Genomic DNA, 144,179 nt, shown 5'->3' with positions numbered 1-144,179 from the left:
AGATAGCTCCCTTTGTACTATCATAATTCACAGGCCTGACCTTCTTCATACACACTGGAGCACTGTGGAGCGGTATCAATATTTCATATCTTCCTGTATTACATTTCCCACTGAAATACACCGACAGTTAGTCGGACCTGAATCCACAATACATTTCCACTTGACTTTCTAAAAATCGCCCTGAACCACTACCACAGCCTCCTGTATAATTATTCAGATGTTGCCATGTTGTTTTTGCTTGCAAGGCTTATTTGTATGTCTCTTGTTGAAGCTTTCTTCTCCCATTTCTATTACATATCCAAGCACAGTGTGGTCTACAGTATAGGAACACATAGCTGTGGATGACATCATTTGGAATTCTGACACTGCACAGCATCCCCCTCCCACAGAAACATCAACGGGCCTTGGAAGGCAGAGCTACTGTCTTGTGATGCAAATTAAACAAAGTAGGAACCATTTTACCAAGGAAACAAAAGTGAATTTTCCTCTATGCCTGTTGGGTATTTCATAAAACTTAACAAAGCTCCTCAATATTTAGCAAATAGACTGCATCAATGTGGCATATATGATCTACTCCTGTGGTTCATTTACTATTCAAGTGTACAGAGCTATGATTACAGTGATATTATTAAGTGGTGAAAGGTGTACAACCTATAATACATTTGATTTGAACCTGGTGTAGCTACTTATCCTATGACCTTTATAAAAAATCTGTTTATTTCCAGTTAACAATAAAAGGGCCCCATCTCTGCGCTACTTAGATAGCCTTCACCCATACAAGAGCGGTCAGAGGTTTCCGACTCTGACGCTGAAATACAGTAATAAGCCCTCCAACTGGCTGTCACAAGACTTTTCATGGTAAAACTGTCATGAGAATTTTTATGAAAAATATTTTTGCTATTGTATCCACTGCTGTTCTAGTGGTTGCTACATGTCCTGGTACTTGGTAAAGTTCATGATGCAGCTGACCTTAATGAGTACCCCATGACAAGTGGAAGTAAAATAGCCCCATAACATCAAAGATCCACCACCATATTCTACCATAGGTATTCTGCATATACTTCTGTTCTTCAACAACAAATCCACCAATGGTGTGTGTGGCCAAAGAGCTTTATTTTCATGTCATCTGACCATAGCGCCGATTCCAATCCAAGTCCAAATGCCGTTTATTAAACTCCAGGCAGTGCTATGGTCAGATGACATGAAAATAGAACTATTTGGCTACACACACCAGTGGTCAACGACACCATGAACTTTATCGAGTACCAGGACATTTTAACCTAATATCCGTTTGGCTCTGCCAGGAGGCTGACACTTGGCCGAAAGTGGATCTTCCAGCAAGACAATAACCCAAAGCACACATCAAAATGTGCAAAAACATGGTTAATTGACCACAAAATCATCATTTTGCAATGGCCATGTCAGTCTCCAGACTTGAACCCCATTGAAAACCTGTGGTTTGAATTGAAGAGGGCAGTCCATAAGCACAGACGAAGGATATCAAGGATCTGGAAAGACTCTGTATGGAGGATTGGTCTAAGATCCCTTTTAATCTGTTCTCCAATCTCATAAATTATTTTAGAAAAAGGCTCAGTGTTGTTATCCTCACAAGGGGAGGAGGGTGCTGGAGTATTGAAAACTGAAAACAGGGGTGCCAAAAATGTTGACGCCTATTTTTTTTGATATTTTTTTGATATGTTAAATAAAATATTTCTCTGGGCAATTGTATTAATATAAAATAATATAATTTCCCTATTTTTTGCATAGAATATAGCTCAGTATTTGTGTAGTTATGTATTGTATACAGTATATTTTGCTTATCTTTATCGAGGGTACCAATAATTATCGACCACACTCTATATACTGTAAATGAATGGATAAGATATAGGAATCCTTCCTGATTCTCCTCTTGTCACTCTTCAATGCATAAGCCCATCTTTGTCCTCTACAGCTGCCTGTGTCATGGTCCCTCTCTCCCAGCTCGGTGAGCTCTGCGAGCTCTAGGGAGCACTTGTCTGTAACACTAGATGCATCCGTTGCATGTCTAGCCTTCATTATTTCACCTCTAGAAGACCTTTGCTGGAAACAGGAGAGGCTGTAGAGAGAAAGCAATGTTTTAACTGTTTGTTGTGTTGCTCAATTGAAGGTTTGTTGTCCTTGTCAATTTTCCTGACTAGATTTGACACGGCACAAACAAAACCAAACGTTTATCAATCAATGCATAATTGTTTTTTTTAAATGTTCTTTCCTTCATGGGGAAGCAAAAAAAACTCAATTGTTTAATCACATTAACACTTTATTATATTTTAATAAAGAACACAATTATTTTTAACATCCTTCCTGTTGAATGTCTTCCTTGAGAAAAATCAAGTGTAAATACATTAGAAGGGGCCAGCATCATTACATGGATGTGACTCAATATATCCATTGGGTTAGGGCGAGACCTTGGCAGCTCAAACTCAATTGTGTAGTCTATGTTTGTACCCTGTACTTTGGTGCCTGATCTAATTCTCCACTGTTCAAAGGCTGTCTGTGTGTCCCCATAGGCTTGCACCACGCTGCCGTACGTGACAATCGGTTGTCACTTCTGTTGAATTATGAATGCAGGGCTATGAAATGGGAGGTGGGAATTGGGGGTGGGAGAATCCATTCTGATTGGGCGTTGAATACATTGGATCAATTATCCCTTTTTGAGTGGCATTTAAATAGACTTTAATTATTCTAATTGTCAGAATTGAATTAATAATGGTGTCTTCCTGATACTTCTACATGCTGATGTGTAGAACAAGCTCACTGGAATTTGTTCACCTGTTGGATTTCATTACAGATGGCATAGAAAACAGTTGCATTGCATTTATTGTAAAAACAAATTTGTCTGCTGTGCATGGAAACACATGTCATGTTTCTATATGCACACCATATCTTCTCTCTCCATAACGTCATGTTGTAGAATATTGGTTGGCTCCTGTTCTCAGGTGGCAATACAATATTCTAATATAGATCTCTCTGGAGGCAATTAGTTGTACAGTATTGAGGGGAGAAGAGAGGAAAAATGGACATGAGAAGATCATGGTCCCTTTGAAAGGCTTTATCCTCACTATAGGGGAGCCAATCCTTGAGGAGCATGCCAGGACCATTGAGATAGTATCCTAAGTAGCACAGAGGGAGACTTCCCAATGATTCATCTATTATTAATGTGTCATTCATTTGAAGATGCCATTATATCAATGTGGATTATGGTTTTCTAATACTGACCATTCAATCCATCTGTTCACTTATTAAAACTAGGTTAAAGACTTTCACTTTGAACAAAAAACGGATAATTTACACTTCAGTGTAGGGAGAGTGACGTGTGTAAGAGCTCTTTTAGTCTTCCAAGTACTTATTGAGGCCTTGAAGAAATAATTCACTGTTATTACTTTCATAACCGTCTCATTACGTTAAATGTAGTTCTAGTCCACACTTCCAACCATGGACTGCTGCAATCTGTCCAGGTACAAGGGCAATTAGAGGATGTCTATACTGTAATCTAGTCCATGCAGTCCAATAGAGCCTCGGCGTGTTCCAGGAGATAAGTGTCAGTCGAACAGGAACATAATGAATAATTCTCTGCTGGGGTAGAATCAATGGGGCATTAAATAAATTATGTTGTTAAGCATGATGTTGGCATTAGTTCTAATTCGATGAGAAGCAACTGCAGCTGTTGCTGCCCATGCTTAAATGTATCTTTTTAATTGACCTCGAGAGACAAACTGGAAATAGATCATTTTCACAGGAAACTCAACTTTCTCTATTGAGCGAAAGGGCAAAGCCTGGTGCCCAGACTGTTAATCAATCTGCATTTACACAGAGATCTGGTTCTGAAATCAAATCATATACTGTTGTAGCCTACATGTAAAGGAAAATGACACATTATCACCGAGAAAAGTGTGGAACATGTATACCAAACATTTAGTTGGATGTCTTTGTTCACGGAAGACCTACGCATGAATCCATTTTGAATCAGCCAAATGCATTCCCCTCTTGATACAGTTAGACTGGGTAGAGAATCTGTAGGCTGCTAGTGTTTCTCTCCCTGTGTGCTGGCTGTCTGGCTGACAGTAGGCAGATCAGACAGGCTGCAGACTGGGTAAGGGAAGAGGTAGAAACACAGTCGTTACTAATTGGCTGGGTTCATTGGGCCCAGCAATCACTATGTGTTGGCTGAGTAGCGTTGGTGGACAGGTATTAATGGACTTGCCCATTTCTATTTCCCAGCAATGAGACTTAGAGGGCTTGTGTGCTCTCTAGTCAAAGAGCATTGTGTTGCGGAGGGCTGAGCTGGCTGTCACCCCTCCTCTACCCACCACCTCATCATCCTGTCTGGAGCTTCAGCTAGGCCTGGCTACCACTCTATCACCTCTGCTCAGAATGTACCACCTTCCACAACTCCATGCTTTCAGAATATACAATTATATGCAAGAGACTACAAATCCCCATTGCATCCTCCTTTATTGTGAATGTTGCACTGTAGCAACATGTCATATATTTGTCAGGAAGTGAAAACCACAACCCTGCAGAAATCAGACATCCCTCCCCATTCAATATCCTTCAATATCCCACATGAAAATATATTATTTCCCCAGCTGCCTGCAGTTCCATCCCAGATTCAGTCCACCTGATGGTGATGGTGAAGGCAGTTGTCATCATGGCCAATCAGGTCCGCCAGGAACCTAACATGCTTACCAGACTGCACGTGCCAGTGTGCATGTTGATTTTGTCCACCCACACCAGACGCGATCAGGACACGCATGTTGAAATATCAAAACAAACTCTGAACTAGCTATATTAATTTGGGGACAGGTCGAAAGCATTAACCTGTTATGGCTAGGGGGCAGTATTTTCACGGCTGGATAAAAAACGTACCCGATTTAATCTGATTGTTAGTCCTGCCCAGAAACTAGAATATGCATATAATTATTAGCTTTGGATAGAAAACACTCCAACGTTTCTAAAACTGTTTGAATGGTGTCTGTGAGTATAACAGAACTCATTTGGCAGGCCAAAATGTGAGAAGATTCTGTACAGGAAGTACCCTGTCTGACCATTTCTTGAACTTCTTTGCCATCTCTATCCATTACAAAGGATCTCTGCTCTAACGTGACACTTCCTACGTCTTCCATAGGCTCTCAGAGCCCGGGAAAAACCTGAATGTCGTCATTCCAGCCCAAAGGCTGAAACACATTATCGCCTTTCTCAAGTGGCCGATCAAGAGACTGTGGGCTTAGGCGCGTGCACTGGCCGCCCCCGTCTTTGTGTTTTTTCCTCTGTTGACCGAAAAGGAGATTCCCGGTCGGAATATTATCGCTTTTTTACGAGATAAATTGCATAAAAATTGATTTTAAACAGCGGTTGACATGCTTCGAAGTACGGTACTGGAATATTTAGAATTGTTTTGTCACGAAATGCGCCTTGCGCACGACCCTGATTTACCATTTCGGATAGTTTCTGGAACGCACGAACAAAACGCCGCTATTCGGATATAACGATGGATTATTTTGGACCAAACCAACATTTGTTATTGAAGTAGCAGTCCTGGGAGTGCATTCTGACGAAGACAACAAAAGGTAATCAAACTTTTGTAATAGTAAATCTGATTTTGGTGAAGGCTAAACTTGCCGGGTGTCTAAATAGCTAGCCCGTGATGGCTGGGCTATGTACTTAGAATATTGCAAAATGTGCTTTCACCAAAAAGCTATTTTAAAATCGGACATATCAAGTGCATAGAGGAGTTCTGTATCTATAATTCTTAAAATAATTGTTATGCTTTTTGTGAACGTTTATCGTGAGTAATTTAGTAAATTGTTAGTAAATTCCCCGGAAGTATGCTAGTTCTGAAGGTCACATGCTAATGTAAAAAGCTGGTTTTTGATATAAATATGAACTTGATTGAACAAAACATGCATGTATTGTATAACATAATGTCCTAGCTGTGTCATCTGATGAAGATCATCAAACGTTAGTGCTGCATTTAGCTGTCTTCTGGGTTTTTGTGACATTATATGCTAGCTTGAAAAATGGGTGTCTGATTATTTCTGGCTGGGTACTCTGCTAACATAATCTAATGTTTTGCTTTCGCTGTAAAGCCTTTTTGAAATCGGACAGTGTGGTTAGATTAACGAGAGTCTTGTCTTTAAAATGCTGTGAAATAGTCATATGTTTGAAAAATGGAAGTTTTTGGATTTTAGAGGAATTTGTATTTTGCGCCACGCCCATCATTGGATATTGGAGCAGGTGTTCCGCTAGCGGAACGTCTAGATGTAAGAGGTTAAACATTTATGGCAATTTAGCTAGCTAGCTTGCTGTTAACAGCTAGCTAATTTGTCCTGGGATATAAACATTTGGTTGTTATTTAACCTGAAAAGCACAAGGTCCTCTACTCCGACAATTAATCCACAGTTAAAAGGGTAAAAGTTTGTTTCTAGTAATCTCTCCTCCTTCAGGCTTTGGACTTTATATGGCGGTTGGCAACCAACGTTAAGGTGCATTACCACTACCAACTGGACTGGAGTGTGGACCTCAGTTCCTCTTTCAATCACCCACGTGGTTATATGCTCCTAAAAACCAATGAGGAGATGGTATGTGTGTATATGCTCCTAAAAAACAATGAGGAGATCGGAGAGGCGGGACTTGCAGCGCATCAATCGTCACAAATAGAACCAAGTTCTATTTTAGCGCCTGGCTATGCAGACGCTCGTTGACGCGCGCGAGCAGTGTGGGTGCAATGATTGAATAACATGTATGTGTACATTTATTTTGCAACACGAGCAGTGTGGTCAGAATGTAAAGTGACTGAATGAAGCTATGGCAGTGGGATGTGACTTGGAACCTCTCATTGGCTTCATTGTTGACTGACACACTTTGGAAACTGTGTGGGTGTGACTGGGACCTCCAAATAAAGGCTATTCATTTTTCATGTAAACTTTCAGTATTACTTTTTACCACATAATATGTCAAGTCAGTCAGTGGGAGGGTTTAATGTTCTGAGAGACACAACTAGATATCAGGAGAGTTAATAGGATGTATCAGAAGAGTGATGAGCAGCTGCGTTTGGTTGAGGCCTGAGTGCTGCCTGAGGATATCTTGGTGCTCTGCCACGGAATTAGCCAGGTTGGGTTTGGACTGCCATGCTTTGCATCTGGGCTTAGTTCCGCCAGGCTTTGGGTCAGAGTACCAGCGCGCAGTAATTACATCTGGCTGCAGCTCCCTCTACAGGATTAGGTGAATTGTGGCCAAGAGGCCCTTTATAATTGCCCCTTATTACCATTTGCCGGCGCAGTGGAGGAAAAGGTCAGTGGTTCAGACACCCTCTTGGCCACAATCCCCCGACACCCTCCTCTTCCCTTAACGCCTCCCCCAATGCACCCTTTGACCATTAATAACCCTCTTTTCTCTTTTAAAAAAAAGTTCTCTCTCTCTCGTTCTCTCAATGGAGATACTATGGAAAATATAGGAGGTCAAGGCTCAGGGTCTTTGCATGGTGGGCTAGCTTTTAAAAAATGGGGTCTATCAGAGCCATAGGCCCCTCATTATCCTGGGCTGAAAATATGTGACCTTGTTTGGTACCACAGAAAATGTACATAGCAATGGGGTATTGTGAGAATGTAATTGCTTCTTTCCCTTTTCTCCTTTTTGCATCTTGTTAAGCTTTGTAAGTTCCTTGAAAAATTCCCTGAAGCCTCTTCAGTTCTTTTCTCCCTAAAATAGGAATTTCCATCCCTTTTTTGCTGCTTTTGTTTGTCTCTGAAAAGAATCTGCTTGTGCAGAAATAATTAGCTGTATTATCTCTACAGAGGCAGCATTTGTATTCTGAAGAGAAATTCCCACTTCTATTCATATATCTCTAAAGAAGCAATCTTTTCCCTGGTCAAATTAGTCAGTCGGCAAAACAGAGTTTACACCGTAGGCACAGGGAATTAGAGGTAAATTGTGATAACATTTTTTGTATTCATCAGATATGTCAGGAATTGATTTATGTTTTGTTTATGCATTTGTTTATGTGTGTCTTAATAATGCCATGACAGTGTTATTTTAGCTAGGGATGCAGTTTATTGTGAGTGTTTTATCTCACCTATACCGCAAAATCAGTGGTACCAGTAAAATTACCCAATACATATTTCCTCCTACCTGCAATTGTTTGAAACACTATCGAGGTCATGCTACATTGAGCTCCACTGACAATCCCAAGGTAACATGGTAATAGAAGCACATTACTGTGGCAGCATACTTTGATAGGAAGACACCGACAGTACTGTTGCAAAAGCGTTTACCATGATTGGTTCATGCATGGAGTTCTGCATGATGATTTTGATTGGTGTTTTGATTGAACAACAGTCTCCCAGAGCGCAAGATGATCATATCCATGAAGGGAGGCAGCAGGGTGCAGGAAACAACAAGAGCTTTCCTCCTGCTTTCCATATACATTAACTACATGTTTTCCTATCTAGTTCTAATGATTAGGTGAAATAACACCACCATTCTGTAGCCATACAATTTCATGGCTGAAATAGAAACTGAAATGTTATCATACTACTGCGTGAGTGACTGTGCATTTGTGTGCATGCATTTGCCTGTGTGCGTGCCTGCCTGTCTGTGTCCCATATCATCGTACCGTATGTCAGTCAACCCCATGAACATATTTATCCAGTGTCAAATGAAAGACATTTGAACTAAATGCAGACGGCAAGCAAACAGGTGCAGTTAATTGTTATTCTAACTCACACTTGTGACTTTTTTAGTGTTGCCATTAATACAAATTCTTAGTCAAATTAATCAACACTGGCTGTTGATTCAATATTAAAACCTCTTAAGTAATTGTTTAACTATACTTTCCCCCTCATTTGAAATTCATGGAAAAACTGCATGCTAAGTGTCTCTGGTTACAGGGTCCTGAACTTACCAAGACATGTAAGTCTTTGAAACTGGGTGATTTATATGAGAGTGTAATTTTAAACGGTGTCAGATGAATATTATCACAACATGTGTGTTATTGCCTACTGTTGGGCAAAGCCAAGGCACCTCCTGTGCTCCTTGGCTTTGTAGATAAAGGATAATGTGGGTGACCCTGTGTAACTGTTTGTTCTCCAATTTGTTCTGCAGTTTCTCTGGCTCCTGCAAGGTGCCTTTGGCTAGGAACGAGGGCTGCATCCCGCGCCTGCTGAATTTCTTAACTGAGTGAGAAACAAAGATTTATCTGCACATCTGCTAGGCGCTCTCTGTCCCCTGCCATGCCATGTATCTTAACTCTCACACACAGACACATAGTGAAGAGGGGACACATTATACTAAAGAAAGAAAGATCAGCATTGCTTGCTGTTTGGGGTTTTAGGCTGGGTTTCTGTATAAGCACCTTGTGACATCTGCTGATGTAAAAAGGGCTTTATAAATACACTTGATTTGATATTTAACTTTTAGATACTTAAATCTCCATTGCATTGAATTATGTAATCCTTTATATTTGTACAGTGATTTCAATTATTGAACACACACATTCCCATGCGTACAAATACATGGAGTGTTGTACAGTCTTTAGAGTGCTTACTGCTCGGCCATATTTACTCAGTGTGTTTGAGCACGCTCAGGCCCAAACGGCCCACACCACCTTCATTTCCTGCCAGGTCCGAGCTCTCCCTCATGTGACCTCTCACACAGTGAACCCTATGAATGGACAATAGTGCCCTTCAGTGGGGTCCAATGACCATAGCAAAGCCTGCAGCTGGAGAGCATAGCAGGCCTGCCCCAGCCACTTTTACACACTAACAACAGCTGAGAGATATCTCTGAACTGCTGAGGGGATTTAGGAAGGCTAGGGGAATCACAGATGTACAGGCCAAAGAGGGAACAAGTCCAAAAGCCTCCAGCTTGTCCCTGTTTGTCAGATGCCTTGGAGAAGCTGCTCGTCTCTCCAACAGGTGTTCAGGGGGTGGATGGATGGCAGCTCACTTCTCTGAGCCTGGCTGGTAGAGGAGAGGATGAGCCCCTGGAAAGCACTGTTGTATTCTTCATAAAACAGAGGAAGTAGTGGATTAAAGCCCTTATTGAAATATTCACTCAAGTTACATGATGTAAAAAATTATCAAATATACAGTATGTGTGTATCAAAATAAAATTGTATTTGTCACATGCGCCGAATACAACAGGTGTAGACCTTAACCGACAATGCAGTTTTATGAAAAATACGAGTTAAGTATTTACTAAAATAAACTGAAGTAAAAAAATTATATATACAGTATATAAACAATAAGAAATAGAAAAATAACCATAATTAAAGAGCTACAATTAAAATAACAGTAGAGGCTATATACAGGGGGTACCTCTATATGTGCAGGTTAGTCAAGGTAATTGAAGGTAATATGTACATGTAGGTAGAGGTAAAGTGACTATGCATAGATAAACAGAGAGTAGCAGCAGCGTAAAAATGGGAGAGGGTTCAGGGCAAATAGTCCAGGTGGCCATTTGATTAGCTGTTCAGGAGTCGTATGGCTTGGGGGTAGAAGCTGTTAAGAAGTTTTTGGACCTAGACATGGCGCTCCGGGTACCACTTGCCGTGCGGAAGCAAAAAGAACAGTCTTTGATTAGGGTGGCTGTAGTCTTTGGCAATTTTTTTGGCCTTCCTCTGACACCGCCTGGTATAGAGGTCCTGGATGGCAGGAAGCTTGCCCCCAGTGATGTACTGGGCCGTACGCACTACCCTCTGTAGTGCCTTGCAGTCAGAGGCCGAGCAGTTGCCATACCAGGCGGTGTTGTAACCAGTCAGGATGCTCTCGATGGTGTAGCTCCAGAACTTTTTGAGAATCTGGGAACCCATGCCAAATCTTTCCAGTCTCCTCAGGGGGAATAGGCGTTGTTGTGCCCTCTTCACAACTGTCTTGGTGTGTTTAGACCATGATAGTTCGTTGGTGATGTGGACACCAAGGAACTTGAAGCTCTCAACCTGCTCCACTACAGCCATGTTGATGAGAATGGGGGTGTGCTCGGCCCTCCTTTTCCTGTAGTCCACGATCATCTCCTTTGTCTTGATCACGTTGAAGGACAGATTGTTATCCTGGCACCACACTGCCAGGTCTCTGACCTCCTCCCTATAGGCTGTCTCATCGGTGTCAGTGATCAGGCCTACCACTGTTGTGTCTTCAGCAAACTTAATGATTGTTTTGGAGTCATGCTTGGCCATGCAGTCATGGGTGAACAAGGAGTACAGAACGGGACTGAGCACGCACCACTGAGGGGCCCCCGTGTTGAGGATCAGCATGGAAGATGTGTTGTTACCTACCCTAACCACCTGGGGGCGGCCCGTCAGGAAGTCCAGGACCCAATTGCAGAGGGAGGTGTTTAGTCCCTGGGACCTTAGCTTAGTAATGAGCTTTGAGGGCACTATGGTGTTGAACGCTGAGCTGTATTCAATGAATAGCATTCTCACACAGGTGTTCCTTTTGTCCAGGTGGGAAAAGGCAGTGTGGAGTGCAAAAGCGATTGCATCATCTGTGGATCTGTTGGGGCGGTATGCAAATTGGAGGGGGTCTAGTGTTTCTGGGTTAATGGTGTTGATGTGAGCAATGATTAGCCTTTCGAAGTACTTCATGGCTAATGACGTGAATGCTACAGGGCAATATTAATTTAGACCGGTTACCTTGGTGTTCTTGAACATAGGGACTATGGTGGTCTGCTTGAAATATGTTTGTATTACAGACTCAGTCACGGAGAGGTTGAAAATGTCAGTGAAGACACTTGTCAGTTGGTCAGCACGTGCTCTGAGTACACGTCCTGGTAATCCGTCTGGCCCAGCGGCCTTGTGAATGTTGACCTGTTTAAAGATCAGCTACAGAGAGCGTGGTCACACAGTCATCCGGAACAGCTGGTGCTGTCATGCATGCTTCAGTGTTGCTTGCCTCGAATCGAGCATAGAAATAATTTAGCTCGTCGGTAGGCTCGTGTCACTGGGCAGATCGCATCTGTGCTTCCCTTTATAGTCCATATTAATCTGCAAGCCCTTCCACATCCGACGAGAGTCGGAGCCGGTGTAGTATGATTCAATCTTAGTCCTGTATTGACGCTTTGCCTGTTTGATGGTTCGTCGGAGGGCATAGCGGGATTTTTTTTATTAATGTCTGGGTTAGAGTCCCGCTCATTCAAAGCGGCAGCTCTACCCAGTGCTCAGTGCGGCTGTTGCCTGTAATCCCTGGCTCCTGGTTGGGGTATGTATGTACGGTCACTGTGGGGATGACGTCATCGATGCACTTATTGATGAAGCCAGTGACTGATGTGCCATCGGAAGAATCTCGGAACGTATTCCAGTCTGTGCTAGCGAAACAGTCGGGTAGCTTAGCATCTTCATCATCTGACCACTTCCGTATTGAGTGAGTCACTGGTACTTCCTGCTTTAGTTTTTGCTTGTAAGCAGGAATCAGGAGGATAGACTTATGGTCAGATTTGCCAAATGGAGGGAGAGCTTTGCAAGCGTCTCTGTGTGGAGTAAAATTGATCTAGAGTTTTTTCCCTCTGGTTGCACATGTAACATGCTGGTTCAAATTAGGTAAAAAAGATTTAAGTTTCCTGCATTAAAGTCCCCGGCCACTAGGAGTGCCACCTCTGGATGTGAATTTTCTTGTTTTCTTATGGCCTTATCAGCTCATTGAGTGCGGTCTTAGTACCAGAAACAGTTTGTGGTGGTAAATAGACAGCTACGAAAAATATAGATGAAAACTCTCTTGGTAAATAGTGTGGTCTACAGCTTATCATGAGATACTCTACCTCAGGCGAGCAAAACCTTGAGACTTCCTTAATATTAGATTTTGTGTACCAGCTGTTATTTACAAAGACACAGAACACCACCCCTTGTCTTACCGGACGCAGCTGTTCTATCTTGCCGATGCACGGAAAACCTAGCCAGCTGTGTGTTATCCATGTTGTCGTTCAGCCTCAACTCGGTGAAACATAAGATATTCCAGTTTATGTCCCGTAGGTTAGTCGGAGCTCATCCATTTCATTATCCAATGATTGCACGTTGGGGCTAGGTGGGACGCTAGCGTGCCACCCGTGGTGCACTCCATCAACAGCAGGTGCATTTCAAGAGCGGCAAATTTGAATCCAAATAAATGTCAAAATTCAAATTTTTCAAAAATACAACTATTTTACACCATTTGAAAGATAAACATCTCCTTAATCTAACCACGTTTTACGATTTCAAAAAGGTTTTACGGCGAAAGCATAAATTTAGAGTATGTTAGGACAGTACATTTACAAGAGTTGTGTGTAATGTTTTGTCAAGTCAAAGACAGGGTCACCAAAACCATAAAACCAGCTAAAATGATGCACTAACCTTTTACAATCTCCATCAGATGACACTCCTAGGACATTATGTTAGACAATGCATGCATTTTTAGTTCTATCAAGTTCATATTTATATCCAAAAACAGCGTTTTACTATGGCATTGATGTTGAGGAAATCGTTTCCCTCCAATAACCGGCAGTCAAGTCAGCGTCACAAATTAAATAATTAAAATTAGAAAACATTGGTAAAATATTATATTGTCATTTAAATAATTATAGATTTACATCTCTTGAACGCAATCAACTTGCCAGATTTAAAAATAACCTTACTGGGAAATCACACTTTGCAATAATCTGAGCACTGCGCCCAGAAAAATACGCGTTGCGATACAGACTAGACGTCATGTTGGGGAGATCTAAAATCGAAAATACTATGTAAATAATCCATTACCTTTGATTCTCTTCATCAGATGTCACTTCCAGGTATCACAGGTCCATAACGAATGTAGTTTTGTTCAAAAAAGCTCATCATTTATGTCCAAAAATCTCCGTCTCGTTAGCACATGATGTAAGCCAGCCGGACTTCTCGTCATGAACGAGGGGAAAAAATATATTTCCGTTCGTTCAAACATGTCAAACGTTGTATAGCATAAATCATTAGGGCCTTTTTAACCAGAACATGAATAATATTCAAGGTGGACGAATGCATACTCTTTTATAACGTATTGGAACGAGGGTACCCAACATGAACTCGCGCGCCAGGTGTCTAATGGGACATCATCGTTCCATGGCTCTTGTTCGGTCAGATCTCCCCTCCAGAAGACTCAAAACACTTTGTAAAGGCTGGTGACATCTAGTGGAAGCAATAGGAAGTGCCAAAATATTCCTAAGCCCCTGTGTTTTTCAATGGGATAGGTTTAAAGTCAATACAACACATCAGGTATCCACTTCCTGTCAGAAAATGTCTCAGGGTTTTGCCTGCCAAATGAGTTCTGTTATACTCACAGACACCATTCAAACAGTTTTAGAAACTTTAGAGTGTTTTCTATCCATATATAATAAGTATATGCATATTCTAGTTACTGGGTAGGATTAGTAACCAGATTAAATCGGGTACATTTTTTTTATCCAGACGTGCAAATGCTGCCCCCTAGCCCCAACAGGTTAATAGGACTTATGGTAGAGGCGGAGTACCACTCACCGTCGGATCCTTACAAGGCACCCCGACCTACGTCCCCGATATCTCCATCGGTTCTTCAAGCAAATAATGGGGACTTGGGCCTTGTCTGGTGTCTGAAGTAAATCCTTTGCGTCCGACTCGTTAAAGAAAACATCTTTGTCCAGTACGAGGTGAGTAATCGCTGTCCTGATATCCAGAAGCTCTTTTCGGTCTTAAGAGACGGTGGCTGTAACATTGTAGCCTCATTAGAATCCCCCAAAAGGTATTTTGTTTATAAATGATGACGTTATTCTAGGCTATTTGGAAACCTAAAAACAGATAGCCTTATGCTTTTTTTTTCTCTCTATGACAAAAAAATTATGACATTCTATATTTACTTTATATGGGAGCAAATACATTGAAGCAGCATATCAAATTGGGATAATGTTGTAGGTTACACTGGCAAGGATAAGAATATTTGCCAAGGCGTATTATTTCATTATAAATGTGATTATTTCACATGGGGAAAGGCTAGCTGGCTTGCAGTGTTTAGCCAACTTGCTAGCAAGGGAATACAACAAGGAAGAATACGACAAATGAGAAGACAACAAGAAAACCTCTGTCGCTCCCTTGTGAATGTTACTATTTGAGAATCGGGATCGTGAAGTATTATGTTACCAAAAGATGCACGTTTTGACAAAAACTGACTCCACCCAGCGCATGCACGCGCATAGATCTACGCACGTTAAGTGTGTGGAAAGCTTAGCCCCAAACCTTAACCCTTATCCTAACCCTATCCCTAGCCCTAACCCTTACCCTAACCCTTATTCTAAATCTAACCCTAACCTTAGCAAGCAGTTGCTTATCAACAGATAGTTTGTTGATAGTATGACCATCTGTAGATCATCTATATGGGACTATCCAAATAAAGTGTGACCAAAATATGTGAACAGCATATGCAGGAAATGTATTTGGGTTATTTCCAATGAGAGAGCATTAAACACATCCTGTGACTCAGCCCTCTGTCATTACTCTGAGTTGTTACTTAGCCAATGTGTCACCTTGACATAAATACCCACTTCATGAGTAAAAGCCTCACGCCTTGTGTAATGAACAAATAGAAAATGGGTGCACTGGATGTATGCAAATGGTTGCCCAACATGTTTAAGATATGTTTTTCTTCCTTTCCACTTTCCCATTGACTAAGATAACATGTATTCCACAATTCACAATGAGAGGACAGTGTATTATAGCCTTACATAGAGGCCATCCTGAAAGGACAGGATAACTGAACAGCCAGAGAGAGTTGGGTATTATTTTCAGACTGCGGATTAGCCTCTTAAGAGTTGAAAAGTTGTAACAAAGTCCCCGTGCTGATGTTAGTTTGTTTATTTATTTGGATTAGCTTTTGCAGAAACAGCAGCTACTCTTCCTGGGGTCCACAAGAAACACAAAACATGACAAGTAACAAAACACTGACAGACAAGGACAGTCACAGAAATTTTAAATACGATATACAAACACTACAACTAAGAAATAATACAAACAATACAACAACAAAAAAATGTGTGTTAGTGTGTCTGCGTGTGTTTGTGGGTGTGGGTGTCCCATCAGAGTTCCCGCCGTTCCATGAGATGTTTTTTAATCTGTTGTTTAAGGTCATTTTGCGGTTTGCTTGAGTAATTGGCGATGGAAGGGCGTTCCATGTGATCATGACTCTGTATAATACAGTGTGTTGCTGTGAATTCATTTTGGACTTGGGGACTGTGAAGAGACCCCTAGTGGCATATCTTGTGGGGTATGTTTGGGTATCTGAGCTGAATGTTATTTGATTATGCAGACAATCTGGAATTTTCATCACAGTAATATTTGTCATAAAAACTAGAAGAGATGCAGTTAATCTCTCATCAACCCTCAACCAGGAAAGACTGGCATGCATGTTGTTGATGTTAGTTCTGTATGTGCAGTTAAGGGCAAGGTGTGCTGCTCTGTTTCCAGCCAACTGCAGCTTTGCTATTATTATTTTTTTGCAGCACTTGACCATATTACCGGACAATAATCAAGATGGGACAAGACCAGAGTCTGAACAACAAGTACAGTTGATTTCTGTGTCAAAAACGAAGAACATATTTTTATAACAGACATACCCCTTCCCATCTTCACAACAACTTTGTCAACATGAGTTAACCATGATAATTGACCATCCAGTGCTATACCTAGGAGTATAGCTTCCTCAACTTGCTCAATAGTCACAGCCTTTATCCACAACTCCAGTTGAGGTTTAGGTCTTACAGAATGTTTTGAACAAAAAACAATGCTTTTAGTTTGAGATGTATTTAACACCAGTTTATTATTTATCACCCATTCTGATACTGACTATAACTCCTTATTTAGAATGTCAGTGAACTCACTGGCTTTGGGTGCTGACATGTAGAGTGTGGAATCATCCGCATGCATAGTCATTGTAGCTTTGTGTAAGACCAGTGGCAAATAATTTGTAAAACAAAAAATAGAGAAGAGTAACGGCCAAAGGCAACTGCTCCGAGGGACACCGCACTGTACATACATGTTAGAGACGCTTCCATTGAACACTCTCTGGGTTCTAGTGGATAAATAACTATCCTACGATGTAATGACAGCTGATGTAAAGCCATAGCAAGTGAGTTTCTTCACTGAGTTTCTTCACTGATGTCGCTGAGATAAGGCCATAACCTCAGTATTGTTGTTTGGGCCCTACACCCAAACAAGGGCACTGCGTTCTTCCACCTCTGGCCTGCTCACCTCCCTACCTCTGAGGAAGCACAGTTCCCGCTCAGCCCAGTCAAAACTGTTCGCTGCTCTGGCACCCCAATGGTGGAACAAGCTCCCTCACGACGCCAGGACAGCGGAGTCAATCACCACCTTCCGGAGACACCTGAAACCCCACCTCTTCAAGGAATACCTAGGATAGCATAAAGTAATCCTTCTACCCCCCCCCCCCTTAAAAGATTTAGATGCACTATTGTAAAGTGGTTGTTCCACTGGATATCATAAGGTGAATGCACCAATTTGTAAGTCGCTCTGGATAAGAACGTCTGCTAAATGACTTAAATGTAAATGTAAGAGAGCAAGAGACAGAGAGAGACAGAGAGCGAGAGTGTGCGTGTATGTATGTGGTGTGCGTGTTGGTGCCATGCTATTTATTTACGAAGCCAAAGAGAAGAAAAGTGTTCCCATTTTTTATCCCTGCCACTCTAACCAGAGTAAACAGTATGGGTGTGAACTCCATACAGTGTGTGTTCCGGATTGCTGATACCCAATTGATTGCATCCGTGTGTGTTGCCTGATACCAGGGCTGTGAAATTCAATCCCATTTCCGCTGTGTTTGCATGGCTTGAGACGCTGGTATAATCACAGCATTCTCCTTGAGCACAGACGTCAATTCAATGTCTATTCCACATTGGTTCAGTGTAATTTCATTGAAATTACGTGGAAACAACATTGATTCAACCAGTGAGTGCCCAGTGGTTTGTGCCTGGTCAGTATTAGCTGTTGTTCTTATCTAAATGAGAGTTGAGATGGTTTGTGTGCTGGCTATCACTTCACTGACATTTTCCTGTGTGTTTTTTCCCATATGAGACTGGCCTTCTCAGAGGACATAGATAAACTATTGGGAAAAGTCTGACTGGGCATGTGAAACTTAAGGAGTGGTTCTCCATGGGTCATTTCTAGTGGGGTTAACACAGTTTATATATGGTAATTAATTGATAAAAACATCTGATTAAAGCTGGGATGCTAAATGGTTTCAATATAAAGTCAAGTAATGGAAAGAGAGAGCACATTTTCAATAAAGACTGGTGTAATTAAATATGTTTAGCTTACTTTACCCTCTGTGGTGTTCTTTAAAGTTTGTCTAATGCCTTTTTGTAAGATTATCTTTTAAAAAGCTGTAGCTGACTGTAAGAAGTAGAATATAGCGGTGGATTTAATGCTACCTTTTTCAAGCTCTGTTCAATGGGTAATTGACCTTTACTTTGATAGTCTAATCCATCACCAGTACCTGTCTTTGTGAACAGTTCTCAGTACTTACTGAGTAACTCGCAGCTTTGTATAATACTGCTGCAACACTACCCATGGTGTTACAGACCGAGCAAAAAATCCATAATTCATGTCAAGCCCTTCATAATGGATTTTTTTTTTTAAAGTCTCATGCAATTGAGGCCTGCAATGAACACCACGTATAGGCTACATCATAGGAATCAAAAGCTTTTTCCATGTGAAAATGTTATGGGATTTGCGCCATTTGTTTTGTTGGTAGGCCTACACTATGCTCAAATAGCCACAACTGTCTAAAACTGTAAGGATACAGCTGTTTTTCAGTCTCTCGGTCCCAGCTTTGATGCACCTGTACTGACCTCGCCTTCTGGATGATAGCGAGGTGAACAGGCCGTGGCTCGGGGGTACGGCAACTGATGTCCTTGATGATCTTTTTGGCCTTCCTGTGACATTGGGTGCTGTAGGTGTCCTGGAGGGCAAGTAGCTTGCCCCAGGTGATGCGATGGGCAGACCACACCACCCTCTGGAGAACCCTGTGGTTGCGGGCCGTGCAGTTGCCGTACCAGGCGGTGATACAGCCTGACAGGATACTCTCAATTGTGCATCTGTAAAAGTTTCTGAGGGTTTTAGGGGCCAAGTCAAATTTATCAGCCTCCTGAGGTTGAAGAGGCGCTGTTGTGCCTTCTTCACCTCACTGTCTGTGTGGGTGGACCATTTCAGATCGTCAGTGATGTGTATGCCGAGGAACTTCAAGCTTTCCACCTTCTCCACTGCGGTCCTGTCGATGTGGATAGGGGCTTGCTCCCTCTGCTGTTTCCTGAAGTCCATGATCAACTTCTTTGTTTTGTTGACATTGAGTGAGAGGTTATTTTCCTGCCACCTCCCTGTAGGCTGTCTCATCATTGTTGGTAATCAGGCCTACTACTGTTGTGTCGTCTGCAAACTTGATGATTGAGTCGGAGGCATGCGTGGTCACGCAGCCATGGGTAAACAGGGAGTACAGGAGGGGGCTGAGCGCACACTCTTGTGGGGCACCTGTGTTGAGGATCAGCGAAGTGGAGGTGTTGTTTCCTACCTTCACCACCTGGAGACAGACCGTCAGTAAGTCCAGGACCCAGTTGCACAGGGCTGGGTTCAAAACCAGGGCCCCGAGCTTAATGATGAGCTTGGATGGTGCTATGGTGTTGATTGCCGAGCTATAGTCAATGAACAGGATTCTTAAGTAGGACAGTATGCAGTGCGATGGCGATTGGGGCACTAAGCAAATTGAAGAGGGTCTAGAGTGTCTGGTACGGTAGAGGTGATATGATCCTTAACTAGCCTCTCAATGTCACGACTTCCACCGAAGTCAGTCCCTCTCCATGTTCGGGCGGTGTTCGGCGGTCAACGTTACCGGTCTTCTAGCCATCCCCGATCCACCTTTCATTTTCCATTTGTTTTGTCTTGTTTTCCCACACACCTGGTTTACATTCCCTCATTACTTGACGTGCATATAACCCTCTGTTCCCCCCATGTCTGTGTGTGTAATTGTTCGTTGTTAAGGGTATATGCACTTCAGACTGGTTTGCGACGGGTTATTTCAACCCGTATTTTGTTGTTCTGGGTACAGTTTGTTGTGCCTCATTAAAGTGCTCCGGTTGTTACCCATTTCTGCTCTCCTGCACCTGACTTCCCTGCAGCCAGTTACGCACCTCTTACATTCAAAGCACTTCATGATGACAGAAGTGAGCGCTACGGGGCGATAGTCATTTAGTTCAGTTACCTTCGCTTTCTTGGGTACACAAACAATGGTGGACATCTTGAAGCAAGTGGGGACAGCAGGCTGGGATAGGGAGAGATTGAGCATATCCGTAAAACACTCCAGCCAGCTGGTCTGCGCATGCTCTGAGGACGCAGCTAGGGATGCCATCTGGGCCGGCAGCCTTGGGAGGGTTAACGGGGTTAAATGTCTTACTCACGTTGGCCACAGAAAAGGAGAGCCCGCAGTCCTTGATAGGGCACTGGGTCAGTGGCACTGTGTTATCCTCAAAGTGGGCAAAGAAGGTGTTTAGATTGTCCGGAAGCAAGGCATCAGTGTCCGCGACGTGTCTGGTTTTCCCTTTGTAGTCCATGATTATCTGTAGACCCTGCCACATACGTCTCGTGTCTGAGATGTTGAATTGCGACTCCACTTTGTCTCTGTACTGACGTTTCACCTGTTTGATTGCCTTACGGAGAGAATAACTACACTGTTTGTATTCAGCCATATTCCTAGTCACCTAGCCAGGTTAAATGTGATGGTTCGAGCTTTCAGTTTTGTCCAAATGCTGCCACCTATCCACGGTTTCTGGTTTGGATAAGTTTTAATATTCACAGTGGGTACAATATCTCCTATACACTTCCTGATGAACTCAGTCACCGTATCCATGTATTTGTCAGTGTTATTCTCAGAGGCTACCCGAAACATATCCCAGTCTGCATGATCAAAACAATCTTGAAGCATGGATTCCGATTGGTCAGGCCAACGTTGAATAGACCTTAGCATGGGTACTTCCTGTTTGAGTTTCTGCCTATAGGCAGGGTTGACCAAAATGGAGTCGTGATCAGATTTGCCGAAGGGAGGGAGGGCCTTGTAGGCATTTCGAAGTTGAGTAGCAGTGGTCCAATGTTTTACCAGCGCGAATACTACAATCTGTGTTGGTAGTGTTTTCCTCAAATTTGCTTTGTTAAAATCCCCAGCTATAATAAATGCGGCCTCGGGATATGTGGTTTCCAGTTTGCATAAAGTCCAGCGTAGTACTTTGAGGGCCGTCGTGGTATCGGCTTGAGGGGGAATATGCACAACTGTGGCTATAACCAAAGAGAATTCTCTTGAGAGGTAATACGGTCGGCATTTGATTGTGAGATATTCTAGGTCTGGTGAACAAAAAGACTTGAGTTTCTGTATGTTATTACAATCACACCATGAGCAGTTCATCACGAAACATACACCCCCTGCCTTTCTTTTCCCCGGAGAGTTCTTTCTTCCTGTCTGCGCGATGTACTGTGAACTCAAATGGCTGTATGGAAGGGGACAGTATATACTGAGAGAGCCATGTTTCCGTTAAACAGAGTATGTTACAATCCCTGATGTCTCTCTGGAAGGAGATCCTCGCCCTGAGCTCGTCTACTTTATTATCCAGAGAATGAACATTAGCGAGTAATATACTCGGAAGCGATGGATGGTGTTGATATTCATTCCCTGTTCTAATGATATTGTGCCCAATAAACCATTTCCCTGAGCCAGAATGGTAGCGCTGTCCAAATCCTCTTAGGCCCCCAAACCAAACCACTCCAAATGAGCTATCATTAGCATAATAGTGTCTGGTGCTGCTTGGTGATTTATTTTTGTCAACCCCTGAGTCGCTGGTAATTAGTACCGCGCTAGTAATAGATGCTGATGGACACACGAGCATCCTGTCATTTGTCACTGATCATTTTACACCATCCTTACAGTGGGTTCTGTGTAACCCTGTACATAGGCTGATATCCAGTTTAGATTTGCACTTTACTTTTTTGGTCCCTGTTGTGAAAATATTGCAATTCTGAATTTTGTCATGGTCTCCTTAAAGAGGATTCTGAAGAAGGCCCATAAACGTGTCATTTTAGCACCCATATAATGCACCCATTATAGCACCCCTTCATATTACTCACCATATCCCTATTAAGATCTGCATTACAAATGCATCATCAAGTTTGAGCACTTGAGCTGTGAGATTTGACATCCAACTAATATTCCTCTAAAGCCGAGGACAGTGTACTCAGAGTGAATTGGAAGAAATTTGCATTCGCTGCAGTGTTCCCGTCTTTGCCTGAGTCACTCAGCGTTGTTTCTCCACAGGACCTGTAGTGATTGGAGTTGTGAAAGATAATAACAGGAATAATATCAGTAGTGTCTGAGACACAGAGGGAAGAGACAGCAGATTGAGAAGGAAAAAAGTTGTTTAAATATACAGGGTGAATAAATGGAATCAACTGCAGAATAAATTACACAGCATCAACTGTTTCAAGGACACCAAAGATCAGCCTGTATGTCTGGCTCACTGTCTGGAAGTGGATGGAGCTGCTGGGATGATATTGTGTCAGAAAATGGTGGTGTATGAGTACCAGGTTGTAGCTTAACATACCTCGCTTGGTCCTCGTTGAAGATGCTCTCATCTTTCCATCCATGATCTGAGGTGACAGATGATTGTTGGGACCACTCGTAAAATAATCCTTGGTTACCTTCAATTCAGAGTATACTGGCAGCTTTGTTTAAAGTAATGACAACTAGCTGGCAAAATCAAACAACAAGCAACATCGCTGTTTATCTGAGAAGTCAGCTGTCAGCTTCAACGATTATTGATGACTAACTAGAAAACGTGAAGACTGCGTGCGTGTATGCATCCCTTTTCACCTGTGCACTTGTTCAGAGCCCCTCGAAGATTAAAAGCAGTGGATTGGTGTAACTGCATTGGTAGACAATTAATCTATAACTATCCAATGCTTTTACATCTTTGAGGGGAGTGAAGGTGAGTGGCCAGGGCTAGCAAGAAATGGGATGCAGCTCAAAATGACATAGCTAACGAATGACTGCAAGATGCCTTTCGCTTCCCACAAGTTTAGGATAGGATATTGACTGCTTTGCTACCTAAAATCTAAATAATTCTGAACTGCTGAAATTACTGTTCATATATTTTTATCCTTTTTCATGTTATTTTGGCCAGCTAATACGCCTACACACTTATCAAGAGAGATTTATCAAGAAACATCGAAAGAAAGTGTGAACCTTTTTTAACTTCTCTAGGGCCGGCGGGACGAAATCGTCCCACCTACGTAACAGCCAGTGGAATCCTGTGGCGCGTTATTCAAATACCTTAGAAATACTATTACTTCAATTTCTCAAACATATGACTATTTTACACCATTTTAAAGATAAGACTCTCGATAATCTAACCACACTGTCCGATTTCAAAAAGGCTTTACAACGAAAGCAAAACATTAGATTATGTCAGCAGAGTACCCAGCCAGAAATAATCAGACACCCATTTTTCAAGCTAGCATATAATGTCACAAAAACCCAGAAGACAGCTAAATGCAGCACTAACCTTTGATGATCTTCATCAGATGACACAGCTAGGACATTATGTTATACAATACATGCATGTTTTGTTCAATCAAGTTCATATTTATATCAAAAACCAGCTTTTTACATTAGCATGTGACTAGCATGTGACTAGCATTCCCACCGAACACTGCCGGTGAATTTACTAAATTACTCACGATAAACGTTCACAAAAAGCATAACAATTATTTTAATAATTATAGATACAGAACTCCTCTATGCACTCGATATGTCCGATTTTAAAATAGCTTTTCGGTGAAAGCACATTTTGCAATATTCTAAGTAGATAGCCCGGCATCACAGGGCTAGCTATTTAGACACCCAGCAAGTTTAGCACTCACCAAAGTCAGATTTACTATAAGAAAAATGTTATTACCTTTGGTGTTCTTCGTCAGAATGCACTCCCAGGACTTCTACTTCAATAACAAATGTTGGTTTGGTCCCAAATAATCCATTGTTATATCCAAATAGTGGCGTTTTGTTCGTGCGTTCAAGACACTATCCGAAAGGGTAAAGAATGGTGACGAGCATGGCGCATTTCGTGATATTCGAAATATTCCATTACCGTACTTCGAAGCATGTCAACCGCTGTTTAAAATCAATTTTTATGCCATTTTTCTCGTAAAAAAGCGCTAATATTCCGACCGGGAATCTGCATTTAGGTAAACAGACGAAAGAAATTAAAGCATGGGGTCGACTCAGGCACGCGCCTAAGCACATTGTCCTCTGATCGGCCACTTGCCAAAAGCGTAAATGTGTTTCAGCCTGGGGCTGCCTCGATATCATTCAGCTTTTTCCCGGGCTCTGAGAGCCTATGGGAGCCGTAGGAAGTGTCACGTTACAGCAAAGATCCTCAGTCTTCAATAAAAAGAGCCAAGATGAACAACAACTTGTCAGACAGGCCACTTCCTGTATGGAATCTTCTCAGGTTTTTGCCTGCCATATGAGTTCTTTTATACTCACAGACACCATTCAAACAGTTTTAGAAACTTTAGGGTGTTTTCTATCCAAAGCCAATAATTATATGCATATTCTAGTTACTGGGCAGGAGTAGTAACCAGATTAAATCGGGTACGTTTTTTATCCGGCCGTGTCAATACTGCCCCCTACCCCCAACAGGTTAAGCATTAAACACACCAAGAATCTCTCTGCCATAGACTGCCGATAGGTACTTATCACAGTGGGAGGCCATTGCTTCTCTTGCTAGAACAAAAGCGCTACCTGCTGCATGCCGACCCGGTAGCGACGAACCTGTAGAATTGCAATGCTAGTCAGTGGCCAATAACTTGACTTTGAGCCAATCAGAGAGCACAAACCCCCACAGGGGGAGCCAACAAAAACAAATATAAAAAAATATAAAAATCCGTACATCCACGGATGAGCCAGTCACACTTCATATTCAATATAGGCTATGGGATGGTAGCTAGCTAAGTGCACAGACGCAATGCACACAAGAGTAAATACTTTTTCCAAGATAGCTAACCACTGTAGCTAGTATTGTCATTATAATTAAATCACAATGGATTAACTCGTTTCCATGAAACAGCTGCCTGTGTTAGCTACCGAGTTAGTGGTGTCCTTTGCGACCTAGATAGCTGTGTTGTGCTAGCTAGCGAATATGCTAACCTTAGCTAGCTAGCTAAACATTTGTCTATGGACTGGCACTGGCAGAATGGGATAATGCAGAGTGAATTAAATTGTTTATTCATCATCTTGCTAGGTAGTTATCTAGCTGTGGCCATCTGGCTAGTATCAACACGGTCTTTCTACAAAATAGCAACATTAGCGCAGATAGTTTGTAATCATACAATTAATTTTACATTACAATAAAGTAAAGGATTTAAAGTATCCAAAACAACCCAAATCTCAATTTCCACATTTTGATTGCAATGAAAATCTGGAATATAAATATACAGTATATACAGTGAGCTCCAAAAGTATTGGGACAGTGACAATGTTGTTGTTTTGTACAAAGTTTAGTGTTTGGTCCTATATTCCTAGCACGCAATGATTACATCAAACTTGTGACTGTACAAACTTGTTGGATGCATTTGCTGTTTATTTTGGTTGTATTTCAGATTATTTTGTGCCCAATAGAAATTAATGGTAAATGATGTATTGTGTCATTCTGGAGTCACTTTTATTGTAAATAAGAATTGAATATGTTTCTAAACACTTCTACTTAAACTTTGATTTAATTTAATTTTGTTTGTATTCAGCCAGGAGGGACAGATCTCTTCTGAAACCTAATCTGTCCCACGGCTTTGATTGATGCAGCCGGTGGCTTAGAAAAGTAAAACGTTGGCATGGTGTCATTGGTATCTCAACGGGATGTATAATGGCAGGTTTACAAATTACTGACTTTGTTTAATCATGGATTGATTGGGACAATAGTTGCCCGGGTGACCCGACTACCATGCCTTCAACGACTAGTCAAACTAGCTTCTGCTGCTCACTATCCCTATAATGCTCTTTTACTCAGCTACGCCTATTGCACACAAATATTCACATAAGCAAACAAACACACACACTGCAAAGTATTTTCAAGATCTCACTCTCTCACCCCTTTCTCCTTCCTCTCTCTTGCAGCTACCAACCCCCACCTCTAGACATGTAGAAGCCCCCACACACCCACACTCTCCTCTCCTGGGAAAAACTATTTCAACATTGGCTGTATGGCATGGGAGGCTCAGCATACATTTCTGTGAGCCCCTCCCTGCAGCTGTGCACTTGGAGCTGCTCTCATTCCTGTATGCCAGTGAACCCACACACCTGTTCACACCTGAGGCCTGCGCCTCCACACCTCCACTGTCTCTCTCATGTCCTGCCTTTTTTTCTTCTATCAACTCAGGAGATTGACGCGAAACAAGTGAACAGGTTGTAAATCTACTCTGATGTTGTCATAGGAATGGAATACTTTATGTGCAATACTACTTAGCTGTGTCTCTTCATGGGATTGTGAATATGGCGGTAGGTGTTCAATAGTTCAACGAGTTATACAAACACATTAGGAGGAGTATATAGTCTATAGTACATATGACTCCTGAGTGGCGCAACGGTCTACGGCACTGCATCTCAGTGCAAAAGGAGTCACTACAGTGCCTGGTTCGAATCCAGACTGTATCACATCCAGCTGTGATTGGGGTCCCATAGGGTGGTGCACAATTGGGGTAGGCTGTCATTGTACATAAGAATTTGTTCATAACTGACTTGCCTAGTTGAATAAAGGTTGGTATATAGTTTTCACATCAAGCAGAGCTCACCCAGCCAGTTGAGCCAGACCCATACAGAACAGCTTGGCATTATGCCAATCAAAATGTTATTGTTGCTCTTAGTTTAACCTTTGGGTGTTAATCAGGATCATAAATAACTGGCTATGGTTTTGGTTGAGCAATACAGGTTCACAGAGAAAGCAATGCCCTTCTATGGTAAATTGAAGCTGTATGTATTGTCAATCCCTGATTGGTCCCTTTCAGGTGTTACTGTCTGTGTTGGTGTTTGCTGTCATCATTGGCCTCGGTTTGGACCTGGTAGACTCCATCTCTGTTGTCCTGACTGAGCTCTGAAATGCCATACCATGTGTGACACTGACAGGAGTCCTCCTACATACCAGACACTGCTAATTTTAGAGAGTGGTGAATGTCCATTGAGACTGCTTAGCAGTTGTCTTTGGCCTGGTATGCGACATACTGGGGAATTTCACATTAATTTGGCATGAAGAATTTTAATCTCAGGCATTTATCACATTACTACTTTGTAAGCCCAATCAGTTAGAATGTATGGGTATGCTTTATCCGTTATATCTACCCATCCCATCGTAAATCACTTTGGACTTTGAAGGGTCTTTCACTGTGGGTTAACAGTAGCTATGCACTCTGTTGTTGGAGTACAGCCACACCATCCATGCATTATCATATACAATCCAGTGATCGTGAGATCATGACACCTGTCACAGCATCCCATATGGATGGTGTGGCACTTGGTTAAAACTAGGATGACACCATTTGCCATTGATTTGACTCCTCAAAACAGAGCAGGGAGGTCTAACAAACCCTTGTCGCACCTCTCCCACCTGCCCCACACAGAGGCTAGGGCTGTTGACAGGTATCTCACCATGCCATCTGTTGCTCTCTCTCACTTGGACTCCAACTCAGCACACAAACATTTAATTGATTTAGCGGGGATGTCTGCGCATCTGTGGAGGATAAGTGCGGAATTCCACACAAACAGCAAACTCTCCACATTTCTATAGAAACATATTTTCCCCATTATGATGTTGAAGCTTGGCTCGTTATAATCAGCACAATGAATGGCATGCTTGACAAAATAATTAGAATGCATTACTGAGTGAAACAGGAATGTTCCAACAAAGATGGCCTGTAAATGTCCTTGATTGGAGTGTGTCAGCCATGCACCTCTGTTAGAGGTGAAAAATCTCTCTAATTTGGCCTGATTCCCAAAGAGGTAACTCCGGAATAAGGCTCCTCTATTTTCAGCCTAGTCCCTTGGAATAATAAACTTTCTCACACTGGTCTATTCCTCTGTGCACAATGCTGCATATTAGCCGGCCCTGTCACTAGTGAGAGGCCAATTAGAGGGCCATTCTGCCTGGGTCGGCCCCCAGGGCTTGTTACCCCCTCTCTGTGTTTGGGGAAGCCAGTTGCCTAGCGCTGCCATATTCATTGTAGTCATTAGGAACCATCAGGCCCAGCTCAGGTTCTCACTACTTTAATTATTTTCTGTTGCCTCTGAATTGATTAGTGGGTTTTCCAATGATAAAAATCTAAATAAAATAAAGTAAAATTGTATTTGTCACACGCGCCAAATACAAATGCTTACTTACAAGCCCTTAACCAACAATGCAGTTCAAGAAATAGAGTTAATCAAATATTTATTAAATAAACAAAAGTAGAAAATAATACTAATAATCAAATCAATCAAAAATTAACATAATAAATGTAAATAATGAGGCTATATACAGGGGGTACTGGTACCGGGTCAATGTGCGGGAATTCAGGTTAGTCGAGGTAATTTGTAAAGTGACTATGCATAGATAATAAACAGCGAGTGGGGGGGGGGGCTCAATGTAAATAGTCCGGATGGATTCATTGTTCAGCAGTCTTATGACTTGGGGGTAGAAGCTGTTAAGGAGCTTTTTGGTCATACACTTGGCGCTCCAGTATCACTTGCCGTGTGGTAGCAGAAAGAACCGTCTTTGACTTGGGTGACTGGAGTCTTTGACAATTTTTTGGGCCGTCCTCTGACACACCTAGTATATACAGTTGAAGTCTGGAAGTTTACATACACCTTAGCCAAATACATTTAAACTCAGTTTTTCACAATTCCTGACATTTAACCTCTCTAGGGTAGGTGGCACCAAATCGTCCCACCTACGCATTTTAAAGACAAGACTCTCGTTAATCTAACCACACTGTCCGATTTCAAAAAGGCTTTACAACGAAAGCAAAACATTAGATTATGTCAGCAGAGTACCCAGCCAGAAATAATCAGACACCCATTTTTCAAGCTAGCATATAATGTCAAATAAACCCAAACCACAGCTAAATGCAGCACTAACCTTTGATGATCTTCATCAGATGACAACCCTAGGACATTATGTTATACAATACATGCATGTTTTGTTCAATCAAGTTCATATTTATATCAAAAACCAGCTTTTTACATTAGCATGTGACTAGCATGTGACTAGCATTCCCACCGAACACTGCCAGTGAATTGACTAAATTACTCACGATAAACGTTCACAAAAAGCATAACAATTATTTTAAGAATTATAGATACAGAACTCCTCTATGCACTCGATATGTTCAGATTTTAAAATAGCTTTTCGGTGAAAGCACATTTTGCAATATTCTCAGTAGATAGCCCGGCATCACAGGGCTAGCTATTTAGACACCCAGCAGGTTTAGCACTCATCAAAGTCAGATTTACTATAAGAAAAATGTTCTTACCTTTGTTGTCTTCGTCAGAATGCACTCCCAGGACTTCTACTTCAATAACAAATGTTGGTTTGGTCCAAAATAATCCATCGTTATATCCAAACAGCGGCATTTTGTTCGTGCGTTCTAGACACTATCCTAAAGGCTAAATCAGGGTTACGAGCATGGCGCAATTCGTGACAAAAGAATTCTAAATATTCCATTACCGTACTTCGAAGCATGTCAACCGCTGTTTAACCTCTATGGGCTAGGTGGGACGCTAGCGTGCCACCCGTGGTGCACTCCATCAACAGCAGGTGCATTTCAAGAGCGGCAAATTTGAATCCAAATAAATGTCAAAATTCAAATTTTTCAAAAATACAACTATTTTACACCATTTGAAAGATAAACATCTCCTTAATCTAACCACGTTTTACGATTTCAAAAAGGTTTTACGGCGAAAGCATAAATTTAGAGTATGTTAGGACAGTACATTTACAAGAGTTGTGTGTAATGTTTTGTCAAGTCAAAGACAGGGTCACCAAAACCATAAAACCAGCTAAAATGATGCACTAACCTTTTACAAACTCCATCAGATGACACTCCTAGGACATTATGTTAGACAATGCATGCATTTTTAGTTCTATCAAGTTCATATTTATATCCAAAAACAGCGTTTTACTATGGCATTGATGTTGAGGAAATCGTTTCCCTCCAATAACCGGCAGTCAAGTCAGCGTCACAAATTAAATAATTAAAATTAGAAAACATTGGTAAAATATTATATTGTCATTTAAAGAATTATAGATTTACATCTCTTGAACGCAATCAACTTGCCAGATTTAAAAATAACCTTACTGGGAAATCACACTTTGCAATAATCTGAGCACTGCGCACAGAAAAATACGCGTTGCGATACAGACTAGACGTCATGTTGGGGAGATCTAAAATCGAAAATACTATGTAAATAATCCATTACCTTTGATTCTCTTCATCAGATGTCACTTCCAGGTATCACAGGTCCATAACGAATGTAGTTTTGTTCAAAAAAGCTCATCATTTATGTCCAAAAATCTCCGTCTTGTTAGCACATGATCTAAGCCAGCCGGACTTCTCGTCATGAACGAGGGGAAAAAATATATTTCCGTTCGTTCAAACATGTCAAACGTTGTATAGCATAAATCATTAGGGCCTTTTTAACCAGAACATGAATAATATTCAAGGTGGACGAATGCATACTCTTTTATAACGTATTGGAACGAGGGTACCCAACATGAACTCGCGCGCCAGGTGTCTAATGGGACATCATCGTTCCATGGCTCTTGTTCGGTCAGATCTCCCTCCAGAAGACTCAAAACACTTTGTAAAGGCTGGTGACATCTAGTGGAAGCAATAGGAAGTGCCAAAATATTCCTCAGCCCCTGTGTTTTTCAATGGGATAGGTTTAAAGGTCAATACAACACATCAGGTATCCACTTCCTGTCAGAAAATGTCTCAGGGTTTTGCCTGCCAAATGAGTTCTGTTATACTCACAGACACCATTCAAACAGTTTTAGAAACTTTAGAGTGTTTTCTATCCATATATAATAAGTATATGCATATTCTAGTTACTGGGTAGGATTAGTAACCAGATTAAATCGGGTACATTTTTTTTATCCAGACGTGCAAATGCTGCCCCCTAGCCCTAACAGGTTAAAATCAATTTTTATGCCATTTTTCTCATAAAAAAGCGATAATATTCCGACCGGGAATCTGCGTTTAGATAAACAGACAAAGGAAAACAAAGCATTCGGTCGATGCAGGCACGCGCCTAAGCCCATAGTACTCTGAGTGGCCACTTGCCAAAAGCGATAAAGTGTTTCAGCCAGAGCCTGCCTCGATATCGTTCAACGTTTTCCCGGGCTCTGAGACCCTATGGAAGACGTAGGAAGTGTCACGTTATTTCACAGATCCTGAGTCTTCAATAAAAAGAGCCAAGATGAAACACTACTTCTCAGACAGGCCACTTCCTGCTTGAAATCTTCTCAGGTTTTGGCCTGCCATAGGAGTTCTGTTATACTCACAGACACCATTCAAACAGTTTTAGAAACTTTAGGGTGTTTTCTATCCAAAGCCAATAATTATATGCATATTCTAGTTACTGGGCAGGAGTAGTAACCAGATTAAATCGGGTACGTTTTTTATCCAGCCGTGTCAATACTGCCCCCTATCCCCAACAGGTTAACCCAACACCTCTGAATCAGAGACCTGCCTTAATTGACATCCACATCTTCACCACTCTTAGAACTGCCTTGCTCAGGGACAGACCTTATCTGCCTTGCTCAGGGAATCCCAACCTTATCAGCTCGGGATTCGATCCAGCAACCTTTCAGTTACTGGCCCAACACTCTAACCACTAGGCTACCTGAGATTGCGTCATCTGTGGATCTGTTGGGGGTGGTATGTGAATTTGAGTCGGTCCAGGGTTTCTGGCATTATGGTGTTGATGTGAGCCATGACCAGCCTTTAAAAACACTTCATGGCTACCGACGTGAGTGCTACGGGTGGTAATCATTTATCATTTAGGCAGGTTACCTTCACTTTCTATGGTGGTCCGTTTGAAAACGTAGGTATTACAGGCTCGGCCAGGGAGAGTTTGAAAATGTCAGTGAAGACACCTACCAGTTGGTCCGCGCATGCTTTGAGTACACATCCTGGTAATCTGTCTGCCCCCCCAGCTTTGTGAATGTTGACCTGTTTATAGGAGCGTGATCACATAGTCGTCCGGAGCAGCTGGTGCTCTCATGCATGCTTCAGTGTTGCTTGCCTCGAAGCGAGCATAGAAGTCATTTAGCTCGTCTGGTAGGCTCGTATCACTGGGCAGCTCGCGGCTGGGTTTCCCTTTGTTGTCCAGAATAGTTTTCAAGCCCTGCTACATTCGACGAGCATCAGAGCCGGTGTAGTAGGATTCAATCTTAGTCCTGTATTGACGCTTTGCCTGTTTGATGGTTCATCGGAGGGCATAGCTGGATTTCTTATAAGCGTCCGGATTAGTGTCCAGCTCCTTGAAAGCAATAGCTCTAGCATTTAGCTCGGTGCGGATGTTGCCTGTAATCCATGGCTTCTGGTTGGGAAATGTGGGTCACTGTGGGTACGACGTTGTTGATGCACTTATTGATGAAGCCTGACTGAGGTGGTATACTCCTCAATGCTATCGGATGAATCCCGGAACATATTCCAGGGCTTGTTTATCTGAAACACTGCCCCCCCACCCCCATCCAGAGCCCTCTACATCCAGGTGCTTTACTATGGAGGTCTCTCAGATACGAATGCCACATCAAAGCTGCTACTGCCCAAGCCTAATTGGTCCCTTTAATATGCCCCCCCAACCCTCTTTATCTGTCTTTCTGCAACCCTTGGTCTCCTCAATGAGTGTGTGCATTTTATCATGCATGGTATAGTTAAATGCAGCATCCTCTATCCCTTGACAAAGTAAGACACACATACATCTTGTATCCTAGTTTGCTTTCCCAATATTCATACTTTCTCATGGGTGTTTGATTGTAGAGTGGCACATTTTTGACTCTCATTGCCAATTCTAGAAAAAGAAATGGATGACGGTCTTAAAAACGGAGAAGTTTGTACGTGAAATGGATGTTGGGGGCTCCTCAGTAGAACGGTAGCATATGGCCTTGGTAAATAGACCCACAGGGGTCTGAATAGAGGGGGCGGAAGAAAAGCCCTGAACTTTAGCAGTCTACAGAGGCTCTCTGGGCTTCCCTTATGCAGTGGGCCCGTCAACACCACAGAACAGAGCTGCTCCGGAGCGTCTGAAAGGCTTTGAATAAAGAGCATCTTTAATGGGGCCGCTGTGAACAGCTCATGCTAATGCAATGTCACGCTGGAAACCTTAATTCGGAGCCGTCACTGGGCTGTCATTACCATACCTTTTTCACAACAGTCCTTCACATACAGAGATGGAGGTTATGAGTGGGATGCATCTTCATCTCAGCCTGAATAACAATGGATAAATATCCAGCAAGCAAGCTATGAATCTCCTCACAAAAATGTCCATCAAAGCAACATTCGGCAAGTAGCCTAGCGGTTAAGAGCATTGAGCAAGTAACCGAAAGGTTCAGAGTGCCGTTCTGCCCTTGAGCAAGGCAGTTAACCCCCAACAACAACTGCTCCCTGATGACATGGACGTCGATTAAGGCAGCCCCCCACATCTCTCTGATTCAGACGGGTTGGGTTAAATGCGGAAGACACATTTTGGTTGAATGCATTCAGTTGTGCAACTGATAGGTATCCCCTTTCCCTTTCCCTAAAATTCCGTAACATCTACATACAGTGAGGGAAAAAAGTATTTGATCCCCTGCTGATTTTGTACGTTTGCCCACTGACAAAGAAATGATCAGTCTATCATTTTAATTGTAGGTTTATTTGAACAGTGAGAGACAGAATAACAACAAAACAATCCAGAAAAACACATGTCAAAAATGTTATAAATTGATTTGCACTTTAATGAGGGAAATAAGTATTTGACCCCTCTGCAAAACATGACTTAGCACTTGGTGGAAAAACCCTTGTTGGCAATCACAGAGGTCAGACGTTTCTTGTAGTTGGCCACCAGGTTTGCACACATCTCAGGAGGGATTTTGTCCCACTCCTCTTTGCAGATCTTCTCCAAGTCATTAAGGTTTCGAGGCTAACGTTTGGCAACTCGAACCTTCAGCTCCCTCCACAGATTTTCTATGGGATTAAGGTCTGGAGACAGGCTAGGCCACTCCAGGACCTTAATGTGCTTCTTCTTGAGCCACTCCTTTGTTGCCTTGGACGTGTGTTTTGGGTCATTGTCATGCTGGAATACCCATCCACGACCCATTTTCAATGCCCTGGCTGAGGGAAGGAGGTTCTCACCCAAGATTTGACGGTACATGGCCCCGTCCATCGTCCCTTTGATGTGGTGAAGTTGTCCTGTCCCCTTACCAGAAAAACACCCCCAAAGCATAACGTTTCCACTTCCATGTTTGACGGTGGGGATGGTGTTCTTGGGGTCATAGGCAGCATTCCTCCTCCTCCAAACACGGCGAGTTGAGTTGATGCCAAAGAGCTCCATTTTGGTCTCATCTGACCACAACACTTTCACCCAGTTGTCCTCTGAATCATTCAGATGTTCATTGGCAAACTTCAGACGGGCATGTATATGTATTCTTGAGCAGGGGGACCTTGCGGGCGCTGCAGGATTTCAGTCCTTCACGGCGTTGTGTGTTACCAATTGTTTTCTTGGTGACTATGGTCCCAGCTGCCTTGAGATCATTGACAAGATCCTCCCGTGTAGTTCTGGGCTGATTCCTCACCGTTCTCATTATCATTGCAACTCCACGAGGTCAGATCTTGCATGGAGCCCCAGGCCGAGGGAGATTGACAGTTCTTTTGTGTTTCTTCCATTTGCAAATAATCGCACCAACTGTTGTCACCTTCTCATCAAGCTGATTGGCAGAGCTCTTTGGTCTTTCCTATAACATTTTTGACATGTGTTTTTCTGGATTGTTTTGTTGTTATTCTGTCTCTCACTGTTCAAATAAACCTACCATTAAAATTATAGACTGATCATTTCTTTGTCAGTGGGCAAATGTACAAAATCAGCAGGGGATCAAATACTTTTTTCCCTCACTGTATACACTGAGTGTGCAAAACATTAGGATCTCTTTCCATGACATAGACTGACTAGGTAAATCCAGGTGAAAGCGATGATCCCTTATTGATGTTTACTGTTAAATCCACTTCAATCAGTGTATAATAATTTTTTTTTATTTTATTTAACAGGTTAAAGAATGATTTTTAAGCCTTGAGACAATTGAGACATGGATTGTGTATGTGTGCTATTCAGAGTGTGACAAAATATTTAAGTGCCGTTGAACGGGGTGTGTTAGTAGGTGCCAGGCACATTGGTTTGAGCGTGTTAACTGCAATGCTGCTGGGTTTTTCACACACAACAGTTTCCCATGTATATCAAGAATGGTCCACCACCCAAAAGACATCGAGCCAACTTGACACAACTGTGGGAAGCATTGGAGTCAACATGGGCCAGCATCCCTGTGGAATGCTTTTTAAACCTTGTAGAGTCCATGCCCCGACAAATTGAGGCTGTTCTGAGGGCAAAAGGGGGTGCAACTCAATATTAGGAAGGTGTTGAACAGAACTACAATATCACGTTAACAGGTCAACCAAAATCCCCTATTTTGAGTTGAGTTTTATTGAGTTTATTTTATTTTTACAGGGACAGTGCACATTAATCAACGTTTCAGTAAAAGTGCCGGTATTAGCCAGCCGGCTAATTTTCAACCGCAGTCCCTGGGCAGGTTATCCCTGGGCAGGTTTTCTACATTAAATGTGCCTATTAATAAATGTACAACCTATAATGAGTAATACTATGCAGTAAACTTTTGTTATACCTCTGACAAAATGCATTCAGTTACATTTTCACATGCCTGTGAATATCAAACAGATAGTATGATGAATGCTTTTTGGTTGATTCAGAGGTAAATTGGTGACATATTTCATCCCATAACTCAGAAATAGTGTACTTCACCTCGTCTTCACCACAGACGTAATGCATTGATATTAGGGCACTTTATGTCATTGATGACCACACAGCGTTTTCAGAGAGACATAAACCAAGTTGTTTTTAAGGATTAGAGGTTATTTCCTAGGTTAACCCATGCAAACACACACACACACTCAAACACACACACACACATTCTGCCCAAATGCCATATGTGTTCGTCCTCTGATAATGTGGATATCCAAATGTTATTATTGGCCTTTCTCCACTGAAGAATACTTTGCTTCCAACATCTGCTTAATTAATAGTCACGTAAACTGAAAAAGTGAATTCTCTAATTCCCCCAAATCTGCCAGTGTCCATGCATAATACTGACTTTAACTGAATTCAAATCAGGGGATATGAGAGAAATGCACATCCAAAGAGCACTGCCAGGATGTGGACTTGCTGCCTCTGGCCCCTATTGTGCCTCTGATCTGGAATGGAACCAAGCAAGACCATTCATCACCATAATGGTGATCTGGGGTGTGTTTACAGTATGTTGAAAGTAAACATTACACAGTTATAGATGAACATATGATAAATTGTCCACACAAAGAATGTAGCAGCTGTAAAGGCCTCCAAATTAATTTGTAACTCATTTTGTACAGCCGTTGTTTATCAAAGTAATTTGGGGTAAATTATTTTCATTTATTTTCATTGTCAGAGGGCAACAGCACATTAAATTATACAACAGAACATCACCAAAGATAATTTAGTTTTTCACTGGGATGTTTATCTCTGCCACACATAGACATTGTTACTGTGTTTACGATTCTTATCAAATCCAATCAAATCAAATGTATTTATATAGCCCTTCTTACATCAGCTGATATCTCAAAGTGCTGTACAGAAACCCAGCCTAAAACCCCAAACAGCAAGTAATGCAGGTGTCAGGTCTGACAGCTCTTTGTCATGGCAATCTTCATGCCTCATAATGCCTACATCTTGATCTACCACAGACAAAACAGAAAGCAAGAGGATATAGGGAAAATGAGCTGGAATGCAGGATGATATGTCTTTTAGTCTTTTTACTACTTCTTCTGAAAAGATGTGATAAGGATCTGGCAACAGCGCATTTTAGCGGATTCAAGCGGGACTTTACTGTTATTCATTCGCTCTGCTGCAAAGGCAGATGAGGGCTTGTCCTGAACATCCGGAGATGTCTCTCGCTCTCTCTACCTCTCTCTCTTCTGTCTCTCTCTTTCTCTTTCTTTCATTCCCCCTCTCTCTCTATCTGCAGGTGAGAACCACAGCCACCTCGTACCAGAAGGCACCTCTGCAGAGAGAGGCCCTCAGCGGCACAGCACAGCAGCAGCTTTTTTCCTCAATGGGTTTGGGGGTCAGCCTTTTCCCACCACGGAATCCTTTTTCGAATTCATATACGATGGCCTCTCAATGAGAGGGAGGGCTTTCTTTCTGCATTCCTCCATGTTTCTGCTCTTGCAGAGGCCGGGTGAATAAGAAATCAGCATCTCTATAAAATGCTTTTCTACTCACAATCCACTCCCCCACTCCACCAACCCCCTAGCTCCCCCTTCACCCCTCTGTCTGTGAAGTTGGGAAACCATAGGAGGTTTATTTGAGATGCAAGCGCAATTGTGAGAACACTGGGCTTGGGAAAATTCTTCCCTGCGAGCTGAATAGACGCACCGAAGGACTCAGCGTCCCTCTGTCATTTTCAAATTGGACGTTTCAAGCCCTTTCTCAGGAACTGCTTCAACAACAGAGTTTGTTCTCTGTCAGCTGAACAAATCATGGCTGTCATTGTTTTTTATATATAAAATTCCCAAGCTACATTATTGCCTACTTTGATTAAATTTCTTTTGTGATGTAAGATTTTCTCTATTAATGTAGTTTTGGCCATCTTTATCCTCTCTATCATGTTTTGTCATTTGAATATAACAATGTAACTGCAATGGTTTTGTCTATGCAAAGGAAATGGCTGGGGAGGCAAAACAGTGTTAGAGGGCACAGATCGGATGCTTTCTGCATGGCTGTGGGACTGCTTAGCTACTGCCTTTCAGAACTGAAAGGAAACGATGCCAGTCACACACTGGTCCCCAGCAGTTTCATTCAATTCTGCACCCATTAACTCTTTCTATTGGAATAAAACATCAAAGCCAGTCCCTGTCAAAGTTGTATCACAGAATGTGAGGCCAAAATAGAAAGGAGGCCAAAGTTCCCTTAAACTCGACATGGAATTGTCTTTAATAATGAGGTCCAATTTAACTGTCACTGATATGAATAATGCATTGTGGGTTGTGGTTATTGAGTAAATTTGTTGCTCTATTTTTTCAGGTTGAATTATTCATGGTTAAATTTCCATTTCAAATGTACATTTTGGTAGAACTTAGTGCCTTTACGTATCCATAAAGAAGAGCACATACTCATGTCTTGTCAAGAACCCTCTCTGAAAATGTGTCATGCTGTATACAGTATTTGCTTTCACCCGGTGTGTAAAATTGCTCCATTTCTGCCTTTTGTGCCTGTACACAAATCACTCCATGATATCTTCTCCTGACAGCTAGTGATTTTTACAATTTCTTCCCACACTAATGAAATCACAGGAGGGAAACAGCCGGAGTACTGCTCCATGAAACTCTATCTCTGAGAAAGCCCTGATTGTACTACTAATAAAGCATGAATACTATCTAATGATTCACTGCATGCTGTTTGTGAAAGCACTGGCTTCACAGCATAATGAGGTAATACCAACAATTTGGCTGGGAGGACCATTCATGGGATGCATGAAGAAGTCTTGATAAGAGAAATGGACACTTAACACCAGGCAGGCTTTGAAAACACACACTACCATGGCCATGTGTCCCTTGGCTCATTTATAATGCCCCAGGCATATTATGTGAGAATGCATGGTGTTATTTCCCTCACTAGACACTGATTCCTCATCCCTGTACACACAAACCACTTTTAGGAACCCTATTGTCAAGCTCAGTAATGATGGCTAAACAGCTGACCGCAGATAAGGATGGGTGTGAGATAAATGCCCAGTGAAGATGCATTTAACATTTACATTTAACGTTCTTAAGCTATTTATTAAAATCAATATGACATTCATTCTGCAAACAATGAACACTCTTTGTTTTCCTCTCCCAAATAGACATTCAATTGAATGTGCACAGACATGCAACACAGCTGGTTGGCTGAGAAAAACGTGAGAGGGAACTTCACTGGGGAATATTCCCATGTATTTATTTTTAATATGTTGTATTTATGTATTTTGGGCATAATTTTACAAGATTCTTTCATGAACCCAACAACAGCGAACTATCTCATACAAAACTTTTATCCTGACCTCTCACAAGTGTAAAATATATCTTGACATTTGCTTTAGACACATACCTGTACATGGTCATTATTTAGGTTAGCGAATGCTAATAATTGTCAATAACAGACAGTGATAATTAATAACACAACACAGCAGTGTTTACTCTGTTGCCTGGATTGATTGGATCAATGTGGTATAACTGACGTTGTCTCATTCCGCTGAATATCATAATCATGGAATTCTGGAAACAAAAGTCTCTAGAGATGAAGTTGACACAAATCCAATCGCACAGGGATGGGGTATTTGTTTTTCATTTTAATCTGCTTTGGTTAATTTGCTGAATCTACTCAAGCTGATCCTGGAATTTTCCTTTGCAATTCAGGCTCCATATGTAAAGAGACAAAAATATAAATTATATTCTAAGCAAAAAGCACTGGCTGCCTGTCTGTCTACCTCTACTGCAGGTTGGATGGGATATCTATAGTAACCCCTTTCCCCAGCTTTTCTCCACATTCCTAGCTGCCTTCACCTGAATATGCAGAAGTGCTTTCAGAAAATGAGTAGGCTGGGTTTCACACCACCTCAATAAAATAACTAAATTGCATAATGCTGGATGCTTACTACAGCCCACTGGCAGAAGAAGACAGTGTGTCAGAAATAAAGATAACAGATGGAAGATGCCAAGAAAGATTTGTGGTTACCTCAGAAATACTAATGTAGTCTAGCCAAGATAAGCTTTTCTGAAATAGTACAACATAGGGAGTACTTGTGTGTTTTGGGATATCACTTTAATTAATTCTGATGGTAAACGTGACAGCTGGGATGGCAATAGAGAAGCCAATCAAAGGTGTTGTGTTGGGGCAGAGGGGGGATTTGGTGAGTGTTTGACAGAAGAGGCCATGTGTAGAAATGAGCTGACAGGTGGTTGGCCTGATCCTGCATGTGTCAGGCTGCCAGGATGGTTTAGCCTTGGGGAGCATCAGGGAAACACTGCTGCACTAATAAAAATGGCACTGGCTGATTTTACGACTGCCCAACAATAGCATGTATATAACATAGAAATATAAATGTTCTCCATCCTAGCTTTAGCACCCTCACACTACCACCAAGACAAGCACTAGGGAGTAGGATATTTTACTAGCAGCTATCTCTTTCAATGACATTAAATGTGATTTATATCATTGTCCTACCTGTACCTCTCACAATATGAAAGCTTCCTTAACCGGTGATCACAGTAGAGAAATACTGCTCTAAAGACTGGAGAAAATAAAGTTGAGCAAATACTGCTGTCGTGGTAATGTTTTATGTGATGCCTATGTTTTTCAAGAATTACACAAACTTGGTACAAACTCAACATCTAAATTAATATACCGTATTTTAATTGAATACATTTCAATTTTCTAAAATGTCCTATGAAGAATATCCTTCAAAGGATTCCTGAAATTGTAGATACAATAATTTTCAAAAAGTTGTACTGTAATATTAAGTGTAATAAATCACCACAAGGTAAGAGATTTGCCTCATTTGCCTGTCTTGACATCCAGACTTTTGAGTGACTGATTGCTCCTTTCCTCTCTGTATGTTCTAGTAGGAACATAAAAAAAATCCTCAGCATCTTATCTGGCTCTATCCCTGCCTTCCCTCTTGACATATCAGAGAGCCAGCACATCTTAGTGGCTGGCCTGTGTGCCTGAGTGAGTCATTCGCTGTGATTTTTCATTTGTATCTACTGTCATGTTTTTAACAATATCTTAACCCATAAAAATAATTGTGCAACACATGCCGTAGTTAACCCCTAACAACCTCACCCCAGCATTGATGAATAGCCTGCTCATCTTTTCCCTGTCTCCACCGTAGCTTTAGGTGTTGAAGTGGAAGGACTGCCTGTATTTTATGTCTCCAACAGTTTTTTATTGTTCCCAGGAAGTTGAGGAACGGACACCCCCAGGTGCAAGCGTGTCAGCACACATGCTGAGGAGGGAGACAAAACACACATAAAGGGAAGCTGACTTTGATGCAATGTTTTGCTGTTCTAAGTCATGATTCAAAGTTTGTTTCTCCAACTGTACCAGCCCTTCTCACACAACATATGTCAAAACACCTACAAATACACATAAGGTGTATTTTGATCTGCTATTTAAATCTGATTCTACTGCTTGCATCAGTTACCTGATGTGGAATAGAGTTCCATGTAGTCATGGCTCTTTGTAGCACTGTGCACCTCCCATAGTCTGTTCTGGACTTGGGGACTGTGAAGAGACCTCTGGTGGCATGTCTTGTGGGGTATGCATGGGTGTCCGAGCTGTGGGCTAGTATTTTAAACAGACAGCTCTTCTCTCTTACACTTTGAGCCATGAGAGATTGATATGCATGTCATTAATGTTAGCTCTCTGTATAATTTTAAGGGCCAGCCATGCTGCCCTGTTCTGAGCCAACTGCAATTTTCCCAAGTCCATCTTTGTGGCACCTGGGCACACTACTGAACAGTAGTCCAGGTGCGACAAGACCATTTACATTTACATTTACGTCATTTAGCAGACGCTCTTATCCAGAGCGACTTACAAATTGGTGCATTCACCTTATGAACAACCACTTTACAATAGTACATCTATATTTTTTTTTTGGGGGGGGGGGGGTTAGAAGGATTACTATATCCTATCCCAGGTATTCCTTAAAGAGGTGGGGTTTCAGGTGTCTACGGAAGGTGGTGATTGACTCCGCTGTCCTGGTGTCGTGAGGGAGCTTGTTCCACCATTGGGGTGCCAGAGCAGCGAACAGTTTTGACTGGGCTGAGCGGGAACTGTGCTTCCGCAGAGGTAGGGGGGCCTGCAGGCCAGAGGTGGATGAACGCAGTGCCCTTGTTTGGGTGTAGGGCCTGATCAGAGCCTGAAGGTACGGAGGTGCCGTTCCCCTCACAGCTCCGTAGGCAAGCACCATGGTCTTGTAGCAGATGCGAGCTTCAACTGGAAGCCAGTGGAGTGTGCGGAGGAGCGGGGTGACGTGAGAGAACTTGGGAAGGTTGAACACCAGATGGGCTGCGTCGTTCTGGATGAGTTGTAGGGGTTTAATGGCACGGGCAGGGAGCCCCGCCAACAGGGAGTTGCAGTAATCCAGACGGGAGATGACAAGTGCGCTGGATTAGGACCTGCGCCGCTTCCTGTGTAAGGCAGGGTCGTACTCTGCGAATGTTGTATAGCATGAACCTACAGGATCGGGTCACCGCCTTGATGTTAGCGGAGAACGACAGGGTGTTGTCCAGGGTCACGCCGAGGCTCTTAGCACTCTGGGAGGAGGACACAATGGAGTTGTCCACCGTGATGGCGAGATCATGGAAAGGGCAGTCCTTCCCCGGGAGGAAGAGCAGCTCCGTCTTGTCGAAGTTCACCGTCTATGTTCTGTTAGACAAGTAACTCTTTATCCACATTATAGCAGGGGGTGTAAAGCCATAACACATGTGTTTTTCCAGCAGCAGACTATGATCAATAATGTCAAAAGCTGCACTGAAGTCTAACAAGACGGCCCCCACAATAATTGTATCATCAATTTCTCTCAGCCAATCATCAGTCATTTGTGTAAGTGCTGTGCTTGTTGAGTGTCCTTTCCTATATGCGTGCCGAAAGTCTGTTGTCAATTTGTTTACTGTGAAATCTGATCCACCTCTACGCAGATGACACCATTCTGTATACTTCTGGCCCTTCTTTGGACACTGTGTTAACTACCCTCCAGACGAGCTTCAATACCATACAACTCTCTTTCCGTGGCCTTCAACTGCTCTTAAATACAAGTAAAACTAAATGCATGCTCTTCAACCGATCGCTGCCTGCACCTGCCCGCCCGTCCAGCATCACTACTCTGGACGGTTATGACTTAGAATATGTGGACAACTACAAATACCTAGGTGTCTGGTTAGACTGTAAACTCGCTTTCCAGACTCACATCAAACATCTCCAATCCAAAGTTAAATCTAGAATTGGCTTCCTATTTCACAACAAAGCATCTTTCACTCATGCTGCCAAACATACCCTCGTAAAACTGACCATCCTACCGATCCTCGACTTCTGCGATGTCATTTACAAAATAGCCTCCAATACCCTACTCAATAAATTGGATGCAGTCTATCACAGTGCCATCCGTTTTGTCACCAAAGCCCCATATACTACCCACCACTGCGACCTGTACGCTCTCGTTGGCTGGCCCTCGCTTCATACTCGTCGCCAAACCCACTGGCTCCAGGTCATCTACAAGACCCTGCTAGGTAAAGTTCCCCCTTATCTCAGCTCGCTGGTCACCATAGCAGCACCCACCTGTAGCACGCGCTCCAGCAGGTATATCTTTCTGGTCACCCCCAAAGCCAATTCCTCCTTCGGCCGCCTCTCCTTCCCGTTCTCAGCTGCCAATGACTGGAACGAACTACAAAAATCTCTAAAACTGGAAACACTTATCTCCCTCACTAGCTTTAAGCACCAGCTGTCAGAGCAGCTCACAGATTACTGCACCTGAACATAGCCCATCTATAATTTAGCCCAAACAACTACCTCTTCCCCTACTGTATTTATTTATTTTGCACCTTTGCACCCCATTATTTCTATTTCTACTTTGCACTTTCTTCCACTGCAAATCTACTATTTCAGTGTTTTACTTGCTATATTGTATTTACTTTGCCACCATGGCCTTTTTTGCCTTTACCTCCCTTATCTCACCTCATTTGCTCACTTTGTATATAGACTTATTTTTGTACCATATTATTGACTGTATGTTTGTTTTACTCCATGTGTAACTCTGTGTTGTTGTATGTGTCAAACTGCTTTGCTTTATCTTGGCCAGGTCGCAATTGTAAATGAGAACTTGTTCTCAACTTGCCTACCTGGTTAAATAAAGGTACAATAAATAAAATAAGTAAATAAAAATAGTATTTATCTGGTGAAACACCATTCTTTCTAAGGGTTTATCTAGGGGTTGGTAGCTGGCTATTTGAGTTAGTAAAGGGGGCTTTACTATACTTGTGTAGCGGAATAAACTTTAACTTCCCTCCAGGCCTGAGGGCACACACTTTCTAGTAGGTAGGGGTGGTATACAAGATAACCCTATTTGGTAAAAGACCAAGTCCATATTATGGCAAGAACAGCTCAAATATGCGAAAAGAAACGACAGTCCATCAGTACTTCAAGACATGAAGGTCAGTCAATCCGGAACAATTCAAGAACTTTGAAGGTTTCTTAAAGTGCAGTCGCAAAAACCAAGCTCTATGATGAAACTGGCTCTCATGAGGACCGCCACAGGATAGGAAGACCCAGAGTTACCTCTGCTGCAGAGGATAAGTTCAGTAGAGTTAACTGCATCTCAAATTGAAGCCCAAATAACTGCTTCACAGATTTCAAGTAACAGACAAATCTCAAGATCAACTGTTCAGAGGAGACAACATGAATCAGGCTTTCATGGTTAAATTGCTGCAAAGAAACCACTAGTTAAGGACACCAATAAGAAGAAGAGACTTGCTTGGGCCAAGAAACATGAGCAATGGATATTAGACCGGTGGAAATATGTCCTTTGGTCTGATGAGTCCAAATATGAGATTTTTGGTTCCAACCTCTATGTCTTTCTCACACGCAGAGTAGGTGAACGGCTGATCTCCGCATGTGTGGTTCCCACCGTGAAGCATAGAGGAGAGGGTGTGATGGTGTGGGGGTGCTTTCCTGGTGACACTGTCAGTGATTTATTTTGAATTCAAGGCACACTTAACTAGCATGGCTACCACAGCATTCTGCAGCGATACACCATCCTATCTGGTTTGCGCTTAGAGGGACTATCATTTGTTTATCAACAGGACAATGACCCAAAACAAACCTCCAGGCTGTGTAAGGGCTATTTGACAAAGGAGAGTGATGGAGTTCTACATCAGATGACATGGCCTCCAAAATCACCTGAGCTCTACCCAATTGAAATGGTTTGGGATGAGTTGGACCGCAGAGTGAAGAAAAAGCAGCCAACAAGTGCTCAGCATATGTGGGAATTCCTTCAAGACTGTTGTAAAAGCATTCCTCATGAAGCTGGTTGAGAGAATGACAAGAGTGTGCAAAGCTGTCATCGAGGCAAAGGGTGGCTACTTTTAAGAATCTCAAATATAAAATATATTTGATTTGTTTAACACTTTTTTGGTTACTACATGATTCCATATGTGGTATTTAATAGTGTTGATGTCTTCACTATTATTCCACAATGTAGAAAATAGTAAAAAATAAAGAAAAACCCTTGAATGAATAGGTGTGTCCAAACCTTTGGCTGGTACTGTTTGTTCTTCCACTTTGACATTTGAGTATTTTGTGTAGATTGTTGACAAAATAAATCTATTAAGTCAATTTGAATCCCCCTTTGGAACATAATAGAATGTGAAGAAATCCAAGGGGTATGAATACTTTTGCAAGGCACTGTACATGTCAGGACTGAAGCCTCCCTGCACCCACCCACCCACACACACTTCAACCCCCAAATGCCACCCCTTCCCCAGAAGAACCATCTCTCTCCCTCTAACTAGAGACATGATTAGTCAGTCAAGCTGAAAGCTGAAGGCTACTCATTAGCATAACTGGCTTTTCAGGCACTTCCATCAAATCAAATTTTCTCTCTCACATGCGCCGAATACAACAGATGTAGACCTTACCTTGAAATGCTTACTTACAAGCCTTTAACCAACAACGTAGTTTTAATAAAATAGAGTTATGAAAATATTTAAAACACTTAAAAAAACATTTTTGTAAAACTAAATTGTAACACAATAAAATAACAAAAATGAGGCTATATACAGGGGGTACCGGTACCAAGTCAATGTTCGGGGGTACAGGTTAGTCGAGGTAATTTGTACATGTAGGTAGGGGTAAAGTGACTATGCATAGATAATAAACAGCGAGTAGCAGCAGTGTAAAAACAAAGAGGGGGGGGGTCAATGCAAATAGTCCGGGTGGCCATTTGATTAATTGTTCAGCAGTCTTATGGCTTGAGGGTAGAAGCTGTTAAGGAGCCTTTTGGACCGAGTCTTGGCGCTCCAGTACCGCTTGCCGTCCGGTAGCAGAGAGAACAGTCTATGACTTGGGTGACCGTAGTCTTTGACAATTTTATGGTTCTTCCTCTGACACCACCTAGCATATAGGTCCTCGATGGCAGGAAGCTTGGCCCCAGTGATGTTCTGGGCGGTACGTATTACCCTCTGTAGCGCCTTACGGTCGGATGCTGAGCAGTTGTCATACCAGGCGGTATTGAAACCAGTCAGGATGCTCTCGATGGTGCAGGTGTAGAACTTTTTGAGAATCTGGGGACACATGCCAAATCTTTTCAGTCTCCTGAGGGGGAACAGGTGTTGTCGTGCCCTCTTCACACTTTCTTGGTGTGTTTGGACCATAATAGTTTGTTGGTGATGTGGACACTAAGGAGCTTGAAACTCTCAACCCACTACAGCCCCATCGATGTGAATGAGTGGTGTTGAGCACGACTCCAATGATGGTGTTGGAGTCGGGCTTGGCCATGCATTTGTGGGTGAACAGGGAGTACAGGAGGGGACTAAGCACGCACCCCTGAGAGGCCCCTTGTTGAGGATCAGCATGGCAGTTGTGTTGTTGCCTACACTTACCACCTGAGGGCAGCCCGTCAGGAAGACCAGGATCCAGTTGCAGAGGGAGGTGTTTTGTCCCAGGGTCCGTAGCTTAGTGATGAGCTTTGTGGGCACTATGGTGTTGAACACTGAGCTGTAGTCAATGAACAGCATTCTCACATAGGTGTTCCTTTTGTCCAGGTGGGAAAGGGCAGTGTGGAGTGCGATTGACTTTGCGTCATCTGTGTATCTGTTGGTGCGGTATGTGAACTGGAGTGGGTCTAGGGTTTCTGGGATTATGGTTTTGATTTGAGCCTTGACCATCCTTTCAAAGCACTTCATGGCTACCGACATGAGTGCCACGGGCAGTAGTAATTTAGGCAGGTTACCTTAGCTTTTTTCGGCACAGGGACTATGGTGGTCTGCTTGAAACATGTAGGTATTACAGACTCGGTCAGGGAGAGGTTGAAAATGTCAGTGAAGACACTTGTCAGTTGGTCAGTACACGTCCTGGTAATCTGTCTTGCCCCGCGGCCTTGTGTATGTTGACCTGTTTAAAAGGTCTTGCTCACATCGGCTACAGAGAGCGTGAACATACAGTTTTCCGGAACAGCTGGTGCTTTCGTGCACGCTTCAGTGTTGCTTGCCTCGATGCGAAAATAAAAGGCATTTAGCCCGTCTAGTAGGCTCACATCACTGGGCAGCTCACGGCTGGGTTTCCCTTTGTAGTCTGTAATAGTTTGCAAGCCCTGCAACATCCGTCGAGTGTCAGAGTCGGTGTAAGATTCAATCTTAGTTCTGTATTGACGCCTGAAGGGCATAGCAGGATTTCTTATAAGCGTCTGGATTAGTGTCCCACTCCTTGAAAGCGGCAGCTCTACCCTTTAGCTCAGTGAGGACGTTGCCTGTAATCCATGGCTTCTGGTTGGGATATGTACGTACAGTTACTGTGGGGATGATGTCGTCGGTGCACTTATTGATGAAACCGGTGACTGAGGTGGTGTACTCCTCAATGCAATTGTATGAATCCCGGAACATATTCCAGTCTGTGCTAGCAAAACAGTCCTGTAGCGTAGCATCTGTGTTTGCTATCCTACCAGAAGCAAGTAAAATCAGAGGAGTAAAGACACAAATGTTGACCATTGCTCCATGTTGTTCTACCCTCATTGTAACTTAAGATTCCTTCTTGCCATAGTATTGCCACTGTACAAAAAGTTGTGCATGCTGGGGCTTGCTTTCCTAGTCTAACATTCTGGCATATGGGTCTTTCTATAAATAATGGGGCCAATGTGTGATATTGGGATCAAACATTTCTAAATGGTTTGAAACAAAAATAAAATACATTTTCATGAGGAATAGAAGTGAATATATGCTAATCGGCCCATGACTCCACCTAAACAATAATTTAGGCCTAGGACTATACATCATTTAAGTAGGGTTCATACAGACATTGGCAAGTCAAATTCAAGGACTTTCAGGAACTTTTTCAAGCTCTTAATTGTAATTTACAAGGACCTCAATGTTATACAATGGCATCATTGTACATATTGGGCGTAATATAGAACCCCCTACCCAACAAAAAAAGCATGCAAAATGTGTCAAAAAGAAGGCCATTACCACTTTAACAATAATGAAGTGTTTTGGCTTTTGCCAATGCATTGATTTAAAAAAGATATTATTACATTCTAAAATATGTGAGAATAATGTGGACATTGCCTGACTGAAATAGATTGCATGTACGCATGGCGATTTTTCTGTAGCCTATGTGGCCGACACAGGCACACATAATAAAGTCATGAATAGCGGTAGCATTAATCTCACCATTTTAATCTCACCATCGCTGTTTTTACAATGAGAAAGTAACCAAAAATCTGGTTCCTTTTTTAATGGAGGGAATTGTATGGCAAGACAAGTTGAAGCCAATATTAGATGTTGTCGTCCTCATAATAGAGTACCACAGTATGAGTCATATTACCCAGAAAATATAGCGGTCAAACAAGGAAATGGTTCCAATCGTTTTTTCCATCATTAAACAGTTTTGTGTAAGCTTACCCTGTCGTGATGTTTTGATAACCATGTTTTGATAACCTTTCTAGGGAAAGGTGACTTTTATCAATATATTTGCCTGTATTTCCCCCAAAAAATGAAACGCTAATTAGCTGCTAATGTGGCTATCATAAAGACCTACACATTTCATGATGATCTGGACGAGACTGTCGAATCGAGGCAAAGGTAAGAATCTCTGGATTAACTATCTATGTCACACCCTGATATGTTTCACCTGTCCTTGTGCTTATCTCCACCCCCCTCCAGGTGTCGCCCATCTTCCCCATTATCCCCTGGGTATTAATACATGTGTTTTCTGTCTGTCTGTGCCAGTTTGTCTTCTTTGCCTAGTCAACCAGCGGTTTTCTCTCAGCTCCTGTTTTTCCCCAGTCACTCTTTTCCTCGCCCTCCTGGTTTTGACCCTTGCCTGTCCTGTCTCTGAGCCCGCCTGCCTGACCTCGGCCTGCCTGACGCCCTGTACCGTTTAGGACTCTGCCCTGGCTATGAACTCTTGTCTATCCCTTGGACTATAATAAATATCAGAGCTCAAACCATCTGCCTCCTGTGTCTGCATCTGGGTCTCGCCTTGTGTCGTTATAATCAAATGTTAGCTACATTTAGAAATTAAATAAATAGGCTACATTTCTTTAAACTAACAATTCTTTGAAATGTCTTGTGCATGTTTAAATTGACACAATACCTGTTAGCAAAGGTGTAAGCTAGAGATAACATGCAGGAGCTTGCAGGGATTTATAGTCTCGCATGATGTCTACTTTGATGCTAATTAACATTTTAAAATCTGAGAGTAAATAGAGCCAAATATACTAATAAAAGTCACCTTGTCTGAGCAAAATTTATATGGTTATCAAAACATCACGCCAGGGTAAGCCCACAAGAAAATTCTCTATAGGAAAAATGAAAAGAGGGAAAATGATTTGGAACCAATTCCCTGCTTGACCGCTAGGTTTTATGGGTATTATGACATCTCCAAGGTGTGGCTCTATAACCGCACATACAACAGAATAGTGCAACACCCTTCAATTAAAGCAGCAGGAAACAAACATAATTGGCCACACCTCTCACAAAAATGAAATCACAGATAATTATAAGGGAGCAGGAGAACTTATGAATTGGCTACAATAATTACAAGAACATTTCAAGCACCAAATGTCTGATTTTCAAGGTAGGCCTATTCCAGTACTTACATTTCTGAGCTCCAAATTCAAGTTCAAGTAGGCTACTTCAAACCCCTTGTATTGTTTTAAAATTGCAGGTCTAACATGGGAGAAAAACAAATATTTGTCATGTTGTTTCATTACCAGATCATATTGTGAATAAGCCTACTAGGCTATGTAATTTGTTGTCATTATACCCTAAATAAAATAATAGGAATAGCATTGGGTGTTGCGCACTAGTCTATCCTACACAATAGTGCACAGTAGACTTGGTGTCCAATCCAAGGCACAAAAATATATAAAAACATGAACTCATTACCCTGATACTTTCTCTGTTAAATCTAACGAGACCCTGCTGTAAATCAAGCAGACAACAACAGATGATCAGCATCAGTTCTCAAGGGATATTAGATCCAATGTGGATCCAGGCACAACTGTCTTCAGCAGTGTAACGAATGAGACACCAAAATATTCTGGACATTCCTCGATAACACCTTTTTTTCTAGCACTTGGGCTGTTGTTGCATCGCATGCGATATCACAACAGCTGTTCATCACTTGACTGTCATTCATATGATGATGTGTGAAAATATCACGGTGTAACTAATCAGCTGGACACCAAATGCGCATCCAACAAGTATTATGCATAATTATTGAAGAACCACATTAATGACTGTATTGACTTAGGTTTTAAGTATCAAGGTAAGGTGACTCTTTTGGCTAGAAGCATTCAATTTTGCAATGCAATCATTATTTTAGATTTGTGTGCCCATGAAAAGAGTTTTCACCCTGTAACATAAGGAGACCCGAAATGTTAGGTAGTTACACTGAATTTCTGAGATCTCTATACAAAACAACTGTCTGACAGCTAGATCCAGGATTATTACGGGTTTCAAGTTCATTGTCTAATTTAACTGATTAATGCTTAATATATGATATAACGACAACTTACTGCCATAAATGCAAATACAGAAAAGCAATGTTTTATGTCACACGATTTCGGACAAATCCATCGACACCAACCATGATAAAGGGTTAAACATTTTAAATTAACTTGTGAATTGTATTGAATATAGATAGCTATGACCCCCCCTTATATCTTAACCCTCCTTTTGTGTTCGTTTCATGTTAATTAATTCTGTGTTCCCGGTCCAATATGACCGCTCCATTATAGATGATTATAAATCCATAATAATCCATATATTATCACCTAATGTTGTGTTAGATCTTTTTATCAACTTAAGCTATTGTGAACATGACAAGTTTTGAACTTCTATTTGCTATTTATGGCCTGTAGGCCTCATTGACCTGAACTCATACAACTCATTTTTGAGTAAAAAAAAGATAATGTATGGATTATTTTGACTCAGATGAATTATATTGTGCTATTTATCACAGACTACTTTGTGTTAAAGTTTAACAAGGACTCTCTCCTCCTCACCAGTGTCATGATCAAAGATATGATCAAGAGCCTCACATACAGCATATAGTTTGGTCATTGTGCTGCCACAGAATGAATTGTGAGCAAGGCCTCAAAAAAGCTTTATATATTAAAAGTTCTATATATTATTGAAGCAATGTTGCGATTGTTTGTGAGAATGCCAACAGATGTGGTTCCTGTGGAGGAAAGATTATATTGGGGAAAGGGTCCCGTGGGGGTTGCCATGGAAGCCAATAAGGGAAGTGAGGTGTGTGTGTGTGTGTGTGTGTGTGTGTGTGTGTGTGTGTGTGTGTGTGTGTGTGTGTGTGTGTGTGTGTGTGTGTGTGTGTGTGTGTGTGTGTGTGTGTGCTCAAACACACATGCATGTGGGGGCCTGGGAGAGGAATTGAGTCCATCTGATGAATGGGCATGTGCCTGAACTCAATTTTATACACTAATTGCTGTCTCACCCATTCATTTCTAATGACCGGTCATTTTTGACTGGGAACACCACAGGCGTACATAAGTTAAATAAAACACCCAAAATGTAATGAAAATCATCAAAAAGTATTTTGTGTGTTCAGATGCCCTGTGTGGACAAAGTCATGGAACCTTATGACAATCAGATTAAATGAACAATTATATTTCAGAGAGAAAAATTGTAAATCCATCCAATTCGACCGGAACACAGCAGGAGGGTTAAAGTATTGACATGAAAAAAAAATTGGCTGATTATTATCAATGACTTATCAACAGCTGTAACAATTTGTCCAGTGCAGGAAATCCTCACTGGTACCCTAGTTTATAGAAAGACCCACATACAAAGGCAGTGCTCATCCCAGCTTTATGTTCTGGATTAAGAGAGCAGGTATGCTGAAACCACAAAGAGTGCCACATTCAAATTACTACTTCCATTTTTTCCAGACACTCTCACATTTACAGGCAAAGCTTTAGTATCGTATGTGTCTGGAGCTATGAAAGTGTGATCATAAATTGCCCATTAAGCTACAGCCCCACTGGACACAAACATCAATTCAACGTCTATTCCAGGTAGTTTCAACCTCATTTCATTGAAATGACATGGAAACAACGTTGATTCAACCAGTGTGTGCCCAGTGGGGCAGCTCTGGAGCTGAGAAGTGAAATGTAGACAACATTGGCCTGTGGATATGAGTAATTCACAGTTTTGACACAACAGCTCCATCTTGGCTTATGTCCAGCATGAAAGATTCACAGGTCTACTAATGACTTGTCACGTCCTGACCAGCAGATGGAGCTGGTGTAGTAGTTTGGGGGTCAGGACGTGGCAGTCTGGTGTGTGTCTTGTGACTCCTGATCAGGAACAGCTGGGAATCGTTGTTCCTGATTGGGAGTCACATATGTAGGAGTTGTTTGTCACTGGGGTTTGTGGGTAATTGTTTCTTGTTTAGTGTGGTTGCACCTGACAGGACTATTGGCTGTCAGTTTCCTTGTTTTTGTTTTGTTTAGTGTTCTTTCCAATTAAATTGAAGGATGAATACTAACTCTGCTGCATTTTGGTCCATTCCTGAAGACAGCCCTTACATGATTAAACTATTCCTATATGTGACTATCAGTTTGGTCTGATGTCTCTTGATTCTAGTATTTGTAAATTATTATCAGTTGAATGCTACTGATTATCATCAAAAGTAAAGTCAGTATTCACCTGTTTGGAAAAGGAGATGTGGATAAGGACACTTTGAAATATTTTTTATTGATCTGACATTCAAGTTGTGCATTTCATGTGCGCCAGTGGAGGCTGGTGGGAGGAGCTATAGGAAGACGGGATCATTGTAATGGCTGGAATGAAATCAATGGAACGGAGTCAAACGTGGTTTCCATATGTTTGATCCGTTTGATACCGTTCCATTTAAACCATTCCAGCCATCACAATGAGCCCGTCCTGCTATAGATCCTCCTACCAGCCTCCACTGATCTATGCCTGGTAGACCTGAGAAAACAAACAAACAATTTCTACAAACAATAACACCATAGTACCCTCCAAACTCATCATTAAGCTCGAGACCCTGGGTCTCGACCCCGCCTTGTGCAACTGGGTCCTGGACTTTCTGACGGACCGCCTCAGGTGGTTAGGGTAGGAAACAACATCTCCACCCTGCTGATCCTCAACACTGGGGCCCCACAAGGGTGCGTTCTCAGCCCTCTCCTGTACTCTCTGTTCACCCATGACTGCGTGGCCATGCATGCCTCCAACTCAATCATCAAGTTTGCAGACGACACTACAGTGGTAGGCTTGATTACCAACAACGACGAGACAGCCTACAGGGAGGAGGTGCGTGCCCTCGGAGTGTGGTGTCAGGTAAATTACCTCACACTCAACGTCAATAAAACAAAGGAGATGATCGTGGACTTCAGGAAACAGCAGAGGGAGCACCCCCCTATCCACATCGATGGGACAGTAGTGGAGAAGGTGGAAAGTTTTAAGTTCCTCGGCGTACACATCACGGACAAACTGATATGGTCCACCCACACAGACAGCGTGGTGAAGAAGGCGCAACAGCACCTGTTCAACCTCAGGAGGCTGAAGAAATTTGGCTTGTCACCAAAAACACTCACAAACTTTTACAGATGGACAATCGAGAGCATCCTGTCAGGCTGTATTACCGCCTGGTATGGCAACTGCTCCGCCCACAACATTTACATTTACATTTACAACCGCAAGGCTCTCCAGAGGGTAGTGAGGTCTGCACAACGCATCACAGGGGGCAAACTACCTGCCCTCCAGGACACCTACACCACCCGATGTCACAGGAAGGCCAAAAAGATCATCAAGGACATCAACCACCCGAGCCACTGCCTGTTCACCCCGCTTTCATCCAGATGGCGAGGTCAGTACAGGTGCATCAAAGCTGGGACCGAGAGACTGAAAAACAGCTTCTATCTCAAGGCCATCAGACTGTTAAACAGCTGTCACTAACATTGAGTGGCTGCTGCCAACATACTGACTCAAATCTCTAGCCACTTTAATAATTAAAAATTGGATGTAATAAATGTATCACTAGTCACTTTAAACAATGCCACTTTATATAATGTTTACATACCCTACGTTACTCATCTCATATGTATGTACATACTGTACTCTATACCATCTCCGGCCATCGCTCATCCATATATTTATATGTACATATTCTTATTAATTCCTTTACACTTGTCTGTATAAGGTAGTTGTTCTGAAATTGTTAGGTTCCTTAGAGATGACTGTTAGATATTACTGCATGGTCGGAACTAGAAGCACAAGCATTTCGCTACACTCCCATTAACATCTGCTAACCATGTGTATGTGACCATTTTTTATTTGTATTTTTATTTTGATTTGATTCATAAAAGCAGATTCAACCTATAGAGTTTAACCACAGTGTGAAACCACTGCTGAATGAGAGAGAACATGACTGTTGTTTTTGCAAAACAAATGACTGTTATTTTAATGAATGTGTTTCAATGATTTCAATTCAATGCCTTTAAAGAATACATTTTATTCTCCCCATTGTGCAGAAACTACATTGGTTGAAAATTGCCTCACTGAAACTGGGGGTTTTACTTCTTTGTCAGCCTGCTATATTGTGTCAAAGGATTTGCAGGTGCAAAAAGGAGGAATTTGTAAATTATTAGAGACGGGGCAGGGGAGGTGTGTGTGTGTGTGTGTGTGTGTGTGTGTGTGTGTGTGTGTGTGTGTGTGTGTGTGTGTGTGTGTGTGTGTGTGTGTGTGTGTGTGTGTGTGTGTGTGTGTGTGTGTGTGTGTGTGTGTGTGTGTATATAAATAAACAATCTAATTTCAAGCGAGAGATAGATGATACCAAAACTGAGGTAAGCATGTCTGTGCAGGTTAAGGATGGAAATGTTTACCGCTTGATGCGAGAATGGAAGACTTAACAGAACTTTCAACACTTAATATTTTCTCATTAGGTGTGCGTTGGGAAAAGTTCCTTTATTAGTCATGGTTAAATATGTGACAAGCAACTGCATGAACTGAGATGAGGGCATGTATTGTAGTAAAGAGAAGGCAAACAATATTGCTAAGAGCAGAGGCCTCATTCCTCAACAGCTCACTCAGTATCTTTTTCTGTTTTAATATATGCAAAACAGTCAACACCTTTGTTCAGTATTGATAGATGCAACTAGAGGCAAGTATGGGCAGATACTCTGAGAGTGTCTCTAGCTGTAGAAGTCTTGGCTTTGTGATCTGACAGGAATTCAGTTTCTTATCTAAAACTGCTGTGTGATGTCAAATTTCTTCAGTGTGGGCTATACTGATTAGGGTTTATTACCAGTGACCGGTATCCCGGGACTTCCCAACCAAGCTCTTCCCCGTTTCCCGAGAAAAATATTGAGGGTCACGTGGACCAATAATATAAACATTTTATGCAGCACTAATGCAAAAAACACAAAATATGCATATACGAATAGCTGCATTCATGAACCAGACATCAACTCTGGCTGCATTCATAGCCTACATTAGACCAGTCATCAGAACGTGACAGTGCCAGTGTAATGGGCGGGCCTTAGAGGGCCTAGCCCGCCCTACCGTACCTCCTTGCCCAAATAAAATATTTCAATATTGATAATTTATTTGACCGAGACTCGTGCACACAGAAAGATGCATGAATCTCAGAAAAGGTATTAGAGCAAGCAAAACAGCACTGCTCTGTCTCAGTATGTGTAGCCCATGTATCTGATGCTGTCTGGTCAAAAAGAGTATGGTATCTCATACTCTTTTTGGCCAGACAGCATCAAATACATGGGATGCTGTACAGTAAGACAGAGGGGCTCTGTTTCGCTCGCTCGGATGCTTTCTCCGGTGAAATAGTTTTGTTGAAGAAAGTTGGCGGCGGATGCTGGAATTATTTTGGACAAATGTGCAAAGGTAACCTACTTTTTGGAATAGGTGGCACCTCCAATAGACTTACAGTAAATTGAAAGGCACTTGCCCAAATTATATATTTACTCCTGTCTATACAGAAATAAATCAAATAATTCAAAATACTTCACCAAAGACCATGACTTAGCCACAGACTCTGCATCATTAGCCTATGCCTATTTTGGAAACATGCAATTTGGGTAGCTGGAGTGGCAATTGGCCTTGTTGATTATAGAGTTGCGGCTGCCGGTGAAATGTGTGAAGATAATATATGTCTTCATTATAATGTAAAATGTTGAGACAAGAAGAAGGGGAGGGATGTAGCAGAGATATAGACAATTCTCTCTCCAGAATGCATGTACTCAGCTCTCCAGAATGCATGTACTCAGCTCTCCAGAATGCGCTCAGATGTCTCCCGCCAATTCTTGCGCATTCATTGTTTAATTGTGTGAATTTTTTATCCTTTGAATGTATATTTTTATAAATTCCCCATTACATATGTCACCAGTAGTAAATGTACCATTAATCCCTGTCATTTGGTTACATACATTTCTTTTAAGGCATTTATTAATTACAGTCATTTACTGTTCTTATTCTTGGAGTGGAAATGTTTACATAATTCACAACTTGCTACACTTGTGAGAAAAAAGTTTTGGATTAATTCATAACCATCATTTATGAGTTTAATAAATGTTTTCATTGTCTTTTGATTGGAGTGCTCCATGTGAGCAATGAGCATGTTTCTGGTTTCTCTGTCCTGTTAATGTTGAGGGAGCGTTTGCATGCCTGAGCACGCATAGAAGTACCCGGCCTGCTGCACACATATGTGGGGAAGTGCCATTTGAGGATGTCTGATTTTGATTATCTCAACTCACCACTTCCACCACTAATATCATGGCGCCAGAGAAGATGGCTGACGTTTTACGTGCTCCTAACCAACTGTGTTTTTTGTTTGTTTTTTTGGGTTGTTTGTAACTTATTTTTTTACTTATTTTGTACATAATGTTGCTGCTAACAACTCTTATGTCCCGAAAATAACTTCTGGACATCAGAACAGCGATTACTCACATGAACTGGCAGTTGCTTTTTTTCCTTTAACGAGTCCGACGAGCCCGACGCGAAGGACATACTGCTTTCCCAGGAACAGGCCCAAATCCCTGTCAGTTGCGTAAAGAGAAGACAGAGAAAAGAGGGCGGAGGTTGGGCTGCCTTCGGAGAATTCGTAGACGATCGAAGAAACCCCTTCTGCCTTCCGTTCTACTAGCTAACGTGCAATCATTGGAATATTAAATTGACGACCTATGAGGATGATTAAACTACCAATGTAACTACCAATGTAATTAAAAACTGTAATATCTTATGCTTCACGGAGTCAGGGCTGAACGATGACATTATCAACATATAGCTGGCTTGTTATACGCTGTATTGGCAGGATAGAGCAGCGGCGTCTGGAAAGACAAGGTGTGGCGGACTATGTATATTTGTAAACAACAACTGTTGCACGATATCTAAAGAAGTCTCAAGGTTTTGCTCGCCTGAAGTAGAGTATCTCATAATAAGCTAAAGACCACACTATCTACCTTGAGAGTTTTCATCTGTATTTTTCGTAGCTGTCAACCAGACGGAAAAAACTCTTTACTCCACACACAGAGACGTGTGCAAAGCTCTCCCTCACTCTCCATTTGGCAAATCTGACCATAATTCTATCCTCCTGATTCCTGCTTACAAGCAAAAATTTAAGCAGGAACCACCATTGACTCGGTCAATAAAAAAGTGGTCAGATGAAGCAGATGCTAAGCTACAGGACTGTTTTGCTAGCACAGAGTGGAATATGTTCCGGGATTCTTCCGATGACATTGAGGAGTGCACCACAGTAGTCACTGGCTTCATCAGTAAGTGCATCAATGATGTCGTCCCCACAGTGACCGTACATACATAACCCAACCAGAAGCCATGGTTTACAGGCAACATCCGCACTGACCTAAAGGCTAGAGCTGCCGCTTTCAAGGAGCGGGACTCTAACCCGGAAGCTTATAAGAAATCCCGTTATACCCTCCAACGAACCATCAAACAGGCAAAGAGTCAATACAGGACTGAGATCGAATCATACTACACCGGCTCCGACACACGGCGGATGTGGTAGGGCTAGCAAACCATTACAGACTACAAAGGGAAGCACAGCCGAGAGCTGCCCAGTGACATGAGCCTACCAGATGAGCTAAACTACTTCTATGCTCGCTTTGATGCAAATAACACTGAAACATGCATGTGAGCACCAGCTGTCCTGGACGACTGTGTGATCACGCTCTCCGCAGCCGATGTGATTAAGACCTTTAAACATGTCAACATTCACAAGGCCGCAGGGCCAGATGGATGACCAGGACACGTACAGTGAGCATGCGCTGACCAACTGGCAAGTGTCTTCACTGACATTTTCAACCTCTCCCTGTCCGAGTCTGTAATACCAACATGTTTCAAGCAGACCACCACATTCCCTGTGCCCAAGAACAACTGCCTAAATGACTACTGACCTTAGCACTCACGTCTGTAGCCATGAAGTGCTTTGAAAAGCTGGTCATAGCTCACATCAACACCATTATCCCAGAAACCTTAGACCCCCTCCAATTTACATACCGCCCTAACAGATCCACAGATGATGCAATCTCTATAGCATTCCACACTGCCCTTTCCCACCTGGACAAAAGGAACACCTATGTGATAATGCTATTCATTGACTACAGCTCAGCGTTCAACACCATAGTCCCCTCAAAGCTCATCAGTAAGCTAAGGACCCTGGGACTAAACACCTCCCTCTGCAACTGGATCCTGGACTTCCTGACAGGCCGCCCCCAGGTGGTAAGGGTAGGTAACAACACATCCGCCACGCTGATCCTCAACACGGGGGCCCCTCAGGGGTGCGTGCTCTATCCCCTGCTGTACTCCCTGTTCACTCATGAATGCACGGCCAGGCATGACTCCAACACCATCATTAAGTTTTCCGATGACACAACAGTGGTAAGCCTGATCACCGACAACAACGAGACAGCCTATAGGGAGGAGGTCAGAGACCTGGCCGTGTGGTGCCAGGACAACAACCTCTCCCTCAACATGATCAAGACAAAGGAGATGATTGTGGACTACAGGAAAAGGAGGACTGAGCATTCTCATCGACGGGGCTGTAGTGGAGCAGTTTGAGAGCTTCAAGTTCCTTGATGTCCACATCACCAACAAACTAACATGGTCCAATGACACCAAGACAGTCGTGAAGAGGGCATGACATAACCTATTCCCCCTCAGGAGACTGAAAAGATTTGGCATGGGTCCTCAGATCCTCAAAGGGTTCTACAGCTGCACCATTGAGAGCATCCTGACTGGTTGCAACACTGCCTGGTATGGCAACTGCTCGGCCTCTGACCGCAAGGCACTACAGAGGGTAGTGCGTATGCCCCAGTACATCACTGGGGCCAAGCTTCCTGTCATCCAGGACCTCTATACCAGGCGGTGTCAGAGGTTAAGCCCTAAAGATTGTCAAAGACTCCAGCCATCCTAGTCATAGAGTGTTCTCTCTGCTACCGCACGGCAAACGGGACCAGAGCGCCAAGTCTAGGTCCAAGAGGCTTCTAAACAGCTGCTACCACCAAGCCATAAGACTCCTGAACATCTAATCAAATGGCTATCCAGACTATTTGCATTGTCCCCCCCCCCCTTTACACTGCTGCTATTCTCTGTTATTATCATGCATAAGAACTTTAATAACTCTACCTACATATACATTTTACCTCAATTACCTCGACTAACCAGTGCCCCCCACATTGACTCTGTACTGGTACCCCCTGTATATAGTCTCGCAATTGTTATTTTACTGCTGCTCTTTAATTACTTGTTCCTTTTATTTCTTATTCTTATTCGTATTTTTTCAACTGCATTTCACTGCAAGGTTGTATTCGGTGCATGTGACTAATGAAATTTGATTTGATTTAATAAACTGAGCTTCTCAGTAATTTTTTCTTCACCTTACACAGTAAGTAAACTATGTCTGTTTTTTTAACATCCATTGCGAATTATAATAGTTCCTCAATCCTCACAGTATTTGAAAAATCTTTCCAACACTCTCCCCCTTGATAATCATCAAGCCTCGGTGTGAAAGAGCAAAATATTATAATCTGGAAACGTCACAGAATACTTTTTCCTTGTGCAAAAACAGCTGTCTGTCCCGAGTTCACTCCTGCTGTAAATTCTGAGGGCCTGGAATAGGCTAGTTGATACAATGTTGCTAGTTCGCTAGTGACAATTGATCGGTAGAAATGTTAGGATTAATTGTAAGCTTCCCCAAACTTGAAACTCATGCACCACCTATGAAGTGATTTGTTTGACAATCAGATGAAAACACCATGACTGATTGTGTTCATAACACATTAAAAGGTAATACATTTTCCGAGTTAAATTACATATTTACTAAAAAAACAATTGAAAAATGTTTTGCATGTGGACATAGGAGGTCCCGTGAAAAAAAACCTGCCCCCCTATGGAAATCCTGTCCAAGTCATTAGTTCTGGTGCCGGCCCTGCAACACTAGCAGTCTACCGTATTTAGCCTAGGCCTACAACTCAATGTAAAGTCCCCAATATAAAACTTCACTTTGGCTACTTCTATAAATTGCATTGCCTACTATCATGTGTAGGCTACAGACGATCTCTCACAGTCACAAATCTCCAAACTGTCTTTGTGGCACTGGCTCAAAATATAAACTGAAGCTATTCACTGTTAACTAAATGGCTGATAGGCTACAACATGGTCGTCACTAGCCATAAACCCAGCCTATTTTTACTATTTCTCTTCCATAAACCTTAACACTAACCTTAACCACGCTGCTAACCTTATGCCTAACCCTAAACTTAAATTAAGACCAAAAAGGCACAAACAAAAAAAATCATGAATATTTACGATATAGGTATGGACAATTTTGAATTTGTGTCTACAAACGCGCTGGAGAAAATAGACATTTGCAACATTGTTCCATTATTTTACAATAACAAAAGCGAGTGCACAGGCTTGACTCAGATTCCTGGGGATTGGTCAACCTCGGCTCTATCCATGGTGCTGACTCTCCGCTACTAGGCCTATATTTGCTTGTATGTTTGTTTTGCGAAAAATCTGAGATGTTCCCTGTGACAAAGTAACCACAATAAGCAGATTATCATACAGTAAAAACAGCCAAAACCTTCCGAAATTCCCCTGATAGCCAAGTGCAAGGTGAGAGAAAAGGGCCAACAAGCTTGCTGATATCTTTCAGTCAAAAGTAAGCTAAAACGAATGTACACTGAACAAAAATATAAATGCAACATGCAACAATTTCAAAGATTTTACTGAGTTACAGTTCATATAAAGAAATCAGTCAATTGAAATAAATAAATAAAGTCCTAATTTATGGATTTCACATGACTGGGAATACAGATATGGATCTGTTGAAAAAAAGGTAGGGATGTGGATCAGAAAACCAGTCGGTATCTGGTGTGATCACCATTTGCTTCATGCAGCGTGACACATCTCCTTCGTATAGAGTTGATCAGGCTGTTGATTGTGACCTGTGGAATGTTGTCCCATTCCACTTCAATGGCTGTGCAAGGTTTGTTGGATATTGGCGGAAACTGGAACACGCTGTCGTATACATTGATCCAGAGCATCCCAAACATGCTCAATGGATAACATGTCTGTTGAGTATGCAAGTAATTGAAAAACTGGGATAATAACTGAAAAATTGCAATTGGGTTTGTTGTCTGTAGTTTTTCATATACAAAAAAAGACATCTATTTGAATTGATGATTCATGGCCTGGCCATACCATTCATGGCCTGGCCATACCATAACTCTACCGCCACCATGGGGCACTCTTTTTCACAACATTGACATCAGCAAACCACTCGCCCACACAACGCCATACATTCTTTCTGCCATCTACCCGGTACATTTGAAACCATCGAAGGTGAGCATTTTCCCACTGAAGTCAGTTACATCGCCAAACTGCAGTCTGGTCAAGACCCTGGTGAGGACGACGATCACGCAGATTAACTTCCTTGAGACGGTTTCTGACAGTTTGTGCAGAAATTCTTTGGTTGTGCAAACCCACAGTTTCATCAGCTGTCCAGTGGCTGGTCTCAGACAATCCCACAGGTGAAGAAGCCAGATGTGGAGGTCCTGGGCTGGCGTAGATATACTTGTTCTGCGGTTGTGAGGCTGGGTTGTTGGGCATACTGCCAAATTCTCTAAAACGACATTGGAGGCAGCTTATAGTGGACATTCCTTCAGTCAGCATGCCAATTGCACACTCCCTCAAATCTTCAGACATCTGTGGCGTTGTACTGTGTGACAAAACTGCACATTTTAGAGTGCCATTTTATTGTCCCCAGCACAAGGTGCACCTGTGTATTGATCATGCTGTTTAATCAGCTTCATGATATGCCACACCTGTCAGGTGGATGGATTATCTTGCCAAAGGGAAAATGCTCAAATAAGCTTTTTGTGTGTATGGAACATTTATTTCAGCTCATGGAACATGGGACCAACACTACATGTTGGGTTTATATTTTTGTTCAGTATAGCTTTAGGCTGTAGGCTAATAACCTCATAATATTTTAGGCCTACATTTAAACTAGGCTACATCAACAATTTGTGTGGTGACTTTGACATAACTTTGAGTTGATTAAATTATGACAAATCTGCTACATCAAGAAACCATTCGACTCCTGTCCATAAATCTTAATTTTTCAGTGGTATAATCAAGTCAGATTTTTTTGTGTGCAAACCTGGTGGCCAACTACAAAAAACGTCTGATCTCTGTGATTGCCAACAAGGGTTTTGCCACCAAGTACTAAGTCATGTTTTGCAGAGCAGTCAAATACTTATTTCCCTCATTAAAATGCAAATCAATTTATAACATTTTTGACATGCGTTTTTCTGGATTTTTGTTGTTGTTATTCTGTCTCTCACTGTTCAAATAAACCTACCATTAAAATTATAGACTGATCCTGTCTTTGTCAGTGGGCAAACGTACAAAATCAGCAGGGGATCAAATACTTTTTTCCCTCACTGTATCTGTCGTGGTCTGCCCTTTGCATGTGTGTCCATGCAGATCTGCTGAGAAGTGTTTGAGCATTCTTTCTCCTGTCAGAGCTGTGTGGGAGGGGGACAGCCAGGCGTTATGCCAAATGGAGTACAGGTGGGTCTTGGGAAAATAGATTTTGAATTTAGATCTAGGCGCTGGACTGCTGAAATAATAGAATTCGTGGCAAAGATACAGCTGGGATCGCTGGTGCAGATCACCTTACTGTGGAAAATAGACTGATAGCCGCAGGAAAGCAAATGAACATGTGTTAGCCATCTGGAGAACTCACCCAAAACAAGGTGCATCCTCTGAGCTCAGACAAAGGAGTAATTTTACTTTTTGAAAAGCTTTTCTCTGTTTCTGTATTCTCGACTGCACATTCATTTCCAAGCTGTTGTTTTCTTTTGAGTTGCCAGTACTGTACAATCTGACTGGAACACAGGATAGTTACACAGTAGTATTCATCTTGTTGTGCTTTGCCTTACAATGCAGCAGTATTACACAGGCTAAATTAGTTACATCGCACTGGGCACACACTAGTTTCAACGTAATTTGTCAACGTATTGTGACGTGGAAACAACATGGAAAATACATTGGATTTAAAAAAATTATTAGTAATTAACCATTACTGTTTTCATCTAATTTCAACCAACGTTGTAAATGAATTAGAGTACAACTTGAACTTTAATACATTGACTTAACCTGACTAACATGTTGTTACAACAATCTTATTTCAAATTAATCAGAACTACACTATATATACAAAAGTATGTGGACATCCCTTCAAATTAGTGGATTTGGCTATTTCACCCACACCCATTGCTGTCAGGCTATATCACCGCCTGGTATGGCAACTGCACCGCCCGCAACCGCAGGGCTCCCCAGAGGGTGGTGAGGTCTGCCCAACGCATCACCGGGGACAAACTTCCTGCCCTCCAGGACGCCTACAGCACCCAATGTTACAGGAAAGCCAAAAAGATAATCAAGGACAACAACCACACGAGCCACTGCCTGTTCACCCCGCTACCATCCAGAATGCAAGGTCAGTACAGGTGCATCAAAGCTGAGACCGAGAGACTGAAAAACAGCTTCTACCTCAAGGTCATCAGACTGTTAAATACTGTTAAATAGCCATCACTAGTACATTAGAGGCTGCTACCCTATATACATAGACTTGGAATCACTGGCCACTTTAATAATGGAACACTAGTCACTTTAATAATGTTGACATATTTTGCATTACTCATCTCATATGTATACACTGTATTCTATTCTATTGTATCTTAGTCTATGCCGCTCTGACATTGCTCGCCCAAATATTTATATATTCTTAATTCCATTCCTTTACTTCAGATTTGTGTGTATTGTTGTGAAATTGTTTAATATTACTGTTAGATATTACTGCACTGTTAGAGCTAGAAACACAAGCATTTTGCTAAACCCACAACAACATCTGCTAAACACGTGTATGTGACCAATAAAATTTGATTTGATAGGTGTATAAAATCGAGCTCACAGCCATGCAATATCCATAGACAAGCATTGGCAGTAGAATGGCCTTACTGAAGAGCTCAGTGACTTTCAACGTGGCACCGTCATAGGATGCCACCTTTCCAACAAGTCAGTTCGTCAAATGTCTGCCCTGCTAGAGCTGTCCCGGTCAACTGTAAGTGCTGCTATTGTGAAGTGGAAACGTCTAGGAGCACCAACGACTCGGCCGCGAAGTGGTAGGCCACACAGGACTGCCGAGTGCTGAAGTACGTAGCGCATAAAAATCGTCTGTCTTCGGTTGCAACACTCACTACCGAGTTCCAAACTGCCTCTGGAAGCAACATCAGCACAATAACTGTTCGTCGGGAGCCTAAGATCACCATGCACAATGCCAAGCGTCGGCTGGAGTGGTGTAAAGCTTGCCGCCTTTGAACTCTAGAGCAGTGGAAACGCATTCTCTACCGCCGGACGATTCTGGGTTTGGCAGATCCCGGGAGAACGCTACCTTCCCCAATGCATAGTACCAATAGTTTGGTGGAGGAGGAATAATGGTCTAGGCCCCTTAGTTACAGTGAAGGGAAATCTTAACGCTACAGCATACAATGACATTCTGACGATTCTGTGATTTCAACTTTGTGGCAATCAGCATAACAATTCCCCCGTGCACAAAGCAAGGTCCATACAGAAATGGTTTGTCAAGATCAGTGTGGAAGAACTTGACTGGCCTGCTTAGAATCCTGACCTCAACCCCATCAAACACCTTTGGGATTAATTGGAACTCTGACTGTGAGCCAGGCCTTATCGCCCAACATCAGTGCCCAACCTCACCAATGCTCTTGTGACTGAATGGAAGTAAATCCCTGCAGCAATGTTCCAACATCTAGTGGAAAGCCTTCCCAGACGACTGGAGGCTGTTATAGCAGCAAAGGGGGGACAAATTCAATTTTAATGGCCATGATTTTGGAATGAGATGTTCGACGAGCAGGTGTCCACATACTTTTGGTCATGCAGTGTATGTATACGTTGTAATAAATAAAAATATAAACATTTTTTTAAATTAATCTTACATTCAATATATACTGGATGAAATTATGTTGAATTTCATATTTGATTAGACATGTTATTTGACCTTGTTTCAATGATAAAAGTAAAATGGTACGTTTGAATTCACGTCATCGTTTCAATGTCATGCCATCAACCTAAATAGAAGTATATTAAAATAAAATGTGATGCACAGTCCATCGATTCCTGCCTGAACAGTGACTTTTACTGGTATATGAGGGGTAATGCAATTCAGTAAGAACAAGTCTACCATCTAAATGCCTGCCTTTATGTACCCTGCTTAACTTTGGAAAACTAACTGTCTTCAATTGAGCTAAGCTGTGATGTCAAAACATTTAGACACTGATCTGCTTCCATACTCATTTGTGTAGACTACCTAAATAACATTGAATAGTTAAAAGTAACTCCTCTAACTTTTCTTACACAAGCTGTATGTGAAAGTAAATTATGTCAATGTTTATGACGCTGATTGAAATAAGATGGAAACCCTACTGGTTGATTATTTTCTCAAGTCCAATGTATTTTCCACGTTGATTCAACATCACATCTCAGTATCACAATAACCAACCACGTGTATGTGACCAAGAAATTTGATTTGACATTTGATTTGATACCTTGACAAATTAAATTTAAACAAAGTTGATTCAACCAGTGTGTGCCCAGTGGGATAGCTGTTTAGACTGGCAATCTCTGTTGGCTCACAGGAAACATAGCCAAACACTTGTTGTTTTTAAAAAGTAGCACTTCGTCCAATAAGTGGCATGTCCTAATGTCACATATTTATTGGCCAAGAAGTGGTATTTCCCACGCTTTGCTTTGATTGGACGGAGAAGGGAATCTGAGGATACTGAGTATTGTTTCCAATTTGACTGGCAGAGAGACAAACTTTTTCCAGCATTCCAGTTTACCATTCCCTTTTACACATTGCATTTACAAAAAGTAACTCCCATATCACTCGAGGGAAAACAAAAGCATGCACACATCTGCTAATATAATTTGAGTTGTATTTTACCAGGGATGGCCCCTTTTGGAGTTAAATTTATGTTTTTACCAGCCAAGTATTAAACTACAGATATTAACACGTACACAAACACAATACGTGTCACACTTAGTTGGGCACATTGCACATGAAACAGGAGGAGAAATAAAGAAGACATTGCACATGAAACAGGAGGAGAATTAAAGAAGACATTGCACATGAAACAGGAGGAGAATTAAAGAAGACATGTCAACACCTTTTTTTACAGTCAGACTGAGGGAGAATGGTGAGGTTGGGTATCTGGTGTCAGCTTATACCATGTTTAATTCAAGTTCCTGGTGAAAGGACTAGACTACATGTTGAGACAAGGAAAATAATGGCAGTATGGCCTAAAGGCAACTATGACTCACTGGTATTATTTTGGCATTGGGAGTTATGTTGGGCTTTAGCCTTCTGTCTCCCGACTATTGGCTGAGAGTGTTGTACTGAGGGCTGGGGCAGTGTCACAGAGACATGTCAAAGACATCAGGTTTCATACGATTCCTCTGCATCAGCCCTCCTGTCAATGTTTGGGCTGGTGGTGTTGACAATAACATTTTTAAAACATGGCGTACCATCCACCCTGAGTTTTGTGAGCGTATAATTGTGTCTACACTGTGTCCCTGGGTAGTTTTATGGCTGAATAACAAATCATTATTCTGTGTAATTCAGCATCAGGAATTTTTTCTTCAGAGTTTTTAATTAATAGAGTTCTAATGTAACAGCCAAGTTTGAGCAATTACAATATCATCTTAAAGAAAACAATCAATAACAGCATCATTTAGCTCAGAGGAGAGGTCTGTTGTCTCGGAGGACTGGGGATATCTGTAAGTCATTTGGGGAAATCTGTAAGTCATTTCCCTGTAATCAGCTGTCTGCCCACTCTTTAATTAATGTGGATCTGAGCGATGACATTTCCACGGCTCATTAACGAGCCACAGTGTACTTTAGGGAGACGGAGTGGACTACACGGGGGCAGTGGGAAATGAACATGTATCACACAGAGTTCCATGACATCCCTGTCTAACCAACAATATCAGAAGTCTACTGGAAGGCAGCATCTAATGGGATACTGCTACTAGCTTACTCTCCAGCACACTGAGCTGATAGCGCGTCTTAATGATTTTCAAATTAATCTGCTCTTCCAGCCACCACAGATTTCTACACTCCGCTAAATTTAAGAAGACTATAAATATTTCAGTATGTAAATGACCTTTTTCCGAGTCGTTAGAGTTACAAATTATTTCCCCGCTATTGAACAAAGATAATATTACTCTCTGAACTGGTATCAAGCTATTGACCCATGATATTGGCTTCAAGCACAGTTAAAGTATTTCATATGTACACTGAATATGAATGTGTTCATAAGGTGATGTTGACTGGTCGACTTACAGGAAAGGTCACATGCTTGTTGTAATATATAATTTTTTTGTGTTTCAGTCCACTGAGGCTGTGGGTTCTCATTGCTGGATCACTATAAGTAAGGTCTCTATCCCACAGGAGTCAACAGCATTTCTGCAAGAGAGTCATGCATCGTAATGTCTGTGCGATGACACCACACTTCTCCAGCATGCCAGTGGTCATCGAAGGTGAGCATTTGCCCACTGAAGTCGGTTACGATGCCGAACTGCAATCAGGTCAAGACCCTGGTGAAGACGATGAGAACACAGATTAGCTTCCCTGAGACGGTTTCTGACAGTTGGTGCAGAAATTCTTAAGTTGTGCAAACCCACAGTTTCATCAGCTGTCCGGTTGGCTGGTCTCAGACAATTCCCGAGGTGTGGTTACACGTGGTCTGCGGTTTTGAGGCCAGTTGGACGTACTGCCAAAATCTCTAAAACAACGCTTATGGTAGAGAAATGAACATTCTATTCTCTGGCAGCAGCTGTGGATGACATTCCTGAGGTCAGCATGCCAATTGCTCACTCCCTAAAAACTTGAGACATCTGTGGCATTGTGTTATCTTGGCAAAGTTGAAATTCTCACTAACAGAATGTAAAAAAAACATTGTACACAAAACTTGACAGAAATAAGCTTTTTTGTGCTATGGAACATTTCTGGGATCTTTTATTTCAGCTCATGAAACATGGGACCAACACTTTACATGTTGCGTTTTGTTCAGTCTATTTTTGTCAATTTTAATGGAAAGCTATTAAGGCACTTAATTGTTACCCTGAAATTATTTGATATTGTTATAAAAATGGCTGCATTGGGCCTTTAAGAACTGTCTGTTCTGTCCAAGAAACCAGTCGCCCTAATAATTACACAAACACCATTTCAAAGCTCTACTCTCCACTATTGCCCGAGCATGAAAGCTGAAAAATGATTTAAGGCTGCCGATAATTGCCTTGCAGCTGCAATAACTTTAGCTCTCGTTGCAGCCATTGTGACAGGATGCCACAAAAGGAAGGGCAAGCCTTAGCCCCTGCAGCTGTGCACACAGGACAACACTACAGGACACTGGTAAAGTTCAACAGCAGAGCAGAATAAAGAAAGAAATAAAAGGGCTCCAAAGAATTTACAGACCTACTGCTTATTTTCTAATGCCAGATTCCCAGATGTTGGTGACGCTCAACTATAAATTTTGGGTATGCAGGTTGTGGATGGCATTGGAATTGATCTACATTGTCCAGGTGTTTATATCCTTGTTGAGTGATGTGTTACGAGAGAGAGCGAGAGAGAGAGAGAGAGAGAGAGAGAGAGACTAGCTGAAACAGTGGAAGACTGAATCAAATCAAACTTTATTTGTCACATGCGCTGAATACGACAAGTGTAGACCTTACCGTGAAATAATTACTTACAAGCCCTCAACTAACAGTGGAGTTCAAGAAGAGAGAAAATATTTACCAAATAGTTGAGGTAATTTGTACATGTAGGTAGGGGTGAAGTGACTACGCATAGAAAATAAACAGTGAGTAGCAGCAGTGTGCAAAACAAATGGGGGGGGGTCAATGTAATAGTCCGGTGGCCATTTGATTAAATGTTCAGCATACTTATGGCTGCTGAATGGAAGCTATTAAGAAGTGCTTTGGTCCTAGACTTGGCGCTCCGGTACCGCTTGCCGTGCAGTAGCAGAGAAAACAGTCTATGACCTGGGTGACTGGAGTCTCTGACAATTTTATGGGCTTTCCTCTGACACCACCTATTATATAGGTCCTCGATGGCAGGAAGCTTGGCCCTAGTGAAGTACTGGCTCGTTCGCACTACCCTCTGCAGTGCCTTTCGGTCAACTGCAGAGCAGTTGCCATACCAGGCGGTGATGCAACCGGTCAGGATGCTCTCGATGGTGCAGCTGCAGAACTTGTTGAGGATCTGGGGACCCATGCCAAATCTTTTCAGTCTCCTGAGGGGGAGCAAAACACACTGCCAGTTCTCTGACCTCCTCCCTATAGACTGTCTCATCATTGTCGGGGATCAGGCCTAGCACTGTAGGCCTCATCAGCAAACTTAATGATGGTGTTGGAGTCGTGTTTGGCAACGCAGTCGTGGGTGAACAGGGAGTACAGGAGGGGACTAAGTACACACCACTGAGGGGCCCCTTGTTGAGGATCAGCGTGGCAGACGTGTTGTTACCTATCCTTACCACCTAGGGGCGGCCCGTCAGGAAGTCCAGGATCCAGTTGCAGAGGGAGGTGTTTAGTCCCAGGGTCCTTAGCTTAGTGATGAGCTTCGTGGGCACTATGGTGTTGAACGCTGAGCAGTAGTCAATGCACAGCATTCTCACATAGGTGTTCCTTTTGTCCAAGTGGGAAAGGGCAGTGTGGAGTGCAATTGAGATTGCGTCATCTGTGTATCTGTTGGGGCAGTATGCGAATTGGAGTGGGTCTAGGGTATCCGGGAGGATACTGCTGATGTGAGGCATGACCAGCCTTTCAAAGCACATCATGGCTACCGACATGGGTAACGGGGTGGTAATCATTTAGGCAGGTTACCTTCACTTCCTTGGGCACAGGGACTATGGTGGTCTGCTTGAAACATGTAGGTATTAAAGACTCAGTCAGGGAGAGGTTGAAAATGTCAGTGAAGACACTTGCCAGTTGGTCCATGCATGCTTTGAGTACACGTCCTGGTAATCCATCTGGCAGCGGTTTTATGAATGTTGACCTGTTTAAAGGTCTTGCTCACATCAGCTACCGAGAGCATTATCACACAGTCATCCAGAACAGCTGGTGCTCTCGTGCATGCTTCAGTGTTGCTTGCCTCGAGGCGAGCATAAAAGGCATTTAGCACATCTGGTAGGCTTGCGTCACTGTGCAGCTCACGTCTGGGTTTCCTTTTGTAGTCCGTAATAGTTTTCAAGCCCTGCCACATCCGACGAGCTTCAGAGCCGGTGTAGTAGGATTCAATCTGAATCCTGTATTGATGCTGTGCTAGTTTGATGGTTCGTCTGAGGGCATAGCGGGATTTCTTATAAGCATCTGGATTAGTGTCCCGCTCCTTGAAAGCCTTTAGCTCGATGCAGATGTTGCCTGTAATCCACGGCTTCTGGTTGGGATATGTACATACGGTCACTGTGGGGACGACGTGGTCGATGCACTTATTGATTAAGCCAATGACTGAGGTGGTATACTCCTCAATGCCATTGAATGAATCCCGGAACATATTCCAGTCTGTGATGGCAAAACAGTCCTGAAGCTTAGCTTATCTGACGCGGATGACCACTATTTTCCATTGATTGCATGTTAGCAGGTAGAACAGAAGGCAGTGGGAGTTTACTCGCTTGCCAATGGATTCTCAAAAGGCAGCCCGATCAGCGTCTTTTTTTCCTCAGTCTTTTCTTCACGCAAATGGCGGGGATCTGGGCCTGTCCCAGGAGAGCAGTATATCCTTAGCTCCGGACTCGTTAAAGGAAAAAATAGCAACACTGTACAAAATAAATTAAAAAATAAGTTATGAACAGCGCAAATAAAAAATAGGACAATTGGTCAGGAGCATGTAAAACGTCAGCCATCCTCTTCTGCACCATCTTAAATACGCCTCTCTAACATAGAGCAGGCATTGGTGTCTGTTTATTATTGATTCAGTCCCGACGATAGTCACACGTTGAGAGGGAAAGGGTTCAACTAAGATAATGCATTATTCAGCAAATGTTGTCATTTCTAGATCTGCCTCTGTTAAAAGCCAATGCAAAATATACACTGAGAGTACATTCTTAGAAATAAAGGGTGCTATCTAGAACCTAAAGCGGTTCTTCGGCTGTCCCCATAGGATAAGCCTTTGAAGAACCATTTTTTGTTCCAGGTGGAACCTTTTTGAGTTCCATGTAGAACCCTTTCCACATAGGGTTCTACATGGAAGCCAAAATAATTATTCCTGGAACCAAAAAGGGTTCTACTGAGAAACAAAAAGTGTTCTATGCGGACTAAACATTAGGAACACCTTCCTAATATTGAGTTGCACCCCCTTTTGCCCTCAGAACAGCCTCAATTCGTCGGGGCATTGACTCTACAAGGTGCCGAAAGCGTTCCACAGGGATGCTGGCTCATATTGACTCCAATGCTTCCCACAATTTTATCAAGTTGGCTGGATGTCCTTTGGCTGGTGGACCATTCTTGATGCACACATGAAACTGTTGTGATTGAAAAACCCAGCAGTGTTGCAGTTCCCTGACATACTCAAACCGGTGCGCCTGGCACCTGCTAGGCACTTATAAATCTTTTGTCTTGCCTATTCACCCTCTGAATGGCGCACACACAAAATACATATCTCAATTGTCTCAAGGCTCAACAATCCTTATTTAACCTGTCTCCTCCACTTCATCTACACTGATTGAAGTGGATTTAATAGGTGATATCAATAAGGGATCATAGCTTTCACCTGTATTCACCTGGTCAGTCTATGTCATGGAAAGAGCAGGTGTTCCCAATGTTTTGTACACTCACTGTATTACAGGTTCCACATAAAGTCTAGTCTATTGAAATGTATTTTTATAGAGATTTAGTAATAGCTTGGATAAGCATGACAGATCTCTATGTATGATTCATAATACAACAGCTTACACAGATCAGAGTAGAAGATTCATATTTATCCAGTCATATTTTGTGGATTATCTGAAGTCTCCATGCAAGGTGGCTTCTGTTGACATAATCTGTATTGCACTGTAATTTCCCCTCTCACATGAATGACAAATAATGATCTTTACCTCTTTCACCCACATGTATAATTTCTGCAATGTGTACCAACATTTGGGATGAAGCGATATGAATGTTTGATCAAATACTAAACACAAAATGGCAACACAGGCTCTTTCTATGACAACTAAACCAAAGATTGGCATGGTGTCAATGTATATTCTGTTGTTAATTTTGGGACTGTCAGTGAAGTAATTTCCCTTATATATTATTTGACTAAAGACAGCCATCTACGATAATGTGCATTCCAAAGTCTGTACAAAGTGGCAGCTCATCTAAATGTGGGAAATTATAGTCCATGTCTTGAGAAAATTGGGATCTGCCCTCTCCATTTGGGAGACGTTATGCAGCAAGAAATTCACAAGACAGCTGTTTTATTGAGATAAGCCTCTATACTGTGGGATAAATTAGCAAGACCAAACATGCAAATAGCAGCAGGCCTGTTGTTCTCCAACCCATACTGCAATGCAATGTTTTTGACAAACCACATGCATTATTCCAAGGACCATTCTGTTCGCTGTGTATGGCTCTGCACTAACCAATGTTCCTAATGGTCATTAAGTTTGACATGCAGTGTCATTCAGTCTGATATTCTCTATTTTGCATCAGGACTGTTTATACTCGCAGTCCATACACATTCCCTCGTCCGGTTTGGTACATGTCTAGAATGAAACATTGCACATAATTCTCACTGGATCAGTGTCTGGGCTTTTAAAAAAAAGATTCACCTTCACTGCCTAGAATGAGAATGTGTTTTTTTAATGAGGGTGTAAGCATTCTACTCCGTACCTCAGTGTGTAAGGTTCTGCCAATTTACGGCTTTCCTGCATGTCACATTGTTACTGACTACGTCTGAGTAATTCTATGCAGTGCCTGCTCTCTACATAACACCAGCAAATAGATTAAATTAATTCTAACTTCTCATTATCAATGACAATGATGCTGGGCATCCCCCCCCTCATTTCAGACGTGATTCATCCAGTCTATGATACCTTTGAGTCCAATTTCATTTGAGTTTGTACACCAGCTGTGAAGAGAAGACATGGACCCGTCTTCATTTTTCTTTGTTTGCCGTTGTATTCAATTTAGTTTGATATCTGATACTCAGATTGGGAAATAGCACATAATTCTTTATTCAGCTGAACAAGGCGCCTAATACATAATGTATGTGTAATATATGCAGTCCATATCAGTGTAGTGTGTTTACACTCTGTGAAGGCCTCCAGGTCAAACTGGTAACAATGAAATCAGATTTTAATGTCTATTTATCTTCTTGATGGAACACATTTCCTTTTCATATCGACTTTGTCTTGAAACATGTTTGTTTTTTAGTATGTAAGCAAATTAGATTTTTCTTACTCATGATTCAATAATACAGTCAATAATACCATAATGTAATCATTCTAAAATGTATGAAAAGAAAAGAAAATGTACCTGTGTTGTTTTACTCGTGCTCTGACTAGAATGTATGTCATCATCTCTGTGATCTGATCTCACACCCTTATACAGTGTCACATCCGAGTGACACATTTTTTGGGCAGTAGCCTATTGTTTGACTTACAACACTGGCATCAATAGTTTGACTCATGGATCAGAGGACAAACAAAGATACACTACAGGGCCAGGGGTATGTGGACACCCCTTCAAATTAATGGATTTGGCTATTTCACCCACACCCGTTGCTGATAGGTGAATAAAATCGGGCACACCGCCATGTAATCTCCATAGACAAACATTGGCAGTAGAATGGCCTTACTGAAGAGCTCAGTGACTTTCAACATGGCACCGTCATAGGATGCCACCTTTCCAACAAGTCAGTTCATCAAATTTCTGCCCCGCTAAAGCTGCCCCAGTCAACTGTAAGTGCTGTTATTGTGAAACGTCAAAAAATTGCCTGTTCATGGTTGCAACATCCACTACTGAGTTCCAAACTGCCTCTGGAAGCAACATCAGCACAAAAACTGTTCGTCTGGAGCTTCATGAAATGGATTTCCATGGCCGAGCAGCCGCACACAAGCCTAAGATCACCATGCACAATACCAAGTGTCGGCTGGAGTGGTGTAAAGTTAGCAGCCATTGGACTCTGGACCAGTGGAAACGCGTTTTCTGGATTAATGAATCACGCTCACCATCTGCCAGTCTGATGGACAAATCTGGGTTTGGCGGATGCCTGGAGAACTCTACCTGCCTGAATGCATAGTGCCAACTGTAAAGTTTGGTGGAAGAGGAATAATGGTCTGGGGTTGTTTTTCATGGTTCAGGCTAGACCCCTTATTTCCAGTGAAGTAAAATCTTAAAGTTACAGCATACAATGGCATTCTAGACGATTCTGTTTGGGAAAGGCCTTTTCCTGTTTCATCATGACAATGCCTCTGTGCTCAAAGTGAGGTCCATACAGAAATGTTTTGTCGAGATCAGAGCCCTGGTTTATCGAGATCAGAGCCCTGAACTCAACCCCATCAAACACCTTTGGGATGAATTGGGATGGCAACTGCTAGCTAGGCCTCATCGCCAAACATCAGTGCCCGAACTCACTAATGCTCTTGTGGCTGAATGCAAGCAAGTCCCAGTAGCAATGTTCCAACATCTAGTGGAAAGCCTTTCCAGAAGAGTGGAGGCTGTTATAGCAGCAAAGAGGGGACCGACTCTATAGTAATGCTCATGATTTTGGAACGAGATGTTCGACAACAAGGTGTCCTCATACTTTTGGTCATGCGGTGTACAATGCAAATCACTGGCAGTATTAATACCTAAATTGCAAACAGTCTCAAGCATGGCTTCTCTATTGCCATTGGTCACCAGTATGTCACTCAGTATGTCACTTCTCTATTGCCATTGGTCACCATTGGTCACTCATGGTGCCTCCATCACCTCTCTCTCTCTGTCCTGACGTGTCATGATAAAGATGTCAGTTCAGATGTGAGCTTTGGGAAAAATTGACCAGTGGAACTAGTGCCCTAGGGCTGTTGGTACAGTGGGGGGGGGAGTATTTGATCCCCTGCTGATTTTGTACGTTTGCCCACTTACAAAGAAATGATCAGTCTATAATTTTAATAGTAGGTTTATTTGAACAGTGAGAGACAGAATAATAACAAAAACATCCAGAAAAATGCATGTAAAAAATTGTAGAAAATGATTTGCATTTTAATGAAGGAAATAAGTATTTGACCCTTCTGCAAAACATGACTTAGTACTTGGTGGCAAAACCCTTGTTGGCAATCACAGAGGTCAGACGTTTCTTGTAGTTGGTCACCAGATTTGCACACATCTCAGGAGGGATTTTGTCCCACTCCTCTTTGCAGATCTTCTCGAAGTCATTAAGGTTTTGAGGCTGATGTTTGGCAACTCGAACCTTCAGCTCCCTACACAGATTTTCTATGGGATTAAGGTCTGGAGACTGGCTAGGCCACTCCAGGACCTTAATGTGCTTCTTCCTGAGACACTCCTTTGTTGCCAAGGCCGTGTGTTTTGGGTCATTGTCATGCTGGAATACCCATCCACGACCCATTTTCAATGCCCTGGCTGAGGGAAGGAGGTTCTCACCCAAGATTTGACGGTACATGACCCCGTCCTTTGATGCGGTGAAGTTGTCCTGTCCCCTTAGCAGAAAAACGCCCCCAAAGCATAATGTTTCCACCTCCATGTTTGCCGGTGATGGTGTTCTTGGGGTCATAGGCAGCATTCCTCCTCCTCCAAACACGGCGAGTTGAGTTGATGTCAAAGCGCTCCATTTTGGTCTCATCTGATCACAACACTTTCACCAGTTGTCCTCTGAGTCATTCAGATGTTCATTGGCAAACTTCAGACGGGCATGTATATGTATTCTTGAGCAGGGGGACCTTGCGGGCGCTGCAGGATTTCAGTCCTTCACGGCGTAGTGTGTTACCAATTGTTTTCTTGGTGACTATGGTCCCAGCTGCCTTGAGATCATTGACAAGATCCTCCCGTGTAGTTCTGGGCTGATTCCTCACCGTTCTCATGATCATTGCAACTCCACGAGGTGAGATCTTGCATGAAGCCCCAGGCCAAGGGATATTGACAGTTCTTTTGTGTTTCTTTTATTTGCGAATAATCGCACCAAATGTTGTCACCTTCTCACCAAGCTGCTTAGCGATGGTCTTGTAGCCCATTCCAGCCTTGTGTAGGTCTACAATCTTGTCCCTGATATCCTTGGAGAGCTCTTTGGTCTTGGCCATGGTGGAGAGTTTGGAATCGATTGATTGATTGCTTCTGTGGACAGGTGTCTTTTTTACAGGTAACAAGCTGCGGTTAGGAGCACTCCCTTTAAGAGTGTGCTCCTAATCTCAGCTCGTTACCTGTATAAAAGACACCTGGGAGCCAGAAATCTTTCTGATTGAGAGGTGGTCAAATACTTATTTCCCTCATTAAAATGCAAATCAATTTATAACATTTCTGACATGCGTTTTTCTGGATATTTTTGTTGTTATTCTGCCTCTCACTGTTCAAATAAACCTACCATTAAAATTATAGACTGATTCTTTCTTTGTCAGTGGGCAAACGTACAAAATCCGCAGGGGATCAAATACATTTTTCCCCCACTGTATGTTTCTTTGCCCGTTCAACACAATTAATGACCACATCATTTCTTATCGCCCATTAATAGAAAAACAGAAGAAGTCTCTTGATAACATTTACTGTATTGTAGCACTGCATTTTATGAAGGTTACATATTATCAAATGCAACTCTTTATTTATTTATATCTATTGTTCTTCTAATTTGTGAGGAGAATTACACTTAAATAATTGCCGTACTCTCACCTGTCAACTGTAGTCGTGGATTAAGTTAATGCATTTTTCATGAAGTCCACAGGACTAGGGATTATCTCGTTAAACGCTGTGTGAAAGAGAGATAAATAAACATATTTATTTCAGTTGGCACAACAATCACAGGAGGGGGTGTGCTTCTCTGACAGCCCTGACAAATCTGTCTGGTGTATGTCTGCAAAATGCACAGACACCTCAGCAGATATTCAGCTCACTGACAACTGCCTGATTAACTTTTGGCACCTTGTTGTTATGCTAGGTAGTAGACAGGTGGGCTAGGCAGCCATTAGGCAGTCAAAATGCTAGCATCCCGTCATATTCAAGTCAATGTAAACACTCATTTAAGAAATAATCTCTGTAATTTGTTAGAGAATCCTGAATAATTATCTCTGTACCTCTATAATCCCCTAAACACTTGTTCTGTCAATACATAGTTCAGTGGTCAATTTACCACTTAAAGTAACACATTACAACATTATCCACATTTTGTAAGTGACAAATTGAAAAAAACTTGTATGACTGATTGTTACTGTTCAATGTTTGGTATTAGGTGAAATTTAACATTATGTGGGTTCTGCACCTATTTGCATTCCTGTGCAAACAAATCAGAATCTGGAATATCCACCAAGCAAAAACAGAGCGATGGCTGAGAATGTAGACAAACCTGTATCCAAACAGAGGCTGTCATCACAAGCTTAGATATACGAGAGGTTCTAATGATAAGCAGATGAAATGAATAATGTTTTTGAAAAAAGGTTATTGTTTATTGTCATACAATACTTAATATTTAATTTGCGGCCAAATGCAAGGGAGGCACATATAGCGTGCAAAATTGTTGTGATCTTAGCTATGTGCTGAAAAATAACTTTAAAAACAAACCCAGACATATGATGTCCTTGCAGTTGACCTTTGAACATTAGGAAGACAGTTACTCTTTCCTGTATAGCTCTCTGATGGCTCATTCCTCCTTTTTCACTGATGATGGGGAAAGTAAAAACATTGAGAGGAGCATTAACCTAACAGAACCCATATTAATTACCCTGGTTTATTTATCTTCTGTCGCCACCATTGTTTTTTCTTTTGTTGTCCCATGTATGACCCCAGTCTGTTATATAAGTTTGATTATCATGTATAGCCAAGGTGACATTTACACACAAAATGTGATTTAAAGTTATCATTTATAGAGCTAGAATGGTGTCAGATAGAGGGGTATTTACTTTTACCTTGCATTTAAATGCCAACATACACATTACAAAGGTGTTTCATATATTAGCCTGACCCTTCCAACATCTTATCTGCCACCTTAACCTTTAAGCAAAATAAATTAGATAAAGCTTTGAAAGTGCAATCAGAAATATTTCCTTTTCAAAACAGTGTCAAAGCGACACTTGTAGAAATGTAAGGTATAGAACAGGGTGATACTATTACAGGTTAATACTACTTGATAGAGCAGTGTCTACATCATTACATCTGGATTCATCATATAATGAAACACTATTAATGCTGCGCTGTAATGTGTTCCGTAATGTTTTATGGCACAATAGATAGCATGGGCTAGTTAATGCAGTATAGGACATTTGGAAAATCCCCTTGAGTTGAATAACCACATCTATACTTTATTGTCAGAAACACTTTTAGTCATAGTGAGCAAAAATAACATGGTTTGTTTATTATGGCTATTTTTGTATTTTTGGGTCATGCATAGATTAATTGAATAAACATAAAATAAAGTCTAGTATGTAACCATTTGATTTCTTACTCCTTTTTACATGAACAAATTGGAAAATAAATGGTTTCGCTAGTATCAGGGGCTCATGATCTCCTTTCATGATAATTAAAAGGAATATCCTGAGCTGACAGTTGGACCCTTCCCAAATCCGATTTTCACCTCCAGTTTCTGTTTCACTGGCTGGAGTTTTCTGTGGGTGTCACGTCCTGACCATAGAAAGATGTTATTTTCTATGGTAGAGTAGGTCAGGGCGTGACGGGGGGATTCTATGTTTTCTATTTCTATGTTGTCAGGGTCTAGTTTTGTATTTCTATGTTGGGGTTTTGTTTGGGATGATCTCCAATTAGAGGCAGCTGGTCCTCGTTGTCTCTAATTGGAGATCATACTTAAGAAGGGTTTTTTTCCCACCTGGGTTTGTGGGAGATTGTTTTTGAGTAGTGCATGTTTCACCTCTGCATCACAGTTTGTTGTTTTGTTCTTTAGTTTATGTTTATGTATTGCATAGTTTCACAGTGTGAATAAAATGTGGAACGACACACACGTTGCACTTTGGTCCGTTTCTCCTTACGACAACCGTGACAGAATCTCCCACCACCAAAAGACCAAGCAGCGTGCCCAGGAGAAACAGGAATGGACTTGGGAGGAAATTATGGACGGGAATGGACCCTGGAGCCAGGCTGGGGAGTATCGCCGTCCGAAAGAGGAGATTGAGGCAGCTAAAGCGGAGCGGCGATATTACGAGGCACTATACCAGACACGAGGCAAGTGCGAGAGGCAGCCGCAAAAACAAATTTGGGGGGGGGGCACACGGGGAGATTGGCAGAGTCAGGTTGGAGACCTGAGCCAACTCCCCGTGCTTACCGTGGGGAGCGAGTGATGAAGCAAGCACCGTGTTATGCGGTGATGCGCACTGTGTAGCCAGTACGCATTCACAGGCTGGTGCGATCTGTGCCTGTGCCCCGCATTTGTCGAGCTAGGTTGAGCATCCAGCCAGGACGGGTTGTGCCAGCTCTATGCTCGAGATCTCCAGTGCGCCTCCACGGCCCAGTATATCCTGTGCCTGCCCCACGTACCCGGCCTCCAGTGAGTCTATTCAGCCTGGTACGCCCTGTGCCTGCTCCTCGCACTTGCCCTGAGGTGCGTGTTACCAGTCTGGCACCACCTGTGCCAGCCCCATGCATCAGGCCTCCAGTGCGCCTGCCCAGTCCGGGGTGTCCTGTTCCTGCTCCCCGCACTCGCCCTGAGGTGCGTGTTACTAGTCTGGCACCAACTGTGCCAGCCCCACGCATCAGGCCTCCAGTGCGCCGCCCTAGTCCGGTGAGACCTGTTCCGGCTCCATGTAAGAAGCCTCCAGTGATGATCCATGGTCCGAAGCCTCCAGTGATGATCCACGGCACGAAGCCTCCAGTGATGATCCATGGCCCGGAGCCTGTTGTAATGATCCATGGCACGAAGTCTCCAGTAATAATCCATGGCCCGGCGCCACCTGTGATAATCCATGGCAAGAAGCCTGTAGGGATGATCCATGGCCCGGAGCCTGTAGGGATGATCCATGGCACAAAGCCTCCAGTGGTGATCCATGGCGCGGAGCCTGCACTGATGATCCATGGCATGGAGCCTGCGGTGACGGTCCCCAGTCCGGAACCTCCTGAGACGGCCTTCAGTCCGGAACCTCCTGAGACGGGCCACAGTCTGAACTCTCCGGCGACGGCCTGCAGCCCAGAGTCTCCGGCGGCGACGGCCTGCAGCCCAGAACCTCCGGCGGCGGCGGTCTGCAATACAGAGCCTCAGGCAATGATCTACAGTCCGGTTCCACCGACGACAATCCACGGTCCGGTGGCACAGAAGCAGAGGGATCAGCGGGCGGAGCGGGGGTTATGCCCCTAACCGGAGCCGCCTCCTCTGTTGGAGGATCCGCGGGATGAGAAGATTATGTGTACTGCACCAGAGCCACCATAGACAGTAGTTACCCACCCTACATAAAATGTAGAACGACACACATGCTGCACTTTGGTCCGCTTCTCCTTACAACAACCGTGACAGTGGGTGTAGACCTGACAGACTTGGTATAATGGATTAAATGAAACTATTTAATCCATTATACCAAATAATGAGATTCCTCATGTCAGTATTCAGTGGTGAAAGCAAATTAAAGGAACTCACATGGAGCCACAGGAAGGATTTATTGATCCTTTCTTTTACTCTGTGTAATAATATGGTTGATTGCATCTGACAATGACAGATGAAATACAATGAGCTTGACATCTTTATATCTTAAAGCAAAAAATACAGTGGGCCTTCTATAGTGGTTCTATCTACTATGTCAGCACAGTAAATCATTCTACAAAACTGCAGAGTCTGTCATACTGATGTCAACTGACTAGTTGTATTAATTGACCATAGGCCTCTTGCTGCAGCGAGGCAGGCACCCGCTCCACCAGCTGTGTTTGAGATGGGGCCAGCATCCGGCACTTCTAAAGCCATTATTTTCACACTTGGGTGGCAGCCTTTCATGTGTGTGCTGTTACATCAATGTTAAAATGCTGCTTCTTTAAAAAAAAATGTTTTTTACCTTTATTTAACTAGGCAAGTCAGTTAAGAACAAATTCTTATTTTCAATGACAGCCTAGGAACAGTGGGTTAACTGCCTTGATCAGGGGCAGAACGACAGATTTATACCTTGTCAGCTCGGGCATTCAAACTTGCAACCTTTCGTGACCAGTCTAACACTGTAACCACTAGGCTACGCTGCCGATGGCTATCAATGGCTATCAATGATGGGCAGACCTAAGCTGTGACTGCAAATGACTACATTGCTACAGTTGAAGTCGGAAGTTGACATACACCATAGCCAAATATATTTAAACTCAGTTTTTCACAATTCCTGACATACAATCCTAGTAAAAATTCCCTGTCTTAGGTCAGTTAGGATCACCACTTTATTTTAAGAATGTGAAACGGCAGAATAATAGTAGAGAGAATGATTTATTTCAGCTTTTATTTCTTTCATCACATTCTCAGTGGGTCAGAAGTTTACATACACTAAATTAGTATTTGGTAGCATTGCCTTTAAATTGCTTAACTTGGGTCAAACGTTTCGGGTAGCCTTCCACAAGCTTCCCACAATAAGTTGGGTGAATTTTGGCCAATTTCTCCTGACAGAGCTGGTGTAACTGAGTCAGGTTTGTAGGCCTTCCAATAGTAGGCTATTTTGGCATAAATGTGAAATAGGCTTACTGTCTAATGAATTGTTAGATACTTCTGAATTTCGCTATAACCGCAATAACATCTGCTAAATATGTGTATGTGACCAATACAATTTCATTTGATTTGTAGCCTACTATAACAGTCTTCATTACTATTATTACCATTTGATAACAGTGGTTATTGTTGTTATAGTTGTAATACAAAGTAGTGGGAGGAACGAAATGTGGAGGAGGAGCATGAATCTTAGTTATTGTGGTTTATTAACATTTGTTGCAGCAGTGGATAATAATCATACCCACTCTAAACATTCGCCAATTGCCTGAAACGGCGTGAGGTGTCGGGGGACTGAAGTGGGGTCCCAGCGGCGTCATGCAGAGACGATCATTGTCTCTCTCACACTTTCTAACTAGCCATTTCACAACAGCGAGGGGAGGAAACGAGCCAGGCCAGAGATATCAGCAGTCCATGTGGAGCAGCAGCGGTGTCCCGAGGGCTCTTCCTCTCAACATCAACGAGAACCAACTAAACTGAGTGCAGGAATACAAGCGCAAAGATGAGAACAACTGTTGGAGTTAAATTCCATTCATATTTTATGAGACATGTTCGTTATATCGGGTGACTGTTTAGTCAAAGGAATGAGGCAGACGAATTGCCTCCAAGTGTAGGAGAATCAGTTAATTGACCAGGTTCTCTATCTCAACTACCAGCGAATTATTGTGTGAAAAAAAATACTTTAATCACACTCGTTATCCGATACACCATCGAAGGAAACCATGCATGGAATGCGGCATTTCCCACCAATTTAAACAATGTTATACGCGCTACATTTGGATTAGCGTGCTGTACAACACCTAGCTACCGGTATTTCGGGTGGAATATCGGAGTGGCTTCTTGCTCGCGCATTTTCGCTTTCCTCGCGTTCGGCAGCTAAACTTGGAGAGCTCCATGCAGTCGCGAAGGTTGGTATTGGCCGTTTCTCAATATAATGACAATTGGGCTATTTTCAGAGAGAAATTGAAGTCTGAAATCTAAACTCGTAATGTCGGTGGAGATTGGTGATATTTCTGTCAATGGGTCATTTTTGTCTCAGGGTTCTTTCCTATTTTTGTCAGTGGACTATAGGAGACAATGTATATTGTAAAGAGTAATGATTATCCATGTGTTGATTACTCTTTTAATAAATTAGACCCTGCTTTGTGTGCTAGGCTATAGACATTTTCTTTATGCTACATTTTTTGGGGCAAAATAGACCAATTGCATACACAGTACAGGCTACAAAATAGAATTCGCAATGCAAGTTGTCCAACTGTAATAATATGTTTTGAATGTTATTATAAGCATGGCAATGTGTTGACATATGGCATTGCTTTATCAATAATTGTATAACCTCATAGGCCTATGTGTAATTGTAAGTGCATCATTGTGAAGAATATTTATATTTACTCAATATGATGATATTAGGCCTACAATATCATATGCTTCTCCTCTTTCACATTGCTCAAATCAAACACTTTACGCACGCATTATTCAGGAAAAAACTGCAATTGGAAGCTTATAAGACAGCTTCCAATTAAGCGCCTATCATATTTGTGTTTTGAATAAATAAAAAACAGAAAGAGATAGGCTTCATTATTCGCAGTGATAGAAAGGAAACGGGAAAGTATCAGGATTCAATGTCGATGACTGATTAACAGTTGTAGGCTACTGTAGCCTAATAATTGCGCTAAAGCGCCACAAAGACAAGTTTTATGACATATAAACTTATCCCCGCACTCATAATGCCATGTGCGTTTGCCATGATGAGAGGTTTGATATCTAGAGTTAGTAAAGGTGTCATCTGTTGGAAAGTGTGAAGTAATTTCCCCGGTGTCATACAGTATAGGCTAAGACAGACCATGTGTCTATGGGCCAGATGCATTATTAGTGTATCTCCCCAAAATACAGCCTAATTAAACCAACTGGAAAATTGTAGTAGACTAAGTTTATGAATTTCAATCGACATGTAGGCCTTGGTATTGTAAGCGTACGGATAGGCGCTGCGTTTATATTCCAAGGTCAGTGATGGCAAAATAAGATCAAAACATCCATTTGTTCCATGGACTGATTAAGTTTGGGGTGAATGTGGTTTTATCTAGCATTACAGGAGGCCTTACATGGGGGGCCTTTGATATTGCTATTAGGCCTACAGATGTAGGATCTTAATTTGATCACCCTGTTGCAGGAGAACATTCCTGCAATGCAGAAAATGTAAAAATGTAGTGTATTTGAGGTTTAAAAAGGCTTTTGAAGTTTGTAATTTCCACTTTTAAATTTCATACTAGATTAACTAAGAAAAATGTATCAACCCCTACCAAAATGTCCATTCATTATAATCCACATAATAATTCACATTTCCTGTTGCTGCAGGAGTATTTTGCTGGTGTAGCAAACTGGCCCAAGTTAAGATCCTACATATGTACAGTGAGATGTCATTAAATGTTCTACAAGTCTAGGCTACATGTCAATTACCACACATTCATAAGCAATGCAAAACACCTCCCAGACCTTACAGAACATAAGTTAGTATGTTAAGAAATATAGCCTACTATCACTGTAATACCACTCAAGTGGCCCAACCAAACACAAACACATGTAGTTCCAACAAATTGGTTTGATAATTCAGAGTCATATTAATCTATAGCCATTGCCCATGTTCTATCTCTTTCCAGAAAAATAGTTAGTCTAGATGGTGTTTGGTGGTTCTCCAGTAGGCTAATGTCCCCAGGGTTTTTCATCAACCCTAATAGACTAGTATAACCCATAGGGATAGAAGACCCATCTTTGTATCTGTGCCATGATAACGCATGTGACAAAATGTCAATTTTAAAGTAGTACATTTTCGTCTTCTTAATTGGCTGATTTCTCCCAACTCATTGGAATCCCCACCCAGTTGACTCTTTTAAAATGGCGAACACCCTCAATGGCAATGTCCATTTTAAAATGGGTTATATCCATGATGAGTACTCAATCTATCTCAATGGTATAACCTTATTAGCCTACACAGTATGTATGTAAGCCTACATAACCTCTCAGCTGGATATTATTCTAAATATCTTCTCATTGAAGTGTAATTGTGCAGCAATAAGTTCAATGTCTTATTACATCAGCCACCTTAATTGCCTGATATTTAAGGATAAAAAGAATGGATCAACATGGTCAGAAACATTTTATGCCATACAAAGGACATGACTTGCTTTAGTGACAGCTCTACTGGTCTAGTTGAGAGTGTACTAACCAGCATAACATATCATTTGACACAGCTTAAAGAACAAGATTTGCTTAAGTATCTTTTTTACTTATATCAGGATTTCTCATCCTCTTTTTGATTAGTAAGGCTACTGTCTTTTTTGCTGTTTTTTTATCTCCATAATTTTTCACCCATTTTCAATTCTACACAGATTAGATGCTATTTGTGACAATCATCACTTAACTGAATCATTCTGTGTAGATCTCATTTGTTTTTGTACCCTACATGATGGCTTTAAGTTGCCTATGTCACTGTAATCATTTGACATTGTCAGGTGTCAGTCATCATGGTGTCATAGATAGAGCTTTTGTACTACTATTCAGTGCTTGACTTGAGCAGGAGCTAATTTGAGCTGAGTAGCGGCACCTCAAATGTTCTACTGCTTGAGCTTCTGCACCTCTTATAGCAGGGTTCCCCAACTGAACAGTACTGAACAAAGATATAAATGCAACATGCAGTGTTGGTTCCATGTTTCATGAGCTGAAATAAAAGATCCCAGACATTTTCCATATGCACCAAAAGCGTATTTCTCTAAAATGTTGTGCACAAATTTGTTTACATCCTTGTTAGTGAGCATTTCTCCTTTGCCAAAATAATCCATCCATCTGACAGGTGTGGCATATCAAGAAGCTGATTAAACAACATGATCATTACACAGGGGCACCTTGTGCTGGGGACAATAAAAGGCTACTCTAAAATGGGCAGTTTTGTCACTCAACACAATGCCACAGATGTCTCAAGTTTTGAGGGAGTGTGCAATTGGCATGCTTACTGCAGGAATGTTGTCAGAGAATTGAATGTTCATTTCTCTACCATAAGTCACCTTCAATGCCGTTTTAGAGAATTTGGCAGTACGTCCAACTGGCCTTACAACCACAGACCATGTGTAACAACGCCACCCCAAGACCTCCACATCCAGCTTCTTCACCTGCAGGATCGTCTGAGTGTGGAGGGGCTGCTGAGGAGTTTTTCGTTCTGTAATAAAGCCTTTTTGTGGGGAAAAAGTCATTCTGATTGGCTGGGTCTGACTCCCAAGTAGGTAGGCCTATGCCCTCCCAGGCCCACCCATGGCCGCGCCCCTGCCAGTTGTGAAATCCATAGATTAGGTCCTAATGAATGTATTTATATTGACTGATTACCTTATATGAACCGTAACTGTTGCATGTTGCGTTTATATTTTTGTTCAGTGTAGTTAATAAGGATGGTTAGTACGTTTCATATGAACTATAGGTCAAAGCACACGATAAGTGCGATTCACCACGTTACAGGCTTACCTGCTCCAACATATATTTACGCGACATATACTATTATTTAGGTTAGCATGTGCTGTTAGCAGCAACGCAAAACACTGTTCCCATTAAACAATTGACAAGAGACCCAACGTGACTACAACGAACAAATCTACACATTGAGGTGTAATTTGACACTTAGGAGGGGCCGAAAGCTGGAACAACCGCACCTCATTGGCCCAGTCAGTAGTAGGCAATTGCCTAAACTGCACCTTCTTGGCACTGAGGAAGTTCGATTAAACTGACTCGCGGTGCACCAGTCTATGGCCCGTGACGTGACCGGGCAAAAACGGTGAGGGAGGAGAGCCTGCTCAAATCGAACAGTAATCTGCGCTGCTCCATTATGTTGTCAACAAAGGAGCGCTGCTCCATTATGTTGTCAACAAAAGAGCATTGGTCTTCGTTCCGAAACATACATCTCTTTTCCATAAAATATATGTTCAAATTTTCAAACTAGTCTTCATTGGGAAGGCAGATTTTTTTATAAATCAAAAGCAATTACTTTTGCGTGTGAAAACATAAAATCGTACTCATTACTCCACGTGCATAATCTAGGTGACTACTTCACATTTGTTTTGAGCCAGTGTAGGCCAGTTGTTTGGCATCTGATTCAGGCAGGTTTTGTCTAAGGATACAGCTTTTGTCAAAATGTTGTTTTCATAGCAGGTTTAGAAGAACTTACACGGCAGGTTAGGATAATTAATGTAGCAGTTTAGGATGATTTGGTTAAGGTTAGGAAAGGGGTTAGGGTTAGCTATAATGCACCCCACATTTTTGGGGATAAAAACTGTATCCCTTCTAGACATGACAGGAAGCAACAAAACGAACGCAATCACTTTTCAGCCGTGCGAAACCGGGCCAGATAAAATCGAATCCCCTCACGCCGTAAATGGAAGATCGATTACCAGCTTTCACTGTTTGCTGAGGAATTCGAGTGCAGTCAATAGGCTTCTAGAAAGAAGGCGAAGTTGCTTCGAGAGTTCGAACCAAGTTCTTGTTCGGGGACATGACTGCATTCCTTAACTCCAGACCTCATGTAGCCTTCTGATTTGGGTTATTAAACCAGATAGACGATACGGATTGCTCCTAATTCATTTTTTCCACCTTCTCATTTGATTCCACCAGGGAGAGGAGAGAAGTGCGACCCCGTGCTGGATGGATGGTTATGGGGAAAGGAGCAGGAGGACCTTCGGCGCTTGAAGTCGGCAAGATCCTTGTTGTGTTTCTTTGCCTGTTTCCTTCTGGTAAGATAATATTAGAGATACTAATTGAATCATGCGTCTGTAAACAGTGTTAATATGATTTTATGTAGTTATTACAATCCTTGTTTAGTTACTCTCTTGAGGTCTTGCAAGGTTAGCCCAGTACAACGATGATGGCAAAATCCACACAATGAAAAGGACAAGACACATTGTTACATTGAGGCAATATTCACGGATACAATGTTAAATCGAAACAAGCTTTACAGAATGGATACATAAATACATTGTTACATTTAGCAAAAGCGTTTGCCGTCGTGCCAAAGCAGCACATTTTCTACAAATGTAACATCCACTTGCAAGTTTTGCAGCTTACATTAACATTTACGTCATTTAGCAGACGCTCTTATCCAGAGCGACTTACACTCAAATATTGTATATTTAATACTATTTGTATCAACAAAAATTGAAGACTTACTTAATAAATTGTATGTCAACACTGGTAAAATGCATAGAATATCAGACCTGTGGAATCGACTGTCGGTGCAAACAGCATATTATTTCGCCTTTCTTGTGCTCCATGTTGTGAGTTTGAGGCCTATGCTATTCGTAGTAATTTTTCTGTTAGTTATAGAAATAACGTCTTATTTTAATTTAACCGTTTTACGCGGCTCTAGGCTACTCAAGGGCTACACCCCCGTGCGGTTGTTTGTTTGGGGGGATGGGGGTAGGGTTTACCGATTCTATCCCCTTTTACTAAAGTAGCCTACTTTTTTGATTTGACTTATTTTGGCGTCGGTCAAAACAAGTAAAGTTACCCTGAACTGTACATCGAATTTCCCCATGAGCAATTCCATGCTTAGGTTATTCATTGTTTTGACCTGCATGGTTCTAGTAAAAGTAAACATGAAATAAAACTTGATCAAGCACAGCTAATAATGGTCTTACTTTCCTGTTTATGAGATACAAAAATACCATATCTCCATGCCCCATAGAACTCAATTTGCCCATTTTCCAACCTTTATATTAAAAAAAAATACTTTTATTGAACTAGGTATTTATTTAACAAGTTGGTTAAGAACAAATTCTTATTTACAGTGATGGCCTAGCATTTTCATCGGTTTCTTTCAAATCACTTAATGACAAATGCAAGTGTTTGTTTTTGAAGTTTATTATAGTTTATTAGTTCATTGCCATTTATCAGAGAGGTGATACATGCCTTTTGTTGCTGAGGCGGGAGTGGTGTGTCATTTGGGGGGGTGGAATCGTTGTTGTGGTGTGGTAGAGCCATCAGCATTCAACTGAAAGTGTGAAAGTGTTGCCTGCTCAGTTCTGAGGGAAAGTTTGGTGGAGTAAATGAAGACCTAAACTGAAGTTTGTTTATTAGGCGACAGCTAGGAGATCCAATTGTATTTGCTTTTAATTATATCTATTATTTTCCTATATACCCACCCCATATTTCATGCCTCCCAAAGCAACTTAAATTTCAGGTCATGTAATTTAAGTACCAGGGAATGCCTGTTGAAAATTGCATTACTCTTTGATTACAGCCTTCTGCGATGGACAGGTGGATATCTTATATCCAGTTTGAACTGTGGAATAGTGAGACCTCTCTTCTGTTCCAACTTCTGGTCCTGGAGCCCCCCCATTGCTGATGAAACTCAACCTAATCCCTTTACAGGGCTAATTTATGACTCTGCTGGTCTCTTCTCAATGGCAAATTACATTGTCTTCATTCAGAGCTATAAGACTACCCCCTCCCACATTGGCTCACATAAACTCATACCCCCTCTGGTTCACTTCAACGAGCTGGATTCTCCAAAGGGAAGGTCTTTCCTCACCCCTGGTGGTTTTTTTTTTTAAAGACTGATTTCTGGTTTTTAACCATGCACCAGGAGGATATAGTATAAATGAAAACACTGGGTAGGATACCAACTGGGGAATTTATGCAGTTAACACTGAGTAGCTTGTTCTGACTAATTCAAATCAAATTGTATTTGTCACATGCGCCGAATACAAGATGTGTAGACCTTACAGCTTACTTACAAGCCCTTAAACAACAATGCAGTTTTAAGAAAAATAAGTGTTAAAGTATTTACTGAAATAAACAAAGTTATTAAAAAAATGTAATTCAAGAGCAACAATAAAATAACAGTAGCGGGGCTATATACAGGAGGTAACGGTACAGAGTCAATGATGCAACCTGTCAGGATGCTCTCGATGGTGCAGCTGTAGAACCGTTTGAGGATCTGGGGACCCATTCCAAATCTTTTCAGTCTCCTGAGGGGGTATAGGCGTTGTCATTCCCTCTTACTGACTGTCTTGGTGTGTTTTGACCATGATAGTTCGTTGGTGATGTGGATACCAAGGATCTTAAAGCTCTCAACCTCCTCCACTACAGCCCAGTCAATGAGAATGGGGGCGTGCTCGGCCCTCCTTTTTCCTGTATTCCACGATCATCTCCTTTGTCTTGATCACATTAAGGGAGAGGTGTTATCCTAGCACCACACTGCCAGGTCTCTGACCTCCTCCCTATAGGTTGTCTCATCGTTGATGGTGATCAGGCCGACCTCTGTGTCGTTGGCAAACTTAATGATAGTGTTGGAGTCGTGCTTGGCCACACAGTCGTGGGTGAACATGGAGTACAGAAGGGGACTGAGCACACACCCCTGAGGGTCCCCCCGTGTTGAGGATCAGGGTGGCAGATGTGTTGTTACCCATCTTTACCACCTTGGGGTGGCCCGTCAGGAAGTCTAGGATCCAGTTGCAGAGGGAGGTGTTTAGTCCCAGTGTCCTTAGCTTAGTGATGAGCTTTGAGGGCACTATGGCGTTGAACGCTGAGCTGTAGTCAATGAACAGCATTTTCATGTAGGTGTTCCATTTGTCCAGGTGGGAAAAGGTGTGGATCTGTTGGGGCGGTATGGAAATTGGAGTGGGTCTATAGTTTCTGGGATAATGGTGCACCTAATGGCTACAGACGTGAGTGCTAAGGGTCGGTAGTCATTTAGGCAGGTTACCTTGGTGTTATTGGGCACAGGGACTATGGTGGTCTGCTTGAAATGTTGGTATTACAGACTCGGTCAGGGACAGGTTGAGAATGTCAGTAATGACATTTGCCAGTTGGTCAGCGCATGCTCGGAGTACACGTCCTGGTAATCCATCTGGCCCTGTGGCCTTGTGAATGTTGACCTGTTTTAAAGGTCTTACTCATATTGGCTACGAAGAGCGTGATCACACAGAGGTCCAGAACAGCTGGTGCTCTCATGCATGCTTCAGCGTCGCTTGCCTCGATGCGAGCATAGAAGTCATTTAGCTCGTCTGGTAGGCTCATGTCGCTGGGCAGCTCTCGGCTGTGCTTCCCTTTGTATTCCGTAATAGTTTAAGCCCTGCCACATCCGATGAGCGTTGGCGCTGGTGTAGTACGATTCAATCTTAGTCTTATATTGACACTGCCTGTTTGATGGTTAGTTGGAGGGCATAGCGGGATTTCATATAAGCATCCGGATTGAGTCCCACTCCTTGGAAGCGGAAGCTCTACCCTTTAGCTCAGTGCGGATGTTGCCTGTAATCCATGGCTTCTGGTTGGGGTATGTGGGGACTACGTCATCGATGTACATATTGATGAAGCCAGTGACTACTGTGGTGTACTCCTCAATTCCATCAGAAGAATCCCGAACATATTCCAGTCTGTGCTAGCAAAACAATCCTGTAGCTTAGCATCTGTGTCATCTGACTACTTCCGTATTGAGCGAGTCACTGGTACTTCATGCTTTAGTTCTTGCTTGTAAGCAGGAATCAGGAGAATGGAGTTATGGTCAGATTTGCCAAATGGAGGGCGAGGGAGTGCTTTGTATGCGTCTCTGTGTGTGGAGTAAAGGTGGTCTAGAGTTTTATTTTCCTCAGGTTGCACATGTAACATGCTGGTAGAAATTAGGTGAAACGGATTTAAGTTTCCCTGCATTAAAGTCCTCGGCCACTAAGAGTACTACCTGGATGAGGATTATCTTGTTTGCTTTTGGCCTTAGACTGCACTCAACGAGCTGTATTAGTGTCAGCATCGGTTTGTGGTGGTTAATAGACAGCTACGAAAAATGATAACTAGTGTGGTCTACAGATTCTCTACCTCAGGCGAGCAAAACCTCAAGACTTCCTTAATATTAGATTTCGTGCACCAGCTGTTATTTACAAATAGACACAGACCGCCACCCCTTGTCTTACCGGAGGCAGCTGTTCTATCTTGCCGATGCACGGAAAACTCCGCCAGTTGTATGTTATCCATGTCGTCTTTCAGCCATGACTCAGATAAACATAAGATATTGCAGTTTTTAATGTCCCGTTGGTAGGTTACTCTTGATCGGAACTCATCCATTTTTTAATCCAATGTTGCACGTTGGCTAATAGGACTGATGGCAGCGGTGGATTAGCCACTTGCCGTCGAATCCTCACAAGGCACCCTGACCTACGTCCCCGATATTTCTGTCTCTTCATGCAACTGACGGGGATTTGTGCCTTGTCTGAAGTAAATTCTTCGCGTCCGTCCAGTACGAGGTGAGTAATCGCAGTCCTGATATCCAGAAGCTCTTTTCGGTCAATAGAGACGGTGGCAGAAACAAAATAAGTTACAAATAGCGCAAAAAAGGACAGCACAATTGGTTAGGAGCTCGTAAAACGGCAGTCATCTCCTCCGGTGCTATTACAAGAGTGGCCTGAGGTGTATGTTGGAGTTTTTAATAATTTATCCCCAATGTCCCTGTTGAAATAAAGTTTAGTATATTTTTTTACAAGTTAAATTAATACACCTTGTCTTCCACAAAAATATATATTTTGGTGATGCATTAACTTTTGCATGTCCACTGTATCTCTTAAACTGTGAATCTCACTTTATGTGCTGTATGTTCTTTAAGAATGCGGTTGTGTTCATCGAGTGTTGTGAAATCTCAGAGCAGAATTGATTTGAACTTGGCAAATTGCAGCCAGTTGGAATCCACATGTGGTGGAATTTTGGGTTTCTTTACACATGAGGTCAGAGTTATTTAATGGAAATAAATGCTCAATTTGTCTTGAGACACTGGGGAAAAAAACATGGAAAAACTAAAAGGATGCTGCAGGGCTTTTTGGAATTATAGAAGTCTAAAGAGAAGGCATTGCCCTTATATAGGTTATTGTTTAAGGTTTCCAAACACACAGATAAGACTGTATAACACTTGCTTTTATTTTATTTCTTTAGTGCATATGGTCCTAATGTTTTCTTCTTCTCTCTACAGTGAGTCTGCAGTGTAAGATCCTCAAGTGTAACTCAGAGTTTTGGGCCTCCACCTCAAGCTCCGGCCCAGAGGAGGAGTTCTGTACTGCGCTGCGGGCGTACAACAACTGTGTACGCCGCACCGCACGCACCTGCAGAGGCGACTTGGCCTACCACTCAGCCCAACATGGCATAGAGGATCTCATGAGCCAGAACAACTGCTCCAAGGAGGGGCCTACAACTCAGCCTCGAGCCCGGACCCCCGCTCCACCACCACAGCTCCAGCCTGACAGCCAGGAGCGCTCCGATGGGCCGGAGCAGTGTCATTACGAACGCAGCCTTCATCGCCAATCCTCGCCACCCAACTACACCCACTGTGGCTTCTTTGGAGACCCGCACCTCCGTACTTTCAGCGACGACTTCCAGACCTGCAAGGTTGAGGGAGCATGGCCCCTTATCCATAACAAATACCTGTCTGTTCAGGTGACCAACACACCTGTCGTGCCTGGCTCCTCTGCTACGGCCACCAGCAAGGTGAGAGGAGCCTCTACATCTCTCTATCATATTCACATGTTGAATCCATGACATATTGACTATATTGTGGGCACAGCACAGTTATCAATGTCAGGCATCCCCAGACACTCTAACTACTGATCAAGTATTCTGTGATTAATTCTTTGCCAAGGACCGAAACCTTGCAAAACTACTCGAAGTAAAATGTCACCACTTCTCTTATCATAGAATTACCAACAGACCTTGCAAAAAACTTCTGATAACACCTGTCTTCTCACTGCTGCGGAGGAGTGTACAAGTGTTCTAAGTAAAGAACTCAGAAATAGCAAAAAATATAGCATGTTAGCTAGCTATGTCCACTATTACATAATTGAGCTTCCAATATGGGCCCATAAAGGAAAGCTGTGTTAAAATGCCAGGTAGATGTTTTTAGGAAAGGGAACATTTTGTTGTCTGCCCTGACCAAGGCTGGTACTCCTCTATTCTGCCATTTTCTTACTAAAGAAAGCCCTTTCAGGGAATGGGAAAATATGTTGGCCTGCTTGTTTGAATCAGTAAACGCACAAATTGTACTGCAGTGATTAATTTGTAGGAGCTCTCAAATCAAGAAATAGTATCGTAAGTAAGACCTTCGTATGTAAGGTTCTGGGCCTCTTTAATGTGGGTAGAGAAGTAGGAACAGCCGTGTGGACTCTGGTTAATGTTTGGATCAGTTCCATCGCAGACCAAGAGGCAATACACAGACCAATTGTTGATCTTGATAAGGTTTACAAATGATATGCCAGTATTAAAACAGCAGTATAAACATCAAACGTTACCAGGTGGCTCCTGCCCTCTCGCTTTTTTTTGTTTTGTTAACAGCCAAGACTAATGTTAGGCCCACTGTATGTGTAGCAGTCCATACCCTAGCATTGTGTGTATGTGAATTAGAAACTGTTGTTTTAACTAAGTGCTCAAGCCATGCAGGAAACTGCCAACATTTTCTCCACATTAGTTGGCCCTCATACCTCATCAATTATCATTGTTTTGCTTCTATGGTACATTGGACGGCCTGGAGGGTTTACCCTGAAATGGCTTTCACTAACTTAAGGGGAAAACAAAGAACCCTGAGCATTTGTAGTCTGTGAATTCACTTAATATTCGGTCCACATTTGGTGACATTTTGGCAATCGTGATTGTGTGACCAAAAGGCCTCTGTGCGCTGTATCAGGGTTTACACTGAAACTTTGTCCTCGATCACATAAAGAGAGAGACCAATTTTCCATCATCAGACCTAATGATGCACTTTCAGCATTCAGGCTTTTTTTCTGTGCACTTAAGGTAATTATATTTGTACACAGCTGTACTTGGAAACAAATTAGACAGCTTTTTAAGTTATTCAGTCTGGACAAAGGGAAAACCATGCTACAGCCTATACAAACAAGACTTCCCTGGGTATAGCTGGACCATGGCATTGCTGGAGCTCTGTTTAACATTGGCTCCTGCTGCAGTGTATGGGAACTGTCGGTTGTATACTCTACCAGTGTGACATGCTAGCTGTTCCCTTTAGACTTCCAGTCATTGAGCCAACGACTATCCATTTAAAAGCTCTTCTCAGCAGAAATATATAAATGACATATTATTTTAGCGGTGGCGACAATTTAGCAGCGATGGGCCACCGCTGCCAAATGAATATAGGGGAAACACTGACTACCTTCATTAAGGGGGACGGTTAATGAAGCAATTTGTTTCTTTATGCACAGAGTTTTTGTAGAGGTTTTTGCTTGTTCTTAGATAAAGTTGTCCTTTGAAAACAGAGGAGATTGAGGGGTGTGCTGGGTGGCAGATGACTTCATTGGGTAGGGCATTTTGGTGCTCCCCTCCCCTGCCCCCTCCACTCTGAGATCAGAGCCTCTCGGCTGTACCGAGGTCACTTCTGTGACAACGGCTCACTGGCGTCCTAATGAAACCATGCAAGCGGAGAAGTGACCAACCTTAGTTAATTAGCCGCAGAGCATGCTCTCCCCTACTGGCCCAGTGCCACTCCCCAGAGCACAGTTCTGGGGTTCACAGTCACGTTTTTCACCACTATGAATGGCTCATCTTTGTGTCTGCACACTAAGGCCCGATTTAACATGGCCTATACCCATGTTTTCTGAGGCCGTTTACTTTGGCCTCCCCTATGTTGAGGCAGAGCTGAAATGTGACACTGGGGTGGTGGTGTAGATGGGTCTGCATTACACAAACTACTGGTGTTCTTAATGCCAAAGCACAAAGATACCCCTCAGTCATTTGTGTAGCCCTACCACTAACTCTTGTCCACATAAACATGACAATAGAGAGCATCCATACAGTTTCTAAATTCAACTGGTGTTCAATGATTTCATTCATTTGCTGTCTATATGTACCGTTTCTATTTTCAGCCTCAAAAGGCTCCACCATTACCTGAAACGTATTGACTGAGTTAACTATTGTTGTGCTGACTGCTATTTCTAATCTCCTCCCCTCTCTCTTGCTACAGTTGACAATCATCTTCAAGAACTTCCAGGAGTGTGTGGACCAGAAGATGTATCACGCAGAGACAGACGAGCTGCCTGCAGCGTTTGCCGACGGCTCCAAGAACGGCGGAGACCGCCACGGGGCCAACACGCTACGCATCGTGGAGAAGGTGCCTGGGCAGCAGGTGGAGATCCACGCACGCTACATCGGAACAACCATTGTGGTCCGGCAGGTGGGGCGATACCTGACCTTTGCTGTGCGGATGCCAGAGGAAGTAGTGAACTCTGTAGAAGACCGAGACAACCAGGACCTGTACCTCTGCCTGCACGGCTGCCCCGCCAACCAACGCATCGACTTCAGGACATTCAGGGCCCGTGCAGTGGAGGGCCACGGCCTGAGCAGGACTGGCAGCCCGCCCCATGGGTTTACCTACAAGGCTGCCATGGCTAAGTGTAAAGAGCACCTCCCAGTGGAGGACCTCTACTTCCAGTCCTGTGTGTTCGACCTGCTTTCCTCTGGGGACGTCAACTTCACCATGGCTGCCTACTATGCCTTTGAGGACGTGAAAATGCTCCACTCCAACAAGGACAAATACCACATTTATGAAAAGGATGCATTTGGGAGTAATGCGGCGCCAAGGGGATCAGATGTGTTCTCGCTAGTCCTCCTCAACTTTCTGGCTGTGTTGTTCATCTATAGTCCCCTGCCAACATCATCCTCACTATGCTAGCTGTCAGTGGGTGTGAAACAGTGCTCTCACCGTGTCATACTTCACCACCACTGCTCTGTCCTCAGTGGGTGGTGGCCAGTGGAGTCAGCGAGCCTTCCCATGCCTCTGAGGGGACAGCAGCCCATGTGCAATCAAACTCATCCCAGCCATGGTTTCATCGTTTTGTTGTTGTCGTCATATGTTGACTTCCATCTGGTGGTGAGGTGAGCTCTATGTGCTCCCACCTATCATTACATTCATTCTGCTGGTTTAAGGACTGGTCCTTTGAAGGGGAGCAGTGGTGAGTGAGGAGAGCCCAGGAGCCCCAGTACTTTGGATATCAAGCTGGGATTAAATCCCACATTCCCACTGGGACTGCATGCGCCTATGGGGAGCGAGATGAGATTATCTCTTGCAGAAAGAGGAGTTTGCTGATCTCCTCACTGGTTCCAAGCCAGTGGAGCACTCTGTGGCTCATGGGTCTGGGCTAGAGGACATGACAGGGGCTTTTGTTAACCTCTGGCCAGAAGTAGCTCCCTGTTTGATCATCTTCCAGCTTTGGAAAAGCTGTAGCTTTTTGGAGGAAGCTCTCAGCCAAAAGGATGTCAGTGCAGCGAGTCTAGTTGTCTGCTGTGGAGATTAATAGGTCATAACGCCAGGTCTTTTGTAACATTGTGTTTGTTTGTCTGTGTCTGTTCTGTGTGTGTGTGTGCGTGCGTACCTCTGTGGTTAATTGTGTGCTCCAGAAACGGTTGTGTGTGAGTGAGTGAGAGTGTGTTACTCAAAAGTGCAAGAAATCTTTCCTTGGGAGAAATATTTCCTAATGTTGTAATATTGCACCCCAGGTTCCAATATAGAACCGTCATGGTGGCCTAGAGTCAGTTGAAACTGCCTCTGCCTGCCAAGTGGTTACTTCTAAGTGAACTGGCAGACAGTAAAAAAATATTTTCACAACTTTTTACCTGTCAATCAGTGTCAAGGAGACTTAGTTCAAATATTGCCGTTTTAAAGTGTTAAGTATGATAAATGTATTTTTTGTATCAGGTCTAATTAGGAATGGAGATGTTCATAAGGAAAAAGCCCTGAACAAACTTTACCAAGGGCACACAATGCAGGAACGCAGATCACGTTTACACAGTATCTCTCTTCATTCACCTATCAACCAACCAACTTTCATGTACAATGTATCATGGCCAAGAAATTGACTTCTACAGATCATTTGTGACTGATTTTCTTTTGTCTAAGCAGTCAACAGTTCTCCGCAGATGTCGGTATATTGGTAATGTGATGGGTTTGAGAGAGGTAAAGTCACACTAGGTTAAAATAAAATGTTTTCCCACCCGTGGTGTTTCCACCAAATGGACTTGTTGCGGATACAAATCAGTGTGATGACATAGTGCACACAAAATGTACTTTAAGTTCAATGTGTTTCCATCGTATTTTCAACTCTACCGATAGTTTTGTCACAAATTGTAGAAAATGTGCCTACTCTGGTCTTGACACATGCGCTCTAGCCAACAGCTGGCAGATACAGTGCAGGTAAACTAGTCTACATTATGAGATTATTATGGATAAGAGCAAGAATGACACTCAATCATCATGTCACCAGACCCTCAACATTTATTGGAAAGGAGCATCAAGCTCATCACTGCACTTTCACCACCCTGTGAAGTAAATTATTTATTTCATCTGTAGTCTAATAAACGGCATTGTTTCCCTAGTCGGAGGACACACCATATCATCACGTGACTCCAAGTTCTTCGATATGATGGTTATTCTATTAATATTTGCGCATAAAGGGGTTTCCACTGCCATTTCTCGCATAATTAATTTTACCAACACAAAAAGATCCCACCATGTTGAATGAACAAATTATTTCTCGGCATTTATAAAATTGTACCAAAACCTCCTGTTTCTAACACCGCTGTCGTGATTTGTTTTATACGGAATGATTTTAGTCACATGGAAACGTGGTTACTGACCACTGTAGAGAGCAGGCCCTGTATGTAAAAGAGGGTGTTGACATGGCTCCGCTATAAGTAACATACGACTTGCATCTGTCTGTAGACCTGTTAATTTATGGCTTTAATCTTTGCCAAAGAACAAGCCCTGATGCCAACCATTCTCCCAACAGCTGAATTTTCACCTCTCTCTGTGAACTTTTGCGATAGTTTCCATTTGGATTGTGTAGAACGCTGGTGCTACTCAAACTTAGTGGATGGACTTATTCAGCGCAGCATGGTAAATAAGCTGTCAGTTTCTGGTTTTGAATTTGATCTTCTGTCATATGTGACATGCATGTAGCTACAGCAGTGGAGGCTGGTGGGATGAGCTATAGGAGGACTGGCTCATTGTAACGGCTGGAATGGAATCAATGGAAATTAGTCAAACGCATGGTTTCCATATGTTGTTTAATTCCTTTCCATTTATTCCATTCAGTGGTGTAAATTACTTTAAAGTACTACTTAAGTAGTTTTTGGGGTATCTGTATTTTACTATTTATATTTTTGACAACTTTTACTTCACTACATTCCTGTAGAAAATGATGTACTTTTTACTCCATACATTTTCCCTGACATCCAAAAGTACTCGTTACATTTTGAATGCTTAGCAGGACAGAATGGTCAAATTCGCACACTTATCAAGAGAACATCCCTGGTCATCCCTATTGCCTCTGATCTGGCGGACTCACTAAACACAAATGCTTTGTTTGTAGATGTCTGAGTGTTGGAGTGTGACCCTGGCTATCCGTCTGGTTGGCTTCATATAAGGAATTTTTAATTATTCATACTTTTGATACTTAAGTATATTAAACACATTCTTTTAGACTTTTCCTCAAGAATTATTTTACTGGGTGACTTTTACTTGAGTCATTTTCTATTAAGGTATCTTTACTTTTATTCAAGTATGATATTTGAGTACTTTTTCCACCACTGATTCCATTCCAGCCATTACAATGAGCCTGTGCTCCTCCCACCAGCCTCCACTGATCTACAGTACCATTTTGATGTGTTGTAGTTTCCCCATTGCATTGTCTGTGTAATCATTTCATTCACTAGTAAGCCTAGGGGCTCGTTTAAATTCGTACAGCGGAACTTCAGCGCTATAGCGAAATTGAAAGGTAATTTCTGATCGAGCCGACACATGCAGCGTTTACCGTGAATGCAGTCTCCGCGAGCCAGGAACCTTGCCTTTAAATGTCAATCATGCTATGGTACTAATACTTCAAAGGCATGTTATATGAAGAAAACATTGAACCTTTCATTCTGGTTGAAATCTTGATTTGCATTATTTGTTGTATATCCAAGTAAGGATAAAACCTTGTCAGATGATTTGCTTCGGGTTTTTTTTCTATTTCATCTCGGTTGAATATTTTGGGGTTTTACCTTCCTAGTCCCTTAGCACTCATCTATTAAACAACTTAACAAGGTAATATCCTTACACTGAAGTATTTGGCCTAACTACTGCTATGGGAGCATGTGCAGTTTGTTCTTAGTCTGGCCTAAAAAGATGATCAAAGAAACAAAAATGATTGTAACACTGAATCTTGTGTTTATAGATGTAATTTGTATTGTGAGTTTGATATATGGTTCCACATGTGTGATTGTATATGTTTGTGTTGAATTGCTAAAATATTGTATTATCTGTTGTGTTGAATTTATCACTACAGTTTTGTATATGAGAAGGTTTGGTGAATGTGACCTTTTTTTTATTTAAAAAGGATTTAGTGAAAACGTGAACATTACAAAGCTGTTGGGTTGTCAGGGCCTATTTTTCAGCTATCCATTAATGGCAGGAATCTTACTGGTTACTGTAGTTTCAGAGCATTCCTTTACCTGCTCAGGAGCAGACAAGTTAACCTTGATTCCATCCACCTAGATATCTACAAAGGGAATACAAGAAAGTTTGTTTGGTGTTCATGTCTTTTCATTTTAAAGCACTTTATGTTTTTTCACCTGGCTCTTACTTGGTTTGAACTTGATTGTGAATAGAGGTTGTCAGACTTGTAACGGTAGAAAAATATGGAATAAAAAAAAAAAACGTCCGATTGGGAGAAGCCAGAAAGATCAAACTGTATGTAGGACAAAAGCGGTGCCACACAAACTGTTTATGCTGTAAATTATTTATTAAATAAAAGATAGCACACAAAGTTAACCTTTTTGTTTCATAGTGATGATGAAAAGCATTTTTTTTAATTCTTGATTCCCAGTGGTGTTGCATTCAGTGCCTTGATTTGCTTAGTTACACTGCCCCCTGGTGTAAGCGTTTTTAATGGTATGAATACATTTGAACTGCTCCGGGGGAGTCCTGACATATCATACAAAACAAGCATCTCGAAGGCTTGCTGAGCCATAGTAATCCAGGTGATCGCCATGGATGTTTAATATTAGTGTATTCAGACCCCTTCACTTTTCCCACTTTTGTTACAGCCTTATTCTAAAATGTATTAAATAAAATATTTCCTCAATCTACACACAATACCCTATAATGTCAAAGCGAACAGGTTTAGACATTTGCAAATGTATTAACAGAAACCTTATCTAAATAAGTATTCAGACCTTTGCTATGAAACTTGAAATTGAGCTCAGGTGCATCCTGTTTCCACCTGTGGTAAATTCAATTGATTGGACATGATTTGGAAAGGCACAACTGTCTATATATATATATATTTCATAGTTGACAGTGCATATCAGAGCAAAAACCAAGCCATGAGGTTGAAGGAATTGTCCGTAGAGCTCCGAGACAGGATTGTGTCGAGGCACAGATCTGGGAAGGGTAACAAAACGTTTCTACAGCATTGAAGATTCAAGAACACTGGCCTCCATCATTCTTCAATGGAAGTTTGAAACCACCAAGACTCTTCCTAGAGCCTGCCGGCCGGACAAACTAAGCAATCGGGGGAGAAGGGCCTTGGTCAGGGAGGTGACCAACAACCTGATGGTCACTCTCCCATCTGTGGAGATGGGAGACCCTTCCAGAATGACAACCATCTCAGCAGAAGTCCACCAGTCAGGCCTTTATGGTAGAGTGGCCAGACAGAAGCCACTCCTCAGTAAAAGGCAGGACAGCCTGCTTGGCACCAAAATGACTCTGACCATGAGAAAGTAGATTCTGGTCTGATGAAACCAAGATTGAACTAGTTAGCCTGAATGCCAAGCATCAGGTCTGGAGGAAACCAGGCACCACCTGGCCAATACCATCCCTATGGTAAAGCATGGTGGTGGTAGTATCATGCTGTGGGGATGTTTTTCAGCTGTAGGGACTGGGAGACTAGTCAGGATCAAGGGAAAGATGAACAGAGAAAAGTACAGAGATCCTTGATGAAAACCTGCTCCGGAGCGATCAGGACCTAAAACTTGGGCAAAGGTTCACCTTCCAACAGGACAACGACCCTAAGTACACAGCCAAGACGATGCAGGAGTGGCTTCAGGACAAGTCTCAATGTACTTGAGTGGCCCAGCCAGAGCCCAGACTTGAACTCGATCAAACATCTCTGGAGAGATGCTCCCCATCCAACCTGACAGAGCTTGATAGGATCTGCAGAGAAGAATGGGGAAAAATTCCCCAAATACAGGTGTGCCAAGCTTGTAGCGTCAGACTCGAGGTTGCTAAAGGTGCTTCAACAAAATACTGAGTGAAGGGTCTGAATACTTAGCAAATGTGTAACATTTTTACATAAAATTTCTAAAAACCCGTTTTTGCTTTGTTATTATGGGGTATTGTGTGTCGATTGACGGAAAAAACGATTTCATCCATTTTAGAATAAGGCTGTAACCTAACAAAATGTGAAGGGGTCTGAATGCACTGTAAATGTGGGAAGGGTCAAGATTCCCAATGACATTAATAGCATTCACAAAGCAATTAACTATCATAATCAGACTGATTGTTGGTCTTATATTTTACTAGATGAATAAACAAGTGACGATGCGTTTCATAATGTAGGAAAGTTTAATACATATGTCTATTAACATTTTTACAGTACATTTCATGTGAAGAGTGGCTTTCACAAATATAAATTATTTCGGCTTGTTTTCAAGAGGAGAGGTCCAGTAGCATGGAGAAAAGGAAGGAAGGCGGTGTTGGTTGGCTATTTCTTGTAACAGATCTACCCACAGAGGACATAATACACAGATTCACCTGTGTAATGCTGTTTATCCTTTTCCCAATAACTTGTGGGAAGTTACAGAAGAACATGACAAACTAAACAATTTGTTCCCACCTCCAGTCTTCACTTAACAAGCATCCATTGAGAACAGTCTCAAACATGACTGTTTAATACTGCATCATTGCTGTAGCAGAGTACACAAATGTACATGAACCCATATACAGTATGAAAATATACACAAAAATAAGGCACAAATGGAGAAGCACACAAAAACACCAGAAATCATAAGAACCAGAGCAGGGCCAGTCTCTGGTTTGGCACTGAACCAGATTGACCAATAACAGCTCGTCATCAACCACATCCGTAAACACTCAAATGTCCCTTTGAAAATTTACCAGAAGTTAGTTACATTGCTGTCGCTGGGAATCAAACAATCTTTTAACTTTAGAGAAAGAGAAAATGATTTCCAGTCTTCTCAAACATCGTTCAATACTTTTATGGGTGGAATAAAGCGGTAGAGTGCAGTATTTCTAGTGCAATGTAAGATGCAAAAGTACCATTCATACATAAGACACAGAAATAAGGTTGAAATAGCTTCATTCTTTGCACATCTACAAATAAATGTTATTAGGGATAGCTTAAACATAGTCATAGTGTTCTTCTGAACCTTTGCACAAGGAATTACCTTACACTGCTTAGAAAGTTGTCCTTTCATTAGGTCCTCAACTTATCAGCGAGTAAGTGGTTTTTATCAACTTAAAGAAACTTGCAATGATGAATGTCTTTACAGAAGAATGATTATCAACAGTAATGAGAAATGCTCATTAAAACCTTTTAAATAGTCATTCTGAGGACTAGGTACTGGCAAACTGACTAATTTACTATTCTCCACTTCAATTTAGACAAAGATGCACTCCCATTTGGATTTTGGGAAGAAGGTGCATCTCTTTATGAAATGATAGTTGCACAACCATCTCAACATTAAGATTCATAAACATTTGAAGGTGAGGGTGACATGATAAATATTACATTTTTACAGAAACATTTCCTATGGACATCATAATGGCATAAAGCTAAACACAAAAAAGAAAATCAAAGTCATGGTTCCTTTGGGAATAATCCCATACCTCTAACAGTCAAAAAGGCCAAATACTGTAGGCACTTTTATGTTCCAAGATCAGTCAACGTCAACCTTTTAGGCATTGTAAGCTTTCCCCAGATAATAGTCCATGGGACTAGTGATCCACAGGCATTTTACAGACTCATCACTAACACTGACTGATCACCTGTCATTTCATCTAAAAAAACATCTGTAATAGATTTCAACATGGGCACAGACAGTTCACTACCACAGTCACACCTGGAGGAGGGGTTTGGAGTTTGGTGTTTGCTGGTAAACAGAGTATTTGCGACTGAGGGTGTGTCAGGCCAAGCAAACCAGTGAGTCTAGCCAGCCCAGACATGTCCTTCAGCAGCATGTGGAGTTCACACTGTGTTCATCACCTGAACAAAATACACTCACATTGTCCTTCAGCGGCAGTCCTCATGTCTTCCTGTTGTTCCAGTTGAAATCAGCCCCAGCTGCTTTCTGCTCTGCAGTCCGCTCTGCGTTTGGCGAGCGCGAGTCCTGGGGGGACTTCTGCGCCTGTGGGGAGCGTGGGTCCAGCAAGGGGGGGGGTTTGTTGTCTGGATAGGGCCGGGTGAAGTGTTCTGGCCCTGCTGGCCCCCTATGCTCTGGCATCCTCACCCTGAAGTCCTGGGGATGGCCTCCACTCCCCCTGAAGTCTTGGGGAGGACGGAAGTCATCGCCGCGTCTCCGCTTTGAGTCTGGATGTCTGGAGTGAGAGGGATGATGTCTTTCAGAGCTTACTACTACAGAGCTACAAGCTTTCACAACACATATGGTTTTAGCATTACATTCCAATACTGACAAATACAAATCTCTACATTGTGTTTGAAAAGGCCTAATTCTCACCTGTCGTAATAGGCATGACGGTCCCGGTGTTCTCGGTCGCTGTCATACTGGTCATACGGCCTCTTCCGAGGGGAGCTGCTGCTGCCGCCACTACGGTAACTACTAGAGCTGCTGCGGTAGGAGTCTTCACGCGGACGACGGTCGCCATAGTGATGGTCCTTATACCGATGGCCGTCATATGGATGATGTCGCTCGCTTTGCCAGGGCTGGTTGCTATTTCCAGGGTAGTTGTATTTACGATCTCTCTGCCAATCTCCTCGATCTTTTATAATGAGATAACATAGTGGCCGATGAGGTGTCGTGCACATATAAAAAAAATTGATAGAAATCCACACAATTGCTACCAAGTGGTAGAATTGTGCATACTTCATACAAAATGAACAACTCTTACCATCATTTCCAAAGTGTCGCTTGTTGGACTGGTTGTAGCCTTCTCTGTGAGGACCATGGGGGGACGTTGGAGAGGGGTGGGGCATGCCTGGATGAGACTTGGACAATGGCTGGGTGCCGGTGGAGTCTCGACTGGAACCAGACGCCTCTGCTCGGAAAGACTTCTTCCTGCCTGACGGGTCATCCCCCTTTTTTCTATGCTCCTTCTGAAAATTAGCAAAGGGCAATGTAAGGGTTAAGCATAGGACCAAGCAAAAATAAAGTTTGTCTGATTTTACTTGTTACAGAAACCTGTGAGTTTTCATTCTAGGAGAAAAGAGACCAGCTCACCTCCTCCTCCCGAGACCGCTTCTTCTGAGCCATCTTGTACAGCTTGTGAAGCTTCCTCGCTCCAAATTCTGTGAACTTAGACACAAAAATCCAGAGGTTCCTGCCAAACAAAGAGACATCTTGGTAAGTCATGTTAAGTCACAGACAAGAGAGTTGCCCTTAATATGGAGAACTATTTTAATGAAACTCAATGGCATCAGAATTAAAAACATAGATTGACCTAAATGACCAAGGAGTTGGTTTCATAATCAAACCTTCAGTGCGCATACACCGAGTGTAAAAAACATTAGGAACACCTGCTCTTTCTATGACGGACTGACTCGGTGAATCCAGGTGAAAGCTATGATCCCTTATTGAGGTCACCTGTTAAATCCACTTCAAATCAGTGTAGATGAAAGGGAGGAGAAAGGTAAAAAAAAACGCTCAACTGCTTCCCATGTGTATCAAGAATGGTCCACCACCCAAACGACATCAAGCCAACTTGACAACTGTGGGAAGCATTTAAGTCAACATGGGCAAGCATCCCTGTGGAACGCTTTCAACACCTTGTAGAGTCCATACAAAAAAGGATGAAACTCAATATTAGGAAGATGTTCCTAATGTTTTGTACTCAGTTTATAACTTATGGTTGGCTGCGGGCTTACCGACGCCATGTTTTGACATGCTCTGGGTCGCTGTAGGCTTTAAGGCACTCAGTGATGCGGTCTCCTATCTTCAGCAGGCAGGTGCGTGTGTGTTGGAGCTGCTCCTGAACAGACAGGCCCTCGTCAGGCTTATCCAGCTGTTTTAGGGCCTTCTTCACCGGCCTCATGCGCTCCTTACACTGGACAGACACACACAGACACAGTTGACTCCGCTAAGTACAAGAGAGCTCCAAGCCAAAGATGATCCATGCTTCAATTATCCTCAGCTGTAACAGAACATCCATTATGTTTGACATATTAAATGGCTTATTAACACCTACATTAGTCTTCAATGTAGTTAATATGTTTCCTTATCCTGTCCATGCCGGTGGGTAACTAGCATGGCCATGCTCTAGTCGTGACAGGATGCAATAACTCACTATGCTGAAGTTCTCCTGGTCCAGCTCATCGTCCTCCTCTCCGATGGGAACAGGGTCACTCCCAGCAGTAATGTGGACTGGCCCCTGGGGCTTCTTCCCTTTAGCTCCTTTAGCCTGAGACACAGACAAACAAACAGACACACCACCAAGCAGGTTAACACAGATCTCCATACAATCACCTGCACAGTGACACTATTCCCCCCGGTGATCCAGGAGCAATCTTATAACCTAATCTGTACACCCCATCTTCCTCCTACATCCACCACCACCAACACAGACAAAGCTAAATGTTCCCCCATTTGTTAAGAAACAGGAAAGGTTAGTGGGTGTGAAATTGTATATTACCGCAGCACAATGCATAAAGTTTGCCACTGCCAAAGTACCTTTTCTTTTTTTGGTTTCGGACGTTTTTTGTCTTTGTCCGCGTCCTTCTCTTTTTTAGGAGTTCCGTGTTTTTCTTTGTTCTCTTTGTTATCCTTTTTCTTCTGCCTCTTCTTTGTGGGAGTTTTTTCAGTCCCGTCATCCTGGTTAAATAAAGAACACAGAACGGTAAATAAGTAAACTAGTTCTGGTGGACTACCAACAAAGACTGCATCACATTTCCCTTGTGTTCTCTATCCCAGTATTCTGTAACCAACAGGAAACTCCCTTGTGAGAAGGCTGGTGGTTGATAGGCAGGTAGAGCTGGGTGTTTCGAGATGACTTACCCTCACCTCCCCTTCCTCTGAGGGGTTGTCTGAAATGCGGGGGGAGGAGATGTCATTGCCCTGTTCATCTTTAGGAGCCTTGTTCTCTTTCTTCACCCGAGGCTTCCTCTTCTTCACTTTGGCCTGGGGGGGGAGAGATATGATGAGCCAAGGGGGAAACAAAGCTAAATGTTCTACTGTGCAGAAACCAATACCAGACAGACTGCACATGTATTATTTAAGAGAGGTCCTGTTAAACAGAGCAGCCATGTCTTTTCTAACCTCCTCCTTAGTAACATCTTTACAGTCCGCTTCTTTCTTCAGCATCTTCAGAAGGTAGTCTGATCTGGCCTGCAACTGCTTCCCTTGAGGTTTCTTCTCTGGGTCATCGGGGAGAATCTGTGCATATAGAATACAATTTGTTACCAGGAGCCAATCTAACACACAGTTTCATTGAGTTCCACAGCTTTCTGAGAACATTTTTTATTCTGACATTCTGATGGTTACCTTGTCTGCGAGTTTGAGATCCGGGTCGGTCTTCATCAGATCCCAGTTGCCGTAGCCATGCTCATAGACCCCCAGCAACAGTTGAGTGTCATCCTGCAGATCCCAGTCCACGTCAAAGTGAGGCACCTTCACTCTGCAGGTCAGTTGAAACCTGTGGCGGGAAGAGGAGAGGTGGTCAAACCCTCTGCTACTGCAGCCCATCATGACGATGCCCTGGTGTCTGCATCAGTTTTACCGCTTTTACCCACATCTGTTACAGTAATATTTATTTTCTGTGCATTTTCATCTGATAAAATGTTTCACAGGCCTCGGATATATCTGCAATGGTAACTTACTGGTTTCTCTCAGCAGGATTGGCTGGCACAGCTTTGTGCAGTGGCTCAAACTCCTCCTCGTGCTGAATGATGGACTTGGCATTGACCTGCACTCCTGAGATCTTGATGTTAATACCTCTGCGCTTCCCAGGACCTTTGGCTAAAGGAACCGGGTATACATGAGTCAAAACATTAGAACACACATTCTAAGCCCTAATTCCTAAAAATCTGAATCAGACAGGCCGTCAGACAGGCAGGCAGGCCGTCAGACAGGCAGGCAGGCCGTCAGACAGGCAGGCCGTCAGACAGGCAGGCAGGCCGGCCGGCCGTCAGACAGGCAGGCAGGCCGGCCGGCCGTCAGACAGGCAGGCAGGCCGTCAGACAGGCAGGCAGGCCGTCAGGTAGGCCGGCCAGCCGTCAGACAGGCAGGTAGGCCGGCCGGCCGTCAGACAGGCAGGCAGGCCGGCCGGCCGTCAGACAGGCAGGCAGGCCGTCAGACAGGCAGGCAGGCCGGCCGGCCGTCAGACAGGCAGGCAGGCCGGCCGGCCGTCAGACAGGCAGGCAGGCCGGCCGGCCGTCAGACAGGCAGGCAGGCCGGCCGGCCGTCAGACAGGCAGGCAGGCCGGCCGGCCGTCAGACAGGCAGGCAGGCCGTCGGCAGCAGTCAGACACACTCACCTTCACTGGGGTTCTCTCTGAGGTGCTCTTCATGCTCTTGGACAGCCGTCACACAGCTGCTATGGATCAGCTCTCCCAGTCTCTTCAGGTCTGCCTGGGATTTGTCCACCAGCTCTGAGTCCCGGGCAATGCCCTCCAGCCTTTCAAGCGGAGCTCCAAATTTCTTATAAGCCTTGATGAACCTGGTGAAGGAAAGAGTAAAACATGAACTAAGTGTTTAATGAAACACTGAGAAACCATTCAGTCTAAATGGCCAAAGAGACCTACAAACCTGCGGATCTCTGCATCAGTAAAACCCTCCACGTTGTTCTTGCGGGCTCTGGGCCTGCCTCTCCTCTTTGGCTTCTTGTCATCGCCGCTGTCGTCCGTCTCGCTCTCAGAGCCAGAGGAGCGGTGCTTCAGCTTGGAGCCAATGTCACTGTCACTGTCGTTGGCCTGGGCCTGTAATTGATAGACACAATACAACCTTCAGACAACAAGCAAAACCTATTTCCTACTGATTGTAATTGCCCAATGCCTTTTTGAGTTATGAATACCGAAATGTTTAAGGATGTTTGTTTTCTCTACTATAATATGAAATAAAATCAAGAGAAAATCTAATCAATAATTATAATTGAGTCACACTAATGAATAATTTTGAGGTGACTCTTCCATGCATTTCATGAATTTAGATAACCTTCAACAGCATAGGATATTATCTGTGTGATATAAATACCCACTGCTGCATCACAAGGGACAACGCTGCTATAAGCCCTAATGATTCATTAAGGAAGCTTCTCATGCAGTAGATTCACATACACACGTAGTGGAATCACCAGGGATTCACCTACACCGTGAGGCAGTAAACACCTCATTACCACCCCATCAGACCCCCAACCCCCGACAGAGAGCAGGAGAGGATGAAAGTAAACAGTTCAGCAGCACACACACTCCCTGGGGGAGCCCCTTCACACACAGCCACCTGAGCTGCACCATGGAGCAGTCACATCTCTGTCATGCTCCAGAGATCTAACGTGAGATGTGTGTTCTCTCCTGTATACCCTCTTATTGGAGCTCCTGCTTCTAGGCAGCATGTAGATGTCCTCCATCTCCTTCTGCTTCTGCTCCTCCTCTAGCCTTCGCCGTTGGTCCTCCGGGATGATGTCGTCCCAGTCAGGCACCGTCCGCTCCACCATCTCTGGAGCACTCTCCTCCATGTTGGAGAAGTTGGCCACCTGGAGGGAGACACACATGTACTGTCTGAGACTGGGAATACTATTCTATCTTTAGTTAGAATAGTAGCTAAAGGTATTCCGAGAAGTATTGTGAAAAGCAGACAGAGTTAGATCAACTTCCAGGCACCTTGAACTGAGAGAGAAGCGCATCTGTGGCACTTGATCCCTGGTCGCTTTCTCTGGTTTCAGCCAATCGCAAGATCTCATCAATATCCATCTCCTGCAAGGGCGAAGAGAGAAAGGTACAACGTAAATTACAAGAAACACAGACATTCTGCAAATTTGGAAGTTTGAAAATCGATCACTCATACAACTTAACTTTCAACAGAGCACATAATCAATAGAAATGTGTGTCTGTGTACCGTAGGTTCAGTCTCCTCTCCTTCTGCCTCTTTGAACAGATCTTCAGCTCCAAACTTCAGAATGGCAGTCAGCTCATCTTTATTGAATGGGTTGGAGCTGTGAAAAGATGTTGATGTTAAGTTAATTAAGAACCTGAGGGACCTCATGTTTTCAGTCAAACCAAAATATCACTCAAAGACTAGTAGACCGCATGGTGAAGTTTCCTCACTTTGAATTTCCGGAGTTGTTATCCAACACAGTTCGACCAGTGGTGTCCATTCTCTGAATTACAAGATGGTCCAAAACCATCTTCTTCTTGGCTCTCTCAATAATGTCCTCCTCCACAGATCCCTTTGTGACCAAGCGATATATATTCACCTGTTCAGAAATACAAGAAAGGAGACATTTAAATGTCTCACAAAGTTGGAAGACAAACATTTTCCATGATGGCTCTGCCAAAGAAAACATTTGCCAAACTGATTACTAACTTTCTACTGTTCCTCACAGGTTTTATTCATTAGGATCAAGTCACCAGAATCAGACCAACAATCTTGTGCGTAGCTAAACCTTCCCTCAATACTTAGGACAGTGGGTCTAGTTGTAGATACCTGCTTCTTCTGGCCAATCCTGTGAGCCCTGGCCTGAGCCTGCAGGTCGTTCTGAGGGTTCCAGTCAGAGTCAAAGATGACCACAGTATCTGCAGAGGCAAGGTTGATACCCAAACCTCCAGCTCTTGTGGACAGCAGGAAACAGAAGTCCTGGACAGAGAAGGGGAGATTATTATTCTCAAAACAATTCACATAGTGCACCACTCCAAACCTGCTGAACATCACAGGTGAAGGGACGAAATGCCTGAAGTAGAGAACATGTCAAGTGTGATAACCGTTCTTGTGGCTTTTATGGTGTGGGTTCACACTTTATTTGGATATTCCCATATAGATGATCCACAAATGGTCATATATCAACAAACTACCTATTGCTAAGGTTACAGTAAGGGTTAGGTTTAGAACAAGTGTTAGGATAAGGGTTAAGATTTGAGCTAGGGTTAGTAGATAGTTAGTTGAAATGTTGTTGACAGTTATTGAACATCTACAAACCATCTACTTGGGACGATCCAAATAAAGTGTTACCTGATGTGGTAAAACACACCAGGTAACAGTCACAGCCATTTTGTTTTTACTTGGTTGAGCTACGCTATCACAGGTCAGTAAATGTGTCTTGCTAAGTTGACCTCAAAAGAATGATAACTTCTGAGGAAAATAAATCTTAACACTAGATGAAACAATGTACTGGCTGTCATGTTAATGTATGGTATCACTATGGTTATCTTCACGGTAGATACGTCGCCTGACGCACAAACATCAACATTCGCTGAGTAAGTGAAACGCATACCAACTGAGTTCCGACGCATATTCAGGGCTGACATAGACACTTCAAATATCAACGCCTCGAATGTCCAGACCTGCAATCTGCAATAGCTAAAACATAGTATAGACGACATACCTCAGAGCCTTCAGCATTAAAGTGGTCAAGTGCTTGTTTTCGTATTTCTCCCTTTATGGAGCCATCCAGGCGCTGAGAAGAGAGGGAAGGAGAGAGTTCAGGCCTTGGAACCTTGCCTGAACTCCAACCCCTAAGATCCCACTTGGGAATGCTCAGCTATACATGGCATTATATGATCCATCAGGCAAGCAGCATATTGTCAAAGAGAATTACAGCAGTAAAACTATGTCTAGTTATTTACCTGTGCTAAGACCCAGTGGTCACTCTGGCTCTGGGGACCAGCCAGTCCCCATCAAAAATAACTTGAGGATAAAAATAACTATGCCAGAGCATGTTTGCGGCAACACTGACACATGAGTCGGTTAACATCTGAGTGGACACTGCTCCAATATCTCAACAGCTACTGAAAACACCCTCACTAAGTCACCATAATAAAGATGGATTAACATTTCATGGAGATGTAAGAGAACAAGGACAAGTCATACAGAATAAAAGAACAGCAGGTACACTACTGAAGGTTTGGACCTGCTGCCTTGCCATCCCCTGGGCTGTGTTATACCCTACCTGGAATGGGTAGCGCTTCAGGGCCAAGTACTCAGCCAGGATGTCCAACATGCGCACCATCTGGGAGAAGATGAGGACTCTGTTGCCCCTGTCCCGAAGTCTGGTCAGTAGCTTGTCCAGAAGAACCAGCTTCCCACTGCCCCTCACCAACGCCTGAGATAAGCAAAAGGTCAAAGGTCAAACATAGGGAAATTAACATCTCTTCTCCACCCTCTAACAAACCGATACATTAGTGTGGCTACATGTAATCATGCTCTGCTGCCATTTTAACCAATGAGGGTATTTCTAAATGTTCAAAACAGCAAAAGTAGAGATAATTAGTCCACTGCATTATCACATGGACATAACACATCTTTTACCATAATGCGCTGAGCTGAGCTCTTCTTGCTAGTCCTACCTGCAGGTGCTCCTGTGGAGTGTCACACTCTTCCTCAGGCTGTTTGATGAGGAAACCATGGTTAGTGCACTTCTTCAGCTCCATGACGATGTTGAGGAAGCCAGAGGAGCTGCCTCGGGTGCCTTTCTGCAAGGCTCTGAAGTTCCTGGTCAGAATCCACCTGAAACAAGCACCAAAACACACCACCAGTTAACTTCAGGGACAAGGAGTAAGACCTTAGATACTCCTCAAATCATCTGTCCAGACAGACAGACATGGATAGACAGAAGCGCTACACATGAGGGAACGTACTTGTAGTACTGCTTCTGCACAGCAGACATGTCCACACGGAGGATCTGTTCTACCTTGGCAGGCAGGGATTTCTCCACATCCTTCTTTACACGCCTCAGGAGGAAGGGCTCAAGGACTTTGTGGAGGCTCTGGTAGCCATTGTCAGTCCCTTTACCATGCTCACATTCAAAATCTTCCCAATTTTCAAACCTTAAGAGGGTGAAAGTACAATTGCATTGGGATAAGAACACTGTAAATGAATACAAATGCACAGGTTGTTCTTCTCAAAGTCCACATTTGCCCCAAAAAAATTATGTATTTTATAGAGAGGAGAAGTACATACTTGTCAGGCATGAGGAAGTGCAGAAGGGACCACAGCTCTTTGAGAGAGTTCTGCAGTGGTGTCCCTGTGATTAGAAGTCTGTGGTTGGACCGAAACTCGATCAGGGTTTTGTACAACAGGGAGTCGTCATTCTTTAGCCTGTGAGCTTCGTCCACACCCAAGAAAGCCCAGTTTATGTTCCCCAACACCCCCTACAGACAGACCACACACATTGAGTGAGTGGAGAGTTGTATTCAATCAAACAATTCATGTTTTCTTTGTCTTTTATTTAAAAAAAATTGTAATCAACTAAATGTGTACTATTTTGGTCAGTACAAATCGAAGCCGATTCAGTATATCGAAATACATCGGTCTGAAAATACTTCCAAGAAATACAGATGCCTTACCTTGTCTTTCAGTAGAATTTCATACGTGGTTATAAGTGCATTGAACTTTATTCTCTTCGTCTGATGGCATACCCACTCATAGTCACGGATCTGTTCAACACAAAAGCAAAGCAGAGGGGCGGCAGGTAGCCTAGTAGTTAGAGCGTTGGGCCAGTAACCGAAAGGTTGCTAGATCGAATACCCAAGCTGACAAGGTAAAAATCTGTTTGAACAAGACAGTTAACCCACAAATAAGAATTTGTTCTTAACTGAGTTGCCTAGTTAAATAAAGGTTAAATAAAAAATTAAAGAGGGGGAAATTCATTTTTGGTTGGCAACAAGACTACAATGCTTCTTTCGAGTTTTGTAAAGAGGAGATTTCCGTACCGATTTCCTGCTCATCACGTCTCCCAAGTAGACCACCACGTTCATGTCGGGGGCCCAGGTGTCAAACTCTCTCTGCCAGGAGGTGAGGGTGGATAGGGGTACCACCACCAGGGAGGGCCCATACAGCTGGTGCTGGTGGAACATGTAGGACAGGAACGAGATGGTCTGGATGGTTTTCCCCAGACCCATCTCATCAGCCAGGATCACACTATTGCACCTGAAAAACACAGAACATGGAGTCTTATTAGGGTTACATTGATGCAAAAATTACCTACAAACTATCTAATTCCAGGTAATTAACAGTACACCTCAGTACAGTATCAGTACATCCACTAAATGTGATGAACAAAACCTTAATAATCTCTACTGTTTCTCGAGTGTCCCTCGTGACTTGATGTGTACCTGCACCAGGAGTGAGCCAGCCAGTTCAGTCCATCTAACTGGTAATCTCTCAGCTGCAGGTTCTCATCCCCAATGTACGATGGCTGGTTCTTTAGTGCAACAAATCTGGGCCTCTGTTTCAACACCTGAAATTAGAGTTTAAAAAAATCACTGCACTGTTCTGAAATTACCATAGCTATATATTGTACATTTTTGTGTTCTAGCTGATATTAGTAAACGTAACAATTGTGATGAGTATTGATGTGCAATCTATCTAGTCGGGACACTTTCCTCACTCACTTTGCAGTCTTTGGAGGGGACTGTTTTACTGGAGTTCCTGTTGGTGAAGCCGTCTATACAGTGCTGGAACTTCTTCCCCAGCAGAGCTCCATCCTCCCAGCTGCACTCTGAATAAGGCAGGCCCATCCACTTACACAGGTACTCTGGCTCATTGGAAGAAGCACCATTCTTGTGGCTGTGAGCTGGTGTACAGTGAAAAGAACATCTTCAGTGAAAATGTTTTTCAAGACGTTTTAATCAAAATGTGCTTAGTATGATAATAATGAAGGTGCACTACATGACCAAACGTATGTGGACACCTGCTCGTCAAACATCTCATTCCAAAATCATGGGCATTAATATGGAGTTGGCCCCACCTTTGTTGCTATAACAGCCTCCACTCTTCTGGGAAGGCTTTCCACTAGATGTTGGAACATTGCTGCGGGGACTTGCTTCCATTCAACCACAAGAGCATTAGTGAGGTCGGGCACTGATGTTGGGCAATTAGGCCTGGCTCGCAGTCATCGTTCCAATTCATCCCAAAGGTGTTCAATGGAGTTGAGGACAGGGCTCTGTGCAGGCAAGTCAGATCTCAACAAACCATTTCTAGACCTCACTTTGTGCACAGACAGGGGCATTGTCATGCTGAAACAGGAAAGGGCCTTCCCCAAACTGATGCCACAAAGTTGGAGTCACAGAATCGTCTAGAATGTCATTGTATGCTGTAGCGTTAAATTGGAACTATGCAGTCGGGCAGGTTTCATTCTCCTGGCACCTGCCAAACCCAGATTCGTCCGTCGGTCTGACAGATGGTGAAGCGTGATTCATCACTCCAGAGAATGCGTTTCCACTGCTCCAGAGTCCAATGGCAACGAGCTTTACACCACTCCAGCCAACGTTTGGCATTGCGCATGGTGATCTTAGGCTTTTGTGCGGCTGCTCGGCCATGGAAACCCATTTCATGAAGCTCCAGACGAACAGTTCTTGTGCTGACGTTGCTTCCAGAGGCAGTTTGGAACTTGGTAGTGAGTGTTGCAACCGAGGACAGATGATTTTTACGCGCTTCAGCACTTCCGTTCTGTGAACTTGAGTGGCCTACCACTTCGCGGCTGAGCCGCTGTTGCTCTAGACGTTTCCACTTCACAATAACAGCACTTACAGTTGACCGGGACAGCTCTGGCAGGGCAGAAATTTGATGATTTAACTTGTTGGAAAGGAGGCCTCCTTTGACGGTGCAACGTTGAAAGTCACTGAGCTCTTCAGTAAGGCCATTCTACTGCCAATGTTTGTCTATGGAGATTGCAAAGCTGTGTGCTCGAATGTATACACCTGTCAGCAATGGGTGTGGCTGAAATAGTAGAATCCACTAATTTTAACAGGTGTCCACATACTTTTGTATATATAGTGTATGATAATGTTGGTGATGACATGAGAGACTTACAGGGGAAATCCGAGAGTCCCTGTGTCTTCCCGGTTTTAGTCGCTGAAAAAAACAAACAAAAAAAAAAAAACACATCAAATTACATTCCCCAAATAGCCATAATTGTTGATTACACTAATTCTGTAAATATATTATAAAGTGTGAAGAAAGAAGGTAAGTCTGTTGTAATAATCACCATTTTGTCAAATATATTTTCATCGATGAACCATTGCTGCTAGTCAATGAAGACACATTTCAAAGGAGTTTAGTTTCTTACCAATGACTCTCTCCAGAATATGGAACTGCTTATTTAAATCAGTGGTTAGCTCTTGCTGGCAGTTGTAATATTCTGAATCCTCAGGGGATGCTTTGCTCAACCTATGGAAGATAATCAGTGTCAATAAGTAAAAGAACACAACACTGAAAGGTAAAACTTCAATTGAAGCTACTTTACATGTGTACAAAACAAGCCCTCACCAAGCATTGAGCTCATCGTTCTTCTTCTTGAAGTTGTCTAGTTTCTTGAGTCCCTTGACCTTCTGTTGAGTGAGGGAGTCGATGCTCTCCCAGGTGTTGTGGATGTAGGACCAGCCTTTCCACTTGATCAGGTAATGGGTCTCTCCCTCATCCTTCTCTGGGTCAAAGTCGGCTCCTGGGTCCCCATTTTCCTCCACAGCATACTGGGTAGTGGAAGCCCCACAGGCTAAAATGGATACACACACAAAATTCAGACATTAATAATTTCAATATCTGAATATTATTCACACAGTTTAGATTCCTAACCAGGAGGCAGCCGCTAGTAAACAGAAGCCTTGTCTAGCATGGTAATATGAGCACCTTGGTTACGGTCTCTTTCAACACCAGAGGGTACTATAAAGCAGGATCAATTAGTTATCCAGCTAACTTTGATAAACAACCACAAATAATTGATATTCTGGTTTATTAAAAAAGAGAAACTTAGATATGAGTTTATATTTGTTGAATCAATTAGACCATGCCCATTTCAAGCCCATCAGAATATTTAGGCAAGTTATCTGGCTAACTCCTTGATCCTGCTTTGTAGCAAAACCCTTCTGCTGGCAATGTCTATTTAGATGGGTTAACACAATACAAGTGAGATACCGATAATAAGACACTAAGTGAGGATGCATCACCTCCTTTTTTGCCTGTCCTGGTATCCATGATCTTCTCAATGGTCTCGCTGTCATCTTCCGGCTCCACCTCAGCTCCCTCCATCTCTATCAGGTCGTCAGAGTCCGTCTCAAAGTCATTTTGGTCCTCCTTGTAACTGGCACAAACCAACACAATGCATGTCATGCACGGTAAACAATTTCCTTCAGATTTTATATTGAACAAGTGAAACATTGACATACCTGACTTTAGCAGACACCCTTCGCCGGGTTTGTCTCTTTGGGGTATCTTCGTCATCATCATCATCATCGTCGTCATCATCATCATCATCCTCCTCCACAGATGACTCTTGTTTCCTGGTTTTCCTTCCCTTTGGAGGCTGCGGTTTTTTGACTGTAGATGATTTGTTCTGTGGTCTGTAAAATAGAGTAAAAAACACACGTATACCACTTCTAACCACTCTGCAAGACAGCCTACTTACTAGTTTTCCTCTAACAGCTCTAGCTGACTATAATCACTCCTAGCAATCTGACTCACACCAATGGCCTTGAGACAGCTTTCAACCCTCCAACCTCAGCAATATTAATAATTTATTGTTGATAGGTTTACAGGTGAATTTCTTAATTAATTGCTTTTAGAATACCAATTGATCAATGGGGGAAATCCTAAAGCCAACCCACAAAAGGGAAAAACAACAGGACAGTACAAAAATATTTAATGTACAGTGCATCCGGAAAGTATTCAGATCCCTCAACTTTTTCCACATTTTATTACATTACAGCCTTATTCTAAAATGTATTATAAATAGTTTTCCCCCCCTCAAGCTAAACACAATACCTCACAGTGACAAAGCAAAAACAGGTTTAGAAATTTTTGCAAATGTATTACAAATAAAAAAACTGAAATATCACATTTACATAAGTATTCAGACCCTTTAGTCAGTACTTTGTTGAAGCACATTTGGCAGCGATTACAGTATCGAGTCTTCTTGGGTATGACACTACAAGCTTGGCCCACCTGTATTTTTGGACTTTCTCCCCTTCTTCTCTGCAGATACTCTCAAGCTCTGTCAGGTTGGATGGGGAGCGTTGTGTCAAATCTTTCTTCAGGTCTCTCGAGAGATGTTCGATCGGGTTCAAGTCCGGGCTCTGGCTGGGCCACTCAAGGACATTCAGAGACTTGTCCCGAAGCCACTCCTGAGTTGTCTTAGCTGTGTGCTTAGGGTCGTTGTCCTGTTGGTGGGTGAACCTTCACCCCAGTCTGAGGTTCTGAGCGCTCTGGAGTAGGTTTTCATCAAGGATCTCTGTACTTTGCTCCGTTCAGCTTTGCCTCGATCTTGACTAGTCTTCCAGTCCCTGCCGCTGAAAAATATCCCCACACCATGACACTGCTACCACCATGCTTTGCCGTAGGTATGGTGCCAGGTTTCCTCCAGACGTGATGCTTGGCATTCAGGCCAAAGAGTTCACTCTTGGTTTCATCAGACCAGAGAATATTGTTTTTCATGGTCTGAGAGTCTTTAGGTGCCTTTTGGCAAACTCCAAGCGGGCTGTCATGTGGCTTTTACTGAAGAGTGGCTTCCGTCTGGCCACTCTACGATAAAAGGCCTGATTGGTGGAGTGCTGCAGAGAAGGTTGTCCTTCTGGAATGGTCTCCCATCTCCACAGAGGGACTCTGGAGCTCTGTCAGAGTGACCATCAGGTTCTTGGTAATCTCCCTGACCACGGCCCTTCTCCACCGATTGCACAGTTTGGCCGGGCGGCCAGCTATTGGTGGTTCCAAACCTCTTCCATTTAAGAATGATGGAGGCCACTGTTCTGTCTTGGAGTTCAAGGGACAATTCCTTCGACCTCATGGCTTTGTTTTTGCTCTGATATGCACTGTCAACTGTGGGACCTTATATAGACAGGTGTGTGCCTTTCCAAATCATGTCCAATCAATTGAATTTACCACAGGTACAAACATCTCAAGGATGATCAATGGGAACAGGATGCACCGGAGCTCAATTTCGAGTTTCATAGCAAAAGGTTCGAATACTAATGTACATTTATTTTTAATACATTTCTAAAAACCTGTTTTTGCTTTGTCATTATTGGGTATTGTGTGTAGACTGATTAAATAAAACATTTTTCTCAGCAATTTTAGAATAAGGCAGTAACATAAAATGTGTAAAAAGTCAAGGGGTCTGCATACTTTCCCAAGGCACTGTAGCTGATAATGTTAGCGAGCCTTCATCAGAACATAATTTTGGTTGACTTTAGGATTTTTAACTGTTCTTTTTTTGGTCATCCTTCTGAGTCTAAATACAAATATTCACTGCAATATAACAATATAGAATAGTATAATGCATATCATAGTTGATACAACATATTAAATGCACAGTAATAAATACACAGAAGAACATTTTGAACAATTATCAGATTGGAATTGACAGATTTCATATTTTCTATGTGACTGAAGGCTAAAAAGAAACCCAGTCATACAGCACTTTCAGACCCAAAAAAGCACTACAATAGCCAGTTTCTGATCACACACGATGGACATGAAAGTGGACAGATTAGCTGTCTGAAGGCCAGGCTTCACTACACCCTTACCTTCTAGCAGGAAGTCGTCTGGATCTAACTTTTTTCTCTTCCTGCTCACTGTCTGCACTGCTGGCATCCTCCTCATCATCATCATCATCATCCGATTCATCACTTTTCCAGGTATTTCTTACAACACAGAAATACCACAAGTTCACCCATTTGGGTTTATTAATGCTCTACACCGGGCTTAGGGTGCTCTGGTTAGCAAGATTTGATCAGATAACTAAGCATAAAGTAAAGTTCTGAAGACCACCTCAGTCTTGCTGTCTGAATCTCCTAATGAGCCACTTTAGACAAGTACAAACATCCACATATGCATGAAAATGGCAAGGACAGAATCCAGAAAATGTTTGGAAAAAAATAATGACAAATACCACTGAATTGAAAGATCAAACCAAATATATGTCTTGCACTTAGATCCAGATTGTCATGGGATACTATGGCTATATGTTCATGATATCAAGCAAGAATGTGATCCAAGGTTATGGAAGAGAGTCTAATTGGATGGCAGAAAGTGCATTTTGGAAGCAAAAAAAAAAAACATGGATTGCCAGTAATGCAAACATGTGCTACAGATAACGAACGTCATCTATGGCATTTGTCTGTTTTACTAACCCATTTACAATTGATTTGACAAGTAGACCTAAGTCATGATTCAATTGAGTTATTGTACAAATAGCCTAACTTTGAGCAGAATTTGGCACAACATAGAAAATTCATCCCATGACATGATATATTTAAGTGGATAAGAATAAATCAAAATCGAGAAGAAAATAAAACTGAAAAGTACAAATCTAATAATCTCAATACTCACTCTTTCTTCTTCTGTCGTGGTGCTTTTCTTTTAGGACTTTCACCTTCGGAGTCACTGCTACCCTGCAAGTGTGTTGAAATTGATTACATCTCAATGAGAGATTAGGCTTTGCCATAAGGGGTTGCAGCTAAATCGACCGAGACACCAATAAATCCACATGACATACACTAGATGGTGAAGCTTCTGCATATGAAAACCCCTTTGGGGAAAATTGACATTTTCAGTGGGGTCGGACTTTCAGTACGTGGAAGTTTTTTTTAAGCAATTCCATTCAGCAGTATTTCAGTAGATTTCATGTTGCACTTCTTACCCCAGCTCCAATATTGAGACGAGCAGGTTCTTGTCTACTGCGATTTGATCGCCTGACCCCATAGACATCTGGATGCTCTTCCCACATCTGGAATCAAATACCAAATTGGATCATCGCATCCTTGCCATTTTCAGTTTCCAACCCAATTGAGACAGGACTCCCTTTCTAAATATGCAGTGTCCATGCATAAAAGCTGTTGTGTAACTGATGGCGCGATATATCCCAGAGCCGACTTGGTGAAAAACCTGTTGATGTGCCCTTGTGGGCACTTAACCCTAATTGCTCCTGAATCTGAACGGAATATGAAGACACTCTGGATAAGAATGTCTGCTAAATGACTAAAATGTAAATACAGTACATGTCTTCTTCCGGCCTGGTATAGAAAATCTGATTTACAATTTAGAAACCATCAGGCAAATAATCATCAGGTAAATAATAGTATAACCAAATATGGGGAAAGTGGGATACCAAGTCAGTGGTACAACTATACCCATTCAACTGAAATGGTGCTTACATATTTGCATAGACCACAGACTTGGCATTGGGCTTCAATTTATTTCCAACTCTGCAACGGCCTTTCAGCCCTGCATAATATAACTCAAGCAAACTAGTTTGCAGTACAGGCCTTGCTTTGTTTACCTTCTTCACATCTGACAGATTGTCTTTCTTTTTAACTGGTTGTCTGTCCTTGACCTCTGCCGAGGCCTGCTGGGATTCACTCTCAGACCCGGACTGGCTCCCAGATTCAGAAGAGCTGTTGGATTCTCCTGAGTGATGCAATCTTCTCCTCTCCCTGCCCTGCTCACTCTCCGACTGACTCCCAGACTCCAACCCAGAGTGGTTCGATTCTTCTGAGGCCGAATTGCTATGGCATCAAAAATTTGGAATTTCAGTCTAAAACATTACCACATTTACTTAATATCATCCCTTTATAGTGCTGTACTTTCATTTGGTAAGCTATGCAAAGATTTCCCTTTTCAATAACAAGCCCATTTCCTTAATGGTTTCTCCAATCTCCCACCTAGTGTTGTCAAACACTGATTTGGCTCAACAAATTAAGACACTTTATTATTCAAAATTGTACACAAGGGCCAAAGGAAATTTGACTTCCCCTTTATCCTAACACCTCTGAAAGACACACATTCAGGTTGGAGCAGGGGACTGCCACGCTGGGCACCCATGGAGCCGTTGTTGTGGGGTGTTAATTAAGCGCCTTGCTCAAGGGCACAACAGCAGCCAATGTCATCTAGGATGTGTGTGTAGGAAGTTAACAGAGGCTTATTTCACAAAGTAGAAAAAGTTGGAGAATGTGTAACATGTTGTTTTCTAAGTGAATGGGGTTCCTGTAGTACTGAAAAGACTACACACAAAATGCTAATGCCTTTAGGTGGAAAGGAAACATCATTATATCACCATAGAGTGCTCAGATTAACTTTGTCATAACAAGACCACTCTCCATGCCAATCCAATCCTCTTAAAACAGATCTTTAAAAATAATTCCATAACCCCATGCAGGAGAAATTGCTGAAAACCACACAAGTGCTTCTCAATCTGGGATGTGTTTTATGTCCATACTATTATTGTTACGTTAAAATCTTTTCAAAGTATTTAAAAGTTGCCCACACTAAAAATATCTTTGCATTCATTCAATTCCTAACATAGCCTACAAATTTTCACAAATAACCATTACTGTTTTAAAACATTAGAGGGCGCCAAATAAGTCCTATGGTTGCCAGTGCCACATCAGTACATACATAGGGCCAACAGTGACTCCACCAAACACGAAGCTCCTACTGAGATTCTATCCAAAAACCAATTATAACATGAAGTAATATTCACCTCAAGAGCACATCATAAAATTTTGTCAATGCAAACATTAGACTACATTTAACTAATGTATGTAAACCATGACAGAACCATGCCCTGATACAGTCAAAACACCGCACATTTTTAGCAATCTAACCAAAAAATGGCATATTCATACTGTACTTTACTGTGAAAATGTTACATGCAACTAAAAAAGATTAGAAGAAATTTCAACATTATTCAATTTAAATGGAATGTCTTTATTTAATGAAACCAGAACACATTAATCACTAACATGTATTTATTAAAACTGTAATTCTTACATAATAAGGCCAGCAAATTACAAGAGTGTAAACCTGTATATGCCCCATACGAACATGGAATGTGCAGTACCTTGAACAGACTACAGGGGGTACCCACATCCAGCATTATTCCATTTTCAAAATAGATCATATCCACAGTCAGCCTACCTTAAAATGGTTAAAACATGGAGCAGGCTGCACCAATAGAACAAAAACAATCCCTTCATTTGTAGCCATGCTTTATTACCTATGTTTAGTCACTTATGACAGTATTTATGCATATAACTACAGCTATTCTATTAGTACATAGATGTATATTTTTAACTATAAAAAAAAATCTAACTGATTAAATGTTTATATAACCATTCAGATAAGAAAAATTAAGATACATTTCTTATTGTGATATCAAAAGCTAATGAATTGTGATAAAGTTATTGTAATTTATTGACCAGTCAGTCACCCAGCGACAAATGCTCAAACCCCCACGAGCAAGTGACTCCCTTCATTGAGTCTGAGGTTAGACATAGGCGGGACAAAAAACTGAAGTAAATGATTACAGGCTGGTGGGTTGCTAGGTGAGGAATGAGCCAATCCCAGCTCAAAATAAAAGCCTCTCTGACCTTTGAAACACTTCCTGTTCCCCTTTCCTGTAGTTCTGAGCACACTTTTATTACAGAAAGTACAAAACAAGAGCCATTTTGTGAATTAAAAGTGGACTCCACTTCATGCCCTGTATTTCAAAATAATATTTATTGAAGTGATCTGCTCTCCCAGTGTCTTTTGCTTACGTGTGCTTGAAAAGTAGTCCTCTATCAAGACGAGAGCAGTCAAAAGTGTGGTAGAGGATTAGTATTTTGAGGGACAGACTTTGGATAAAATGTGCATGGTTACTAAAATGGCTGCCAACAGGATAGCAAATGCACTACACAGCCTTTAATTGTGTGACAATGTCTTCATGTCATGTATGTGCATCATTATCAATTGAATTAAAGGCTATGGGCAGTTAAGCTGAAACATTTGCATGGTTTGACAATCTAAAACCAATGCAATACTTCTCTCTTGAAGAGAAACCCAAACAGGCCTGTAGTTGTAGTAGTCATGTAGGCCTATGGTAAGAAATGTAAGCCATGTAATAGATGACAACATGTTGGCCCCATCAGGCTTTAATTACGATATCTAGTCACCAATTATACATAGGCCAAAAATAAGACAGTTACTTCCATGACTGAATTCTAAAACTATCAGAGATGTAAGCAATGTGCACTTACCATCCCCCATAGAATGAAATGATTTCACTATGATGGATAAGCAGATATTATGTTCCACTCAAGATTACCATGATTTTGCAAGCAAGAATGGTTATTTGACATAAGTATGCCTCAAAATAACCTGAACACATGTATAACTTTTTTATTGATTATAATAAATTACATTGTTTTGTGTTCCAACACAAACAGATAATACATTTCAATCATTTGAATCCCAACTTCTGTATTATTTTACAAATAAAAGTATAATCTAATCACTCAAGTTGTTGAGACCATGAAAACATCTGCAATACATGACATTTACCATCTTGGCACTTAGCTATTAGCCTATTCCATGGTATCAGAATATAAGCCCCTCTTGTCACAAATACAGGCACAGCTGAATAACGGGCTACTGTGCATTGAGGACATCACTTAATTGAATCAGCTGTCCTATCAAATCTGAAAATGTAGCCTAATAGAAAAGCCTAATCTATAACTTATGAGTGAACACCAAATCTGTGCAAAATGTAGTATGTCAATGGTTAGTCTGATTTGTGTACCAGTGAAGATCACTTCAGAAAGAGCTACATCAATGCCAATAACCCCTCTGAAATTGTTCTCTGAATGCATACTTTTTCAGTATATACACCTTACCTAATAACTATTTCAAATGGCTATCCATAAAACATGTAAAAGTGAAATACATTTACAAGAGGACCGACTATCAGTGAAGCCGGTTTCAAAAATAGGCCTACAATAATAGAGGCTCCATTTCTTATGGACAGAAGCCTGTAACAAATGAAGTTAACTGAAGACAAAATATCCAGGAGGTAAATAGATCTACAACAGCCTAAATAGAAACTAAAATCTAGTGAACATTCAGTCATGATTGACTGTATGGCCTACTATACATTTAACAGTTCTCATTCAAATAATGCACACTTTATAATTCAGGCTACCCACATTTAAGCTTACTAAAACCAATATTGTCAACTGTTTCAAATGATGACAAATGCGTCTTTAAACTTAACTACATTGCTGCCAATGCAGAAAAAAAAGTGGTATAGCGCCTACTGGATATTTATTTGAATACTTCCCTTCAGCCACACATGCTGTTAACATGAGTAAATTAGAATTCTAAAACGTTTAAAAAAAGAATACGCGTTGCATGTTCAAATGGTGCAATGCAGTATCGACTAATATGACAAGGTCATATCACATTGTAACGATGGAACAACAAACATTGAAATCATGCATTTGTTCTTGGGGAAAAGCCCAATTAAACTTATTCTAGGTTGTATACATGTGGGTAAAGATGCAATAACATGGGCCTGAAAGTTCAGTCTTTAGTGTAACAAAATGCTAGCAAAATTAGGGTGTGGCTATTAAACAAGACCAAGGTCATTGGTTTGAAACTGGTACAAATCGTTAAAACTATGTAACAAATGTGTCCACAGGCGATCAACCATGCTTGTCAAGGTAAACAATGAAAACAGATGTCAAAAAAGTTAAAATAGATGATCGTACCTTGATGCATTGCTTTGAGTCGAACCTTCATCTTCTTGCTTTTTATTCTTATTCTTCATCATCGTTTTAACTTGAAAACGTTGGATTTGATGATCTTATGTGCTGGTATTTGCTGTCAAAAGTTAGAAGAGTGATGAACTATCATAAAAGTCCCATAAGATAGTTTTTCTCAGAGGACAGTAAAATCCTTGACGTTACGAAATAAGACAACGTTGTGGTAGGCGTTTAAATTGGATATATATTAATATATAAATTATCGATGAATAAATGACAACTGATGACATCCTGTAATTAAAAAGCCAAGTGTTGAGAATTACAATTAGATCCACCGACCGAGCCACATGCACTAATTCTAACTGCGTCATCAGACAAAGGACGACCAAAATGTGTTAAATAAATAAAAATTCAATCGATTGTAGGCATTATAAAAATGTAAACATACCTATTCCATGTACAGTAAGGTATAATGAAGTATTAGATTCACATCCGCAAAGTAGGCTATAGACTATATAATACTCATGACCAAAAAAAAGGTATTTAAAAAAAAAAAGGTTGAATGAAAGTAAACATTAGGGGGGAAAAAAACATTAATAGGATATTGAAGCGTCAACACAAGTGATCGTGATACGAAAGGCTAGAGCTCTTCACAGAGCAGACGAAAAATGGAGGCGCGCCATGGCTGCCAGACCTAGGCAGAGAAGACAACGACTCGCGCATACACTCAGTAAAACCGATATACACGACGAAAAACGAATTAAATAAAAGCAGTAAACCTAATCTACTGTTCACTATAGTACTAGTTTTTATTTTAAATAAAAAAATATTCATAGAGCGGCATATTCCAGCTTGATTTCATGAAAAAGAAAAGGGCTGACGAAAGCCCAATGAATTGTTCCCCTTCCCAAGGCTCATCCGCCATCTAGAGCTCCTTCCTAGCTCTGAAAGCTTTGCCTTTGATTGACGTTATTTCCATTTACCCCACACTCAGGTGATGTCCCAAAGTCCCACCCCCTTTATTTTGAATAAAAACGGCAAACCTATATTACATTTTTATTTCATAAAAAGTTGCTTCACTTCAAGAGGATAGCCTTTGCCAAAGTCATATCCATATTTTATCAATAAGAGTTATATTTGTACAAAAAAAATGAAACACTAAGACCCATCACTTCCTGCTCAGACAGGAAGTATGACTTCAGGAGCCATTTTAGAGGCAGAGCCTTGGCCACCATTTCGGTTCTTGCCAAAGGCTCTGTTTTAAATGTGTATTATGTAGAGCTATGTAGAAATGCAGAGTATAACTGTATGGATTAGCCAGCCCCAACACCATGTAATGCGTTGATCACTAGAAGCCATACCCTTTCATTTGACTTCAGTATTTTTCAAAAAAAATAAAATATATGTTTGCCAATTACGAGTTGGATTGTGAACACAGAACAGTCCTACAAAAAGTGTAGGAAGTAATAAACTGGTCAATTAAATTAACCAGGGATATAAATAGTAAAAGAAAGTTGCTACATTGTTAAGTATTGCTCGTAATGGAGACAAGTAGCGTAAACGCTTGAGCAAAAAAACCTTAGCGTAATAGGTGTAAAAGTTCACCAAATAAAAAGTTGTGTAAACTATGACTTGCGTTTACCCTCCAATTCCTCCGATCTTATTTAAAGTTAGTAGGCCTAATTTAGCTAGCACTATTAAATGTCAATTTAGATTGTACAAGGCAAATGTATCATACCTTCCAGTAAACAGGAGTAATCGGAAGCCCCAGAAAATACCAGAAACTTGATTACATTTGAGTAAAATTGATTCAGTTGGAGAGAATTTTCACATTTAGCGAAAATACAATAGTCTTGTAACATTCTTGAGTAGCATATTGATCAATGAAAGAAAGTCAGAATAGTGAAAATTGCAATGTTTTATTTAACATAAATAACATCCTATTAGGAAATCACAGAAGTACAAAAGTAGTGTAACTGAATTCAGTAAAGGAAACTATTACAATATTCAAACAATTGAATCCAAAGAATTGCCAGCACATCCAAAACACAAGAGTCCATGTCAAAGTTTTCAAAGTAATTCCAATTGATGCATCTTATCCAGTAAAATAAAATCTTGAAAAGTCCATACAGTCAGCTTTTCAAAAATCCAATTAGCTCCCAAATCAACGCCGCCATCTTGATGACAAAGCAGTTGTCTCCACTTCAATGTCCAGTAGAATGGGGTCTTTAATGGAATTAAGAAAAAGAAAATGAGTCGAAAACTCCAATTACATTTAATTAGGACTTCACTTTTGTCCTAACCCATCAGTTGGAATTTGCCTGCGAAAATAGCTTCAACACCACAAAAGATTCCAATTCCAATGCTCAATAGCTAGCTGAAAGTCGAGTTGGTAATGAAACCCAAAGTTAAAATGTCTGTATCATAGCAGTATGCAGTGACAAATATCGCAATTCAAATAAATCCCCCAAAATCCAGAATGTTTACCTAAGAGCATTAAGGGCTGAATCCTTACTACCCATACAAATTTGTAATATGCAGACAGATTGGACAAAGCGTGAATATAATTGGAAGATTCAGCCCTATTCGCCCCAAATGACCTTGTGCCCATGATTTTCAAATATGAATGTTTGATAATTAAGTGAATATTTTTGGGGGATGGAATACTAAAAGTAATGCAAGTCAGCTGTTCAAATTTCCACAAAAGCAATCATTTAAAACCTTTACAAATCTATGATTCTCACGAGTGTTTTAACAATAAATCTAAAGTCAAATATTATTATGCTTCGTTCACATGTTCCCCGGAAGTAGGAAACCCAAAACTACCTGAACGGGGAAACATTGGGAGTACAACGACTATTTCATACTTGGGCGCTCGTTATGATTGGTTTTGGATGTCGGAAACCCGTAATTACGTAAATTCTGGGAGCTTTCCAGAGGTATCCCAGTCCCAAATTTCCGATGATTCCGAGAGCACACGAACGCAGCATTATGCAATTTAATAGCAAGCATTCAACAAATTTTACAGCTGAATAATTTGAAAACAACAAAGACAAAACAGGAAATGCTGGTGAAAGCTAAGCAAATGGAATGTTACAAAATGTCTGTTAATCAAAACATATTACAGATCAGTATAACGTATCATTTTAGCATGGATAATGTAAAGTAGTTATTTATATCTGACAAATGAAAATCGTTCATACAACCCATGGCTTGTGATCTACTTTTGGGATTACACTATGTTCATTAGAATAGATATACAATAAGGTGGTGACATTAATTTGATAGGATTTATTATTATTTTACTGTCAAGCTAGGCGAAACTACTTAAACTGCCCACTAGGGGGTTCACAGGAATCAAAGTGAGCACACGCTGGCATGAGTTAATCTCATAATCCACTTTTGGCCAATTGACATTGATAAACTATTAGAGTTGTATCTAAACTACTGCTGCTTTATTTGTTAACAAAACTCCAACAATAGTAATCATGCATGGAGTTAAACTGCATAAAATATGCTAAATGTGCTTCCTCTGCATGCACCCTGCCTCAAACTTCCACACATGACCAGCAGAGATTCACCAAGGAAGAGAGGAAATCACAAAAAATGAGAATAATAATTTTAATAAGAACCAGAATAATAAAAAGTTCTCAAAATCTATTACGCATTCACATGAGCCAAGAAACAATAGAGGCAGTTTCCGACCCAAGATGTCAGTTCAACAAGTGAAAACAAAGTGAGGATTTTGAGGATCCTGCCAAGAAACAACTGAATTATTACGAGAAACCATCTCGTATTCAAAGTACAAGGAAATATCCATTGGGCCTTTAGTTTGAAGTTATAATTTAGGGGACATGCAAAAAAATCCATTAGTAGAGGTGGGTTGGGTCTAATTAATACAGCATTATTTCGCATTTCACCTTTTTACTGAAGAAAAAAAGACAGCATGGCCTAAGTGTGATCGTTTGACTTTTAGAAAAGTGAAATTCCTCCCGAATAAGTCAGAAAATACTGAATCATAATAGTAGTAGGTAGGTTACTTTATTATCCCAAATAGGAAATAGGTAGAATAGCATAATGCAGTAGTTTATGTTTTATGTCAGAATACACTGACCAAGTGAAAAAAGGAGCTTCAATCTATTACGTTTAAAATTAAAGGTGATAATGAAAGAAAAGAAAAAACACTGGAGGATAAATTTGGGCAGTTGTGAATAATTATAGTACATGTTGACCTGGCATAGGCCACAGGCAAGAGAATAATCAAGGAATATTTGAAAGTTGGAAGAAAGCTTCTTTAAGCATCAGGAGTTATCAACAATGAATAGCAACTTCCTGCTTCTAGGGGAAGTATGAGCATATTTGAAGTACAGCTTTAAAGGGCGAGTCCTTTACGTATCATACGCTAGCGTACCTGAAGACTTTGTCATTGCGCTTACGCTAGTTAGCATTGGCTGGCGAAACTAGCTCCAACTTCCGTCATACTTCACACAGAGGCATAAAAATGGTATCCACAAGTTCATTGGACGCTGGGTAAGTAGAAAAACAGAATCTCGCAGTATCCCTTTAAATCATTGTGATAAAATAGGATGCCCTTCTAACAGGGCTTCATATACCAAATTAAGAGATTAGTAACTTTAAACTGATTTAGCTTAATTTGAAGTGTCTGTTCAGTGGCATGCAACAATGAGTGATACAAATATAGCTTTCACCATGCAAACTTTTTTTTAAAAGTTTTTTTTAATAGGGTAAACTTTCACTGTAATATACATATTTTAATAACACTGCAAGAAGAGGTAGAATGTGATGGTGGTAGATCTCTGTTGATCTCAATTGGTTAAAATAATTTTTCCAAATTATACCACATCACTGGGAACCCTACTCCCATTACCAATAAATAGGCCTAGCTCTGGATTGTTATGGATGTTAAAGATCAAGTGCTATGTTTAAGGCCCTTTGTTTTGGGCAAACATGACATGCCTGGATTTTAACTTTTATTTAAAAGTTATGTTACTTCAATGTTATTAAACAGAACTTAATGTTTTTCTAAGAAATTGATTTAGTACAGAGTATTGACATTACATTTACAGCAGACATTTGAAGAAACATTCCATTTGTTACAGCACACAACACAGACTAGACTTACATAGCTGTCTTCTTACTTCATGGGGAGGGAATGGAACAGGCAGCCAGTCCATGTCTTTATTCTGTAAGGGATACGATGAGAAATTAGGTGACCATCAAATACACCAGACCACAAGTTGTTTCATGAATACTCACTCATACTGGCCAATTATTTGAAAATGTGGTCTCTCTGAATGGAGTTCCTCATCTAGGCTTTTACTTGAATACCGTTTTTGCAAACCAAAATACAAGTTCCCCAAAATGTGATCTCTCAAGTGATCAGGTTTCCTAGTGCTATGCGTTATGCTCAGTTCAAGTAGTGCAGAAGTATACAAAAAATATGGGTTCCTGACTTTAAAAAAAATCTATGACCCCAAAGACGCCATTACAAAATTCTGCAACCCTAGTCTACGAGTTGTGACATTATATTACAGACCTTTCACCTTTTCAACCAAACAAATCATTTACAGATTTTCAAACATGTGTGTATTATCAATTATTATGATAACCATGCTTCATATTAACAGAATACAACATGGCATCTTCTTGATTGGTAATATTGCCAATTTGACCAATTTAGCAAGCTAGCTAGCTAACTTAAGTTAGCTTATTAGTATTACTTACTACATTAACTCATCTCATTCAACCAGAAACATTCTAACTGATAAAGAACCTGAACAGACTTAAGCCATATAGCAACTTAACTGGTAAATACTAGCTTCCAAGGAGCACTTGAACACAAGGATAATACTACTTTTACGATAACGATCATACATTTTAGGCCTAGGCAAGATTGAGTTAAGCCAAATTAATAGGCATATTATTAAAAGCCCTTTAATTTCCGATGTTCTTTACTTGTCCGAGATCATTTCTTTACTTACCCATTGGCTAGCTAGCCATTTTTTTCGTACTGATGTATGGATGTCAGTTAGTTCTCCCAAAGAGGATAAATAGCTTTTTTTTTTTACAAGCACTTAACAGAGACCTTAGCAGAGAATCAAATTTCAAAAATAAGTCAAACCACAAAATGTGAATAATCTGCGAAGATTTGAAGCAGCGTCATGGTAGCAATAAGAGCTAACTTTAATAGTGAATAATATTGCCCTCTTGTGGTCTTAACAAGCATAACACTGCCCACAAGTGTGTTCAGCGATTTTTTTAAAGTATTTATTCATTTTAAGAAATGTTCCTATTTCCTCTTGTTTTCAAGTATTGAATGGGCACAGACTAAATAAATGCCAAGTGAGTACACAATGCAAATGTTACAATGTAGTGTTAGGATACACTATAACACACACCTATATAATATTTTACATGGAATAGATGTTATTCAAAATGTGTTGTTTTCAGGTTATATCTTCTTCTCAGTCTTTAATTAAAAGCGAACACTTTATACTTACAAGTCTTGATCATTCCGATCCCCCTAGTCATCGATTTGGTGGGCCATCCGGGTGACAAACCTTCAAAAGTACAAATACAAAAGTGAAAACAGGCCAACAGCACAACCTATTGGTTAGTCTAATATAGCAGTCAGGAGAAACGTACTTGCTAAATTAAAGATACGCACTGTTAATAATTAATAATCATAAAATGCAATTACAAGCTCAGTTTATTACACAAACCTACCATTTTTCGAGTATCAAGACTTCGGTATTCTTCTTTCCCCCATTTTTCAAACTTCAATGGTTCCTGAAAAAATAAATATACATATTAGATTACGATGATTATGTCACAAAATCTGGCAGAATGCCATACATTGTCTGATACAAGAGATTCTATACATCTGTACAGAATTTTATATTCTAAATGTTACTACAAATACTACAGAGGCATATACTCGATCAAATAATATCTACCCATAATTAACTTGTGATCTAAATTCATTTGCAGAAGCAACTTATAACCATTTACACTTCTCGAATACATGCATGTCCAAAAATACTATACTTTCAACTTGAAATATACGTTGTAGCCATTTATCCAACGATTTTTGTATCAAAATTAGTAAGAATTGTTCATGGAACACAAAGATTAAACCGGCAACCAATTTATGACCACAATATAGCAGCTGATCAATGATACCTTATTTAAATATATAGTGTACCTAAATATGGAAATCTTGAAACTTGGCTGAATCAATATCTCAGCATCAGGGACCTTTATAATTAGCTTTTATAAAGATGATAACACAGCATCAACTTGATTACATTGAATATCCATGAAACAAATCTCATCCTCACTGTATGGACATATTTCAATAACCTGGTCAAGATAGCATTAAGTAGCTTTTGTGTCTTGGAAAAGGGTGTATTTCTTAATAATTCCTCTATGAAATGTGATCAAGTGAATCGTTCTGTATTTGTGAAGTGTGAAAAACCTACTCCCATAACTACTAAAATAATAACCCCAAACATAGTTATGGTATTATTTCAGAGACTTTTATTTCCATTCTGTAACACAAAGAGTTAAAAGCCAACACCCTATTTACAATTTTTTGAAAAATAGCTTATATATGCTCCTCAAGACGTTGCAGTTTCATTTGAACATAAAACTTGTGTTGTGTATTGAAAGAGCAACATTATCGAACATATTGTTTAACTTCAAATTTAATTTAATAATTTTAACTACTGTTAAAATTAGCTGAAATATTAAGTTAGCCATAACTATACCTGTCTGGAATGTTTTCCAGCATGTAAGACCTAAACCTGGCAATAAAGCCTTTTCAAACAGATATATATTTTTTTGTATGGAAAAACATCGAAATGCACTATATAATAGAACATCCCTTGAAATCACAATATAAAGCTTCATACTTTCATCTTACTCTCAACCCACTTAAATCAACATTTATTGTTAAGGTGTAACGTTACTCAATTTAGTTAATTATCTGTCAATTTCAGACAAGGGCATTTGCCCTTTCAAGGACAAAGCACATTTTAAATGCGTAGGTTCTAGAACTCGAAAGTGTACCCAATAATAATGTTACTTTGTATTTGACTTAAATAAACGCAAAACATTTTTTCTTTCTCCTATTCATCCCACGATTTAGAATTTCAACCACACTAACATTAGGTCCGAATTTTTGTTGTTGTATAATTCTTAACCGGGAACACACCATGGCCATTTTTACAACAGACCGTAGAACCTTCACTCTTTCCACCATATTGCCACATCTTCTAAACGCGCCTTTATAGGGGAAAACTGTTTTTGTTTTTTAGTTTCTTACCCACATGTGAGACGGGCGCTATCCCCCGTCTTCTACCAGCGCGACCGCCGCATTTCTTGCAGATTTTCGTCATTTTATCGGGATCTTCACCCTGACAGTTGTGCGTCTCTGCCATTCTGTGCTGGATGCTGGTCTCTTCCGTCTGTCCTTCTCACTGGGTCTGCATGAACTGTTATCCTATTCAATAGCTCTGCCCCCTCTTTTTCAACGTAAGCGCACACAACTTCCTCTGAAACACACCAGCATCCTGGCTAGCAAGCAAAGCCTCTGCTCTAATAGTTTAGATAATTACTATAAAGCGATTTATTGAGGAAAATATGCAACATTGTGGCTCTACATTTATTTTATACACTTGTCTGAAATGTATCAAATGTTAAAACTAGGAGATACATTGTGGCAACATTTCCCTTCTATTGTCCAAAGATCTATGCTCAAAGGTTTACTGTCTGTTTTGCATTTAATGTTTGTTCTTCTTAAGAAATGTTTTGTGTTTATGAGGAAAGATGTATAAACCAACTTCATTGGTGAAATAGTTTAGTTTTGAACATTAAACAATGCTGAAGTTGTGTTTTACTACCTCCTGTTCTGAATTTCATTACATTTCAGTACGTGTTGCATAGCTAAAGGCTATTCAATTAAATAATTATAACACAGTAGATATGTCCTAATCTACCAGTGTCAAACTAATATAGACTACCACATTTGTAATTGTTTGCCTATAATATGTTGATGTAATTGCTTGTATTGATAGTAATTTGTATTAATATTACAAATAATATGCAATGACCATGTAAGAACCAATTGTATACAGATATAATTGAAGAATGTCATGCATAGACCATAATGGCGTTGCTTTGTGGGAAGCAGCAAAAACACATACGCCATTTTGAATGTACTGTTCAGTCCTCAGTACTCCACCCCATCACCGACCAATAAGATGTGAGCGGAACAGCTTTGGCTGTTTTGCAGTGGAAGATTTCCTGGAAAAAGATCCACAGCCTAGCAACAAGAATTGTAAACCCCCATTCAAATGAAAAACGGCACCCTTCGTTCCCTCATTGGACAGAGCACAGAAACTTATTTGCGCAGGAAAAACAAAATGGTGCCAGTTGAGCTAGAAGTTACCCTTCACTATAGATCTGGGATCAGATTACCCTACCCAAACTGGGGGGAAATATCTTATCCTGTATCAGTAGTTAGGGGCAAGTTCTACCTCCTGCTGAAATGCAGAAAGACACATTGTGATGTGATGGGCGAAAAGAGGATATATTAATGCAACATTGATCAAACTTGTTATTGTTGAACATTACAAAATATAGCTTTTCTTTTTTTAACAGCCCATAAAATCATAAAGGTTGTAGTTGGTTACACGTGCTTGCTTACACATGCTCTAGAACTAAAGTATTGCCAGTTGATATGCCATTTATGAAGTTGGTCATTTTAACTGCAACATTTGTATTGTATTAGACAAAGAGTAGACCACCGTTTCCTGTCAGTAGAATTTTGCTGTAGCCCTTATTCACTGGTTTGAATAACAGGTATCCAAGCAACAGTAACCAGATCTACTAATTTTCTGCGTTGGCGTCCGACTTACAATTCCTGCCGAACAGACAACAGATCTGATAAAAACAAATATAGAGTTGTTTTATTTTGATTAAACCAGTAGTGTGTCAGACAAAGAGTAATTGTTGTTGTAAAATGAATAAATTAAAAAGCAGCATTTGACAGCCCATACTCAATAGTTAGGCTCCACTCCTTAGTCCAAGGACCTTACATGTCTGTTTAAAGGGTGATTTGGCTCTGGAAGACAAAGCTGCCAAATACTCCAGCTAAACGTGAATCGATTCTCAATTGCAGTAAGGTTCTAGAAACATAAATCCCTCTACTTTCATATAACATAAAACTAATTTCACAAATGCAAAATACACACACTGTACAACAGAGGAGGCTGGGTGGAGGAGCTACAAGAGGACAGGCTCATTGCAATGGCTGGAATGGAATAAATTGAACGATATTAAATATATGGAAACCACATGTTTGACTCCATCCATTACAATGAGCCCGTCCTCCTATAGCTCATCGACAAGCCTCCACTACCGTACACTGTTTTAACCAGTTTTAACTGTTTCAGCAGACAGTATTTTTCAGTGACAACACCGTTGTGGCGTCTGTCTACCGTTTACACACAGGTGTTCGGAGATGCAGATAGCAAATTAGCACAGGTAGTCCACTCAGTCTTCCATCTGTTTTCCGTAAAAAAGCGCTGTAACATGGAAATATGGCAGTGTGGGAACCCTAACCCTGCTTACGAACAGTCGGGAAGCAAAGGGCTACGCTGATCCCAGTGACATGGTGAATAAATGCCGCCATCTAGTGTCTATTGGAGCGCAATTGGTTGTAGATGCCCTCATTTTATTATGTGGTCAAAAACCATAATATTTTTGCATCAGCTTGTTTACAACAATGGAGGCTCCTCAGAGGAGCAAGGGGAGGACCATCCTCCTCAGTGAATTTCATAAAAAATAAAAATTGTAAAACAGAAAAAGTTATCCATTTAAGATAAAACTATACAAAATATATTTGTCACCAAATAATTGATTAAAACACTGTTTTGCAATGAAGGTCTAAAGTAGCCTCAACAGCACTCTGTAGGGTAGCATGTCCGTCCTCTTGGTACATTGACTTCAATACAAAACCTAGGAGCCTCCACTACTAGGATTATTCACCTCAAGTTGGACGAGGATTTCTTCTTCAATGAGTCGGACGCGAGGGATATACTACGGACACCCGACCAGGCCCATATCCTCGTGATTCGCTGGAAAAGGAAAGATAGGTTTCGCTGAAAGAGATCAGGATGCCTTGTGAGGATCAGGCAACGAGTGGCTAATCTGCCCTTGCCTTCCGTTCTGCTAGCTAACGTTCAATCGCTGGAAAATAAATGGGATGAACTGAAAGCACGTATATCCAACCAACTGTAATAAAAACTGTAATATCTTGTTTCACCAAGTCGTGGCTGAACAACGACATTAAGAAAATACAGTTGGCAGGTTATACACGATCGGCAGGACAGAACAGCAGCCTCTGGTAAGACACGGGGCGGGGGCCTATGCATATTTGTTAACAATCGCTTGTGCACAATATCTAAGGAAGTCTCAAGGTTTTGCTCGCCTGAGGTAGAGTATCTCATGATAAGCTGTAGACCACGCTATCTACCTAGGGAGTTTTCATCTGTATTTTCCGTAGCTGTCTACATACCACCAGAGACCGAAGCTGGCACTAAAACCACACTCAATGAGCTGTATTCCGCCATAAGCAAACAGGAAAACACTCATCCAGAGGCGGCGCTCCTAGTTGGACTTAAATGCAGGGAAACTTAAATCAGTTTTACCTAATTTCTATCAGCATGTTAAATGTGCAACCAGAGGGAAAAAAATTCTAGACCACCTTTCCTCCTCACACAGAGACATGTACAAAGCTCTCGCTCGCCCTCCATTTGGCAAATCTGACCATAAATCTATCCAGCTGATTCCTGCTTACAAGCAAAAATTAAAGCAGGAAGTACCAGTGACTCGGTCTATAAAAAAAGTGGTCAGATGAAGCAGATGCTAAACTACAGGACTGTTTTGCTAGCACAGACTGGAATATGTTCCGGGATTCTTCCGATGGCATTGAGGAGTACACCACATCAGTCACTGGCTTTATCAATAAGTGGATCAAGGACGTCGTCTCCACAGTGACTGAAGGGCAGTGGACTTTACACCATATTTTTTTTTGCACTAGGGGTTGTAACCCCTACCCTAACCAGAAACTGCATTTAACCATGGCAAGGTGACGGGGAATATGGCAGAATACAAACAGAGCAGTCGTTCCCTCAGCAAGGCAATCAAACAGGCAAAACGTCAATATCGAGACAAAGTGGAATCGCAATTCAACAGCTCAGACACGAGACGTATGTGGCAGGGTTTACAGACAATCACGGACTACAAAAGGCAAACCAGCCACGTCAGGGACACCGACATCTTGCTGCCAGACAAGCTAAATACGTTCTTTGCCCACTTTTAGGATAACACCGTGCCACCAACACGGCCAGCTACCAAGGACTGTGGGCTCTCCTTCTCTGTGACCGACTTGAGTAAGACTTTTAAACGTGTTAACCCTCGCAAGGCTGCCGGCCCAGACAGCATCCCTAGCCACGTCTTCAGAGCACGCGCAGACCAGCTAGCTGGTGTGTTTACGGACATTCAATCTCTCCCTATCCCAGTCTGCTGTCCCCACATGTTTCAAGATGGCCACCATTGTTCCTGTACCCAAGAATGCAAAGGTAACTGAACTAAATGACTACTTCTGTCATCATGAAGTGCTTTGAGAGACTAGTCAAGGATCATGTCACCTCCACCTTACCGGTCACCCTAGACCCACTTCAATTTGCTGACCGCCCACAGACGATGCAATCGCCATCACACTGCCCTATCCCATCTGGACACGAGGAATACTTATGTAAGAATGCTGTTCATCGACTACAGCTCAGCATTCAACACCATAGTACCCTCCAAGCTCATCATTAAGCTTTAGGCCCTGTGTCTCAACCCCGCCCTGTGCAATTGGGTCCTGGACGTCCTGACTGGCCACCCCCAGATGGTGAAGGTAGGAAACAACATCTCCACTTCGCTGATCCTCAACCCTGGGGCCCCACAAGGGTGCGTGCTCAGCCCCCTCCTGTACTCACTGTTCACCCATGACTGCGTGGCAATGCACGCCTCCAACTCAAGCATCAAGTTTGCAAACGACAACAGTAGTGGGCTTGATCACCAACAATGACGAAACAGCCTACAGGGAGGTGAGGGCTCTCAGAGTGTGGTGTCAGGAAAATAACCTCTCACTCAACGTCAAATACAAAGGAGATGATCGTGGACTTCAGGAAACAGCAGAGGGAGCAACCCCTATCCACATCGATGGACAGTAGTGGAGAAGGTGGAAAGTTTTAAGTTGCTCGGCGTACATATCACTGACAAAGTGAAATGGTCCACCCACACAGGCAGTGTGGTGAAGAAGGCGAAACACGCCTCTTCAACCTCAGGAGGCTGAAGAAATTTGGCTTGTCACCGAAAACCCTCACAACCTTTTACAGATGCACAATTGAGAGCATCCTGTCGGGCTGTATCACTTCCCGGTATGTCAAATGCACCGCCCACAACCGCAGGACTCTCCAGAGGGTGGTGTGGTCTGTACATTGCATCATCAGGGGCAAACTACCTGCCCTCCAACACACCTACAGCACCCATTGCCACAGGAACGCCAAAAAGATCAAGGACAACAACCACCCGAGCCACTGCCCGTTGACCCTGCTACCATCCAGAAGGCTTGGTCAGTACAGGTGCATCAAAGCTGGGACCGAGAGACTGAAAAACAGCTTCTTTCGCAAGGCCATCAGACTGTTAAACAGCCATCACTAGCACAGAGGCTGCTGCTTACATGCAGACTTGAAATCATTTTAATAAATGGAACACTAGTCACTTTAATAATGCCGCTTTAAACAATGTTTACACATCTTGCATTACTCATCTCATATGTATTATTGTATTCTATACTATCTATTGCATCTTAGCCTATGCCGCTCTGACATTGCTCATCCATATATTTATACAAATTCTTATTCCATTCCTTTACTTAGATGTGTGTGTATTAGGTTTTTGTTGTGGAATTGTTAGATATTACTTGTTAGATATTGCTGCACTGTCAGAACTAGAAGCACAAGCATTTCGCTACACTCGTAATAACATCTGTTATCCATGTGCATGTGACCAATACAATTTGATTTTAAGAGTGTACTCCGGCAGAAGGGGAAGAAACAACATTGAGCTCAGGTGTACAACTTAGTCAATGAGATGATCTTGGTAATTATACAGACCTCCTGTACTCCCTGTTCACCCACGACTGCATGGCCAGGCACGACTCCAACACCATCATTAAGTTTGCAGACGACAACAGTGGTAGGCCTGATCACCGACAACGACAAGACAGCCTATAGGGAGGAGGTCAGAGACCTCGCCGGGTGGTGCCAGAATATCAACCTATCCCTCAACGTAAGGAGATGATTGTGGACTACAGGAAAAGAAGGACCGAGCACGCCCCCATTCTCATCGACAGGGCTGTAGTGGAGCAGGTTGAGAGCTTCAAGTTCCTTGGTGTCCACATCAACAACAAACTAGAATGGTCAAAACACACCAAGACAGTCGTGAAGAGGGCACGACAAAGCCTATTCCCCCTCAGGATACTAAACATTTTCGCATGGGTCCTGAGATCCTCAAAAGGTTCTACAGCTGCAACATCGAGAGCATCCTGACTGGTTGCATCCCTGCCTGGTACGGCAATTGCTCGGCCTCTGACCGCAAGGTACTGCAGGAGGGTAGTGCATACGGCCCAGTACATCACTGGGGCTAAGCTGCCTGCCATCCAGGACTTCTATACCAGGCGGTGTCAGAGGAAGGCCCTAAAAAGTGTCAAAGACCCCAGCCACCCCAGTCATAGACTGTTCTCTCTACTACCGCATGGCAAGCGGTACCGGAGTGCCAAATCTAGGACAAAAAGGCTTCTCAACAGTTTGTACCCCCAAGCCATAAGACTCCTGAACAGGTAATCAAACGGCTACCCGGACTATTTATCATATATGCAGTCACTTTAACTATACACTCATGTACATTCTACCTCAATTGGGCTGAGCAACCAGTGCTCCCGCACATTGGCTAACCGGGCTATCTGCATTGTGTCCCGCCACCCACCACCCCCTCTCTTACGCTACTGCTACTCTCTGTTCATCATATATGCATAGTCACTTTAACCATATCTACATGTACATACTACCTCAATCAGCCTGACTAACCGGTGTCTGTATGTAGCCTCGCTACGTTTATAGCCTCGCTATTGTATATAGCCTGTCTTTTTTACTGTTGTTTTATTTCTTTACTTACCTATTGTTCACCCAATACCTTTTTTGCACTATTGGTTAGAGCCTGTAAATTAGCATTTCACTGTAAGGTGACCTGTTGTATTCGGCGCACGTGACAAATAAACTTTGATTTGATTGGTTTCACCTGTGACAAACTGTTTAAAAAAAAGCAACCCACTGACATCTTTCTAAGAAAAACAAAATGCTAGGTGAAGACTCGATAAAATGAACAGATATTTAGATGTCTAGCTTGCTAAAATAATGTGGGCCCAAATATTGCATTTGTATAGATTTCAGACAGCTACATGCAACTAACTATCTGAGTGAGAATACTGGTGGTGCTTTCAGGCTAACTGGGAACTCGGAAAAGAAAGAGGTCAAGTCATGACGTCAGTGATCTTAAGGTCGGAACTCTAGAAAGATGCCCAAGTTTCCGACTTGGAATTCCGAGTTAGATGACAGTTCAAAACGATTTTTCCTAGTCAGAGTTCCCAGTTGTCTTGAACACACTGAAGTCTGACATTTTCAGGTTCCCAGTTGTTTTGAACACAGCATATGCTATTCTTCAAAATCCACACATCCAGCATCATCAAAAGGGTCATACAACTATAGTTAACCCAAATTATGAAATTACATATTGGTTTCCTTACAACCTATGGACAAGGTATGACAGCAATCCATACTTTATCTTAGTTGTTTTCCTGGCACTGTTTCCACATACTAACGTTTTAGCATTTGTGACACAAATACAAGGACTGATAAACATTTCACACATCATGTTCAAATAATCAGTGACTTGAATGTGATTTGTGCTACAAATGGTCAAATGTTAGCATGTGGAAACAGTGCCAAGGAAACTAAACCAATGCATGGATTGCAGTCATACCTTGTCCATAGCCTGCTTACAGGGTAAGGGACCCAATGTGTAATTTGGGTAAAATATCCCTTTGAAGACATTTCAATAGATGTACTCTCAATATAAGGCTCCCTACAGATCAGTGTCTGGAGTGCACACAATTCTCAGAATGTTATGTTTATGTCGCCTTTAATGAATGCATGAAAAGGAAAATGTCCAGACTCCCACTGTCCTGCAGGGCTCTAGCATCATGAACAGTGGCCGACCTGCACACACGAAACAGGGCTCAGTCTTCCGTCAGTAGATAATCCTCATTCCTTCTTCCCTACAAGCATTCCAAATGAAATCAAAGGATTGTAGGCCACAAAGAGCAACGCACCTTGACAGAACTAAGGTATAAAGAACTGGAGACGGCGTCCAAAATTTGCCGACCGTTGTCTTCAACATAATCTACTCACGTTCGCATAGGCCCTTCCGTGGGGTCTTCACTAGCTGCCACAAAGGCCCGCCTTCTCAACCAATCAGATGAGGCAATGTGATGACGTGTGTGCCCCCACCCAATTTACAGGGGCTGACGAGGGACATTCATATATTTGATCTAGTTATCCAGAAATGATTTGGTTATTTATTAGCTATAATAAAACCAACCGTTGTAAATGCAAAGTGGTAATTAGATTTCTGATTCAAGATTAGCTTGCAAGCTTATCATGATGTTTGTCCTTACTCATAGTTACTTGTATTAACCAAAAATAGGTTTACTCCAATATCTGCATTGTTTTTAAAATGGCATGCAGACAAACAAATCGACATAAAATCAAGTTATTTTGATTTTCAAATACAACAAGTAATCCACAAGTAAAACGTACACAGTTTCACAGAAATTGGCAGATTTAAGATTGAACTTCAATCCTGTTACTTTATTTGGCACCTAGGCACTTACCATAGTCACTTATTTAACTTAACATAGCCTTGCAGTCCACCTTTTTGGTATTTTGTACAAGTCTCTA

General features: G+C 41.9%; 2 protein-coding genes across 5 annotated transcripts; one reads left to right on the top strand and one right to left on the bottom strand.

Moving 5' to 3' along the window:
• Window positions 1-83,335: 83,335 nt before the first annotated feature.
• Window positions 83,336-101,946, top strand: LOC106573775 (repulsive guidance molecule A-like). The gene is made up of 4 exons (XM_014149126.2): window positions 83,336-84,034; window positions 88,776-88,894; window positions 94,114-94,625; window positions 97,105-101,946. The coding sequence occupies exons 1-4, from the start codon at window positions 84,021-84,023 to the stop codon at window positions 97,810-97,812; spliced, it is 1,353 nt and encodes a 450-aa protein (XP_014004601.2). The 5' UTR covers window positions 83,336-84,020; the 3' UTR covers window positions 97,813-101,946.
• A 1,775-nt stretch (window positions 101,947-103,721) lies between these two features.
• Window positions 103,722-135,617, bottom strand: chd2 (chromodomain helicase DNA binding protein 2). 4 transcript variants are annotated; one of them, XM_045697140.1, is made up of 42 exons: window positions 135,375-135,617; window positions 133,771-133,833; window positions 133,545-133,604; window positions 132,167-132,227; window positions 127,472-129,249; window positions 127,030-127,141; window positions 122,784-123,009; window positions 122,145-122,231; window positions 121,835-121,896; window positions 121,030-121,146; window positions 118,678-118,851; window positions 118,459-118,592; window positions 117,782-118,007; window positions 117,582-117,682; window positions 117,326-117,367; window positions 115,897-116,087; window positions 115,627-115,751; window positions 115,225-115,441; window positions 114,859-114,948; window positions 114,473-114,663; window positions 114,151-114,339; window positions 113,860-114,019; window positions 113,463-113,615; window positions 112,899-112,970; window positions 112,004-112,153; window positions 111,625-111,773; window positions 111,416-111,512; window positions 111,181-111,273; window positions 110,880-111,053; window positions 110,111-110,280; window positions 109,840-110,021; window positions 109,184-109,322; window positions 108,849-108,999; window positions 108,624-108,740; window positions 108,363-108,485; window positions 108,039-108,179; window positions 107,656-107,769; window positions 107,237-107,415; window positions 106,593-106,692; window positions 106,264-106,468; window positions 105,873-106,134; window positions 103,722-105,732 (listed from the first exon to the last, which is right to left on the bottom strand). In XM_045697140.1, exons 6-42 carry the CDS (start codon window positions 127,089-127,091, stop codon window positions 105,441-105,443), a joined length of 5,457 nt encoding a protein of 1,818 aa, XP_045553096.1. In that variant the 5' UTR covers window positions 127,092-127,141; window positions 127,472-129,249; window positions 132,167-132,227; window positions 133,545-133,604; window positions 133,771-133,833; window positions 135,375-135,617; the 3' UTR covers window positions 103,722-105,440. The 4 variants fall into 4 exon arrangements, with proteins under 4 accessions (XP_045553096.1, XP_014004602.1, XP_014004605.1 ...); XM_014149127.2 differs by having other exon boundaries at window positions 135,371-135,593; XM_014149130.2 differs by having other exon boundaries at window positions 107,656-107,760; window positions 135,371-135,593.
• Between the last annotated feature and the right edge of the window lie 8,562 nt (window positions 135,618-144,179).

Source organism: Salmo salar, chromosome ssa16 (assembly GCF_905237065.1).
Source record: "Salmo salar chromosome ssa16, Ssal_v3.1, whole genome shotgun sequence".
NCBI classification, from domain to species: Eukaryota; Metazoa; Chordata; class Actinopteri; order Salmoniformes; family Salmonidae; genus Salmo; species Salmo salar.
This window is presented reverse-complemented; position numbering and strand designations above follow the sequence as displayed.

Coding starts and splice junctions, on each gene's coding strand:
- LOC106573775 (XM_014149126.2), top strand. Junction 88,895..94,113: donor TCTTTGCCTGTTTCCTTCTG/GTAAGATAATAT, acceptor TTCTCTCTACAG/TGAGTCTGCAGTGTAAGATC. Junction 94,626..97,104: donor CTGCTACGGCCACCAGCAAG/GTGAGAGGAGCC, acceptor CTCTTGCTACAG/TTGACAATCATCTTCAAGAA.
- chd2 (XM_045697140.1), bottom strand. CDS start 127,091: ATGATGAAGAATAAGAATAAAAAGCAAGAAGATGAAGGTTCGACTCAA. Junction 117,683..117,781: donor AACGATGAGCTCAATGCTTG/GTGAGGGCTTGT, acceptor TATCTTCCATAG/GTTGAGCAAAGCATCCCCTG. Junction 113,616..113,859: donor CTCCACAGGAGCACCTGCAG/GTAGGACTAGCA, acceptor TGCTTATCTCAG/GCGTTGGTGAGGGGCAGTGG.